The sequence below is a fragment of the Aptenodytes patagonicus genome, chromosome 1 (assembly GCF_965638725.1).
Source record: "Aptenodytes patagonicus chromosome 1, bAptPat1.pri.cur, whole genome shotgun sequence".
Taxonomy (NCBI): Eukaryota; Metazoa; Chordata; class Aves; order Sphenisciformes; family Spheniscidae; genus Aptenodytes; species Aptenodytes patagonicus.
The window spans coordinates 57,680,384-57,794,693 of NC_134949.1; the positions used below are offsets into that span (position 1 = coordinate 57,680,384).

The following is a 114,310-nucleotide window of genomic DNA, read 5'->3' on the forward strand; positions in this document are numbered from 1 at the left end:
CATACTTTTCCTGCTTTTATCTCTGTTTACAATCTCTTCTCATGAACTGTCTTTCTTGCTTAAGAAGAATACCAAACAAAATACTTCTCTGGGTTCCTCTTTATTCCTTCCCATTTTGGTTTCACAGTGGGCTCTCTCAGGATGTGTTCTGGAGGGTTAGTTCTTTACAAAATATTGACAAGTGTCAGGTAAACTCAGTGCACCACACTGTCATCTTAAGGCTCCTGTCCTACGTTGCTAACACATGCCTCTTGCATGGGCAATAGAATCTGAGGTTTTCACAGCACAGGTCTAAGTGAAGCACCACAATATTAGCAAGGATTGTGTTACAATTAAAGCCCGTTGGAAGAAGGAGCAGGCAGGTTGGCAGGATATATGGGTGGAGGAGAGGAGAGTCTCTCTCTCTCCCCCTTTTTCTTTATTAAGTGACCTGATCTATGGGAGATACCATTTCATGGGCAGACTACAGCAGAAAATGGCATGGGGCTTGGAAAATGCCTCCATCCTGTGGCTACACCACCTTCTACCCAGCAAAACTCCCCCCTCTGCCCACACCTCTGCTTGTATCCAGAGACTCCATTGACTTGGGAAGGGCCATGGTTCTTCTCTGTGCTGTTGTTTTGCTGGGAGGGAAACAACTTCTACTGTGGGAGGGTACAAAAATGCAGTCTGATGCCTGTGCCTCCCAGCTGCTGGCATGTACAGTAAATGCAGGTAGCACTGCCTCTACTCTGGGGAGCAGGCAAGGACAAGAGCAGAGGCAAGCGAGACTGGGTCTTGCAGACCAAAGCTTGGCCAGCTGCACAAGGCAGTGCAGAACATGGCACTAGTATAGTTATCACAGACGCCATGATACCTTTGCCTCCTAGTAATTTTGGTGTCATTAGGTGCTGCTCATAATGGGAAATCGTGATTTTACTGTGGTTCTGGTATGTTGTCCATAATTAGTGTGCAGTCCTTTAATGCTAGTTACCTTACGTATTAATTCCTTAAACATCAATTAAAAAAAACCACGTGAAAATTTACCTCTTCCTCAAACGAATGATGAGTTAACATGGGGGTACTTACAATGTACTACTTAGGCTTGCTTAATTAGTTAATCTCTGTAAAGGGGTTTCAAATGTGTGAAGAGCTATCAAACTGCTAAGTGCATTATCTTCAATTAATTTTGTACAACTACATCTTCGCTACCAAGAGGGTCTTTAGAGTGCTGAGGAAAGGAAAAGGAGACATTGCTTCTAATTTTAAAAGTAACTAATAAAAAAAAAGAATTAATTGAAAGATGATTTGACATGGTGGGAATAAGGGTGAACATACCATTTCTTCTGTTTCAGCCAGACCTGAATATGAAAGATTCATCATTCATATCCCTCCTCTGCCTTTGCTGGTCTCTAGTTTCTTTGCTTCCCCTGGTCTTAATCCTCTGTCTCACTGAATATTAACCCTCTCTCTTCCAAATCTGATATTACCTTAGCAAAAAAAAAAAAAGGTAAAAAAAAGCAAATCACAACAAAACACTCTTCAAACTGTGGAGTCACTGAGGTTACACCCTCCCACCAACCCAATAATAAGGTGTCTTGTTCCAAAAGAAGCCTCATGGACTTCGCTTCAAAAGGAGATGCTAAAGGTCCAGAACAGAGCTCCTGCAAGAGAACAGCGCCAAGTCCAGCCCAGGAAGTGATATGGCATCCCTCCATTTCCTGAACCACCCTGGTAGCCAAAGGAGATAAGCTCTTAACATGTCTTTCAAAGTTTTCTATTCTATTTAGAGCCTATATGCCTTGTTAATTATTCTCATTTTACTTCACCCATTAATAATCTGCTTTTGGTGGAGTTCTCAAAAATTTGACAGTGGGTTCTTTCTGCCAATACTCTGTCTAGCTGGCAGCTTTATTTAGGCCAGCTACATTGAATTGGACTTTACCAAGAACCTATTTCCTGGATTATTTTTCTCCCACTGGGACAAAAGATAAGAACATGTTTCTTGCTGGGTCTGATTTGTTTTTAGTTTTTCACTTGCCTTTTCTGTCTTTCCCAAGAATGATAAATCATCACTTCCTTGCTGACCGCTGAGGTCCCACATGTTGTGAAAAATTCAGGCAAGTTGATACTGAACAAGCTGCCTGAGCAGTGGTTATGCAGCAGTGTCTCCTTCACAGGGTTTGGATCATTTTTAACGTGCATTTGCAGTATATTTGTATCACATCTGGGCATTCACTCAGCAATGATTTGAAAACCTATTCATTTACCTTATTTCATCCAAAAGAAACTGGAACAGAGAACAGACTATTTAATGGCCAGAACTTTATTCTCTGCATACTGTAAATTAACAGCTTAACCTGCTGGATGAGGCATTCCACTAGCAAGTTAGAGTTGTGTACACAGTGATCCTGAACACCCCATGTTCTCAGGGAAAGAACTTCTGCCACCAAACCAGAAAAACCTCTTCTCTCCAACCCCTCCCCAATTCAGTTTTACATAAGGAACCAATGAGGGATATTCATTGTTATCCGATCCAATGGATATTAATTTAGCTGAAGGGCCTGACCTGCTCATCTCAGGATGTCTAACAGAAGTGTAGGTACCTCAGAGAGCAGCTTGAAAATGGGACAAGTTGTTGTTATGGAGTGCAGAAAGAAGAGCAGGACTATCAGAAGAAGCAAAGAAAGTAGCTTCTCACCCTCCCATAACTTCACCACTGGTTTGTTTGCACAAAAGCTTACAGGATCCTTTCCCTTCATCTGGTATATCCATACAGTCCATACCCACAGAAAGTACTAGAGGGGTAAGCCAGAAACTATTTAGAAAATTCAAGGTTGCCTTGCACCTCAACCTAAGGCCCTCTCACTTTCCTTCCCTACCTGAAGGATTAATGTGGTTACCAATGATAATTTAATTCACCTGGGAGTTCCTTTTGCCTCTGAAAGAGAGGTGAAATGGAGCTTGAAGAAACTATGAGTGCTACCAGATCGAAAAGGAAGGGTTAGGGCTACCTGAATACTGAAGCTTGACTTGTCTGAGGTGCATTTCCACAGAACAAACCTAATTGCAGGAAGTTATCAATACTTAGCCAAAGAAGTGACAGGGCAGGGAGGATCCAGCAATGAACAGTCCAGGATTTTTGCTCCCTCCCCTTCATGCATGTGAAAAATAGGGGAAAAAATTCCTATCCTCTTCAAAGGGTTCACTTTCATACCAACATTTCAAAAGATCAATCGCCAATAAATTAAGACAAAACCAAAAGCACCATATGTCCTGGGTGCAAGGGAAGATGCACTCCCTCTCTGTCCCTGTCATGTCAGAAGAGCAGCTCCAACATGGCCCTCTGGGGCATACTGTGCCCTCACAGGGGCACCGGTGTGACGTAGTTGGCAGGGAAGAGACCCAGTTCCCCACGCAGACGTCCTTTCCACCATGATGGGTTGGAGCTGTCCAGGACCTCTAAGATGTCTCCACTGCGGAAGCCCAGCTCGTCATGCTCCACAGCATCAAAGTCGTACAAGGCACGGACCCATAGCGTTCTCTGGAAAGGAGATAGAGACAAGCAGGGAACAATGAGCCAGAACTCTTAAAGATCATCCTCATGTCACCCATCTTATACCCCAATACATATGTTCACGAAGAGAGGACAAGCAAAGCTGAAATTGAGACCATCTTGCAATTAAACCAGGAAGTGGTCAAGATGCCAGGAAGGAGGGACCAATTTACTGGGACACCCAAGGAATGGTGCTTGGGTTCTCAGCAGCCTCAGTATATTCATGGGTATTTACACCATAAGGTGAAAAGTCAGACTGAGAGCAGGTCCTTAGGAAATAGTGTTCACATGGCTCTGTCTCCTCTGCCCTGTAAGATCAGCAGTGGTAGCCATATTTGAAGCCAGTAATGGGAGCACAGAGAAGGGCTCCTGCCTGAGTCCTGCTGGGCTGTACACCATAAGTGAATGGCTCTAGGGAGGTGAGCTGATGCTGGTACAGATATAGAAATGTGTCCTTGGCCAGCAGAGGACTATGAAGGATACATCAAGAGAGCCAGCACACAGGCAAGGCTAGTGGACATTGAATGATACTTGCTCTTTCAGGCACTTCTGGGGCGTAGGGGAGGGTCTTGAACCTTCTTTGGACTCTCCCCAAGGTCAGTCCCCTGAGATCAAAAGGATTTAGGAACTGTTTGGGTGTATCAGTTTATTTTGGGTTTGCACTTTAATGAGCACTACGGTCAGATTTTTTTCTTATGAGAACTTCATCGTAAGAGACTTTGCAGTCAATCTCCCATTTTGACCAGAAATCGGATTTTAAAGGACATAGCATGGGCTTCTTTTCTGGGAAATTGTTGGCACCCACACCACAGGGCATGCACAATTTGGGAGGTATATTTTGTGGGCACAGATGGAGAGATCTGTTTGAAAATGGACTAACTTTTGCTAAATCTTCCATTCAGGGCCCTACTTAGACGTGGCTCCTAGTTATTTGGCTGGACATATAGACCTTCCTATAATTGGATTTGTGGCTTCTAGATCACTGATGGGGTGTGGCAGGCAAGGGCATGTTGTTATTCATTGCCACAGCCTCTGAGGGATAAAAGCCGTTGTATTTTGAGCTCGATTATAATAAAGATTTGGGGCTTTTGTCAAAAGAAGACATGTCGCTGTTTCCCAGTTTGTTCCAATCTGTCCTCTGTTTATCCAATCTGTCCTCTGTCTCTCACAGTTGAGAAAGGTTTGCAATCCTTCTCTTCTCTCCTTGGATCCAGATTCTCTGGTTGTTTTGGGCTAAGCTGTACATTTCCTCAAGGAAGAGGAGTGTGCCTTAGGTCACGCTCCTAGGAGCTGATGGAGAAATAGTTTGGAGTTGGCAGTGGAATCATGGGCTGAGGCAGAGAAAGACACCGTGCTCTATGCAGGCATTCACACAGTGGAAATTTGCAGAGCAGGTGGTTACTTAAGGTCAGCTGCCAGGTATGGATCCAGGTAGGGGAGCAGTCTGAGATGTCTGCAGAGACGTATCTGGATCATGCCCACATCCACTGTGCTAAGAGGCTCTGACAGATAAGGGTGACAGGTAGGTGAGTCCCACTTTGATGGCATAGTAGGTCCGAGAGGATGTGCCAGGTACAGACAAGTAGAATTGAGTGATGACAGGTCTTCTCAGGACTGAAGCAAAAAGTAGTGGAAGAGACAGTGAGACTACAAGTGCATTGCAAGACAGAAGGAGCACTGTATCATGGGACAATATCATGAGGCATCTCTCCATAGGACTTAAAGAGTACTGTACATCTAGCTACTGTGCTTAGGAAGGCCTGGCTGTGGTGGCAAAGATACTTGATAGCCCCTTGCATCAGTGGACATGAAGCCCTTCTAGGAAAGATCATTAGGTTTTCAGAAATGTCTTCTGCTGGACTGGACCCATGCTTGATCCAAACCCATGGGTGAGCTTGGGCTCATTCACAATGTCCCAGATGCCTATTTTGTTGAGCTCATGCTAAGTTCCCTCTTTTACTAAGTCTGCATGTTAACTAAGACTGGCCTTGAGAACAGCCCTAGAACTACGCTCATATAACATCGTAGTCCTACCCTCAGAGTGCTCCAGAAGCAGATTCAAGTGGCTGGGATAGAGTCTTGAGACTCAGAAACATCTTCTAAGATATGTCCCGGCAGGCTTAATACACTATTCCTCATGCAACCTCTGTGCAGGTGACACTGCCCAGACTGCTTGGCCATTCCTAAGGGACTGTTGAGTTGGGCAGATGGGGCTTTCCAGGTGCATCACCTACCGGTTGCTGCTGCAGTGGGTCTGTGTGTCTCTGTTGCATAGCTGCTGCACTTCCTTGGCCATAGTCCCTTAGTCCATGCAGCCCATCTTTCCTGTCCAGACTCCCACAATATCTATCCTAGAAAGAAAACAGCAAGAGAAAAGTCATGTATATGCTGAGATGTATAAATAGGGGCTTTAAGAGTCATTGGTGGCCAGGGAGTCAGGGTCCAACCCTCAAGTAAATCATCTTAGATGTCTGCTTCCAATACCGTCCCTGTGCTGCAGTCCTGTAAGCAATGCCCCTCATGGAAGAGGTCACCTTAGACTGTTCTATTTTGGATTTTTCTTCTTAGAAGTAGAAAGTTGACTGTCCTCAGCTGTATTCCTCAGCTGTGTTCCACAGCTGCTGGGAAAAGTGGTCAGAGAGGGGCTTTTTTGGCCTCTGGGACTTTTGGAGAAAACCTAAGGCTGTTGTAACTCACAGGTGAAAAGCCATGCTTGCCAAGGGGGCTTTTGCCAATCTGGACTTATTATGCCCCAGTCCTGCCCACTCCTTGCTCTTCCTCTGTCCCATATGCTGGTGGAATGACAGCGATGCTGATGCAGCTGACTGTATATCTGAGGACTCACTATACTTTTTCTTGGGCTGCTCCATGCTGTAAAGGGCAGGGAGCAAGCCTGAGAATCCAGTAGCCCAATTAATCAAAGAGGAGAGAGACAAAATCATGTTCAAAGAAAAGAAGCCATATGACCACACATCTGAAGTCATATCAACACAAATGAGCCCAGACAGATGGAGAGAGGAACTAGGCAACATCTAGGGAGCAAGTTCTCTTTTGTCTGCACAGCTGAGAGCTGCTGAGTGTCTTCATCCCTCCAGGCCCTTAGTGCATACACTAAGCTTTTTTTATGATAACGGTGTGACAGAATCTGCTATCATGTTAGCTCAGGTTGCAGTAGTGCTTCAGTGACACAGGGTCTGATCAGCTGTGTCAACAGAGGGGAGGAAGAACAACAGCTTGTGCTTGCTGTTGCTTGTAAACAGCTTTTGTCCTCTCCCTCTTGCTGCTTCCTTTCTTGCACCTACTCTTCCAAAAGCTCCTTTGGTCTCACTTGCGCCTTTGTCAGCCTAAAAGGTTGCTAGGCTGCCTGAGACTGGACCATAATTTGCATCTCACCTGTCCCTGCCAGAAAGTGAGTGAACTCAATCTGGCTTTGCAGCTGCAAGACTTACTACATGGATGCTTCACTCCTATGAGTGTTTCTGCTCTGTATCAAATGTGACATGCATAGACTGTGCTCCAAAGAGTGCAGGCCCTCAGCTTTGTCAGAGGCTGTATTATTCCATCAGCAGTCCCCTGACAGGAAACACTGCTTGTTTGATGAGAGAATAGCCATTTCACGATTGTCCCAGGCCTTGCTGTATGGGAGCTCTCATGCCTTAAGGGACATGGCTTTGGATTTCTTCCCTTCAGCAGGACAAGTCATCTCCTTGGATGATGCTGCACTGTCTCTAGCTAGAGACATGAGCCAACCCCAGGAAAACTATTTCCCCCCAAATTAATCAGGAAGAACTCTGAAGATAGCACCAGGTACTGCTGTTGTCCTCTCCATTCCTATGCAAGCAAAGGAGTAAAGAAACCTCACACATCAGGGGTGCAATATGATGAAAGAGTGCAGAGAGGGCACAGATTAGAGAGAAGGAGGAATGTTCTGAAGGAAACCAAACTCTCCTAGGGTTACCATAGTCATTTCTCATCTCCGTGTTGTGTTTTGTGGTGCTGAATGTCAGTAGCATAACTCAGAAAAAAGAAATAGGCAGCAAGGTTTCATTTGTCCTATAGACCAGAGAGGAGTTCCTGAAACCATATATATATATGTGTGTGTGTGTGCAAGTTTTGGGAGTGTTTTCCCGCACTCTCACGTGATACTTTATGTCCTTTCCTAAGCAAAGCAAGAACATGACACCATTCCTTGTTTTCCAGTTTTTGGGATGGAGCCCCAAAAACTCCCTAGGAGTACTCCCAGGTTCCCAGTGAAAGGGCCACTGTACGCTGACTTCTATTTTTTTGCTGGTTTGTCAATCAGTCGTGGATCACAGGACTAAATAAAAGCCCACATATTTATTACACATCAAAAGAGCTCCCCAGGCCAACACCATCATCGCTGCTACTCCCATATAAAGACCTAACTGACTCTGCCTCTTAAAGCAGGTTCAGGGTGGCAGATTTTTGACAAAGTGACTGTTCACTTATTACCAAGCAATTAAGGCCAATTTTTCATGTGCCTGGGCTTGATGTCCCAGCCACTCATTCCTGGTAGTACCTGTTGCTGATGCAGTATGGGGATAGGATGCTCTACGTATCTCTTGGCTATAAAAGAATGATCTTCTCCAGCTGCTCCACCCAGGTGGAATCCTTCCCGGCCCATCCGTTCCAGGCTCCCACCACCACGCCTCTCCTGATGGAAGACAGATCACAAAAGTGAGGTCAGGTTTTGCTTCCCACCACATCCTTGACTGAAGCTCAGCAATCGTTGCACACTGATCACTACCACTACCCTTTACCTTGGAGGCTCTTCCAGAGGTAAGCTCCTGCCCTTCTGAACAGAAGGACAAATCAGGAATCCTGTATTTTAGATCTTTGTCACAGCCATTCCCCGTCTGAAAAGTGGGTAGTAATGGGAGGTGCTGGGTTGAAAATGTGGCCACTGATGTGAAGACCAGCACAGGAGCCAAGCTCTTTTTGAAAATACTGCCCTTAGACTTCATTTGTCTCTGCATTGAAATCTGTATATTACTATCATTTTATCATATGGCTGTAGCATCTAGAAATTTGAATTGTGAACAGAAACCCCCCTGTCATGAGTGCTAAACATACCCTGCTGAGCCCATCACCATAACAAATGTACACAGTGTTTGCGAAGCAAACTTGACCTCTGTTCTTTCACTTGCCTGTCTGCATCTTGGAGCAAATGCTGTTCTCTTTCCCTTCCTGCTCACTGTCAGCCCAAACAGGTTATTTTACTGATACATGCATACAGTCTTCCTTTCTCCTTCCCCAGACAATTCTTCATTGTGATCTCCCTCATAGGTCCCATAGCCTCTATTTTATACCTTACTAATGCATTTTTAAAGCTCTGCATAAGTGGTCTAGAGGGAGACAACAACCAAGCCCCATCTTCAGACTGAAAAATGTATCGTCTCTCTTTTGGAGCCAGCAAGAATGACCCACATACAGCCTATAAAACTTTACTGCTGCAGTGAGCAAGTCACGTACTTTCTGCCTTGCCTCTACCTGTACATCCTGGAAATATAATACCAGAATCCGTTTCCCAGTAAAGCAGGACTTTGGTTACTGCAGTGACCAGGCATGTTCACTCCTAGTACGTGTGCGCAATGCATAGCAGTCTCTACTATGTAATTTGCTTGTTCCCCGGCACAAAACCAGGCATTCATTGGACTGGGATTTCCCTGCCTTCTCAAACATCTATTACATCTTCCCAGAATGCAAAGCTTGTTCCCATATCTGCTATGTTCTTCTCAGCAGTGCTTTTCAGTTCCTACCAGCCACTGCTCCAGGTTCTGCCCTCGGTTCCTCCACACTCCTTACTGTGTTCACTCGGTAACAGAAGATGGATGATTCTTCTGAGCAGACAAACTTTCAACTGTAATGACAGCTGCACTCTGGGTACATTCAAGGACACTTGGAAACCAGACTCAAATTCTTCTCAGACACAACCTACCAGTCAGCTGTGTACCTGCCCTTATGAAATCTAGGCATTTCAGTAAGGTAAGTCCTGCTTCCCTTGGAAGTCTAAGGCATCTTAGAATTTCAGCTCTGGGGCCTTAGCACAGCTTTAGCAAAGAACCTCTATGCAGATTTGCAGCACTGCCTATTGCTATCCAAAACAGAATCAGAAAATTCTGCTCAATTATATAACTGTACATACCACTGAATCCACTAAAAATCTATGTTGCAGGGCCCAACAATGTAGTGATGTGACTGGGTTTCCAAGGACAGACTCTCCCCCTCCGACCCTGAGACATTCTCATGGGCTGAATTCCTCGCACAGTAAGGTTTCTTACTGAGAAACTCCTAAGGATGGTTTGTGTTTACCTTCTCTTCTCGGCTGTTGTCCCGCAGGAAGATCTGCTTCTGCCTGGAGATGGAAGTTGTCTTGTAGTAGTCCACCAGCTTGTTTAGCGAGTGGAATTTCTCTGTCCACAAGTAATAGTTACCCTTTGAATCCCTCATCACTTTGAAGTGTTGCACGTCATCTTCATGCCTGGATCCAATTGGAAAAGTAAGAGATCATCAACCAGATTGCACTTTTATCTTTTTTTGAAAAAGTCTTTTCCAGAAGGGTACCAAAGCTTCTTGCATGGCCAAATCTAGACTTCTGGAAAGTAAAGCAATGGCAGTCCTTGTGTGTACTGGACCTAGATGTGGCTCTGGATTTCAAAAGATTCATCAACTTACAAACATGGAGTGCCACAGGGCTGCCCAGTCACAAAGCACTATCAGAACAAAGCATAGGCTTCTCCTTTGAAATAAAGGCCAGAGGAGCTTTCAGGGCCACAAATCGCTAATAGCTTTATTCCATGCTTTGTACAGGAGACAAAGGTGCGGTTGTAGTCTACCCACTAGCCTCTGCAGGTTCCTGTTAACATCTAGTCTGCATTGACTGTAAGAGATGTATTACAGCTTTTCACACCATGGGCATCACCACTATGTGTAGACATAGTCAACTCCCCTCCTCTTACCTCTTGTCTGATTTGGACAATTTGTCTTTGCACCAGATGTGATCTGGTTTTGGCACCTACCTCCTTGCTCTGTGCAACTCCAGGGACTCAAAACACTCGTCTCGGAGGCTACATCTGCACAAATAAACTAAATGGGGACCAGACAGGGACTGAGTGCTATCCTGGAGTGCTACAGTCACACAAGCTGTTAAAGTGTTAGCATGGTTTTGGTCTAAACCAAAAAGCCCTCCCCTAGATAGTGCTGGGCCATGGTTAGGGGGACAGAGTGGACCAGGAATTGTTCGCAGTGAGCTGCTTGAATACAGCTGTTCTGTGGGCTGAAGAGGGTTTAGCCATATGGATCTGAGCTCTGCCATATTGCTTGACCTCAGGGCCAGAGAAGAAGCCTGACTGTACTTAGTTCATTGGTGTTTATCAGTGTAGATGTAACCAGAATGCTTTCCTGCATTCCTCTCAGATACTTTTTGATCACCCTGAATCAGAAAGTCCACACTGCTTGGAAAAGACATTGCTAACCACTACTCTAATTTAAAACTGGTTATCAATTCTTTGACTGAAAATTGAGAAATCAACCATCATCTAAGAGCTCTGCTTTAAAGCAAACGCTCTGGGAAGGGCTGGGCTACAGTAAGTTGCTGAAATGCAGCTGGGCTGCAAGCAACTAAAAGCCATTCCTGTCCAGTGGCTGTTTAGTGACCTGTGGGAAATAAGTTAACAATGTAATAGTCATCTCTTAATGGGTGGTAGTGGAATTCTTGGATTCAGTAACCAGAGCTGTCAGGGAATTAAAACAAATGGAGGGCACATGTTTTGCACTGTGGGAGATATCCCATGTACCACTTTGCTTTGCTGCAGCTCTTTCAGAGAAGCAGGTCACCAGGGGATGCAGCTTTGGAATGGGGCATTCACTGTGTCACTTGAAAAGAGGCAGAAACATTTGGGAATCAGATGCCTAATTTGTTCTCATTCACAACACAGCAGCACTGCCAGTGACTGGCAGCATGCAAACTTCCCAAGAGGCTACATCACATTAGGAATCCTGTCAAGAGGAGGCTAGGGACACCATTAAACAGGAAAAGAAGCAGGAAAATGCTGTGAGAAGCAGATACCTGACCGAGATGGAGAAGTCACCCTGAGAGTTCTGACTGGCTCGGACGATGAAGGAGCCAACTCCTTTGCTCATAAGGATGTTCTCTGCTTCGTGGCGGGATATCCTCTCGTCAAACCAGCTGTCAAGTCGGAAAAATCATGGAGATGTGAATAAGGAATGTGAATTAAGGTGAGGAACAAAAAAGTTGAGGGTAGGGAGAATATGAATAAGCAGGGTGGAGGAAAGACAAAACAAAAGGATCAGAGGAGCCCACATGACTACTCCCAGTGGCCATGTACATGCTAAGGTACAGGGTTTTGATGGGTGCAGATCATTTTCTTTGAGCAGTAAAAGCACGTAGATGCAAAGAGAACGATGTAAGCTTTGGCCTGCTAAGAAGCAACACTCAGCTGAAACTGTAATTACAGGCACAGTACAGTAAGGTGTTAGTCAACGAAATTTTAAATTACAAAGGTGTATGTATATATACATACACACATAATTCTCAGACATATACATAAAATTGCTTTTGGTAAACTGATTGAAAATTACTAGACTGTGATGGATATATTGCAAGGGACACACATAAATTTTTAGCAGAAGCAAGCCATGAAAGTTTTAGTACTAATAAATTGGTTCCTGCAAGAGTTATAATACCACAACATTGCAGAAACACAGAATACATAAGCACACTTATGTAAATTTAGCCAGGCATAACAAACAATAGTATAAGGCACTAGACAAATAATGAGAAAGTCACCATAAACACTAAAATAATACAGTGTCAATAGGAATTTTTCAGTAGAGAAAAAAATCATCATGTACACTTATATATGTCCACTCCACAGCTAATAAGATCTACAGTCTACGGTCTTCTGCTTTTATGTAGTGCTCAATTGCCTGTATTGCATTAAAATTAAGGACTGATAGTTTCATAAGCTCTGTCGTTTCCACTTTTGAGTTTCGTTATAATTCTGCTTACTATCATCACAGTTTACCTATGTATCATTAGCAAAGGGAAATCAGACATTAATCAGCATTGATAACCAGTTTCAATGATTACTTGACAAAACAAAGATGGAAAAAAACAGCCCATCAAAAACAGGAGACATCTTTCTTCCCTACAACTGGTTCTAGCATCTGGCCTGAACTGCTTCAAAGTGCAGACCTGCTACTCTTAGAAAAGCATCAGTGGAAATATTTCTTCACAGCTCTTGCTCAGAGAAAGCATCATGAGAAAAATGTGTGTGAAAAAAAGAAGCTGCTAGTGTCCCTGCGTGATGCCACAGCCCTGTGAAAGAGCGAACAAGAACAACTGACTGGGAGATCTCATCCCCCAGAGGCCCAAAAGTACAAGTCCATATTTGCACAACAGACTAATAATGTCCTTCAGCTCAGCCAAGCAGGCTGGCTGATGTCCAAACAGGCCGGTAAGTGCCACCTCCAAAGGGGACAGTGGCACTTATCTGTACCCTCAAAATCCCTGTACACTCCCAGTTTGACGGCTCAGGGCACCAGTGTGTTACAACTGGAAGTACTGGGCTTGGTGCACGCTCTGCCTCTTCGTTCCTGAAATTCTGCAGCACTTTTTCAAAAGAGGACAGTTAGAGGGGCTTCAGGGAGCATTTCTGTCAACTGAAAGGAAAAGGTTGTAAAAATGCCGTGCATTGTCATATTTATGGCACAGGGCCAGACAGTGCATTTAACATGCATTTAAACACCTATCAGTCCTTTCTGAAAGTGCAGTGCCATCTACTCTGTGGGAAGAGAGAAATGAAGGTATGCCTGTCCTCTGACAGATCTATGTTTGGGTGTACAGTCCCGAAACGTGGAGAAGGGTGTGTGTGTGTCTGCATGTGTGTGGGAGCAGGGCGGCATGTCTGGTCTATCATCTCTGTCAATCCATGAGTAGCACCAGCTGTCACATTTCATGTAGCATTGCACTGACCTCTAGTGTACCGAGAGAAACTCACACACACTTTGGGGGGGGGGGGAGGGAATGCAGATGGCAGGGTGGGGAAAAGGGAATTAATGTAGTTAAGAGTCGGGGGGGAGGGAATTACATTTTTATAATTCATTTTCAGAGAGATCTCTTGCTCTTCCTTTTGTGCTCAGCCTCTGTCTCTGTTGCCAAGACTTCACATCATGACTATTCTCCTTCTGTCCGAGGAGATCTAAATGCAGTTCCTGCCACATCCCAGCGACACCCCTCTGAGCAACAGTAACAAAGGAGTCACTTGGGAGTGATAGCATTGAGAAGCATTCAGGTGCGAAAGAACAGAGGATGCTTCAGGGTAGAAATAAGGTGTGCTGGCAGAACTGCGTATAGCATTATGGCAATCCTTGCCAGCCTTAAATTGTAGTATGTTATAACCAGTGCTTCCTCTGTCATGTCTTCCTTTGTGCATGCACACACACATGCTCTTGACAGCAGTCTGTGGAAATGTGCAATGGTGGTGCACACAGTTTCCATGACACTTACGGAGGAACGTGAAAATCAATGAAATTCTTAGGAACGTAGCCCTCTTGACTTCTGAGCTCAGCCTTGTACCACTCTTCCTGGGAGCTCAAAACCTGCAACGGAGAGATGGATGGAATAAACTTGTCTCCTGAGAAAGGCAAAAGTAATGAAGATCCTGGCAGAAACCTAGAATTTCTTGTAAGAATAGAAGAGAACTCCACATATGCTCTACTGCCCACCCACCATGCAGCAAGGCTAGTGGCTGATGACCACTTCAGAGCAAACAAAGCAATAAAGAAGGCCGAGTAGAATTAGAGGGATTGCTTGCTAACTTTATCCCTTCATCTGAATGACTGTCCAGGTGGCTGGGGATGCCATCTGCATCTCTGATGTCTGTGAAATGGAGAAATTCAGCTCTGAAGGACTTAATAGGGGTTTAAGGAGTTCTCTGTGCTGTTTTTAATAGTTCATACTGGAGCATCTCAGGTTCACAAGGAAGGAAAAAAACCTGTGAAAACTCGTCTGACATGTATGGATATGGAGGGATATACGGCTATACCTCTGTGTATGTGCGTTATGACTGCACGGAAGTTACCGTGTGCTCTCACATGTCATTTTGCAAGAGATTATTTAGTGGGTTAAGTCTTCAGCTGCCCTGAGCTTTGCCAAGGTAGATAAAAGAAGGAGGCAAAAAGTATTTTAAAGCCACTGTTACACTTAAGAGATCGTAGGATAGCAGGAAGCCAGCCCACAGTGCACACTGGAGCAGCTTCAAGTGTGCTCACATTAATGTTGACTGTAATGGTCCTTAGGGACTGCACTGCTGACCAGTGCCCAAATTCACTGCTTTCTGTCTGATGGCCTCTGATATAGCCCTAAGATAGAGGAGAAAGGACAGGGATACAACCATATTGTGATTTTACGGCAAATGTTGTGGTCTTTGGTGTTTTGTTTGACATTCCAAATCCTGGGACAGAATTCTGCTTTATGAAATAGAACATGTTTCTGTTCTCTCTGGTTTTGGAGAGGAGCCTGAAAGCATGAGCCATGACAGTTTTAAAAGGAGAAAGCAAGTGGAAAAGACTTAATTTAAAATCTATTGTTAACAATACTAATATTTGTTTTGTAAGCCAATCTCATATTTTTGGGAGCCTAACACACATTCTAACTGCTTGGTGTTGGCAACAGGAAGTTACTGTCTCTGGGCCCAATTCTCCATTGCCTTTCCTGCCACATAAGCCTTTTTTATGCATTTGGATACAGAAAAGTTGGTGAATAGAAATCTGTAAAGTTCTCTGCTTGTATAATCACTGCTTCCTCTATCCCTGGGTGCCGGATTAAGGCTCTTTTTTGCTGCTGTGGCCACCCAAACGGGATGATAGCTACTCCCTGCTCATGCTCAGGCCCTGCTCTGTTGGCAGCAAGGTTTCCAGAACGACCCACCTGATGGTTCTTGGTGCAGGGCTGGCAGGTTTCTCTCAGTGCGTCATCCTTTCAGAGAAGGATGTGGGGGGGGTGGTGGTGAGAGGGTGGATTTCCTCCTGTCACTGCTGGTTGAGGGCCTCATGTTTCCTGTTTTCTAATCTCTACATCAATACGGTTCATCTTATCTACTTTGTAAATCAGAAAAGACAGCCAGCAGGTTGTGCAGGCAGCAGGAGGGGGCTCATGACAGGGTATGAATGTATGTGTTCATATGCCAGAAGAGAGATGTTACTCATGCTAACTTACTGTTATTATGGCTTGGGCAGCTAAGGTGTTATTTTGTTTACCTCAAGGACGTTAAAGCAAGAGGCAGTCTCACTTTTCTGGTAGTGAAGTCTCTGGGACAACTAATAATACCGATGTGTGGTGTTATTTGACACTTTTCATCAGTAGCTTCCAACGTACTTTGAAAGGAAACTCTAGCTTATAATGATTTTATAGGAAGGGAAACTGAGGAACAGAAGGAAAAGTGATCTGGCCAACACCATCACCCCAGCCAGGGACTTGATGAAACCACAGTCTTTTGAGGAAGAAGATACCAGGTAAAGATCACGGGACAGTAGGGATGTGGGGACTACTTTTGACCTAAGGAAGAATTAGGAATGAGAGTGTTCATCTACGCTGAAGAAAGGCAGCGATTTCTCCAGAACCTTCTCATTACTCTCTGGAAAAACCTGGTATTTGATCTTAATGAGTTCTGGATGCCATCAGCTTTGTCTAAGCTTCAAGAATTAAAAGGACAATAAAATAAAAAATGGTGGTGATGGAAGAGGCAAGGCTGAGACCCAATATCTGGTTATTAACTGGAATAGCTGGGACTGTACAGGGAGGTAGCGAAGGCTCCCTGGCCAAACAAGGGTTTAGATCCTATTGTACATCATCCCTTTGGACAAGTGGAGGAGTTAAGGCCTTAAGAGAGGAGTTATACTCAGGCATTTTCAACTGAAACAGAACAGCTACACTGGGGGCTGAGAAGTGGATAAATAATTAGGGTGGAGCAGCATGTGACTTCATCTGTGGGACTTTGGTAGGTTTAACAAGAACTGTTCTACCATAACACATGCAAATCAACTTTAAAGAGACTCTCACATGCTCTGTATTGTATATGATCAACTCTACTTCTACCATTCCCTACTACCATACTACATTCTAAATTCCTGCAAGGGTGTATATAATATTTTTAGCCCAGGACCTCTTGAACTCTTCCATTATGTGTGTAACAGACTGTCTCATGGACTTTTCCTCTTCTATTTGCAATGGCCTAAAACCCCTGTGGCAACTAACAGTAATTACTTACAGTGAAAAGTTAGATATAAGTTCTATAATGCATGATAACTGCCTTTTAAACAGTTTAAAAGCTGAAAATAAGGAATACAGCAATCTCTCTGGACCACACTCATCCTGCCTGCCTTTAGACATAGTTGTCCTGAATGTAGTCACCCTAGACTACCTATATAGTCAATGAAAACAGACAGGACTCAAAATCTGTCTACCGAAGAACTGGATCTCTGCCCCAGCAAAGGTACTTATCCTTCCCTGCTGACTACTGGAGGACTGTAGGGCAACTAAATCCATAGTTTATGGACCTAAAATCAAGTGAAGTGAACACAGACTCAAGTGACCTGGGAATGGTTGGTTGACCTATAGCAAGCCCTATGGGAGATGAGTATCCTGCATTTGTATCCCAGTTTATAGACATCTGTCTTGGTCTGTTTCGTCAAGGCAAATGGGAGCATAGAAAGATCTAGCAGCACTCTCAGAAATGCTATTTAGTCAAGCCTGGGGCTGCACTTACCTTCAGCATATCCCCAGCCTGGAAGCTCAACTCATCCTCTCCAGAAGCACTAAAATCAAACTTGGCGATGGCTTCCATACTGTGTCTTGGTGGCAGAGCAAAGCTGGAAGAAGTATATACTTGTCAACATCTGTGATCTTCTGGGACTGCTGAGTCTAGCCTCTAGAAAGCTTATAGGCAATGCTGTGATTTGTACATGGATGAGCATGCACCAACCATTGGTAGACATTAGTTACTAGACATGGAAAGGCATTAGCAGGTAGAAGAGATGGCATGGCCTAGAGGCTATAATTAGCTCAAGTCAGTAGTTCAAACAACCCATTGTGTATGCTTATTCCAACATATCTCTTTCTCTGCAGCAATCTCATGGAGAAGTTTGCATACATCACCCAAATAAGCTGGTAGCAGGGAAAATACCTGTATAGACCAACCACTACTCTGTCACAGTTCCCAATAAAGCAAGTGACTATCATGCAACAGAAGAATGCATTTGCCCTCTGCAGTGACTTACTCTTTATCTCAAGAGTGAGACAAATTGCGGACAAAACGAACAGCCTGCAAGAAATGTAATTTTTTCTTGGACAGGGGCCACAATACTGAAGGTTGAAAGAGTTTTTTCTCTGTGATGGCTTAGCATGGGTGACCACAACTTTCAGCTAGGAAAAACTGTTTGCAGACAGGCTGTATTCCCTATTTTGGAGCAGGCAGAGAGCAAAACTGTAGCACTGACAAATTTAAGGCATGCACTTACGCTACGTCAGTGTTGGTAACCCAGGAGCCTGAAATGTACCAGACAGCCTACAAACCAAAGCCCGCTTTTCATCAGCGGAGCAGATGTGGCAGGGGAAGTAGCAACATGAGCTTTGCCTCTTCACCACTTCCTGCTCATGTAACTCAGATGTACCCCAGCAGGACCACTTCTATAATCAAGAGAGTTACTCCTTTCCCATGGCTGGCTCATGGATCCTGCAGCCCAACGGTGAGGCTGCCAGTGACAAGACAAGAAATAGCTAGGCAGTGCCACATTAAGCAAGTGCACTGCTGGTAGATGCTCTTGCAGCCCAGCTTGTGAAGACCATCAGACAGCTCCAATATAGAAGTAATTTTTATGGTTACTAATCTAGGTTCATCTGGGAACAATGATCCTGAAGCCAAAGGTTCCATTACCTAAATTCACCTCTCACAAAAACACCCAGACTTTATGGCTTGAGAAGAAGTGCCAACTTGCCTGATCCGAAACATTCTTAACCAGAAAGCCCTAGAAAGAAACCGTATGAACAACCCTAGTTAGGGGGCTATTTCTTGTCTCCTGTTAGAACTGAGACAAGATCCCCAAAATATAAAGTGCTGATACTGAGGAAGCTCCAAAATTATGCCACTTTAAAATCAACAGGCTACTGTAACCCTCCTTCTCTGCAATACCTGCTGTAAGCTTCCTCCTTTGACACACAACCCAGGGATTTAACTACCTGTGTACCAAGAATCCAGGGCCCAGCTCTGATACAGTGCAACTTGACTCAAACTGCTGAGAATGAGCTGGGAGAAAGTCTGCCGGGCAAAAATTATAGACAGAAGTAGGGCTGTTGAGATGGCACCAGCAGTAGCCCAGGGATTCAAGAGAAAAAACGCCAACATGGAAAGATAGAAAATCTCAGAGGAAAAACAAAACCACAGGAGGTTTAGTTGGGATAGTCAGTCTAGCTGAGGACCAGCCACAAATAATTGGGGTCACGGAGTTGAATTGTCAGTGCCATCAGTCCTGACCCAGCTGGTGGCAGATGGCAACGATGGAGGCTGACTCTTCCCTACCGATTGATGTCTGCCTCACCAGAAAAGACTCTTCAGATGCCTTTACACAGGTGAGGAGTATACTAATGCTTAGCCTAATATTTCATTAAATCCTAGCTAGCTTCTGTGTGTGTTAACTATATAAAGCAGTTATTTATTGGCTAAGTTGTGTATTTTCTGCTTGCAAAGTCTCTTTGCACTTGACTAAAGATGCCCAGATAAGGTGATCCACAAGAGGGGCCGTAACATCACTGGAGATTAGTTCTGAGATTTGTTACATGTCATTTCTAACTATAAAAACATCTTCACATGCTTCCTATTGGATTCTGTTAGCATCCTCTTTTTTGCTGCTTATAGGTGAATTTGTATTCATGTGACTGATGTGAGCTATGCGGCATCAAGGCAAATTTTCCAGCAGTCCACAGACAGCTCTGCTCGTTCAGCATGAACCCGTCCTACAGCAATTGGGGTTGTTTCAGTGTTGGTGCCTCCCATGTAGGTTGGAGCACATAACTCAGTTGTGATCTGCTATATACCTGCTATTCCAGCCCACTGCCTTAGGGTTTTGTCAATATCCATCAATACTGAACTATAACACCCTATGTTTTACCAGTATGCTTTATTCTCAGTCTTCAGCTTTCCAGCTATTCCAAACATTTTCACCCCCTTTTCTCTCTGTCGACTTACTGATGCTCTTTAATTCTTACTTTGGATACCCTTTTCAGATTTGCAAATATAGCTTAGGTTTGCCCTCTGATTGCCCCACTCTTATTCCAGGCATTGGTGTAACTCTGCAGATGCAACTCAGGCCTGATCTGAGAACTGTCCTCTATTCTTGCACTGGCATTTTTGGAGCTTCAGTCTATAACCTCCCACAGCCAGTGTGAGCCCCTTGCGTGCTAACAGAGCACACAGGTATTAAATCAGAGGGGAATTAGCCATTGAGGGAACTAGTAAAACAATGATACTCTTTCATGGAAGAGAACTGAAGAAAAAGACTAAAGGAGAATTACTTTAATAAGGGATGTTTTTCAGTGTTTTATCTTGCAGCGGTGGGCTGCTGCAGAGAGATCAGAGCCAACAGTGCAGATGAATCCTGGAACTCCTAAGTGCAGAGCATTAATCCCAGCTTGAGAAAAAAACACTTAGAAACAATAAACTGTTTAAATACAAATCCTGTCTTTGATTTTTGCCCCTTAGTCACAGAAGAGACAGTGGGGGTTCTCTCTGCAGGGGCAAGAGAGGAGAGAGCCTTTCATTTTTCAATATCCCAAACGTTAAAGATGCTATTGGAGATGTGACCCCCTCAAAAGGAGAAGGGTTTGTGAAACAGTTAAAATCTCCTCTCTCACCTCCTTTTCAATTTCAGCAATCCCAACCTCGGGGAGAGATCAGGAGACAGATACCTTTTCAAACAATCTAACACATGGATTAAATGTGCTTTTCATTGCCAGCAGCTGAATTTAGAAGTGACTCAAATACCATACACAGTGTTGGCTGTGTTGATAAATCAGCAATGCAGCAATGCTGTGGCCTTAAGCTCTTCCCCCACCAACTACTAAAGCAACACTAGCCAATAATCCTGTCTTTGAACTCCAGCCTACCACTTTTCATCACCTGAACTTCAAACCAGTTCTGTTTTTCTGATCCTGTTCCTCCCTCCATCTGTAACTCGAGAATCCTCACTCCGCATGGGTCAGTGCTGGGCCTTCATGAAAACTCCCCTGCCAGGGGCCCATTCTTTCCCTCTCTGCATGTGTGTGACTTCGAGCACCACCCCACGACACAGAGAGACAGGAATTTTTTCGTTATTGTCATAACTTACATTTCTCAAGCACCTTTCATCCCAAAGGACAGCACTGCAGTTTGCAGACAGAGAGCCAGATTCCGCTTTTAACTGCCTGATGCAACTCCTTTAACCTTTCAAGTAACCAACGACAATTTTAGACTGTGCATAATGTTCTGCGTGAAAATCACCTTTGTACAGAGTTTAGCATGAAGTCTATGCAATGTTCAAAGGAGGATTTTTCAGTTCTGAGTGTGAGTTGACCAGTACCCTCCATTTTGTGCTGGCTCTCTGCATGGAGGTGAATTTTCTCTGTGGTTCCCCATTGTAACGAAGCGGATCCAAGGGGCATAAGGCTACTGCAATTCTGTGGGACCTGTGCATCAGAAGATTCATAAAAGGAGAAGTGAAAAGCAGTGTGGCTTTGAGAGCACTAGGTAGGTATTTTAGTTTGGCAGAATGCCATTCCCTGAGCAAGAACATGAGCATCTTTCTGTTGATGAAAAGAGCCAAGGCCTAAATCATGTCAGCAAGCAACACAGTCTGGCAGCAGCATCCCAAAGAGTTTAACACCGTTACCCTACACCAAGTTGGGTCAAAATTCAGTAATAACAATGCCAGGGAAGGTCACCACCTATGAAGAGTTTACCACTCAGGGACTGCACAGGTTCAGTCCTACTCAATCTCACATATTAACATCACAGAAGGAGGGCATAGTTGCAACAATGTGCCCGCTTAAAGGAGCCATATGAACAAGAGTTTTTATTTTTATGCCTGCAGCACAGACATCTCCAGCCTGCAGCTCCATCCAGTGAGGTTTTTCACTGAGATATACAGCACAAGCTACTGTGTCTTTGTTTGGCTCTGCAAGAACAACCTATTGGACTGACGAGCAACCAGGGACAGAATTCAACCCTGAAACTCCAGATGACATTTCAACAGAAACAATGGAGAAAGGACCTGTTATCTAGAAGAGCTGTGATAGATAAAAGCTTTGTTTTCACCAGCTAAGCCACATACAAGTGGCACAGGAATATTTTGTTCCAAAAACACAAACCTCTTGCTACAGAGTTAACGGTGCAGCTCCACTGACTGTCAGTGATAAGAGGGTAGAATTTATAAGGGAGAACAAGTCACTAAAACACTCAGCACTGTCACATTTAAGTCTTGGCTATCCTGCCATCCAGAGCAATGCATAGCACTTGGGCTGAGCCACTGTGCACAGGCAAAATAAGCCTCCTAGGAACCGGATTCACAGAACAAACAGCAGCTGGTAAGAAATGCCTCAGACTAGGGTGGTGCTTAATCTCCCTGGGGAACCTGGGTCTTCTGTGCTACTTCCAGTCATGACAGAGTAGAGCTGTGCAGCACCATGGGAAGCCTGTGCAACAGCAGTCCCAAAGAGAGTAGCACAATACCGCACAATATTGTGAGAGTATAAAATCATGAATCTTTGCTGTGCTGGAAGGGTTGGTGTGGAGGACTAGTGGGGGAAAGCACCTCCTTCTGTTTGCCCACCTCCTCCCTCAGTTTCCAGCGGGTCAGATTTGGCTGAGGCATAGGGATTTGTCCTGCAAAAGCACTGCCCTGTTGTGGAAGCTGATGAACAAGATGGCACTGGGATCCCATGCTCTTCCCTGACTGCGCAGTACTTTACCTCTCCTTCCAAAACCCTCCTTTCCTCCTTAGTACCTTTCCCACACACCTCCCCCCACTCAAGTCTCACAGACACGCTCACCCCATACCTTGTAGCAGCTCTCCTCTCCTCTGGCACTTTGCTAGAAAGCAGGAGGCGCATTACCATCTAAGGGAAGGAAGAGAAGGAGAGCTCAGCCTGTATCAGGCTCCTCCCTGCAGCGACAGTGTGCCACATCAGTAACGGGTCCACGTGTATGGACGAGGACAGTCAGGAGTGGGCATGGGGGACAGAGTCAGAGGCACAGAATAGTGTCTGTCACAGGACAGAGTGGGGTACAGACAATTATCAGTCTCTAATGTTGGAAATATTTGGTACGTTGCATATTTAAAATGGTGGTGTCAGTTCAAAAGGACCTGCCCTTTGCTGCTGCCTCAGCCCAGGCTGGTTTAACAGCTGAATAGAGGAGGGTACTGTCCCTCAAAAAGTGCAAGTTCTACCCAAATAAGGAAAACAGAAAAGAGCACAGATCTGGTAAGTTAAATGAGAAACCATAATAAGTCCGTTGAAAAGCATATCTTGAGGAACAAGTAGCTGAAGACATAAAAACATGTAATAAAATTATTTTCAAAGACAACAGAAGCAGGAAGCCTGCCAGAGAGTCTGTAGGGCTGACAGATGATTGAGATGTAAAAAGAGTGCTCAAAGAAGATAAGGATGAAGCACAAAAGCTAAATAAATTCTCTGCATCCATGCATCTTCCGTAGGGACGTAAGGAGGTCCCCACACTGGGGTTTTCTTTGCAGAGAAGAGCCAGGGGAACTGCCTCAAGCTGAAGAATTGGAAGAAAAGGTTTTAGGACAAATCAGTAAATGAACAAGAGTAAATCCAAGGATTCGATATTTTAGAAATCTTGACTGAAATCTAAACTGAACATGAAATAGTAAAGGCTGAGCAATTAAACTGTGGCATACAATGTAAGACCTAACCCCGCCTCGGTACTAGGAGAAAAAGCAGCAAACGCAATGTCAATGTTTGAAAAGTGTTTTGAGAGGATGCAAGGGGCAGGAGGTCTAACTTCCGTATGCCTGAAATTGGTAGAAACAATAATGAAGAAAAGAATTACTGGCCATAAGAGAAAAATGACATAGCAATTGCCCCTCACATAGCTTTTGTAGAAGGAAGTCATACCACATAAATCTGATTGAGTTCTTTGAAGGAGCTGATGACCATGTGGATATGGGTAATCACTTTATAGAAAACTTGCATTTCTAAAGCCTTTTTGATGAAGCCTTTCACCGAAGACTCTTAAAAAACCTCCTAAGCTCTCAAAGAGTAAGAGGGAAGTTCCTATAGAGGATTAACAACTGATTAAAAGTTAGGAAACAACTTGAATGAGCTGTTCAACATATTCATAAATGATCTGGAAAACATGAAGTGACAAAGCTTACTGATGAGAAAAAAAACCACCAGGGTAATATAAATTAAATCTTGCAGATGGTTTTCAAAATACTGTTGAAATGCAAGGTGAATCTCAGTGCTGGTGACTGCAAAGTAATGGACATGGGAATAAACAAGCGTAACTATATGAACACAGCAATGAACTTAAAATTAGCAATTAGCACTCAGGAAAGATACCTTTGAGTTGCTGTGGATAGTTCTATCAAAGTGTTAGCTCAGTGGAAGTCAAAAAGGTAGGTTAGGAAATGTCAGGAAAACGACAGAGAACAAAACAGAAAGCAACATCATGTCACTGTACCCCTGGGGCACCTGTTTGAATATTTGTAACTTGAATACGGCAGCTAGTTCTCATCCCTCCATCTCAAAAATGGAGACAGTAGCATTAGAAATAGTAGAGAGAAAGGAATTAAGGATGACCAAAGGAATGGAAAGTTTCTGAACGAGGAAGGACCAAATTAAAGAGACTAGGATCCTTCACCCTAGGAAAAAAAGTCGACAGAGGGATAAATGCAAAAGCAATGTAGAAAATAATGAGAATCATGGAAAAGGCAAACAGGAAATTTTTATCCATCATTTCTCATAACATAAACACTAGGAGCTCATTCTCAAGAGTGTTGGGATCTGGGAGGCCCTAGTGAAAGAAGCTTCACCGTGTACTTGTCCTGTTCTTACCCTCCTTCCCCCAACTGCTGTTGCTAGGCACAGCATCATGGGCTACGTGGAACTGTAACCTGACCTGATTCATCCTTTCTTATGAGCCGTGGTACTTAACAAAAAACACCACAACGTGCTAGTCTAAGACAGTTGGTCCAGCAGCAGGCAGTGGCAGTCCCCACACACACCACCCTTTGGGGAGGCAATAATCTCCCTGGAATACCTGTTAGTTAAAAGAGAGGCAGGTTGTAACTTATGAAGCACTCAAACCAGTGAGGGGTAGAAACAGTAAGAATTCCCTCTGAAGAGGATAATCCCAAATATATTTTGCTGAAAAAATATACAGGCGCAGAAAGCAGGGGGCCATAACATGAGTACGGCAGCTAGCTCTTGTCATGTTATGAAAAGTTTTACATGTGGCTATTACTGTACACATCAGGATTATAAACTTCTGCAGAGGCAGGTGGGACAGCAATCCTCACAGTCTTCTGGGTTTTAAGCTATGTTCACTCTCATGCTCTGTGAATGGCCTGACAGATTACATTACGTTACACAGTAGAACGACCTATTTTCTCCATTTCTACCATAATGTGATCTAATGGGCCCCCCAGCAAGAACGCTGCTGTGAGCTGTCACTCATTCTTGCTGCCTGACAATGTCACAAAACACTGTCTGGATTGCTGTTAGGTATCCAGAACTACTCCATGACAATATTAAATCAATTTAGTGTCAAGCCATAAAAGACGTGGCTGTCTATACCATAAACAAAACACTCAATAGTGGCAAGACCCCAACAATAGAAAGGATAGAAAATAGGAAATAGGAAATAACTCTCTCTTCTTTCTTCTCCATTCCTCCATGACAGGAATTCTCCATTCCCTGTCACAGTTATGGTAGCATGTTAACCTCTTCACCATGTGGAATACATGCATCACAGCTATGTTGAAAGATATGAAGAAACATCCAGATACTTCAGCCATAATTAATGGAAACAAACCTTATGGGAAGAGTGTTAGACTCCATGCTTCCACATTTTAGCCAATCTCTATTAGACAACTGGATAAAGCCCAACCCAGGCAGACAGGTTCTTCCACAACTAACTGCTGCAGACTTCTTATGTCATCATCTACTACTGGCACAAACCAGATGGGATAGCTGGACCATGGCTATGATACAGTCTCGGAAGACCTGGATTTAAAAAGCTTGATGCAGATAAACTTACACCTGCTTTTACACTTAGGTGAATGACCCAAAGAGATGTGTCTGCAAACATGTCTGAAAACTGCCTAAGAATACATTGTCTCACAAAAATTTTAGTAATTTCTTGCTGGGCTGGAATTTTCAAGAGAAAATATTTTTCTGAGGCATTTTATTCACTTTAGTTTCTATCTAGGAAGCATGGGAGCAGCCAGAATGAAAAGAAAACAAAGGGAAAAGAAAAAAAGGGAAGAAAAGAAAAGGGAAAAAAGGTTATTTTTAATAAAACATATAAATCAAATATTTTGCCTAGACTGACTTGTTTGGGTTGATAATATATGAAAGATTAAGTGGCTAGGTTTTGTTTGTCCTCAATGTAAACTACTTCCCCATGTTCTTAATTAGTTTGCCTCCAGAAAATAACATTGCCAACAAGGGAAACAGAAGTCAAAGTGTGGAAACAAGGGGTATTTCAATTGCTATATTTTGTTGTAAGTAATAACTCAGCATCTGTGGATTCAGGAGCATCAGGGCTGTAAATCCGCATAAAGCTGAATGTTATAAATGGAAGCTGTCTGGTCTTTCCTGATCTCCCATCTATTCCTGTCCCCACATTCAGATGTGCTTCACACACAGCAATTCATCCTCTCTCACCGCTTTGCTTTCTGCAAACAGCTGCTCAGGCTGTCCATAGTGACAGGTCATTAGTGGGCAGTTATTTTTTTCAGGACTGAGTGCACAGGAGTGGCAGTGCTATAAAAGCTTCTCTGCAGAGCTCCATGAAGTGATCTAGGCAGAGCTCTGTCCCAATTTGCTGTGCTTCCTGTTAGCAAAGGTGGTCTTGAAAGCTCTCACCTGCAGCGGTCCTGTTTGATCATGTCCTAGGGTTTTCAAACAGCTCAGTCAACAGTATCAGCTGCATAACTATTGCTATTCTAGTGCTGGTCTTGTCACCATCACCCTCATAAACCACATTCAGTTTAGCTGGTATGACTACAGCCTACTGTGCTTGCACATGTGGTACAACTATTTCAATTAAAGGTGTGAAGCCATTTCTCTTACAGGAATAAGCTTTAACTGTAAGAGTACTGTTCTAATTCTACAGTTGCGCATGCACTAGGAGAGTGTACAACTTTAACTGCCTGGTACCATCAATATAGCACCATTTATTGCAAGGAGATGGGGCTTTAATCCCAAACAACAGTGTTAATTTGCTATTATTTGATTCATGCAACCCTTCCCATCATTCTGCTAATTCATCTCCAAAGATACCCCCTACCATTCCCGCTGATGAGCATCTCTGCACTTCTGAGAGATTTTTCTTTGGGAATATATTGCTATGATCCTCTAGTTTCCTATTCTAAAGAAGTACTGGCAAACTTGATGATATTAAATATTTTCTTCAAATCCCTCCAAACCTGCCAACTTTCTTTTCTATGTTCTCTACCCCATAACTCCTGATTACTGAATTATTAGTGTCTCACTAGCAGCTTTTTGTATCTAATCAGTTAGGTTCTCTACCTTCTGCATTTGTAGGGTGATTACACTGAGCCATGCTCGTGATATCCCAGATTATCATCTTGACAGCAATTACAAGATCACAAGAACTGAACTGTCACAGAACGGACTGGAATAGCAGGAGAGGAAAGGAGTAGATTACAACGGAGAAAGGGAAGTTTTGACTTCTTTTCTTTTACTACCAAATGATTCTCCTGGATTTCCGTAGATTTCCTTTAACTGCTGCATTGCTGCGCAAGAGTCCAGGCAGAAGAAACTGCCTTATAGCTTCTGTGTTGCCAGCTGCTCTGAGGACACATAGCCAAAGCATGCCTGCTGTGTTGTGTAGTGTTCTGCGTCAGAAGTCTTCAGCTTGGGCCCATAAACTACTTTTTAAGGATTGGCAGATGAGACCAAAGAAGATCCATCTCACTGTCAAGGAAGCCTCTGTTCACCACACAGCAATTTGTGCCTTCACTGGGAAATCTGAATGAATCTGCAAGCCCAAAGAAGGTTGGAGACCACAGGAAAAGATGAACAGAGTATGTGCTTCATAACAGCACTTTTTCCAAGCCTGTCCTACATTTATCTCACGTAAGAGCTAAAAAGTGCCAGTTATTCAGGGCAAGAAACCATGGATCTCGCAGCCTGACCTCTGCTCTGGAGCCTTCCCCCAGCAGGACTAGTTTCTGATCACCCTCAGCAATGAGACAGATCTAAGAAACCTTTCTCCTCCTTACTGGTCGCTTGGGAGCCAACACCACCTCTTTCAGAGACTCTTAAGAGTTAATCAGTTGATCTCCACTGTCATCTATGAACTACACCAAGTTACACCAGCAGCAAATTTGGCACATCTGACCTTATAATACATTGGGCTAATTCTTCTTTACAGTGTTCAAATAAAAAAACCCAGCCAGGTGAAGACAGAGAGAGAAGCGCTGCTACTGATAGAAAAAGGATCCTTTTTCTAGTCTTTACAATTTGTTTATCATCCCTTCTGAACACTAACAAGTAGCAAAATTAGTCCTAGAGGCTGTTGCAATGGTACCCTGTGCGTCCCTAGAAGATAAACATGACAAAAATACAGGAGTCGGACATTTAGGCCATTATGACGATAGCTAATTTTTTCATCACATTATTAGAACTTGAACTACAGATAAGCTAAGCAGGGGCTGCATGCCTATCAAGCCAAAATCAACATGGGCTGCATGAGCTACTGATTTTCTTCTTTGATGCATGCAAGCTGTAGAGGGAGAAAGGAAGCGAGAAAAATAAAAAGATACTCTTCTTCAGTGATTTGAATCCAGTGCTGGAGCGTTCTACAAAACATTCCTTTGCAGGATTTAAATTCTCCCTTTGATGAGCACCTAGTGACTCAGTGGGATTTGCTAAGCTTCCATTTGAAGCTAGAGAAAAGTAATCTCGCTCTTTATTTCTTCCCCCTCCCTGTGCTACACCCCTCTAATCATGATAAATATATCTAAACATGCCTGATTAAGCCAGACAGACAATGCACCCCTAATCTGAACTGATCAGGGCTCTGGAGCTGCCAAAGTGAACCTGCTGTCTCTCTATCAGACAGAGCAATAAGGGGTCGGTAATGCAGCTCCATTAACTGCCTCCCACAGAATGAATTTTCCCTGACTGCTCCTGAAGAGCAGACACTTGAGGAATGCCGCCTGATGGGAAGTTGCTTCGAACGGTCTCTTTTGGCACAATTGTCGAGCAGCTCCTTCTCAAGCCCTCCAGACAAACAACTAAAGTATGAAAAATGTAGCCACTTCCTTCTATGCTACTTTTCAAAAAATCTCCTCATACCTTATCTAGCTAACTGCCTCTCAATTTTTCTCATCTTTTCTTGGTAAGCTTCAGCACTGGCTGATAGGTGTTGTACTGCAAGTGTGTGGTTATCAGAATAACAATCCTGTTCCCACTGCGCATGTGCCTATGTATGCAAGGGATCTGCTTTTGTGTATAGGTGGAACTTGCACTTTGTGGATTCACAGAATTTAGGGCTACGACAGACCCTATATCAATATACCATATCAATGTATCAACATACCATGTGCGTTTAGCATATTTGCACTAATATTGGAGGTTCATTGGGGGATAAATGGATATAGATCAGAACAAGTGCAAGAATGTACACCTCTGAATTTGTTCTGGAATCTATGCATGTGTATGTATATCTGCTTTCATGTAGGTGTAGCCCTCTATGATCTTTATCCTCTAAGATCTACTCTTAGTAAAAGACTGCAGTTGAGAGGGATCAAGGGGGCATCAGACCATGTTTGGGCTCTGTGAAATCCTGGGACTACTTATCCTAAAACTGGTCTTTGGTATAATTACAAGTACCTTCAAAGACTCTCTGAACCACACCAGCTGTGAACAGCTCCAGGAAACCATTCTGCCAGCAGCAAGTTGGATGGAGAGTTATACTTCTCAAATTGATCATATAAGAGACTGGGATGAGGAGTGATGTTATATTTCAGATGTTTCCTATTGGGAAGGACTTTCCAAAAGTCACTTCCAAAGCACAGGAGTCAAAAGAGAATCAAGAATCTGGTACTATGAGACTTGATTAAAAACAACCAACCAGCCAACCAACCACAGACAATAAACCCCATCTACAATTAGATCCAGATACTCCAAGGTGCTTTCCTTGTATTTGGGTATCTAAATATGCCAAAGAATACTCAAGATTCATTATCTCCAGCTTTGACTGTCAGAGAGATTTCCAAAAGACATACAGTATCCAACATGCTGTTCTGTAAATCTGAGCTCTTGTACTGTAACTAAGAGCTGAGCAATTCTGGTGTTCATGCAGGTCTGCATATGAATACACACTGGATGTGCATATGAATGGTAAATTCCCTTTGTCTATGCGCTATCATGCATTTCGCAATGTGAAATGGAAATCTAGAAAAAAAAAATCTGTAAATATTTGTGCTAAAGTAGAAGTAAGTTCACCTTATGTCTTTGATTCATTTCCACAGCAGTTAAGAAACTCCTCTTATATAAAAGATGAAGGATGTAACAGAAGGCTATCATTTCTTTATTTCTGGGCATAGCAAAACCTAGAGAATTCATTACATTAAGGCATTAATCCAATCTGGTAAAAATAGTTTTTAATCTTATATTGGACTCTACTGTATAGCAATACATTTGAGTGGGATATGTGAACAAAATGGTATGAAAATCTGCTAGTGTATATTGCTGGGTACATAATATTGTGTTTCAAATCAGCTACTGCATGTTTCTTTGATCAGGCCAGCTGATAAAATTTTGTGTAAAATGGGAAGAAGAGCAAGATCAGTGACGAAACTGCTATTTTCCTTGGTATTTTTTGTGTAATCCTGGCAGCACAGTAATTGTGCAAGATCTGGAACTCTAGTACTAAAATTACATTGTGTGCCAACAGATATGATTTTGCTCAAAAGTAGAACTACGGTTAGCTCAGCAAGAAAAGGTAATGTTTCTTTGTCCTTTTAACCATAAATCTATTATTGTACAAAATTGCATCTGACTGCACAAGTTTTGTTTTTTATGGAAAATTTTGCTGCACCTCTTTTCCCTGATATATTTTTCCTCTCCTCTTGTGCTTTTATGAAAGAATGAAATATAAAAGTCTAGTTCAACTTACATTTAGCTGTGATAATCTAAACATAGGAAATCTGATAATTAGGTTCCCAGAGCCCTCTTACCTTGGACATGTTATACATAATTTCAGCTCACAGCCATCTTTGTTCTGAGAAGATCTGATACACTTTATATACAAAGCTTCACATTTAAGTAAGGACAGAGAAATTGAAATGCTACTAGTGGTATCTGCCATGTGGTATAATGAGCACTGCTGTGGTACCTTCACTGCATAATGTCACCACTTGCATATTTACCTTCTGAGCCTGTGTGTTGTATTAACTATGTTTTTTCTGCTTAATGGATCTTCACGGCTCAACTTCCATTTAAACACAGAACCCCTTTTACAAGGCCTAAGTGCTACAAAACAGCCTTTCTATAAATTAAAGTCAGCCCATGTGCATCTGCATTTGGGAATGCTTCTGAAAGGGTTTTAAAAGCAATCAATTACAATAATTCATACATTTAAAGATGCAACTCCAACAGTCAATCCAACTTCTCTTCTCATTATAAGGTAAATGTGAATGCCAGCTTGTTACTATTCCTGGGGTTTGTCTCTGCACAGCAATCGTACCATTTTAAGTAGAAGTGTGGAACATATTTCATGTTTGTCTATGCATTTTTTAGTTCACTTGGATTATGATACCTTTGAAATTAAAGTGCAGCAGCAGTTCCTGAATGATTTAACATGTAGACATTTTTACTCTGAAGTAGGAACAACTCGTTCTTGTTTATCTTAATCCAAAATTGAGTTATATCAAATTGGAATAGGTTCTCATCACCTGGAATAGCAATACCCAGGTCATACCCTGATGCAGGAATATCGGTTACTGAACTAACGTGCAGACTAAGACTTAATTAAACACACGAAGTTCCTTATAGGTAGATCAGGCCTGACATCCTACGTTTCCCATTCCTACAGCGTGGGCACCTTCGTGGCAATGAGGCTAACTGGAACCTCACTGCGTAACCCCTGTACACCCTGCGAAAATAATCACCATCCCACTCCTTCAGTAAGCAAGTGATCGATTGCTGCTCTGCAGCAGGGAACCGCACAGCCTTCAGACTATTCAATAGATTGCATGTGGCAAAAAGGGAACGCTGCGCAAAGGGTGTGAATGAGTCATTCGACATTTCAGGTTGACTGAAGTCATTCTGCTACATTTATTTCTAATCTTGATGTGCTATCCACATTTGCATGTTAAGCAGGATGGGAAGAAAGAGATTTAAATTATTTGCTACGATACACACGTGGAAAACAGCAGACTCTGCATGTGTGTGAGAATGTGGGATTACATGCATGACTGGGTGAATGCAGCATCATGTGAAGTGCCTTTTCTACCCTCATACAGGAGTAGGCATTCTGCATGCAAGCCTGAACACATCTGAGCAAGAGTATGTTGGACGTGTATCTCTAGGGATCTGATTATAAATGAAAGATGTTCATTTGTAGTATGCCTGAATGGAGGAACAGAGGTCCCATGAGCATACTTCAGGTGACGTGTGTGTTGTGTTTTCTTTGGCAAATACAAATCCGAGCAACTGTGAATGAGCTGGTCTGTGTACACTTGGAGGGTAGGCATGTGTGTTGTGTGCATGTGGGTGACAAGGAGCACCCATGAGCATGAGCAGGTGTCAGCTGAAGCTGCAATTTATACATCAGTCAAGCATCAGCAGCAGTGAACCACCTACTTAAAGATTTCCATGGAAAGAATACATGGCAACCTCTCAAAGTATGATCTGGCCTAACACTATGCTCCTTCACTCCTGGTCATACTTCCAGTTTAAAGCGCAAGTTTGCAGAGAGTCTGACTTCTTATAGCTCACCCTGAAGTCTGTCTGTTCCATGCATATTTAGCAACTTTAAGCATTAAGCCATTTTAAAGTGCATGCTCACCTCTGAGGCTTAGGAGCCTCAGTTCAAGCACTTGGATTTGAAATTCTGGGCAAAGACACTGACTTAGCTCTCATTTAAGAAAAAAATAGCGATCAGTATGGAGGCAAAGATCCTGGTGAAATGCCTCACAGGAAATATTTTCCGAGGATGAAGAGGTGAACATAAGATACTTCATGAGATACTCAAGGCTATGTCACAAGAACTCAGTGCTTTAAACTGAAGACGGAGAATCTTGCTGTGAATATGTAATCAGTGGGCCACACACGAACTAATTCTTGAGGAGATGAAATATCAGTTGGGTGGGGCAAGCAGAGCTCTGGTATCTCACCTCAAGCTAAAAACAGTCAGGTTTGGTTTTGCACAGAGCTAAGCATGTATTTGCATCCAGAGCAACAGACTCGCAGCATGTCGCATACATAAAGGGCACTGCCAAAATCTGTGTTATTTTTTTTATTTTTTTGCAATGTCCAAACTATTGTGTCCTTTAAATTATTAAGATTTGCTTACTGCATAAAGCACTGCAGATCCTCCCCCCCGCCTCTATTCTGCAAGTTATTGATACCACACTCAATTAACCTTGGTGAGTGAATATAGGATGGACATTGCCTCTCTCAGTTTCAGTCATTTTTGCTCAGTGCCACAGTTTGCATACAAACCACTGAATGGCGGTACTTAAATATCCAAGTAAAATTGCTTTAATGGAAACAAAAGTGCACATTCACGACGTTTGTATTCCTATTAAGTCTCATATGCTTCATTATCTGAAAGCCTAAACACTGGGCCTAGTCTACGCAGATTCTGTCCTATTAAATAAAGAAGTGAGTGCAATTCTGGTTCAAAAAGTTTAGAGAAAATGTATTCTTACATTTGTTTGGGTGGCAACTGCAGGTATATTATTGCAATTCCAACTTACCCACTGTGCTTGCACTGGCTTTGTACAGAAGATAAAAAGGAATGAGATGGAAATCCAATTTTTATTAGTGAGTCCACTCCAAGGCACACTTATTGAGACCACGTAAAGGTCTAGCAGCCATTGGAACTGGTGGTGAAATGAGGGGAGACTCCACACAAAAGGACTCTGTATAACCCATGAGGGTCTTGAGCAGCAGTGGGAACTCCGGATGTGCTAAGGATACCATAGCATAGGTAATCAGGGCAGAGGCACAACATGATCTACAACAACTACAAACCAGTTCACAGATCCCCCGAGAATTGGCTTTGGTCCCACCAGCTCACTTAACCATGAGAGCACAATCGCTTTACCTTGACTTTGTTCTCAGGCTGAAAAATGGGTGTGTACATATTCAAAGAAGCCAGCTGTTGCATTCAACATTACATTATGGTTTATGAGGGGAGGACAACATGCTATTTCTTCCACAACACTATAAAACATCATGCACAGTTGTTCCTACAGTTATGCTCCAGAATACACTGTGCTGACGGCAGTGTTGTCATTTAAGAATCACCTCATGAAAAAGAGTTGAAAGCAAAAGAAATATAAAAAAATCAGGGAATTCATATCATATTGACAGTCTGTTGGATTGGTTATTGTGTTTCTACGTTACATCTCTTTTCCTTACCCTTTCACTGTCTTTCCTATTCATAAGGCAAACTACTTGAAGCAAATAGTATTCTTCCATATGGTGCAACTTAACAAAAACCAATGGGTCAGAGCTGTTTATAGAATCATACAATAATTAGATTAAAAGGGATCTATGGAGATCATCCAGTTCAAGCCCCTGCTCACAGCAGGGTTAACTTTGAAATTATACAAGATGAGAATGTAACCTGATTTTTCTACAGTGACTACTCTAATGGAACACCAGTCTCATTCAGGCCATGATATAAATTATATGCATGTCTAGATCAAAGACATATGGAAAATCATTTAGGTAGAAGATTTGCATTAAATGATTTGAGGTTTCCTTTCAATATGCATTCATAAGGTGATACTGACTTCGGTGCTAGACTCCAATTGTACAGCTGCATATTATCAAAACACGCACTAAAATGATGCTAGCATTACAATCATTATTTCCTGACTTCTATGTGCTTAACGTCCTCATTATGTAACTTTAAAAAAAAATGGTTATTCGTAGATAGAATTCAGAAAACAAGGCAAAAGAGGAAAGAAGGAGAAAATTCCAGAATGGAAAAAAAAAAAAAATTACTTGGCTAGGCACTGTGGAAAATGCTGTATGTCCTGTATCTCATACAGCCTTCAAGAAGGTGCTCCTCTTCTACACACCTTAGAAAGCCTGCAGAAGAAAGGTTTGAGAGCTGCAAACTGTAGGAACTGTGCAGTGCTCACCCTTCAAGAGGCATCATGAATGTGGTAAGGGGTCTACAGTGAGAAACCTGCCAATGGCAAGAATTACTTGTCACAAGACTTAAACAAGGCCTGTGCGCTGCTACAAGGAGACGTAACCCCTCAAAATAGGGATTAGTGTGATTACTTCTATGATGAATGGGGTGAATTTTATCCAAATTGAATACATCTAAAAACATTATCAACACTGCAATTCTGCTTTCATATGAAAAAACCAAAACACTGTGATCCTCACTGCACTTCCATTTTCTATTCCATTCTCTATCAGTTTCTTCTACTCATATCAACTTTATTTGCTATCACATTTAAGGAACTGCAATGTTCAGATTCATTACTATTGTGTATCTTGCTATATTTGATTACAGTAGGCTGTCTCTTTTGTCTTGAAGATGAGCCTTGCTTTTTAGTTTAGCTTTACAAAAATAGTTATATATAATAAAGTGGTCATCTTTGTAAAAGAAGCTAATCCCCAAATATCCCCAAAGCATTCACTGAATTTTGGGATACTGTTTTCTTGGTTGCTCTGTCTGAAAGTGGTTCGACCTTGCTCATCTCTGCAGCTGGTCAAGGGAAGAGGTAGATGCTCAGCCCTTCCAAAGCTCAAGTCAATTAGGCATCTGAGATTGCATAGCAGAAGTTGATGCATTCAAAACCACCCCCTTAAAAATGTCATGCCAGGATTGTTTAGGCTAAACAGGAGAACAACATTTCAAAAGAACATCCTGCTCAAAAGCTAGAAAACATTTCAAACAAAAAAGTAAAACTAAACATACCAAACAGAAACTGTTCAAAACAGCAGTAATTCATTAAGAAAATAACCACTGTTCACCCCAAGAGATTCCCAATGTATTTCACAAATCATTAATTAAATTCAGACTCACTTTGTATTTCTGGTATCCCGATGGGCTTCATCAGAGGGGGATGCAAGCAGTGCTGGGCAGGGGCCACACACTGCTGTAGTTTCTCCCTGGTGTGTTTTAAAGGATTACAGCTGCTCCTTTGGCTTCTCTTGCTAAAACTACCCAGCACTTTAATTAAGAAGGCCTATTATCAGCTCTTTTTTTGCCGCAGCCTCACTGAGAATAACACTTCTCTGGACACCTCTGGTATGGGTTAGCTGAGCTGGTAAGCCTGAATGTTAAATTATGATGACTGTGTCCTTTGACCCCAGCTTTACCCTGGAGGGTGCCTCCAGTTTGGCTGCTGCTTTCCCTGACTCTGTACCTATCCCTTCACCTAACAATGAAATCCATCCTCCAGTGCTTTTCAACAGTGCACAGCAGGTTAGGAGCAGAAGCAACAACTGCCCAATTAAAATCAAAATGTCAGATGTGCAGAAGGCAAACTGAAATCTGCCTGGGCTATCAGGGCAAATGCCTTTAGACTTATGCAATTCGCTGAAGGATAATTGATGACCACAGGCAATCAACCTACAGTTGCAGGTCTCATGTGCAAGAAATGTGCTAGGGCATATCATTCACTATTGACTCAGAGGAAAGGGCTTGATTCTCTCTGAGTCACTAACACCATCTCCTGAAGTGCTGAGGGTTTCCTTAGAAATCTCCCCTAAATTACCAGATGAAATCACAAAGTGCTTAGAAGACTCAAAGCAGTGGCTACAAGTGTGCTACCATTCCCAGTGTCTCTGTAAGTTATGGTATACGAAGAACGGTAAAAGTTCTATAGCTGGCTGTGGAGAGGAAAGGAATCCTTCAGTTGAGAGCAGTACTCCTGATGATTTATTACAGCGAGACAGTAATAATACAGGTAAAAGCAGGTGTGGGGAGCTTTGAGGCACTACCAAAGAGATAGAAATCAAGCCAGAAAAAGGAACTCTTATTCTGGAGTACCAATGGCTACCCGAAGAACTGTCCTGAAACAACGCCGTGGTACAACAACACTGGGAGAGCTCCTCATTCAAACAAGCCCTTCATCTTTCCTCCCTTCTACTTCCCACTCTTCATTTGCGTTTCTCTTTAGAATGCGAGCTTGCTGAGGCCTGGGGTTTCGTCTGTTATGACTTTGCCAGCACCTCAAGAACTGATGTGTTTAGTTGTTTTGTTTTTTTAATCAAGACAGCTACTGCATAGTAAATTTCCAATGGAATTATTACCTTGATGTAGCTGTTTGAGGTACCTTCCAGGCAGGTGTATTGTATTGACCACAGCTAGCCACATTGCCATAAAATCACCTGTGCTTTCTCTTCCCTGAGATTCCACACTGAGGAATATACCTGGAGTAAACCACCTGAATATTAAAGCACTGCTTGTTTTTGGCAATGAAGATGTAACCTCTGTCAGTGCAGAGCATCCAGTGTGAACAGGGTCTGAAAGTCAGTTGAAGTCTTTCTGTAAAAGAACTAATTAATAATAAAGCTCAGGATGCTTAAAGAGCTGACTCTCAGAAGCCCTGGAGATTTAAGAAAATATTTCTAAACCCATTCTGCAGTTGCAGTTATTAATGAATGATTAATTTCTACAGACATCATCCTGTGGTTGCTTCAACCCCGTTTCTCACAGTGACCTCAACAGTCAAGGGGAGCGAATCAGAAGAGTGTTGAAAGACAGTTAAAAAAATAAAACTACATTAATTACTATATATTATGGTGGTACTTGTCATGTCTGTGTACTTGCAGCTGAACTGAGTTTTTGCATTTAAAATAAGGATTCAGTGGTTTTGCTATGTATGAGAAGCACAGCATGCATTAAGAATTACAGCACTAACTGTAAGGTCACATAATGAATTTCCTGAGTATTTACAAGTAAACCTATTAATTTATTAAGTAAAATTATTCTTAAATATGGGCTCTTTTAGAAATTCAACACTTTGGGTTTGATCTTCTGTTTGTTTCTATAGCCTTGATAATGGATTGATTAATCCAGATTTTTATTCTACTTAAAGATCACAAAAACCTTCCATTGACAACATATGAAGATTTTTCCAAGATTTTTTTTACCTCTATGATACTTCTTATAAAAACTTTTCCCTTCAAAAAAACCCCAGTGTTTAATTTATTCCTTCAGATGGAGCTTTCAAGAGCTGCCCGCAGCTAGAATGGCCCTTTCAAAATGTTCATCGCTTCACACCGGGATTCTCGGTAGACAGCAGAGCCTCCACCATCTTTCAACAGGGACACTTGGCTTCACTTCTGTTGGAAACAGAGGGAAGCAGCTGCTGCTCTGAATGATGAAACTCTAACTGTGAGCAGTAGTATCAGCCCCACTGAGAACTGCCTTGTTGTGATGTCGTGGGAAAGGAAAAATATTTTCTTGAACATCACTTAAAGCTAATCTGACAACGCAAACATTCAGAGGCTTTGATTATTGAATGGGCTCATTACAGCAAAAGGAGAAGATAGCATTAAGCCATTTAGGCATGTAGTACAGGTGTAATTACTTGGGATACAGGAGATAGCAATGTACGCTATATCAAATTAGTAGGCAAACGATGCAAGTGCCGTACATGGCCTCTCCTGAAGGTAATGACATGATTATGACAACGCCTATATAATTTTCAGCAATGTAATTTTGCATGTCTATTCATCCCCTTCTACTAAGAATGTCAAAGTTCTTGATGACTTCAGTGAATTAAGATTCACCCTCTGTTCAAGATGAGAAAGTATTTTCAGACTAGATTCAGTTCTCTTTGACAGTAGAGTAAATCGGGAGAATTTTTGTTTGCTTTGATGGATTTTATCTCAGAGATCTGTTTCACTATTAGGATCACCAAGAAAGGAGAATCCAAGCACATAATGGTTCAACGATGGCATTATTTCTGTCTGTCAGTGTAATGATAATACAGCTTGAAACTTGATAATAGAACTTGAAACTGTAAACTAATCATCCTGTTAGAGTTAGAAGGTGTTTGTTCCATCCCCGTGTAGAGCTCTGCGCACTTGGTTGATAGAGGGTTCGGTCACCTTTCTCAGAATCATTATGTTTTGACCACTATTTGGGTAGCATACTGGATGTGACAGATGAATAGTCTGATCTGGTACAGCAAATGCCATGCACAGTCAGACAGAATGCCTCCAGTATCTTATCTCTATACACTATACACTTCTGCATGAAAAACAATTACCAGGGCAGATTCATGTACAGAAACAATTTTAGAAGTTTGTCCACATCCTAAGATGATTCCTGTTTAGATTGCAGGGTTATGGAGTGTTTCTCCTGTGCCAGAACTCAGCTGTAGCTTGGAGTAGCTACGACCTGGAAACATGATGTTATTTATGTAGCTAGTTTTTTAAAAAATAAAAAAGGAAGCCAGAGCTCTGAGGGTTAAAGTTTGTACTCTAAGGGTTACTGGTGGATTTGTCATGATGAGATAATAAAAAAAAAAAATTGGGGAACTAGAAAGGAAAGTCTAGAGAACGTAAGGCATACAGTGCCTCAGGGAAAAAAATGGCATGTAATTAGTACTGTACACTGCTCTGAAAAGATAAAGCCATATGTAAAAAAGGTTGTAGAGTCAGGGAGAGGGAGGAAGGATGGATCTTGGAGCTCCAAGAGAGGGAAAAAAGAGTTTCATCATGTATTGGCGCATACTGTTCATTTAGGCATTCGAGTAATTTTCTTTCATCTCATAATATTTCACAGTACTGACCTGTAATCTTAGGGCCAGGATAATGTGTCCATTCTTAGCAAGCTTATTTCTCAAAGGGTAGTGTTCCCTGCTTAGATGTTATTTAAATGGTACTTTAGCACTGCTCTCTAATCAGCAGAACAATTAAAAAAATTTAAGGCTACAGGAAGAACTCAGACCCTTCCAAGACAACTTTTTTTCATTCCCATCTATTTGAAATCCTTCTAGAAACAGTATTTACAGCAACTACGCTTCAGAGATAGTGTTCTGGGCTAAAGTCAAAAGAAAAGAAAGATGCCCTTCCTCTCACCCAGATTACCCAGCTGGGTAAGTCCGACATCCATGGGACAGTAGTGACCAAACATCAGAAGCATTTGATTAAAGCATCAACCCACTAGAATGGCTATATCATGGGAAACAGTTTGTACTTTGAAACATTAAAACTATAGTACGTACACTTGTTAGCCTGGCTAATATCACTACCAATTCTACTCATGTTTGTGTTAAGTCTCTCTCCCCCCCCCCCCGCTCTCTCTTTTAAAAAAGTGCTTATTTGAAGTCGTGTTTAAAATTAAACTGTTACTCTAAAATGCAGAAACAAGGCAGCCTTGTCTAGTGATGAAGCAAGAATATAAAGAATCCAGTTTCCAAGCCCAGCTCAGCTGAAGATTTGCTGTGCATCCCTGGGCAAGTCACTTCACCTCTCTGTACTGTAGGACGCATCTAAAAAGTACAGTGTAGCCATACATGGAGATATTGTAAATGGAATGGGGTACCGAAAGCCATAAAGCTGCCTTCTCAGGAGGCCAGTTCATTTTTGCAGATTGTCAAGTTAGTTAAGCTAGTACAGCTTTGGTGCTGCTGTCATCTCAATGTCATTACATTCATGTACGTGGGCCTGATTATAGTTATAAAGTGGGAGCATTCATACTCACCTGTCTTAAGGGCAAATAGGCAAAATGCCCATCAATAGGCAAAAATGTGTGTAGACATTAAGATGAAAGGCTTATACAGGAAAGGCAAAGTTACTGCCATATAACCCCTGATGGTAATATAATTCCTTTGCTGCTGCCCAAACGTACAAAGAATGGTGGAAAACTAAGCTGAAAAGACTAAGAAGTGTCCTTCAAAGGAGCTACAAAATAAAGATTTTTGAAAGATATCAAGGGATTTATGGATACCATTTGCTCTGACTGGAATATGGCTTGCAGTCAGCCCTGAGCTTCAGATCAAGTGTGTGACAATCGTTATATTGTGTATAGCAATTTGAGGAACTGAAAGAAGACAGAATAGCTGCGTTCCTCTTAAACCAAAACCAGACTCTGGAGAGAAGGGAGAAAGGTAGAGGAAGACGGGGCCTTATTATATTGTAAAAACTAAAGAAACTAAAATGAGCCCCAAAGACACAGGCATATCAAGTGTTGATAGCAATACTCCATTACATGGCATTTTCTCAGCCACAGTGGGTAGGCCCTTCTGACTAATATCAGAGACTGAACTTGCCAGTGAGTGTATTTTAGGGTATATATCTTACAGCTCCACTAAGAGGAGAATTTAAAGTGAAAATACTGTTAAGGGAAGAAACATAGTGAAGGGAATGAAGATAATTTTCATTATGTCAGGCAGTAAAAATAAACCAAAAGAGACTGCCTACAGCAGTAGTTCCAGACCTGTGGCTTAATAGCAACCTCTTGCCTGCCAAACTTTCAGATACTGCTTGTGGCTAGAGAGCTGCTGTTAAGCTGCAAATTGACAAGGAGGGCAAAGTATAACATGGTACAGAGGGGATTACATCCTCACTGCTGTTGCCCTTGAATCAGCAAAAACGGAGGGCACTGGTGTATGGTTGCAAGAATAGAAGGTAACTGTGGGGAAAAAAAAAGAAATTCTGTGTGATTAGGTAAAGGAAGACAAAGTTTGAAGAGAAAAGTGTTGTCTTTTATAGAGTAATGGCTATAACTTACAAAAACCAGACAAGCTTGCAGACACGCTGTACCTTCTGCAAAGTAATGTAAGAAGGTATAAGAGATCAGGACAGACAGCTAACTTGAGCAGCAGAGCCCTGGTTCTCTGGGAGTTGTACAAAATTGTATCTTGTGAAAGACCAATTTTTGTTTTGCCCAGGCAAAACAACAAGACTGCCCTCAGTCTTAACAATTTTAGGACACGTGTGTGGAAGGGAGTGGTAGAGATGAAAACAACTTCAAAATCCAGACAACAAAACTAAGCTAAGTTTAGACGTGTACATTTCACATTGCCTATCCATCCATCTCCAGGTTATTCTGCTTTTTTGATAAAAATGGGAATGACACGCCGCGCTATTTTGTGTTTAATCTCTTATCTGTGGGATTGTCAAGTTTGGATGCAAGAAAGAAACAGAAGTAAATGTCACTAGATAGGAAAGTAAGGGGAATTGCTTCACTGGGACACCAACAGCATTTTTTCATTGAGCCACTACTAAGGGAACATGTTTTCTCCATATCTTTTCCACAACTCATTTCACCATCACATCATAGCCAGGGTTTATGTCCTATTCAGAAACCTGGGAGCAGAGGCTAAAGCATGGGCCTCTCTCTCCTTCCACTTACAAGTGGATGACTGGCATGGCTAGCTCCATCAGCTACAGTCTTCCATGCCAAAACATAACTGGTGGGCAACTCTTTCTCATCCCAAAACCCAGCTCCTCCTGCCATGCCCATTTACTAAAAACTCAGTCATTATAAAACCCTTCTTCTCCAGACAAATATAAATGTGACAGCCTCTCCTGCTGCTGCTGCTGAAGAGAGTTTAGATTATTATTTTTTCTAAGAACATTTTGTGCTGATAGGGTGCTACTAAATCATGTCTTGGAGACTGATGCCCTTTTGCTCACAGGTTAACTACAAGACAAGTCAAGTATTATGACCTTTCTCTATGCACACACACATGAAACACACACAGACCTTGCCATACAGCTCTATAGCACTCCATTCTAAAGAAATGTCTCGTAACAATACTGCATATTACGCTTACAATGCATCAAAAAGCTTTACAAGAACGGTAAAAAGCAATTGAGGAGAAATTACATTCATGCCTGGCCCCTTGAGACCCCACCACATTCCACAGGAGACACCAAAAGAAGGGTCAACGATGCCATATCTGCAGTTGCCAGAAGCATTTTTCTTTCTAGGCATCTTGCCCCAGTTGGTATGATCACACTGGGTGTCTCAGAGACACAATAGTCTGATCTCTGTCAGAGCAACCTTAAAGTTTCTGGGAAATCTGGATATCTCTTTGCTTTGTGTTTCTGACTGAAAAAAAAAAAAATCCCCATTTATTATTTTCGTTGCTCTGTTCCAATAAATATCCTCCTTCTGAACACAGTCCTGATCCCCCATTGACAAGGAGAAAAACTTGATGCACCTGCGGTGGAAATGAAAACACACTAAATCTTGAACCTTGCAGCTAAGACCTTACTTGTTTAACTCTGCAGAAAATGTGATGCTACTTTAGCCAACGCACCTACCCTTAAAACTTCATAGTGAAAGAAGCAAGCAGCTGAGCAGATCTGTACCTTTGAGGCAGGTGGTTGCACTCTGCTGTTTCAGGATCTGTGTTGAGACAAAGCAGTGGGGAATGGCACGAGTCTCGTAACTCGCCTCCTGTCTTCAGCGCAAGTGCTTAGCAAGGGCTGAAGTCTGTGGAGTCATGCGGGACACACAAGTCTTCGCCATGGCATCTTTGCCTCTCCCTCATGAAGCACAGCCAATCAAGCCGGCACAGTGCAAACCGCAAACCACGCAGGAACTCACAGGTACGGTAACTTACTGAGCTGGGTGTGGGACTCAGCTTAGTGTGGTTTTATTCTCTTACTGTGAGGGTTACAGCTGCTCTAGAGCAGTTTCTCTGAATGCTACAGCTGTTTGCTGCTCCAGCTGCATGTCATGCACTGGGGCACCCCATAACTTGCTCAATGCTCAGTCATTTAATATATCTGTCTGGAAAGCACTGGCCCCTTTGGACACAAGTAGTGATCCCCAGGAGCAAGCCATCAAAGGTCACCTAAAATGTGCCCTTTTCTCTAATATGGAGTGACAATGCTGGTCATAAGCTATCAGCATTCAAACTTGTGGAGCACCTCTCCTGCCACACGTCCCGTTAGACATGACAGAGTCCATGGGTGCGTACACACAGTGCACCCACACGTGAAGATGTGCTTGTATCTCTGTAAGCAAACACAGGCAAATACAAAGACCATCTTGTGCCTGTGTAGGCACAGGCCAAGAGGGAGTCGATATAAGAAAGAGTCCAGGATTTCATCAGATTCTGTGATTAGTGTGAACCGGGGGGCTGTCTTCAAGCTGTGAGAAAAGAGGTATGAAAATCTGATTCTTCTAAGAACACAGAAAAGGCACATTTGCCTATTTAGTTGTTGCATCAGTTTAGTCACTAGCAGGGGTGCCTCGCGGGAGGCCAATGGCCTGAACAGAGCGACTGTGATCTACCCAAAGCAGTGATGATTTGCCTGGCCAACACCTGTGCTACGGCTCCTTCAGGTGGCAAAATATTTATGGACCACATAAATGCCATAAAAATAAAACTATAATTAAGGCTTTCTCCTGAGGTGAGTAAAGGCTGAAAAGACACTGCTGGGTTACAGCACTAAGCCATGCCCACCCCCCCCCATCAGTTCCTCTTCCCACCACCCCTACAGAAAATGGCAGGGGTTTCCTGTCCCTCACAGCAGGGGCTGGAAGCCAGGGAGGGGTGGGGCTTAGGGAGTGATTGACAGCCCCCTGAATGCAAGGACCCTATGGGGGAAGGGAGGGCTGGTTGAAAGCATTCTGATTGGATTAGGAGAGAAAGCGGGTGGGTGTTTGCAGGAGATTGGCAGCAGTTTGAATCTCCTGCAGAAAGGGTTAACCAACAGTCACTGCTGTTCAGGCTTCCTGAGGTAAGGAGGAGCAGGGACAGGGGATAATGAGAGGGCTGGTCCTGGCGGTGTGAGTCCACCCGTGTGTCCTCATCTGCGTCAACCCCATTGGTAATTAACTCCACATGTTATTTACACTGGGGCAAGAGTTACCCCTGCCCTACACTCATCCTGTCCCTGCTGGGGCTTGGCCTCCCAAAAGGCTGTTTTCCTCCCACCTTTTCTTCCCTGCCTCAGAGCTCCAGTCACTCATCATGCCTGAGGGCTGCCAGGGGCCAGCAGGGCCCTGTAGGAGAAGGGACATAGGTGACTGGAAAACTGCTCCCGGAGAGCAGAAAGCCCCCTTAGGAAACGCAGCCCTTGCCCTGGCCTGTGGGCTGCCTGGTACTGTGCCTGCAGCCGTTGGCACCAGGCATTTCAGAGAAAAGTAAAAAGGAATTGACATCAAGTGAAATTTCTCCCTGCAGCCATCACTCTAAGACCACTTAAAATCATAGCCTAAAAACATAATCTAAATTCTGTCTTGTAGACTGTAAGCCAGGAAAGGACCATTTGCTGTAGCTGAAATAGATTAATAAAGTATCAAGTTCTTGAGTCAGTGAGATCTACACTCCCTGATTTCTTGAAGCCACTTTTCTTGACTTTGTACCTGTTTGAGGATCTGGATGAGATTCCATTTCCTTGAGTATGGTTCAGAGCCTGGCCAAATGGTCCGTGCTCCAAATGGAGCCTGCTGCTCAAAAGCAGCAGAAAAAAATGTTTTGACTCCTAATTATTGTTGACTTTGAAGAAGGCAGATTGCTCAAATTCCATCTGTGTCCCTCAAAAGAGCACAGGTGTTACAAACAGAAATGGGCAAAATTTTATTGGTAATATTTAAATATCTAATATTGAAAAAAAGTATTCTTAATAATATATTTTGTCCAAAAAGTTACAGAGAAGGATTAAGCTGTTTTGTGAATTTCTATTAAATTACTCTTTTGCCATTTTAAATGGTTTAAGTGCTTCCAATATGAACTGTTCTGATTTTTCAGCTTAAAACAGCTCTTTATCTCAAAATTTACTTTGATTTGAATAAAAAAGTAAAAACACCTTAAGCAATAAAAAATATTTTTGGGCAAAATACAACTTTCCATTTGGCCTAAGATAAAATACTCTCAACTATTCAGCCAAAAATATTTTTTGTTTTGCATTAGAGATGTCAGTCTCACAAGCAAACTAAAAATCAGTTACATATGCAGCATTGTAGCACTAATCACACAGAGTTGGCTCAAGAACAGAGGCACAGAATGCAAGAATCAAATGTTGGTGTCTTGTCTACTAACACTAAGACCTAAACAGTGTTCAGCTGCATTTATATGACATGATTTGTCTGACATTAACTGACAAACAAAAGCAAAAGACAGGGAATTAATGCATGACTATATTCAGGCCTTTATAGTCTCAATGGCTCAATTTGAATATTATTTAAATGTGAACATCTACCAAACTCCATATTTCGGGGGTGGTGGTGGGGTTGTTTTTGTTTTTGTTTTTTGGTCAGAGGAGGATCTTTTAGGCTAATAACTTGTTTTAGTCATGATTCAATTATTTTGACCTATTTTTATCCCTAGCGCATCCGACCCTTTTAGTGTCTTAGAGTACTGGATAAATAACTACACCTGAGCATTAAGAGTATATGATTTTTCGATATAGAAGTCCTGTGTGTTATTGCCCCCAAAATACTTGTATTGTAATGCCATGTCACTGTAGTACATTATTTTTACACCTCTGAAATGTTCCTGAGCTCCTGAAATGAGGGGAAAGTATATGCTGGCATTGTTCATGTTGTTCTTTTTGTATGCGTACAGAACTTCAGTCACTCTTGAACTTTTCACCATTTACTAAAAACAAAGAAACAGAAGAAAGCACGGCATACCCATCAAAATCCTAGACCTACAAAAATCAAACCAAGTGGGGACCCAGCTAAGGAAAACATGGGTACTAAGTTTTCTGTTAAAGCAAGTTATGATTGCAGGAGGATTGTCTAATCAACCTGTAAAACAAAGCAAATCAATGTATGCTGCCATATAACCAATGTCACAGTGCAACTCTGACAGAGAGAGAGAGAGAAACATACAAAGGCAAAAGAGGAATCTCATGATTGAAGTTTTTAATAGCGTCATTGAAACACATGATAAAATCAGCTTCTCTCAGCAGGAGAGAGACAGATAAAATGGACTCCATTTGAAGTGCAAACAACAAAGAGACACAGGGAGTTGTAAAACATACAGCACCCTCCTCATAAAGATCCCACTTTCTCTCAGTTCCAAGTGTTTGCAACTGTCTCTCCCTGTGAAATCTTAATTAAACCAATATATTTCCCATCTAAGTCACCTACAGATGTGTGTAGTTTGATAAAAAGGTTAATTAGCTCTATTCATTAAAAAATTAAAAAGGTACCATTTTGATCTTTTGCTTGAAATTTATGCCTATCCTTGCATTAAAAATATCCCTCAATCTGGACTGTGGTAGCTAGCAGACGGGAGAAGCATGCTCATAAGTGGGGCTGTGGGAAGGGGGCTCAGATGGAAAACAAACATTTATTATGATTTTTAATATTTTTACCTTTTGTTCTCATAAAGTGTATTACAGATTGTCTCCCTTCTTGAGTCTGGGTGTTTGTCAGGGCTTGAAATTAAATTGATACATGATGAAGGTGGACCCTTCTCTGGTGACTCAACTGGGAATTGCACAGAAATCCACCCAGCCTGATGCTAACTAATAAAAGGAAGGGAGGGGAACAGGAACATCTCATAAAGCTGTAAAATGACAATTCACAAGCATCATTTAAATCATTTGGAGGCTGCATTCCCTTTTTATGCTATTACTGCATTGACTAAAATGCACCTCCTATTGAGTATACAAGCTGTGAAAGCTGGCAGATCCGAGCTGATCAGTCTAGAAACTGTTGTTACAGTTTAGCAGAGCAATTCACAGACAAATGGAAGCTCTTGTTTTAATTCCTTCACCTCTCTGCTCTTGTTTAGAGCCCTTCAACAATTCTGTAGGCAGAAGGGTTGCAACAGATTGACGCAAGACATTTCCTTCCCTTCTCCTTAGTTGCAGATATTGTCCTTTTGCTGTAATGTAACTTGCACTGGACCTGATATTTGCATTTGGATCTTGTTAGAGGTGTGATCAAAATGCTAGCTACAGTAGCACCGTAAGTCAACTGAAGCTGTGGTTTAATAGTTGAAGGTGTTAGGCTACGTTTAAACAAGCTTACTGGAAAATAAAATTATTCATTTCTTCTTTTACTTGCTAGTGCTCTCCGTGTTCTTGGTAGACTTTTCATTGTGAAACACCTGAGTATGGTGTTTTCAACCTATAAATGTCAAAGCACTTAATTATTATGGCATACATTATTGAGTAGAACCAAACTACTTTCCTTCTAGTTTGATGTCAAACTGTAGTCTTGCCAAAAAAGGCTAGGCATAGTCTCTGTATTTTCTCCTTGGGTCTGTCATGGTTGCTGTATTTTTGGTTAAGGACAGTTGAATGGGACCAAAAGGTTATTGCAGAAAGCAGTCTCTTCGATCTTCCTGTTCATTAATTTTGCTACCATGAAATCCCAATGTTGGCTGTCTTATGCAGATGAGAAATGGAGAATGAAATTATTTCTGTCTCTGCCTCTTTCTCCAGAATTTTAAGTGAATGATATCATGTTTGAGCTGTTACATTTGCAGAACTGCGTTGAGTTTTCTGATTTGGAGAATAGAATAAGCACCACGAGAAATGTGTGGCATCACTTACTGACTCTAGATGCAAAATAACTTTTTACCTATGGCACTCAGGAAGCACATGAAGAACTTTATGAAAAATTATTCTGAGGCCAAAGTAAAAGTCAGAGAAGCAACCTCTAATGATTCTTGGGGCTCCCCAAGTTCACTGATGTGAGACATCAGTGAACTGACATACAGTGCAGTTTCTCTTTCTGAGATTATGGACATGGTATCATAGAATCATAGAATCATGTATGCCACAGGATGAACAACTGCGGAAAGAACTGGAGGCATGTGTGTAAGTGCCTCACATGGTTGGATTATTTTATAAATAATGGATCAGAGAAAGTCAGACACCATTGTCGACAGGGCTTCTTCAACACTGAGGCATTGTAGAATTTTCATTATATGGATAACACTGGAAGGAATCAAGGATGACTTGAGAAGGCCTGTCAATTAAAATTAGGAAGTTTGGGGGGGATTATTTAAACTCATTGCTCAAGGAAAGATAGCAAGTAATTACAGCTGTACAAAGATATCAGAAAAAGAGTAAGGAAAACCAACTTTTCCGTGTTATTTTCAGAAAAAAATACTTAAAAATACCAACACCTTTACAAGTAAGAACTTAGGAAAAATTACATCACTGCTGACTTTAGACTTACATATCAGTGGAAATATTTTTGAATATAAAGGCAGAGGAGCTGAAATGCTGAAAACTGAAAATAAATTAGCATCCATTTTGCATTTCTGAAAATTAGTGGCTTGCACATAAGCAAGACAAACTAATATTTTTTGGCTCTAAAATACATATTAAAATAGATTGGCGTTTATATTGCTCTCTCATAGCTGTATTTTCCTAGATTAATGAAGGGAATTGCAATGGAGAAGATGGTTAGACAGAATCTGTGTATACAAATTCCTGGTTATATGAGTACTAATATGAGAATAGGGTAATTAACGTGGCTGCTTGGTGCGATGACAGCCCAGACAACGTAACTAACCCCAGGTGTATGTCAGTTAGGAAGCAAGTGCTGAAGCAGCTTCAGCCAGCAGGTTTGCTCATTCTGCAGTTCTGACAGATGCCACTGGTAGAAACAAGTTGTTTTTGAAGCAAATGTGATTTTGCCAAGAAATCATACTAGAGATTCCATAATGCACCTAAGAACACTACAGTAGTGTACAGGGTCAGGCAAAAGGCCCATCTGGCTCAGTGTCCTCTAGCTGAGAGTGCCAGTAAGATCTATTTACAGAAAATGGGCAGGAAGAAAAGAAACAAAGTGAGCCTTCTCTTGACATTCCTTCCAGGAATTGTTCCCTGCAACAATCTACAGACTTGTTGAGCCAGAGATTGTATTTGAACAATTATATTTAAGAGCCACTTGCTTTCTGTAAATTTGTCTATTTATGTTTTTGCCCTTCACTACACTCTGTGTCAATAAATGCCACAATTTACTTAATGCACAGTATGGAAGAATACTTCCTTCTTTTTGTTTAAAACTACTACCTGGTAATTTCAATAACGTAGGTTTGTTCCTCCTGAAGAAGTTAGGTTATGTTAACTTAATGGACTTCAAGTCAGTAGTCCAATGAAGTTTACATTTAAAGACAAGACTCAATGTTTATCAGTCAAACATCTTTACCATTGACATTTAAGTAACTTTTTCTATTTCATAATTAATCAAATTGGTTGAGAAACTTTGTAGTTTAGGAAAACTGTAACAGCATATAAAAGCTGTTATCTTTATTTTCAATATCATCTCTAGACACTGTTTTTAGCTCTGAACCTGCAAGCAGTTCTTGATAATTACTGTCTAACATCTTTATAGTGAAAAGAAATGGAAATGCCAATCAATTCATAGCAGAAAAGTATCCACACTACAAGGACAATTATCCAGTTCATGTAAATTATTCCACCTGCTGGCAATCCCTATAGGGAATCTAAACGTAAGAGGGGCCATGGAAGGTGAACTTCCTATTGTTCATCCTATTGTAGAGTGTTTCTTCTTGCACATTACTGACACACTGATGGAAGAACAAGAGTTATGTTCTACTCTTGCCCATATGATAACTGGTATCTACTAGATAGAGGAATCGTGTATTTTAGATATTGTCGTCTGGCATATTATATGAGAATCCAAATTTTGAAAACTACTTTTTCTAAGGAAAAGAAAGAATGAAGCACAAGCAGAGCACCAGAGTTTTCATTAAAAAAGAAATCAAGGTAGCTGTTGCCTGTATTTTCTATATGATAGACTTTTTAAGATTTGAATGAAATATCCTGGAACAATTATCAGAAAGTCAAAGCCAGAGAAACAATCTTCTTTTCCTTCCCCCTTCTTCACTGAAAATACAGCACTCTCCATTAGAATTAGGGTTATTTACATAGGACACAGAATTGCTCATCAAGTCAATTTGCATTCTGGGGAACAAATAGATGGATTACAGTATTATGTATAAACCTTATTTCTGCTGTAGTGATCCATGAAATTGCAGTTAATTTTGCTGAAATGGACGATTATATTTTTAAGTAGAAGTGAAAGAAAATGAGAAAGAGGAGGTAAACTGCTAGGAACTGAACTTCAAATGAAAGATTAAATTATTAGTCGGAACGTAGCACTGCTGGGAACAGCATGAGCTGCTAGATGAAGCCACCGACCTGTTGGCTTTCAGACACAACCAAGTATCCGCCTTGCCATAGTAAATTAGATGAATTATTGGTAGTGATGGGCCTGTCACATTGCACATTCATGTCCCCAAGTGATGTATGTGAAAGTCAATTCCCGCTGATACAAGCTCCATGCAGCTCCTACTGGCTTTGAGGTGCCAACAGCATGCATCTGTTCTGTGCAAGGAAATAATTGCATTGTGACGCTTCTATAGTACAGCTGTGCATAATGATTTTTCTTGATTTCATACTGATAGATGAGATAAATTCAAGACTGTTTAATGATTGTACAAAAATCTGGGGGCTATGAGATTAGACTAAGGAAAACTCTAACTGTACCATAAGAATTTGCATTTCAATGCCCTTCTTTCCTCTCTCAGCAAAAGATGGCATGTGCTTCCACCTTGCCACTACTTAACTTGAAAGTATTATGTGGTTTAATGTGGTTTCAGAACAAGTCAGAAAAACCAACTAACATTTGGTCACTCAGTTCTAAGAGGTGTGTCACTGTCTTAACTAGCTATCGCCCTTCACCTGAGTTTTGATAACTGACAATACATGCAGTTTGACTCCATCCCATTTGTAAGTTAAAATATCTCAACTTCAAAAGCCCTCTGAAAACCAATTTGAAAGCCCTGTACTCATCAATGACCAGAAGTAACCACCTGAACTACCAGCTGCAACTCCAATTAACTTGTCCAGCAGGTCAGTCTATTTAGGACACCCCAGATCAGAATTCATCAGTGTGACACTACAGGGAGGCTAAAGGCGTTATTAAATTCAGTGCTTGAAAAAATTATCAACAATAGAAACAAGGAATGAGAGAGAAAAAGTAATACACAGAGAAGGAGATCTTAGTACTGAATTTTTCAGGTTTATAATTCTAAGACATGGGGAAGCCATAGGTCTTTCAGTGTCTGCAACCTGTCTCTTGAGGCATTCTGTAGCGTATGTTAAAGTCTCTGCTCAGCATGCCAAAATCAGGAAAAATTTGCCTTATCTTCCCTTTCCTATGGCTCCTGACAGCATCAGAAGTAATATGACAAACAGGCATCAAGATAACTAAAACATAACTAGATGTTGTATCTCATATTTTATGCTGTACCCAAAGAGTGCTACTATCAAAGGCTGTTCACCAACATCGTATTTCTCTCAGCTCCTACCAGAATTGCCTGGTTCAGACAAACTTCAGTCTAAACAGCTCAAGCTTAAGTTTTAAGAATATATGTGCTAAAACTTTAGTTGATTAAAAATGAAAATGCTTTCCATGCTAAAAAAGTGCTGTTAAAAATAAATGTTAAAAATCCATACAATGCAAAAAGTAAAAACTATAGGTCAATGGTTTTAGAAAAAGGGGAAAATGGAAGCATTTAGGAATAAAGTAATGGGTCTGTTATAGTACTCTTTTGTGTAGTCACAAATAGAGTTCTATTGTGGGTGTTTAAATCTAGCAAACATTTCTCTGTCTCAGTCTGTTTGTCTATTGTCTTAGTCACTATTTGGTACAACTTGGTTTGACCAAAAGATTTCATTCAAAACTGGAATAGCAGGGCCTATTGATGGTTAGTCTTAAAATAGCTTGACAGAAAGTGCATTGGGATCCCACAACCAGGAAAACAACGAATTGCTTTGGGTCAAGACTGAGGTGCCTGTGCAGAACTAGGAAGAGAGCATCAGTAGGGGAATAACAAGTAATCAGTTTAATGAACTCGTGTTCAAACTGTGCAATAACATTGGGACTGAAAAGTACAGAGACCAATACTAGAAGAACAGGCATGCTGTAGAAACTGTAGATTAAATGCTCTGAAAGGGTGAGTAGAGATCAATACAGTGGTTAGAGTAGATTTGTAACACAGCTTGCTTTATGCTTCATCCCAGCTACAGATGTCTTGCATAATTTAGAGACTACTGGTATTCACACAAACTATATAGGATATATAGGTAAAAGGAGAAACTAATTCTTTGGGTTTTAGGCAGGATTCAAAAAAGTCCTCCACTTTCCAGGTGGACCACTACTTTGAGAATAAAATGTCAGATGATATTCACTGTGAAATAACATGGGAATAAGATGACTGTACGCTAGTGTTAACTAAATCAGTATGGCTCTGTGCCACAAAACAAAGAGAAATTGCCCACTGGTAGCATATTTTCAGTTATTTTTGTACAGCTTTTACATATATCAGAGATTACAGAGGTCTAAAAAACAGCAAGGCTATTTATTCATGAGTAAATAATTCTACATAACATTTAAACTATAAAACAAAAGGAGGGGAAACTTGTGAATAATTAATGTTGCCAGGAGTTAATTTTATTCAGATAATCTTCTAAAATGCTGTAAATTTCATTTGAGCTGAAGTTGCAGTAGGAAACTTCACTAAAGAAGCCAGTGTTTAATATCAGAAAAAATCTACTCAGAATTTTTGACTTGTTTTTCTAAGACTTAAATGCCAGATATTGAATACAAAGTTACAGGACATGACTATTCAAGTTGACATACTGTCCAAACCAACCAAAGTCACTGTGTACAGCATTTAGTCTGTTGCTGCACCTTTCACCCTGACCCATCAGTCCTAAATATTTTTGCATTTTAGATGCAATCAGTGTAACATAAAAGATATAATGCTATCTAGTTTCACCAAGAGAAAAACAGAAGTACTGCAATTTTTGGACAGGGTGACAACAAATCTTGTGTGATGTGACAAACTCATTTCAAACAGACAGAAGATTACATCTGTTTTTATCGGTGGGGATGTATGGTCTACTTGCTGCAGCTACTGTGGAGAGAAAGTATATGAAGTCCTTGCTAGGCCTTTCTCTGCAGTAACATCCAAGATTTATCTGTGTAGCAAATCCAGGTGCAGGACAGCAGGAGGCAACTCCATGTTTATGTCAGCTATAACGTATGGTCAACAGTTGGCAGGCATGCTGTGTTTAGGCATTGTGAGGTCTTCAAACACAGCTTAATGTTTCCATACCATATGTACTGTAATATCTAATCACCATGGGAGTAGAGTCTAATGTTTCAGCACAATTTATTTGTTGGCTGATAAAAAATCAAATAACGCTTGAAATGCTATACGTTACTAGTCTTTTTTTTTTGTTTTAACCAAGACAGAGAAAACCGCTATAATCTGCAGCTTTTCTGCTTTCTACCTCCCAAGCTTGCTTTCTCCTTCTCACCAGACAGGAGCTGTAGCCTTCTCCCTCTTCCAGAAAACTTAAACATTTTCAGACAAATAGTTTCAGCTGATCTATTTCTCCAATATTTGGAACACCATGTAGCTCCTAACAGAAGAAACTTCAGAAATGAATTTTCTATGGGAGATTAAGTCTTCCTGATATAAAAGAAATTCCTAACAGCTTATGTTCTTTTTTTTTTTTTTTGCATTTCAATAGTTCCATATCGCAATGTTAGCTTCAGACAGACTTGCATGGGAATCACCAGAATCTTTGATATGATTAGATTTTTTTTCCACACTAAATTCTCTTTACAGTTAACTGGGGAAAAATAATAATCATACCAAAACTAAGAAACTGAAGAATCAAGGTGCCTCCTGTGTGTGCTCCACAATGCCTTAAAGAATATGTATCTCTCACTCATAGCCCCATAACTTTTTCTTTTCAAAGTAATTGATGCTGAAAGATACACCTGTGTAAGCTCTTCACAACACAGCAAAGGGAGGGTTTTTTTTTCATTTTGATTCCTACAACTATGTGCAATAATCCAAATATATTCAAATTTCCAAAGGCAATCATTCCATTCCTTCCTCTCAGCTCCAGCTATGCACTTGTGCAGGAAGTTGTACTCATGTAACCCCAGTGGAGAACCTAATAACTTTTAGAAGGATGAATTGTTTTTTTCCAGTGTAGCTCCCTTAATCTCATGGTTGAAGCTCTAGGGAAAAGTAGGCAGGAATCTATGTTGGGGAAGAGGAGAGAAGGGAAGTCGCGAGATTGTCCACTTCAACAACTGCCAATCATTGGATGCATTTAGCTGTATTCAATCCAAAAATCACACCCTTTTACACAACTCTGGCAATGACAAGACACTTTAAAGCGTATATAAATTGTACTGCATTTGCATCCACTCTAAGAACATTTTACATTGCCAGGACTATGTGAAAAACTATAGTGCAAATAAAAAGTAGACCAAATACATGCAGTGTTGAATTCAGCTACCTGTAGCTTCCTTTGATCAACTGTCTCTATGGGAAATGTGCTGGATAAGGGCAATTTTATTCTATTTACTGAGAAGTCCTAGAAGGCAGTGACTTTAAACCTTTTTGATCAGTGGAGCCCTAAAGATTGTACAGTGAAGTTGCAGTCTTCTGCACAGAAAAAGTAAGCATAATGACGGTAGTCTTACTTTTCCGAGCTCTCAGATCCCTTAGAAGCGTATGATGCAATTGGTAGACGTACCTTGAAAATTTGGATGAAAGCCTGAGAACCCTTTGTTACAAATAAGTTAATATAGCTAATAAAAGTTGCATCAGCTTTTTTTCCAGTATTCTACAGCAGTTACAATATGGATGTGCAAGTCCTAGCATAAAAATCTCACTTAACCAGGATGAATGTGGTTACAAAGAAATTCTCACTGGCAGTAACATAAATAATGAAATATGCTCAGATAGTAGTGCATGACAACTGCTCACTTAGGAGCTAGGCAAAAAATGTGGTCAGCTCACCCAGCAATCCCAATGATTAAAAGTTTTAACAGAGAGAACGCTTTTAGTTGTACAATCTTAGCAATGTATGGTTAAAAGCTGAAGGAAAACACAAAGTGTGAAAACTTTATTTAAATAACATGATTTTTGTTGTTCTTCTTTTTTAAATATTAGAAATTCCAGCTTAAACTCCCCTTGGAGCAATAAAGAGGACATTTTTTCCTTTTGTATGTCAGCTATATCTGTATTTTATCAATCTAAATGGCTTTAACTTCCTGTAACATAGGTGTTATCATCTTTACTGGCATACAAGTCTTCTAACTTTTCATAAAATGACCACATGTGGACAAAGCTCAAAACACAGTCTCAGATTTTATTACAAGTAAAGGGTCCTGGCTTTTTTAGACTGACCCACCATCAGAGATGCCCAGCAAGGGTTAGCTGGAAATACACGTGTAGCGTTCTATATGCCTTTAACCAAATCCCAAGAATAAAGGTAGATTTACTCCGCCATAACCGCAATGATATAGCCCTCTCCATCTGTGCTGGGGGGTCTCTCATCAGCTTCTCTCCTTTGGCCATGAATTATACCAACCGCCCTCCCTTATTGCCTTCTTACCCCAATAGAAAATTGATGGTTTTATGGTTGAGTCACTGCACTGGATACAGGCCTACATTATTATTTCTGTCACAGATTTCCTGTGTAGCCTTGGACAAATAATCTCTTTATTCCTGTGATGGTAAAATGAGGCTAACACATCTCAAACGATATTCTGAAGATCAGTTGATTAGCCTTTGTGAGATACTCTGATATTAGCGAACAGATGCTTCTAAAAAGCCAGTAAATATACAGCGATCTTTGATTTCTGGTCTTCCACAGCTTTTTTAAAAAAAAGCTTTCCACTTAATAAATCCCAGCTGGATGACTGTTCTTTTTTACTCAGCGGCTCTCACATTAGTTTTCTAAGGTGGAGCCAATTTTCTTCCCTTCTCCTTTTTGGAGCTCTTTACCCTTTGCTGATTTCATACAACGTATCCTTTCCAAACATATTTATTTGCTGCTTTTTATCCTCACATTCCCATGTGCCTTATAAATGCATGCATATAAAAAACTTCAAACAAAGAAATAAGACTGCTGCAGGGATACCACATAGCAGACAGATAAGCAAGCTATTAAATAGTTAGCTATATGGTCCCTTCATGATCATATTGGAACACCCACCATGGGAGATACGGGAGAAATACCATATATTCTATAGAAACTGCAGGGAGGAGATTTTAATTGTGTATAATGTAATATGATCAGGACGCTAAAATTAACCTCCTGTTCTTGTAAGTGTCATTTGGGATAATTAACCACTCCAAGTAGTAAGGATTTTGGGTTTTATGTCTCATCCATAGTTGGTTGCAAGGTCAGCATCTTCTATGGATGTTGGTGTAATAGAAACTCTGAGAAGTATTCTGCATATTAAATTGTCATGACCTGTTTCAACAAAGTTCTTGGAGCTTGGAGACTCCTAGCTGAGAAGTAACAAGGCATGGTCCTAATAATCTAAGTGAAATATGGAGGTAAGAATCCAAAGTGGGTGCTCATACAACCTATGTCAATTTAGGGAATGCTCTACACTGCTATACACCTCTCTGCTGAACTGGATTCTGCAATGAAGAAGCCTATGAGGGCTTGCTACCTTCTCTAGGAAAGATATGTCCTATGAATCAGGACACTGTCTATACAGAAAAAAATATTAAAAGCTTTCATACAGCATAATTTGAAGTAGCTGACAAAAGAACACACATACACTAAATAACAGCAACATCTTTTCATTTTTCTTCTGTATTTTTTCACATTTGTCTTAGGAATAAAGATTTCGCTCAGGAAATTACATTCTTAAAAATTAGTTTTTCAACTGCTCCCTACTCCCCTGTTTTGCTCCCTGTGTTATGGGGCACGTGTCTGACATAATGCCGCAATAATGTTCCTTTCAAACTAGTAACTAGAAGTGGGGGAGGGGATGCTGATCCTGGTTTGAAGGGTGTTCACTCATCTGTGTAATTTTCACATAAATGAGCAAAACAACCCAGCTTCTTATATTCATGTTTCCCCTGTTAAAAAAGGAAGCATGTTTCAGACACTGGGGATATAAACACAGAAGGCAGCAGGTAAGAACAGGAGGGCTACGCTGAACTGTGAATCTGTCTGGCTTTGTCAATTATCATAAAGAGTTATAAAATCTGTTAGTATTCAACTCCAGCCATTGGCAGTTGGCATTGCAGTTAATGGACTGAATGATGCCTCAGAGGCATTTTTCTACCCGATTAACTCCAGGAAATTTAACACCTGTGTAAAAAGTATCACCCTCCCCCCCCAATAAGTAAAAAAAAAAAATTCTCAGCAGAGAATTTTTCTAAGGCAGCATCCACGTCACATCAAAACCAGCTTTCTCCAGCACCCAGGCAAGCAGCAGTGGCCCAAGAAAGACAAGTTCTTTGAAAATGTGAAATCACCAGAGGCCTATTTCATAGGTAACAGTGATGTATTTAGGGGGGAAGAGTTGATGGATATCTAACAGATTTATTTTTAATCATCATTCTATTACCCCACCTTCAAAGTAACTAACAAATAGCAAACAGATGGTGTTAGCAGTCAAATACACCAAATGAGGATGTTGTCTCAGGGGCAGAGCTGTGGGACCCAAACAGCTGAAATGAAGGTAGTGATTTTATCTGTCATCTTTTCCCTCTGGTATAAATGCAGTGAGAACTTGGACTTAACCATGCCTTGCCGAGTGTCTACCGTATACATACAAGGGGCCGTGGTAGTTTCTTGCCTGGCTTCCACTGACAGGAATCAAAAATCTATTGCAACAAATGTACAAACTGCCATTTAAAAATTACATTAGAGATAAAACTCCACAGTTTGAGCATTAAAGCTTTCTCTGGGTCCTCTGTTGCTCTGTTGGATCTGCAAAGAACGATGTGCAGCTCAGAATACTTCAGAATAGTTTTTACTGGGACATTGTGGTATCTTGGGGTAGAGTTAATTTTATTTCATATTGTAAAACTGCACTCTGAGATCCCAGAGAGACACACATTTTGAATTGTGCCATGTACTCACTCACGTTTAATACTGTCTTACATCATGGGTAATCCTGTTTAAATCTATCAGGTGCTACCTAATATGAATAAAAATATCACAATTTGACTCAGCAACATAGACGGGATTAGGCTAGTTGACTAAATTAGTCTGGCACCTGGCTACCAGTCAGCAGAAATGAAGCCCCTTAGAATGTGAAATGCTGTGGAATTTGCAGGACTACATTTATTAATAGTGAATAAATGCATAATAATATGTATATATAAAATTGTGTGGGTATTCCAGGGCAAAACTCTTTACCCCCTTAATGCTGCATTGGATGCCTGGCTGCTAGTTTCTGCACAAAAAGACTATTTTTAAACTAGTTAATTAGTATCTGGTTATCAATGTCTTGCATCTGTCAAGTGTAAGAAATATTTCACCTAGGTAGTTAAAATGTTTGATTTGGAAGCTGTTTTATTCGTAAATATACCATCCATATTACTCAAGGTACGTGCATAATGACAGAGTGCTGAAAGATTTCAAAGCATTGAAGAACCAATAGTCTTCAAGGTAAGGCAAACATGCCTGCACTCTTCCCTTAATATCAGAAATAGGGAAGGGCACTGGTATGACCTGTATTGAAACTGGCAAACTGGAAAAAAAAAAAAAACCCAACTATGAAATTACCAAGCAGCTACTGATTCCTTAGAGTTTACAGTAGAGAATACATACCATGGCTGGATCTAAATTCAGCCACTGGGTAAATGAGATTTTCAGCATTTGAACTGCAGAGCAGCAGGAGAAAAAAAGGAAGAAAAAAAGGAAGAAAAAAAAGGAAGAAAATTCAAACCTGAAAGATTTTATCTGTCCTCAGAGAAGCACTTTTCAAACAAATTGTAAGCAGTTATAACTCTACACTGTATGACTCTGAGGACATACTCTCCAGCCAAGGCAACTAATTTCTTTGTGCGCTCAGGGGGGGAGGAATATGCCCCCAAATATTTTATGACATTAAGAAATGGATGGCAGCCTCATCTCTGTCTTATTCCGACCTGCCTGTGATGATTATTTCAGTGCGCTCTGTGAAGACCTGCTGTAACTGGTTTGCCACCTTGTTGAATACAAATAATTTCTTATAAATTATGCCCCCTGCTTTTCAAAGAGGTTTGGAAATTATATATTTTTTTGTTTTAAAAACACTATTACATTATGGCAATATTCCACCATAGTCTTGCCAAGTTTCTTATTAGTATCAGCAGCATCCACCACAATCCAACTCTTCCCTCTGCTCAGCAAGCTGCCTTCTCAGTGGATGATGAAACTTGGCATGGATAGAGAGTAAATCTTAGTGATGCCCACACGTGCTGTGCAAGGGCTTGTACGTGATCTATAGCGCTGAAGGAAGACATGCAATCTGATTACAAAAGGGGATTTTGTAAAGGGTTCATCTCTATGGTTGCTCAGTCAGAACAGGCAAATCTTGCACAACTCTTTTTTTAAATGGTTTGAGATAAAATCTGCTTCAGTCCATTCTGATTTCCATGCATAGCCCACAGGAATTTAGGAAAGCAGGGCTTTCCTTTTCCTACTTTTTCATGCTTTGTAATACTAATATTTAGCGTTTAGAAAGCACTTTACTGTTTCAATTCACTGTCTAAAGATCACTGTAAGATACTAACTCCTCTAAAAAGGTAACAGTTACTCAGGCATAGTACTGCACAATGATATCTGATATTTTGCACTTCTGTTCTAAAAATAGGGAACTGCTGTGATTTCTCACAATATGATAGTAGCAGGGAAACACTGACTTTTTAACAGTAATGACCTTAGGTGGTACTCTTCCTGACATTAGGGGCCTAATTCTTACTGATGGGAGCACTGCTGTAAGGCAATGTAAAGAGGTTTTTAGGTGTTTGAACACTACCAGGTAGTTTCAATCCCAATTTTGCATCCTGTGCCATTTTCCCCAGTTGCCTAACCTGCTTGCATGTTATAACGCTCCTGAGCTCCAGCTGGAACCAAATCCAGAAGTTCTCCTTGTAAGGAAGTCTGAGCACACTTCAGATGTGATTGTGGACCATGCCTAGAGCAGCCTGTTCTAACGCATCCTGACAGTCCTTCCTGGTATGGCTCAGAGCATGTGTGAAATACCGTCCACACCAAACTATAAAACCACAATGCTGGCAAACTAAATATCAGCCTTAGCATTATATGGTCATCTATCACAGAATCACAAAATGATTGAGATTGGAAGGGACCTCTGGAGACCATCTGGTCCAAACCTATGCTCCAGCACGGCCACCTGGAGCTGATTGCCCAGGATCACGTCTAGACGGCTTTTGAATATCTCCACGGATGGAGACTCCACAACCTCTCTGGGCAACCTGTGCCAGTGCTCGGTCACCCTCACAGTAAAAAAGTATTTTCTGATGTTCAGAGAAACCACCTGTGTTTCAGTTTGTGTGCATTGCCTCTGGTCCTGTCAGTTAAAGGGGACGGAATAGCCTGCAGTGAGCCAAGTAGATGGAAGCTAATCCATGTATTTCATTCCTGTTTCCAACGAAGTGTGTAGCACAGGACTATCCCTCACAAAATCTTTGATTCATTTCAGGGAAAGAAAGATGCAAGTCTTGCAGCTCATGGTGAAATGTCCTCAGCACTGTCAGCCACTCCTGGATGCAGGGTTTGGCATTGAACATGTCTTTAATTCCACAGGTGTAAAGTATTACCTTCAGTCAACTTGACAAGCATTTTTCTTCCAAAATTTAACTTTCAAACCCACAAATCTCAGCAGCAAGTATTGCACAAATCTTTAAAATTGGGCAGTAGCTAGGACCTGCTGCTTTTAACTCTCTTTTAACCTTTGTTGAGCTGCTGTTCTTTAAATGGCTGCTATAGCTAATTTATTGCCCTTCCCAGCATTATCACTTCTTCTTCTTCTTCTTCTTCTTCTTCTAATAATAATAATAATAATAATAATAATAATAAATTATTTAATTACTGCTTCTTGCTTGAATGGTGGAAGATAATAGCCATGTCATGGTGATGCAGCACTAACTCTGGGAACCAGCCCTGGTGATGTCATGGCTGTGTCACAGAGGACAGAATGTTGGCAGTGGCCATGGAACAGAGGAGGCACTGACATAGCAGCCCAGGATGGGTATAAAAAGGGCTGTGCCAGGCCAGTCTGGTAAGTGAGGAGGCAGAGGTGAGCAAGGGTTGAGAGGGGAGGGCAGAGGCAGAAGAGCAGGGACAGCAGGGATGACCTGTGGTGGTGGCGGCATGGAGGGGCAGGGGAGGAATTAACTTTTCTTGCTTTTCCAGACACCATAAAGGCATGTGACCAAACCATGGCACACTGCTGTCCTCTCCCTCCTTGGCCACTAAGTCCCAGAGCTGTCAATGTGCTACAGGACAGATAAGATAGCCCCTACCTATACTCCGTCATGATCTCACGGGGTCCTGGAAGATCCCCACAGCCCTGGGCAAAGGGAGCTCCACACTTGTTCTCCCCGGTTGGCCGAGGACTGGGTCCCACATGAGCTCCTGGCAACATCCCGAGCACTGTAGTGGCCATGTCATAGCAGGCAGAGCACTAGTGGTGGCCCAAATCACTGTGGGGTTGGTGACATGGTGGGACCAGGGCAGGTGTCTCCCGGCTGTCAGGGAGAGGTGGGATGGACAGCCTTGGTGTGAGGCTGGGAGAGCCTGGGCAGAGAGGCAGGGGCTGCCCGTGGCAATGGCAGGTGGCTAGGTGTGGCAGGCACACAATGAGATCATGGCATGCTCCTGTCATCTCCTGCCTCTGCCCCCAGGCTGGAGGGTGTCATGACTTCCTACAAGGACATCTACCTAAGGACTATGGAAACACATATAGCCCCTGTCTCTACCCCATCATTGTCCCGCAAACAGCTGGATGGTGCCTGCAGCCATTGAGAAAGTGAGCTCCACACCGCCCACCTTCTCTGTCTTAAACTTACCTCAAATTAAATTTTCTGATTCATGTACCCACTGGCCGTTTTTTGCTGTCTTTTTTGGGAAACCTTTTGGGGCTTTTCCTTTTGCATAAATATTCTGTAAGCCTCAATTTCTTAGGAAGCTGGGCTAAAAAAATTCAGAGCATATTAAGTGCCATATCTAAGATTAGAGTCTGCAAGCATGGATATGTAAACCAGTTTGCTGCCTTTTTTGAGCAATGTAGCAAATGTGTACGATAAAGGAAAGAGCAGGTCCTTCAGCAGTGTAACTGAACCCAACTGGCTCCTTGCAAGCTTGTGAATCCCTTTCACATCTAGACTTCAAACCGCTGGTGGGCTCTCTAGGATGAACAAATCTTGATGAACAAATCTTAGGTTTAACATCAGAAGAGACAGACCCCGAGCACAACAGAAAAGCTGAAGGACTCTGATTTATAGGCACCAACTGTTACACCCTATAATAATTTATTTCATTGATAGGGCTGAGATCAGTTTCTCTTTACCAAAAAAGTGGAAGGAAAACCTTCAAGTGAAACAGCAGAAAATGCTCTCATTACGAGCCTACAACACCTAGACTGAAAAATTTTTTGCTACCATTCTGGTAGGACTGCTACTGTCACAAGAGCAGCTGAACCACTCTACTCTAGCAAAATAAGCTTTCTTACAAGTTGTGCAAGTGTGATGTACTGTGAAGTTGCATGTGAGGACCTGTGCTTTTAGGGCTAAGGAACATACTGCATGGCAGCCAGGTGACCTATGTTTACAGCTGAAGACATAAAGCTGACCCACAGCTAACCTACAACACAGAAGGAGTGCTAGTTAAATGGACCGTGTCTTTTAAAATTATAAACTGAGCAGGAATAGCAGCATGGGGACAGGTTTGTTCTACTGCCATATGTAAGAAGCAAACCAGTTCAATATAGCACGATGAGCCACTGCTGGCAGGGAAACACAACTCAGAGTAACTCCTACCTCCTCAATATGCTGTGCTGTGGGGAGGAAAGCACACTCTTGGTATGTGGAGGCAAACCCAGGCTTGGGAGTGCTCCCAGCAGTAAGTGAGATGGCGGCGCGGGCTGAGCTGGACAAACCAGGTGAGTGCTGGGGCCCCGATGCAGGCAGTAAGGCTGTGGCAAAGCCAGTGCTGCTGTGCTTTCACTGCCACCAAGCCCGTGGCATCAAAGCTCACACAAGCAGCGACAGCCAGCCGCAAATGCAGCTTGCCACGTGAGCATGGATAACCTTCAAAAAAAGCAAGGGGATAAACTGCATTTGTAGGGTTGCTAGGCCATGAAGAGAGGAGAGGAGGAGACAGAAGCAAAACCTTCCCCAGGCACAGTGGTGATAATTGCATCAGCATAAGGAGAGAATCTTGCACACATGGGACCAGATTTTTAACCCCCGCCAAACGAAGTAGTTCTGTTGAGATCAGCACAGTGCTGCTTCACACTGTATGAGGATCTCCCTGTTGGCATAAATCAGCCTTTAGAAAAACAGGCTCCTGTTTAGTTTGCTGAGTCCTGCCCCAAATACACTGACTTTTTTTAGCAGAGCCTTCCCTCTCCCTCTGTGGAGCTGCATGGTGATATGACCACTAAAGAGCACATGAGCAATTACTGCTACAGTGGAAAAGGAAAGATGTAAAAGAAAAATCAAAAGTTACTACAAAACAAAAATGCATATTCTAAACCTGCCTATTAAAGACAAACCATAACTGTAAGTTAAACCACGTTGCCTACAGTTGAATTACATCACACCAACGTTTCATCCCTGGCAAGCATAAGTGACAGTTCTATACTTTGGAGTTTTATAAGACAAAAGCAGAGCAAGGAAAATAGCTCTGCTGTGCTCAATAAGTGTATGCAAATAACCACAGCAGGAAACTATCATTAATAAAGTCCAGCTAGAAAGACATCTCCAAGATTACTCAGTGTTACTTCTTTTTCCATTTTATTTTTATTTTTTAGAAATCTAACCATCTTTTTTCAAAACTTCACACAGACAAGACTTTTCCTGGGACCAGCGGCTCCTATCTTGCTCAAGACCAACATGTCTGGTCTGGTGAGATCAAATGGTGTCAGGGAAGATAAAGTCCAAATCTCCATGAGATAAATCATTCACTACACTTCAATATAGGAACAGGTGTCTGAGTTTACTGTCAAAATGACACCATTCGGAGAATTTAAGAATAATTGTACAATATCAGGCCAAAGGTTCCACTAGTTCTGTATCCTCTGTTCAGCAATAGGACAAGATAAGTACTATCTTGGGAAGGACTACAAGAAGCAGGATAAATTCTGGGTGATCTTTTCCTGAAACAACCTTCTAGCTTCAAGTCATGTAATAGCTTGAAGGAACTGACATAAAGGGTGTTATGTAGAGCATCATGTTCAGTAGCTACAAATGTATTTATCCTCTGAATTTGTTCAGTCTGCTTTTGAACCCCTTTCTGCTCTTGGCCTCCTCAAAACCCTGTGGTGCTGAGTTTCACAATTATATGCTGTGGGGAAAGGTGTTGCTTTCAGTTTGTATTAAAGCTAATATATTATAGCTTATAAATTCACTGTGTGCCCTTTAGTTCTTGTGTTGCAAGAAATAACAAGTAGTCATTTCCTATTCACTTTTTTCTGCTCCACACGTCTTTTATAGATCTGCATAATATCTCCTGCTTTTTTCCCAAGTTAATGAAACCATTTAGTACTTCCTCCTGTATAAACCACTTTATACCTTAAATCACACTTACTCTCCTTCTCTGTAATCTTTCTAGTTCTTTGCAATAGTCAAGGTTGAAGATTTTTTAAATTCCCTTTGCCTTTTTCACCACTGTGCAACATTGAGCTGATGTTTTCTTGGATCTACGCAAGACAGTTCTAGGATGTCTTTTGCAAGGACTAATAACTAATTTAGAACCTGTCACAGAATGGCAAAGAACACAGAGAAGATAAAGATACTTAGGGTCTGAAAGGAGGAGGATTGTGACAATTCTAGCAGATTCAGTGAAAAGCAGCAACGTGGTAGTTTTGCAGTAAACTGGATTGATTTCTTGTGAGTCGCCTTCCTACATTGTCTTAGTTGCTATGGAGTAACATGGAGATTTCCTGCATTGTGGCACAATGGTAGGGGGATAGGTGAGCACTGGATCTGAATCATGTGGATCAGTCAAACATGGATCCAACTAAGTGATTTTGAATATGTGTTTAAGACTACAGGACCTAGAAGTAGAGATGGAAACCACATCATCATCAGTTTTAAAGAAGGGGACTTGGGACTCTGGGGGCAAATGACCTGTTTTGATAGTAGGTATACAGTTTTGTACTGTAACACGGGCCACTGGAGACTGATGTTCCAGACTATTCATGATTGGACTAAGTGATGAACAAGGGAAGAGGTGGAAGATTAGAGAAGGAAAAGAAATCACGGTGGAAAAGGTTTCAAGAGAAGAGATTATTACAACAGGAAATAACACAGAGGAGGTTTTGGACAAATTGTTTATATGATGTTGTATCTTTAAATATAGGCACCAGGTAGGGTGCCTAGCTAGCTGTTCTTACTTCTGTAACCAGATTTAAATTTTTCTTGATGCTTAATGCATGGAAAGAAGTCTGAAGCATATTTTACTGGAAAAGCAATACACAAGCAATGCAGAGCATGAGTGAGCAAAATCATAAGGTTGCCTAAACTACCAACACCAAGCCATGAAATACACATTTTTAAATACCTTGGAGATGTTCATCGATTTAGCATATAATCCCCCAGCTTCACCCCACACAATGCAGGTCTCAGAAGACAAGTTGGGAGAGAAAAAAGAAAAAGCATATGCAGAACATCTTTCAGCTTATACCTTAAGTTTTGAAGCCATACATTTCATCCACACAGTGCTGGACCTCCAACATCACTCATGCAGACGCTGTCTTTTGAAGCAGATCAGCCCTTTTCCTTACTCTTTTGAAAATGCCTTTACTTTCTTGCTGGAACCTTCAAAAGGAAATGGCTTGGGAATCTCTCTGTTGGTCAGGGCCAGCCCTCAAATTTTTCTCATGTGAATCTAGCACTCTCATTCACTTTTGTGTTTTGTGTAAATTCTAATATATCTCCTTAGTAACTCTGAACAGCTGAAGATGGCCTCCACGCTGTACTGGAATACTAGACCAGAAGAGAAGGTTCTTTTGCCACATATGCTGAAATAGCATTTTACAGGCTCACAGTTATTTTAGTGGTAGCAGCCATCTCAGAACAGACATGCGTGTGCCACCTAGATTTAGAGGGAAAACAGGTATGTGCAGAAACATGAGCTTAGACTTTGTCTTCTCAAGCCTGAAGAGGATGAGATAAGCCGTAGTGGACAAATAGGAAGGCTTCAGGCAGGAGAACAGAAATAATGCAGGGAAAGTTTTGGAACAAGAGAGAAATGCAAACACTGACCAGGCAGCTCCAAAAAGAGACTTTCAATAGACAAATACAAGTTTAAGCAAAACAAACTACAGTATTGAAATTGAACATTTCAATTGCTGCCAAATGCATCAGTCTAAATGAAGGCAATGCTACTTAATGGACGACAGTGTACTCCACAGCTCTTGACAGCCATTTCACTCCTTGACAAGATCTTGGAGAGGAGAACCGAAATTGCAGGAAGATGTCCTTCTGAATATGGGAGATAGCATTGCTATTGATCTTCATTGTTTGCTTTTGTAGCTGGCTTTGCAGCTTTACTTCTGCATACTTAAAAAGCTCTAAGAATCCTTTTGCTGGCTTCTAAGAATTCATCAGGTCAGAGGGAAGAGTCAGAAGTTTTGGATTTAAGGTCTAGAGAGTTAAGCAACTACAAACATGCAGCAAAAGAAAAATTTAGACATTGGGCAAAATATAAATTAAAAACGTCTACTGTCCATCACTTTGTTCCTACATCAGTTCTTTTGATTGGTTTAACTACAGCTGCTCTGCACTAAGACAGACCTTATATACAATGCTATTTAGATCCCAAACATTATTAATTTACCTTCTTTAGCCTTTCATAAAAGTTGCAGTCTCCTTCGCCTTTTTTTCTTCCAGCAGATCCTGATATGATCAGGCATGGCTATTGGAATAGTATGTCTATCAAGTGGAGCCTGATTCTTATTTAGAAACAAAGCAAAATAGCAAGCCATTGTCTCAATTTGGAATTGAACCTAAACAAATAGTTTTAGAGACTCAAGAATGGTCTGTTGGTTTTTCCAGTCATTTTTCATTTCAGAGTTCTCTATTTTCTTTTCAGTGTGAAACAAAACACAGAATTGCTGAAAGAATTCCCCCCCACCCCCCCAGTGATTCTGGTCTAGCTTTTCAAATCTAAGAGGAGGGGGGAAAACAAACATCGGCCAAACTTTTGGATGCTTACATGAATTAAACTACCAAGACTTTAAAGTTGTGCCAGCTCTGAGCAGCCTAAAAGGATTTGGACTTCTGTGATATGCTCTTTCTTTGTTGTGAGAAAAAGGAGCAAACATGAGTGTGGGCTATTCTTTTTTTCTTTGTCTGCTTTTCTCGTTGTTATAATTGTCTTGAAGAAAGATAAATAAAGACAAGAGGAGTATGAATTTCAGGGTGCTTCCTGAAGAGCTTTGTGTTCAATCTTTCATCCTGTGCATCATCAAGCAACTGTTTTCAACTTCAATGTGTCTGTTAACCCACCCACATTGCAATCCTATAAGATCATACACATTTATGTCACTCACAGTTACTGCTTCCAGTCATATGTCAATCACAGTTACTCCCTGTCTACCCTGGGTGGCTGTCAATCTGTTATCAGGGCAGAATCACTTTAACCTGCTCTAAGAATTTATGCCTTTCGTCATGACTGTAGTACAGAAATATCCTCTGCTAATAAGAGGTGTTAGCAGTATAGAATCACAGAATCATAGAATGGTTTGGGTTGGAAGGAACCTTGTCCTGACATACTTGGATGTTATTCAGCATTGTTTCACTTTATTTCTTCTCATCATCCTCCTTTAAGCAAGTTACTTTTATTCTAGTATAGAAAAAAGCCTTAGTTCCCTGTTCAACAGCTTTCAGCAGCGCACTGATAAAACCAATAGGTTGCTATTTAAACAACTGGTGTCCTGCTGTAGTTTTTAAGGCTTTTCTGTAAAGGGAGATAAACATCTCAAATATGACATGCTTGGATACTAGTTTTGTGTGTTATCAGCCAGTATGCAAGCAGAGAAGCCCGTTATCAATTTCTGATTTCTGCTTAAAAAAATCAAACCAACTTCAAGGGGAAGTCAACTAGAATTTCACCTTATGAAAGCAGACATGAATTGACTGACTTCACTGGGGCAATACCCACCCATTTCACATGAAGACCCGGCCTACCATTTGGACAGAGTTAAGAGATGTAAGACCTCTCTCCACGTGACCTCAGATATATTTCACTGACCCATGCCAAAGTTTCCATACCTAGGAAGGCATATCAGGTATGAATTTCCTAGTAAGGGCTATGTCCAATCAGGCTATGTGCCCTTCCTTAGGTACTTGGGATGCTCTGGGTGTGGTTGCACAGTGCCTTCTCTCATTCCAGATGTGCCTAGCCCTTTTGTAGCCTATTACACAATAGTGCCATGCAGCTCCTTTAATTTAATCCTTAAGTGCGTTAACACAAAGGATATGATAAAATACAAAGTATTAGAAGCACTATCAACAGAAGTAAAACTGTCAACTGGATAAAAGACAGCCCTTCTTAAAACAATTCTTTTCAATAACAGCTAGATTTTATTTTATTAGATTCTTTTTTTTTTTTTGAGCAAAGTTTGGTCTAAGCATGAAAGTTGCCCTTTAGTAGATCAGGTCTACTAAATAGGACCTCTACTTTGTTTTAAAGGTGATCAGAGAAGCCTGTGAGTGCTCACTGAAGGGTTCTGTGTTCTTGTTGTAACAACACAAAGGAGGAGCAGCTCTAGTTGCAGTAGAAGCACTGGTGATATTATTACCTGCAGCAGGGGAAATATTCTACTCTCCCCTAGCCCCTGTTGCAGAGGAGAGAAAAAAAACATTCAATTATTTTTGTTGTTAAATATCTGCTTCTAAGCATCTGAATTTCTCATGGTTACACATGCAATCATCTACCGTCTTAAACATTTAAAAAATATTGGCACTTGGGCTAACAGGTTCATTACACACCAATACCGGTCAAATAGGTTGCAATTTGTAACCACCTGGCCCTTCCTCCTCCTCCAACTTAAAATGAATGAAAAAAATCATCCTCATAACGATCAGAGTGGCTTATATATGAACATTCACTCTTCCATTTATCATTTCTGTATTTCTTTTTCATCATAACTTGATAGTGTTCAGTGAAGATGAGCAGATCCCCTCCACTACTACTTTATCATCATGCTGTTTTGCCAGAAGCTCTGCAGACGAATGGCCACCAGTGGTTAAGAATGATGTCGGTGATGCCTGGAGCAAAAGTACGATGTTTAAAATGTGCACAGCTTGAACAGGGCTTATATCCTGGTTAACACAGGATCTTCAACTTCCTGAAGTTTATCAAAATAAGTCTGTTTTGAAAGTTATTGCTTAATGAAGTATTAGTACAGAAAGTAAAACAGGTCCTACCCCATATATTATGATATCTATTTAAAAGTAAAGTCCAGTCCACCAGGAAGAAATAGTATAAACAGGGATTTCAGAAGACGTTTGGTTTGATTCAGACAACTAGTCACAAGTGCAGATGCACCTTGCATCTGCAGATGTTAACTCCTTGTTCTTGAAATTTCTACCCCATGGTGTTAAAGTCCCACGTCAGCCCTGTTGCATACAGATTATTAGCCTCTTTGCTTGTTCATAGGCATGCTTTATCTTTACATTTTCCAGCTTCTCATGTTCAGAAGCATATCATTACATTATGTATTACAAAATAGAGAACAATACAGTGGAGTACCAAACTCGGCCTCTAGAGACACTCAGTACAGCAAGGGGGGCATTTGCAAAAGATACTGAAGAGTGGTTTGGGAAGGATGTGTAGCAGGGGAACTTTTTTGGAAGCAGACAGGCATAGGGAGAGAGGAAGAAAGGGCAGAAGAACAGAAACGAGGATCAGAGCCAACTGACATGAAAGGGGATTTCAGGCCAGAAAGCCTGAAAGGAAAATTCTTAGGTTTATTGAGAAAAAGTTATTGTTAATATTTTTCAGATCCATTTTGCATAGTGCTAGTGTAATGGAAGCAGTCCCTGAAACTGAGTTTTCTGTATATGGATTTCTAACAGCTGACATGAGCTTAAAATATCTTTTTATGTAGGAGCAGTTCAACTTCCCCCCAATATGTTCTGTGTTTCTCCCTTCTATTTCACTGGGACTAAAATCAGCTTTTTTGAGGACAGTCCACCTCTTCCTCCTGCTGCCTCGTCTCCTGCACCTCCAATGAGAGTCCTCTATAACGTCACCATTGATGTCACTAGCTAAGGGCTAAGACAGTAAATATAAGGCATGGGGTGAAAGAAGAATCAGTAGTGGGAACAAGTGAACTATCAAGAAACCAAGAGACTATTTTCATGGCAATGCTTGTCTCCTTAGAGATGAAAAATGAGGAGGAGTCAGATGAAGGAAATCTCAGTGATTAAAAAGTGAATTGGGTTTAGATTTTTTATGTATTCAGTGAGATTTCAGTAACTCTTTACATTCATAATAAAGACATGAAACTGAAGACATGAAACTGAAGACAGTCTAGCTGTAAAATTGTATTTACGTATGCATATAGGAAATGTATACAGAAGAAAAAATCCTGTTGAATTTTATTCCTTGCCTTTGACTATAAAAACATAGAAGAATGTGCTACTGTTAATTATGCATATAAAGCAGGCCACAAATGTCTTTCTAAAAAGTCTGTGAAAAAAATGGGGATTGTGGTGGTAACACAACGACAAGAAGGTTCATTTTTAATCCTGTTAATGTAATAGGTCACCACAAAAGCTGCTGCAGTAAAAACCAATTAAAGAGCCAAAAGAATGGAAAAGCTTAACTATACATAGGACTGCAGTCCCCTTGCATTTATCCTGAACAGAGAAATAATCATTATATCATACCAGAAAGCCTCAGATAAATTTGAGAGACTTGTACTCCTATGAATATAGGGCCTGTCCCACAAGCCTTGGAGTAAACATTTTCACATGGCCTTAGCAAACACCGGTCTTAAAATGCAGTGAATTTAATGCAGGAAATTGCCACTCTGTTTTCTATTTTGTTGCTTATCTCAGTTATTATCAATTTGACTTTATCACACGCACATTCTTGCTCTCACCACATGTGTGAAAAGCATAGAATAAAATCTAGCCAGAGGAAGGAATTCAACATAAAAAATCTAACAAAATAATAAAAAAGCAAAGCAGTAACAGAGCATCTGCATTAATTATACTTCTCCTCATACGTCTCACACATCCCAAATTCTATATGTTGTCATCACTTGGTATTAACTGAACAACATATCATCAGTCTCATATATTACCAGTTATATTATCAGCATCTAGAAAGCAAAAAAATCTGTATCTAACTGCTAGATACATATTCACTTGGCAATAATCTCGATTAAATCAAGACATTATCTTCTCTAAACTGTTTGTTACTGTCTTTATGGTGGCGATTATGACCTGTATATTTGAACCTCGTAAAACAAAAGATATGAATACTTTTCATGTCCTTCAGTGTGAAGCCAGCTCATTAGCTTAAGTAGATGATGGTGTTTTGAGGCAACTTAGCTGACTTATGAATATCCACATTTGAATGTGAAAAGGTATTTTTGCATTCCTGGCAATAGGGAGATTTTTTTTTTTATGTAAAAGGCTGCATTTTAGCAGGTTATAAATTAGGCTATTGGTCTTGACTTTCTATCCTGATCTTCAGTAAACCTTTTTTCTATACATTTTGTTCATGATTACCCTTACATTAGGAGAGCAAGGACTGTAGAAAAAGGGCCAGTGATGAGGAAATGCATTTTTTAAAAATAGTTACTTGTACTGTGGTAGCACCTAGAGATTCCTATGAGGTCCTCATTTTGCTATGAGCCATGATTTAAAAAACAGTGTTTGATGAGCTTAATTTTGTTTTGTGAGAAGGCAACAGGCAAATCATAAGTGGGAGAAGGGAGCAAGTGACACAATTTTGATTAGCTTAATAAGCAGCAGAATTGTCTGTGGCTGCCTGAACTGTACTTGCCTGAATTGCAGCTTACCGGCAAGTACTTAATTCAATTTCTAGGAACGAGATCACTACAAACAAGGCTACTTCTTTTTCAGTCTGATTTTTCCTGCTGACAAAATGGTGGAAAACTAGCAGTGCTCTCAGTTAAAGTCATCCTAGCTTTGCAAAATCAGCCCCCAATGCTAGTCTTACTCGTGCAGTCTAGTAAATGCCACGTGTATTTCCTACTTAAAAACTCAATTTCAGAGCTGCTCAGAACCTCAGCTATATCCCTTAAGAACAGAGAAAAGGTATAGTTCAATTTTTAATAAGCAGCAGCAACCTGAAATTGGTGCAAGCTGCTTAGCTCTAGATAAAGCTATGGCAGTTAAACCACAGTTAAAACCCCAAAGAGAGAATGACTGAGAATCAGGAGCTCATCCAAAAAACCTGCAGCATTTAATTGACTCTCGTGGTACACTGTAAGCGAGGTATGACTACAGTCATATGAAACTTAAGAAATCTTCATTTTGTTTTCTTGGTCTTCCTTTTCTTTGAAAACAAAGCTAATTTTGTTGTTCGCATTTCCCATGCTGGAGGCTTGGCTACCTGCAGTGCATTGCAGTAAAATTTGAGGCTAGCCTCTTTAATGAAACAGAAGACAGGTTATAACTGAGACCGTCATATTTCCCTGCGGTAACTTTTGAAATGGATCTAGCAGCTTACTCTTGCCTTTCTCTGGCACCAGCTGCAGCCAAAAAGCGCTCCAGAGTGCAGGTTCCCCTGCCTTAATACTAGAAGAGCCGTAGCAGAGCACTTGAGTTTTACTTCCTTTTAAAGTGCTCTGCCCCACAAAAAAAAAGACTGTAGGAGTCAGCCCACAGGCATGGTACAGAGATGGCATTTTTTGATTGTTTATGTCTAAAGAGGAGACTTCTCTGCCTCTAATTTTTTTTTTCAGCATCTTCAGTGATTGCTCTGTAAAAATAGCCCCGAGTTTTCCAGTAGACATCTCTTTGAAGGGAGGAATAGACTTAAAGCATGGGCCTTGGAATAGAGCTGGAGTAAGAAGTCATTCTCTCAGCTGCATTTATAGGTCCAATTTTTTCACGTACCAGTACACTAAAGAAGCAATTCTGTGTTTGAGTATTGGATTTCTATCCACTGCAAGCGAGAGCAAGTCAGACCTGCAGCCTTTCCTGTAATATTCTGCTGAGACTTAGCACGGATGAATTATGGTAGTCAGACCACTGGCCTGGTCTTCCAAGCTTTCTCCAAGAGTAGACAAGTTTGATGCTTAAGTGCTGTTCTCTTCAAGGTAGGCAGCGACAGTAAGACTTTTTTCATCTCTGAGGTGTTTAGAGCAACTTGACTTTTCTCTGGCTTAAACCAGATTTGGCTACTGAAACTTGTAGTCTAAATTAACCTGCTATCCTACCATTCTCTTTGACCTGGTTATGCTCTGGTTTTCTGTTCCTTTAAAAGTTGTCAGGGATTTGTTAGAAGTTTTGGCTTTATCAGGACAATCTGTGAGATCTGAGTATGCAATTTTTTCTTAATTCATTTTCCCAGCTCGTGAGACATGAAGCATGCTGAAGTCTCTTAAGATGTTGAGTATCAAGTTCATTGTCCCTTGTCTAAGACGTACCAAAGCTGCTCATGGCTTTAGGAGCAAGAAAAAAAATTTGAGACACTCAGGCCCTAACTAGCAGGCTGCACTGCAGTAGTGCAGCAGTAAGAGAACTGCATAAAGCAAAATTATATTGCTTTTAGCTTCCCTATGTTCCCTCGCTGGCATCCAGCCCTTTTCTAAGCTATGTCAGAACAATTTCTACGGGTTAGTTTTCCTTGATGTCAGAGTAGCAGCTGAGCAATTAATTCTTTTTTACTTCATTTTGGAAATGAAAAGAGGTGAGTAACAAACCCTTCAACTACATTACAGGCAGTTTGTCCAAGCAAAGTAGTCAGATCTATTTCTGTTTAGATAAAATAGAATATATTTCTTCTGAGGTACAGCAATGAAAATGGAAAAAAAGTGATTTTTAAACATTAACTGCCTGACAGTGTAAGTGCAATGAGCTGTTCTGCAACTTGCACTATGAAGCATTTAGAATAATTTCCAGGTACCTTTGAGAGGCAGAACTGAGAAAGACTTGTCTAAACAGCCAAACGCTTCCGTCCTCAGTGTCGGAGCCAAAGATGCATTTTCAGATCGCATCCACAGCACTGTGCTTCTCTGAGAAAGACTCTCCTCAGATAACCCTTTTGGTAACCCGTTTGTCTTTTTTAAAAAAAAAAATAAAAGTCTAAAATGACTGTTGGGAAATACTTCACAGCACAAAGACTGAGCCAAGCCTTCGTTTAGCGTTAACAGATCTGTTAAATGTACAGATCTGGTCTGTAGAAAGCATTCATTTGGCCTGCTGACTTCCTGTGAGTGTTTGGGTGTCTGCATCAGAGTGCGATGCAGGGAGTCCTGAACTGCTGCCAGGGCAGGACGAGTTCACCGAGCCCAATACTGCGCCACGCAGATGAGCTAGTTAGGATCCAGAAGCGGCACCGTCCCATCCACGGAAAGCTGTCTCAGGGCTAAAGAGCGCAGCTTTTTCAGTGCAATCTCCTATGCACAGCTTTGCCTCTTCTGGATATGAGCTGGTTCACGCAGCATGGGGTGTGAGGAAGCAATTAGAGCAGTAAATAAACCCCAAATGTAAGTACCAGTGAGATTTGTCTCTATAATCTCTGTCCTTGCTTTAATGAATTTTTGCTACACAAATGGCAGGCCATTGGAACAGGCCTGGGTCCTAAAATATATCTGGTGCTATAGATCATGCCAAGCCACCACTAGGTAAGGATCTCACAGTCACAGAGGCTTTAGACCATAGAACATGCATAAAATCTGTTCTCCCCTCTTTCCCCCCCCCCAGTGGGCTGGCATTAGAGTTGTGTGAACAATTTTCCCCAGTTGTTTCAGCACGCAGAACAAAAGTACTTTCCTTTGTCTGATCCAAACCAAGTTTTTTCAATTAAAAAAAAAAATTAAAAAATTGTTCAATCCAAACCAAAATATTTTTTCCTTGTTTCAGGCATCTTTAACCAAAAATAAAGCGAAGGAAGTGAACAACTATGAACCTTACCAAACACGTGTAAAGCAGCAGCTTGCCAAAAAATGTGAGATGCAGTAGTTCTTAATCTATCGTCAAAAAGTGCCTATTTTTTTAAAAGAACACTTTAAATATCCGCTTAGAGAAGATTGCGCTGTAACTCTTTTATCACTATAAACGCTGCTCACTTTGAATAAAATGCTTAAGTGTACACGACTACAGCACAGGTATCCCACTTCCCAGATGAGTGTCTAGCAATTCGTCCCCAGTCTTTGGCTCAATGAATATTTCAATTGTCCCATGCAAAGCAGAAAAGCTACATCAAGAAATTTCTGAAATGTGTTTGTGTGCCAATCTCATAGAGCCTCTCCATTGCATCCAGGATTTCCTTGTGGGTCTGGTAGGTAGGAAAAGTAGGTTTAGGTCTTCTCGGGTCAGAAAGGGATTTTTCATTTCTTGGATGATCCTGGGTAAAAATGGAAGAAACTAATTCCTTCAAATTCCCTCCCCAGCAAATTCAATCTTAATTCTCAAGTTGTTTTGAAAAGACTAGATAAATTACTGAACAAGAAGTCACCAAACCTTTATCTCTGTACTAACTAGACAACAAGAAATGTCACCAAAGAGGAAGAGTATCCAGGAACTAACATTTGTAGTGTATACTGTTGGTAAGATTAATTTCATTACCTTTGGGAAAACCAGTAACTTATGCCAGCAGACATCCAGCTTTGTGTTCAAATAATATGAGGATCGTAAAGAGTAACTTTTATTCCTGGTCATGGATAGGTAGGTTGTGACAGGCTTCTCTTGACCATCACAATACCAGCCACACTTTGTGGTTGCTTTCAGCTAGTGCTCATCTCTCAGACAAAAATATATGACCTTTTCTTACTCCTGCAGATTAGGGTCAATGACTTCTTCTTTATTTGAACACATGGATGTTCAGTTTTTTTTAGCGCCTGCAATGTGCACACCACTGATCTCCAATGTTAACCACGCTGTTACAAAGACTGTGCTTCTGTTTGGCTCAAAGAGGTGCGAACAAACTTACTACCGCAGAACTGGAGCCTCTTTATTATGGTTTCTGACCTTCTGCCCATTAGACAGCTTTGCATGATCAGGTTGCTGACTCGGGCGGGTAATTTGGGCAGAAAGCTACTTAGGTCAGTAATCCAGGGAGCCTTGCCTTCCCTCCTTGTTTATGAGTAAAGACAAATTGACAATGACTTTGACCTTTTAGTTAACGCAAAGTGTATTGCTAAAGAACTTAAGCTATATTACAGCACAGAGAGTTTACATTTTTGTTTGTTGAGACCAGGGCAGGCGAATCTGGACGCTTCAGAAGTTGCCAGGAGTCTCTGCTGAAGCCCCACTAGTGTTTGTACCTGCAATAACTACAACGGCTGTTTGAGCGTGGTGCCTGCCTTCAGGGCCCATGTGGGGACCAGTGCTAAAGCAGTAGGTGATGGCAATATAGCAGTTAGAGGGAAGGAGGCAACACTGGTGAGGTCCTTGCCCAGAGGAGGGAGGGCCCTGTGTGGGTGAGATGGCAGAGTGCTATTTACAAGCACTTTCACACTCCCGGCTTGTGATAAACAAATGAACCTGTGTTTCTCACAAGCAGGGAGCATGTGAACGTACTTGAAAATATCATCTGAAGCTTCACGTGCAGCGGGAGGCTGACAGCAACTGCCCCAAAGCCTGCCGCAAGCACTCAGTAAGGCTGTCACAGTGCCCGTTCTGTTCGCACTCCTGTTTGCTGCACAGCTCACAGAGCAGCGGGTCTACCCAGCTCCTCCTGAAGCCTCTGGCTTAGGAGAAGACCTTTTCTAATGAGAGGGGCAAAAGATGCTTCTTCAGTGGGAGCTCTTGCATCCCTTTGAAGCAACTTCATATTCTCCCTCAGTTATTTACTGCTTGTTCCCGGAAGAGGATATTGCTTGCAGGACCAATGCCTGAATATCTTCAGATCATTAGATATTTTTTCCTGATACTACAAAGTACGCCTCTCTCCTGCTTTGTTTTATACCCCACATTCTGTTAAAAAGGTATGCTCACCGCTATAAACACAATTTTTTTTTGCTTTCACTGCCTATGGTTCTTTTCAAATGCCTCATTTTGCTGGCTTGTGTGCCTGTCTTTAACTGAAAACAAATACACTTCAATCTGATAGCCCACTAATCTTCCACTGCAGCACTGTCCACTGAGTCCCAGAGAGATAACAGTACTCACAGTTTTTGTTTATGCTGAGTACACTTTGCCAAAATTAAACTCCTGCCAAACCATGGAATTTGTAAAAACCATGGTTTTTCTTCTAAATGCAAGGGATTGTCTTGGCTTATTTTGCTTTTCACAACACAAATAGCTTTGTATGTGGAGGCTTTTTTTGTGTGGACTCTGCCTTTTACATTCTCTCTGATATCTTTTCTTACAGCATTTTGAGTTTTCTAGAAAAGGAGTGCTCAACCTTTTCTTAGCAACGAGACATTAACTTTATGACTACCTATTGCATACATAAAGAGTATAACAGAGAAGTTTCTGCTCCAGTGCTCCATAGATGTATGTTTAAGCCTGTCTAGGTCTGTCTCTCAAACCACATAAAATCAACATCTCAAGTATATTGTCCATAAGATGTTTTATGGACTGCCAAACTTCTGTTTGGCAAATCCTTCTCTTTCTAACCATTAGTTTTGGTTCTCTAATGGTTATCTTTTTCTTGGCCTTGAAACTTTGTTACTGCCTGATTTTTCATGAAGGACATCAGGAGACAGCAATAAGTAGGTGAAAACATGGTTTGCCTCTTCAACCCATTTGCAACCTATCCTAGGATCTCCCAGACTTTCCATCTTTGTACAAATGTAATACCTTTCAAATTTCTGTTACATGGTTTCATAACTGAGTTTTACTGTTTGAGTTAACAGAAAACTATTTAATACATCTAGTGCTTCAAACCCAGCTATTGTCAGAAAATAAAGGTCTGTTCTGATTGCCTTCCTTTTTCTGGCATCCCATTCCTTGCAGCAACAAAGTTCTGTTTAAATCCTTTCCAACTGTCTTCCATAATTCCGGGGGGGGGGGGGGGGGGATCATCTCAGATGAGGCTTTTAACTGTACCATTTTTCCATTTGGGATATTTTAAAATTTCATTTAACTCCTAGTACTATTGTTGCTCAGCAATCATTTAAAGTCTAATACAGGTCTGCTTTGTTGAGTCTCTGATTAGAATTGCATATCCCGAGCTGCTGCACAAGAAAAGCGACCTAATTGTTTCAGGTGGCTGGGCCAGAGCTGAACTCACTACAAAGTCAGGCTTAGAGGGCATCAGAAAGAATGGCAGAATACCCTGCCGTTCCCCCGGCTACTATCCGAATTTTGAATCCCCCAAGTCAAATACACCAAGCCCTAGTAATTCCAGCTTTGTGCACTGATTAAAACACACCTTTCATTCTTTTTGAGAAGATTTGCAGGAAAACAAAGTGAGCGGTAGTTAAACTCCTCCGAGCCCCCCTGCCTCGGGAGCCTAAAACTAGATGCCTAAGGGTTTATACAAAACCAGGAATAAATGGACTTTCTCAGAGCAGTCTGCAGCCAGCTGCTCACCCTGGTGCAGCGGTCATCTCTGCAGTGCAGGTCTCGGGCTGTGTCCCAGTGGTGAGGCTGGTGCCACCTGTAGTGTCCCGCACAGTCTGGTCCTTCAGATGTCGAGATCAGAACACACCCTGGCTCCCTCCCTGCCTGGGCATATAAAAGGACCGCGCACACTAGTTCTTGTCTGAACACGCAGCTGGGGCAGGGGTCTGGGCTCACAAAGCAGGGTTACAAACTACACCGTGGAGCCCACCTGCCCCAGCTTTGACAAAAACGCTGAATTCAAGCACCTCCAGCACTCTTAAAAGCCATGCAGTCTCTTGAAAATCCACAGAAGAATTTAGCGCCCCAACTTTAAAGCATTTAATCTTTAAAAGCCTTGATATTTTCACAGCAGGCCTGCTCCCCTGCTTGTAGAAGGTGACAGTCCCCAGCTCCTTTTGGAGACAAAGTTCAGGGGGTTTCTGCACAGAAGCTGTAGCCAGCCCTTCACACACAATCTGTTTTACATTCAGGAGGTTTATAGAGCTTCTTGGAATGCAGAAGCTTGGCTGATATCATATTTGCCTGCTTAACTGTCTCTGCTGTTCTCTGATATCAAAGGGGATGATTGTTTGGGGGGAGGGAAGAGGAGGAAGATGGAGGGGGAGAGAGGAAGGAGATGAGTTAAGTGAAAGTGAATGATAAAACCAGCATCTCCTGGTATCAGATCTTCTGTGGGAGAATTTTGGGTGGGTAGGCCAGCGTGTACATTACAGTGATAAAGTACTAGCATGAGAACTAGAGTCCAGTGAAGAATGAGAGCCACCCAAATTACAGGAGAGGAAAAGGATCTTCACCTATGACATTTCTCAGATGGAGCTCTGCTTTACAGAGGTTGTACTCATCAGCTTCACACCAGGTTCCAGTGTGAGAAAGCCAGAAGGCATCAGCTAGCATATATGTATTGTTACCTAACTGGAAGACCTTTGGATGTGTTTTCAGCTGAAGCTGTAGCATCAGTTACATCAGGGTCCTGAGTGAAAATGCCTACCCAAATTTAAGATGCTTAAAGCTTTTTCAAAATATATAGATTTGTACAGACATTTCATGTCTTTCCATTACTGGAGGAATGTTATTGCCTCATCTTTGTGTAAGTGGTGGGAGAAAGAGGAAAAGAGAGAAGAATTAAAAACCTGTCTCAAATGAGGTGTCTGGTAGAACATATGCAGTCATTGTCAAAGGACACAACGTATCTATCTTTAAATCAGTTCATTAAGCAATTCAAATTCCCCGCTATATCAACTGTTTAGTACTACAAGCAATTACTACACTGGCCTTTCTATTATCTCTGAGCTCTATTTCTTTCAGCAATGTAATTATTGCAGGCAAAATTTTTTCACTTGCACATGATCAAATCAAGAGATAAATGCAAACATTTTTTTAAAATCCCTTGTCATGCTTGCTGACTCTGCTGTGTAATCTTTAATGGGATGTGGCATATCAGGCTACTGGAGAAACTGCTTATAGAGGCGATCTCTGAAAAAAATCTAGCTTTCTCAAAGAAAGCTCTGGTTAGCAGTGCATGAAGAACAACACTATATGCCTACAATGAGAAGCTAAAGTAAATCAGCAGTCAAGAAGGAAATGGTAGTACAGATCTGTCTAAACAGCAGGTGCAGGGACTCACGTGACATCAGCTTGTGCAGCCCAGAATTACATTACAGCTATTAGAAGAAACTGCGCTCTGGGTCACCTGGAGGAATCTCTCACCTGACAAATAAAGCTATCTCCCCATAAAGACCTCTTTCTCACACTACCAAAGTGCCCCTAAGTTGAATGTAGCTATAAGTCACGTGCACATCTGCATTTTGCACTTCGGTAGCCAGAGTACCCCATGAACACAACCAAACTGTACCACAGAAGATGCAGTTTTGCTACTGCAGTTGTGCATACACTGAAACGGCATGCCCCAGGCTCAGAGCTGCCAATGGAAGGTCTGAGAAACTCCTTGCACTGGGGTCTTCTGCACATCAGTCATGACGAGCAACCTGTATATGTTAGGATAGCTGTGTTGTCAGAAATCTGCTGTGAAAAAGTGACCGAGAGAAACTACTAAGGGAGGGGAGCCACGTTAACAGACTTTTCCTACCATTTAAAGAAAAGAAGGGAAAAATATTACCATATGCTATATGGCTCTTGGATTTCTGCAGATGGTACCTTCTGTTGCACAGTTGAGAGAAAAATGGATTTTACTCAATTTTTACATAGGCCCTACAAAATTTGCATACATCCCTGTATGCCAAGTAGGTATGTTTACTCCTTTTTTTAATTTACCACACTTTCTCTGCATACCGACCAGCTGCACATTGCGTTTTATACTCTACCACGGTGAGACAGCACGATGCTGTGGGGCAGCCTCTGGATGTACGTATGGCTCTTTAGTCTTTTTATGCAAGCTACTTCCAGTAACTCTTACATGGGGAGAGTTTTCCATGCAGGCTGGGAATCTCTCCCTACCTTTCCTTCTCCACATGGCTCTGAGTTTGCTGATGATCACATTTAAGACCATTTGGTGCCAGCAGCTAACTTTTAGGGCTGCTCAGTGAATATGCTGTATCAATGTGGGATGAGTGGGTGGAATGTTTTCTACTGTTTTACTTTTTATGGGAAAATAGAACTAATCTGGTGGTTTTAACAGTTGTGCTGTCACTGGTATGGCCACAGTGATAAAGAATAAATTGTTCAGTCTTGACAAGATCTTCATCAGCAACAGCAAGATTGCTCATTAGATTTCACAGCATACGCACTTCAACTACATTCTGTGCATCTGTGGTACTGTCAACTGTTTAGGATATTTTATATTTATATACACACACACACACATTTTCTTTGACTTCAAGCTTTGATGCTTGTGGCTTAGTTTATAAACAAACAGGATCTTGAATCTTGACATTTTACTTCATTGCTAATGCATAATACTCAATACTCTGGGTGGGACCTAGTGCGTTGATGAGATTCGCTCCATTAAGAACCACAATATCATCATCAGAATGACTTCTTTGCAAGAGTATGCGTAAAATCAATTTTACTGGTCGATTTTAGTTCATTATTTTCAAACTAAGATGGGCATTTGTTTTCATGCTAAATGTTTCTGTAAATCACCTGTATTATGATATATTAAAGCAATTTTAATTTGATAGTCAGCATTAAGAGCAGCTAGAAAACCAACAAACAGTTTCCATGTCACTCCACAGTGACAGTAATAAGTAAGAAAAAATATTTTGCATTTTTTAGTAATAACAGATCCATTAAGCCTATGAGAAAGTTTCTGTATTAATTCCTGGTGTTCTGCCTCCAGACTTCTCTCAAGCCACATATGCAATGGCAGCCAACATTCAGGGCTAACTGGATGGACAAAGAAACGTGCCATTTTTCAGTGAGGGCCTTGGAATTACCTTCTCAAAGGACAGAACAAACATGAGGCATGATATCTTCCTCTTACATCATAAGTCAGAACTTAACATTGAAATATTTTCTCAAAAAAGTTTCAAGGCTATTGTCTAAAGGAACAGTAGAAAATACTTTCTTCAGGAAATAATATAAAGCATATTCTGTGATCCTGTGGGTGCATACGAGTCTTATCATGAATGTTTTCAGGGGAAAAAAAACAGCTCTCATTGGCTTTCACCTCTTCCTGGGATTCAGTTGACCTACTGTCATCAAGTCAGTTACCAACAAGCAGTATAAATGCCACTGAACTTTACAACAAAGTTATTTTTCCTAAAGTTTCTGGACAGGTTCATTGATCTTTTTTTTTTTTTTCTTTTTTTTTTTTTCCTGATATAAAAAAGAATTGAATCAGCTGTCATGCCTGTTGTCTGACCAAGACTAACTCACTTTTTTGTTTCACAAGATCATAGGATGATAAATCATGAAGAGATGTGAGGCCTGTGTTTAGAAGCTGCAGATTAATTTGCAATAATTTGATCACTGGAGCTCACTTCCTAGAGCATTGATGATAAAATCCCAAAGAACTGACGTCATGCAAGTGCTTATTCTTATTTTTCTCATACTGAGGGCTTTGCTGATTTAGACCTCCTTTGGAGATACACGAGGAAATCCTTTTCCAGCAAATCGGGCACTATATTAGAACACCATAATGGCAATATTGGTTCAACAGCTAATGAAAAACAAGGCAATGCAATTCATAAAGGGCTTTTATCATCTGGATACTAGATTGTCGGCCCTGTGGAAAGCATCTATTCTATTGCTGAATTGGGTTAAAGTTTCATTTTTTGCCAGATGCCATTGCAAGTAAACTTTTTTGTAGTTTTGGTGGTCAGGAACTTTTAGCATCAAACCATCTGCTGATCCTATCAAAAAGATTGTCTGACAACATCTTAATCCATCATAAATGGGTAAAGAGTTTTCCTTATCTTGACAGTGGCATACTTATACTGGATTATAAAATCAACTTCAACAGAAATACAGTATTAAAAAAAACAGCAATCAAAATGTAAATCCAACATGTTTTTCAGAAGTGTTCTACCACTCCTGTTTTATAGTTGTGTTTGATTTATTTATTACCGTTCTTACTGAGCTACTGAGAGTTAGATAAAATTGCTGAGAGATTCCTATCTTCTAAACTGTATTTACAATTTTCTCATGACAAAGAGACCCTCATTGTCCTCCTAGACATAAGCTTTGCACGGTGCTGTCCTGTCTCAAATGTAATGAAGCCATCAGGGTCTTCCTGACTGTAACTAAGTTAGAAGAAGAGAAGTCTCCATTCTCTGTAAACACAGTCCGTTTAGCAGTAGAATAAGACATTCTAATCAATGAGAATTTAGTTATCTTAAATACAGCTGGTTTATCATATTTCTTAAATTCAGTAATAAAAGAAGATCTCAGGGAGTGCTAAGTCATTCTCAACTTCATCAGAATTCACTGAAAAGAGCCTTTTTGCTCTAGTGCTTTGTTTCAGAATGAACCAAGAGTGTTGGTGTGATAAACTGCTCCTATTGCCTTCATGTCACCAGCACTTAATTTTGCCAAATTGATTTATCTTGAGAAACTGTAACAATTACCTGAACACAATGTTTCCCATATTGTTATGGATGGCCAAGGCAGGTTGGAAAGTGATGTGTTCCACTGCTGCACTATTTTTAATTTTTTTTTTCTTTAGTTTACTCTTTCATCAATATTACTACTTGTAGGTAACTTTTTGGAAACAGGGCTCTTCTTTAGACTGTACAGCAGTCTGAATACATTTCAAGCCTTTCTAACTTTGCTGAATTGTACTGTAACTGACAAGACTTACATGATTTCCTCTCTTTATTAGGCAAGGAGATGGCCTTCATGTAATTTATCTAGCCAAGCCAGAAGATTCAGTGTCCTAAATTACTGAATATGTGGAGGTTTATTGCAATACCCTGTTCTGATGTCAGACAACAATACTCATTTACCTGCTTATTTTTAACAAAATTGTACAAAATACTCTATTGATAGCACTGGCATTAGAACAAGTCAGTAATATACGGGGGGATAAATATTTTTTTTCCACCTCATTTAATGTGTTTGACTTTTCCCCCATGGGGTCAGTGTGTCTGGCTGGCAGTCTGTCTTGCAGTTTTATTCCAGTCACACATTTCACACCACATAAACATCTAAGTGATCTTAACATGCATCAGCAGAGAATCCCAAGGAGGAGACGTGGGTCACTCACAATGGCACCTGATATTCAGAAATGAGTGCTTAACAGATGCCGTGTGTGTAGGGGGGAGTGACATCATTATAATATAATACAATACCATATGTTTTAGCAGCAGGTCAAGCTTTATCCTCTGATCATCCCGTTCATGATTCAACAACATATTTTTTGATTACAGAGTGATCATATTAGCGAGGAAATGAGACTTCTCCAAGTTTAAGATCCTAGAATGCAGAGCCCATTCTGAATGCAGAGAATAAGCATACAATTAAGGTTATAGCCATGTAAACTCTATATTCCTGATCAGTTAAAGTAGCTTAGCAGTTAATGTTTACAGACAAGCAACCCCCTCTCCCCATTTAAGTACATCAGAAGGACTGTCCTACAAGTACCAATACCAAATCTCATTTTCCTTGGCTGATCCAGCACCAGACTAACAAGATTGAAACTTTCCTCCTGATTGTTGATGTTCTATTAATAGAAAAAAACCTTAGATTTAACAACTTATGCGTATGTGCAATTTGCTATAGTGATTGCAATTCGATACTCATCACAGTTTCCCTTAAATTATTCTAAAGAACTACTTGACAGCAGTCAATTCTTCCCCAGTTGTGGCACAGCAGAGCTGGAACAGTCACTTTCTGTAGGAATCTCAAGCCTTCCTTCTCTATATATACAAAGGTATTCAACAAGATCTTCATCTAAGATTCTTAAAGAAACTAACCTGCCATGGGATAAAGGTCTTCAAATGATCATGTAACAAGTAAAAGATAGGAAAAAAGGGGTTTTGTAGTAGAAGGAGGTCACCAATAAAGTCCCTTAGGAATCTGTGCTGGGAAATTCAGAAATTATCTAGAAAAAGAACATGCCATGTGATGACAAACTTTGCTGAGAAGCCTAAATTAATCAGATTATTAAAGACAAAGATCAACCACAAAGAGTTGCCAAAATACTGAAGTGTTATAAAAAGACAGAGGGGGTACAGTATAGGTAAAGCACCACCCACAGGGAATAACAGAAACTTTACATACGCTGTGATTAGTTTTGAGATGACAACCACTACTTTGAACCAAGGTCTTAGTATTGTGAGAACTATGAAAGTCTCAGTTCATTGCTCATCAGTGGCCAAAAAGCAAGTGGAATGGCATGACCAATTAGGAAAGGAATAGAGACCAAAGTGGATCATCATTATGCAACTGTATACATTCATGGTGTGCCCAGATTTTGAATATAGCACCGTGTTCTGGTTCCCCCCACCCCAAACCTATCCCCAGAATCATATAACAGAACTGTGAAAGCTAGAGATGGGCATCAGACCTCCTAAAAATCACAGGTAAAATAGGAAGAGTGAGGACAGGGAATGACTTGAATACAAAAGCAAAGAAACAAAAGTGCCATTAAAAATAAACAAAATGGTAGCTAAGTAAGGCATAGCTGAACTGTGGAACTTCTTGCCGAAGGATGTTATGAACACCAGAAGTTTACCTAGATGCAAAAAGTGACTGAACACCTTAATGAGAAAGAATCTATTCAGTATCATCACATCTAAAGCATCACCTCTAGCTGAGGAAGTCCCTGAGCAGTAATCAGGCTGGCTGGTCTATCTGGTTTGTCAATTCAGATGTTTTTGTGGCACATACCCCCTTGTAGAATACATTGAAATGCATTATCATATTTATGCTGAGCCATTTACACTCCGACCAACATGATATAACATCCTCCCCCCCATCTGCGATACATTCCTTTTCTGTGACATTATTTTCATTTGCTGTCTTGCAGGTGTTCCTTCCTGTCTTTCAGAGACAAACCAAACTACCTCACAAACAGGGGGCTTAAACAGGAAAGGAGATAATATTGCCTCAACCCTGCTTCCTGTGTCACCCTGAAACCTCTTTCCAAGAAACGGTTAGGTGCAAGCACTCTGAAAGCCACGAAAACCATCTTGCCTGATCCTTGATTGCCAGTCCCAAAAGATGTTACAAGTAGCCATCAAAACTCAAAGTCAGATCTTCTTCCACCCAGTAGCAAAGCTTCTGTGAAAACCATCTACCTTAATTCTACATTCAATGCCTTTCACTCTTTGGGAAACACTATAGTGAGCAATGCAATTCTGAAGCCAACACCTTCCTCTTGGGATAGTGTGCAGGCAGCTGGCAAGTCTCTCTGTCCTTCTCCAAGGCCAGGTGAGTTTACACAGTCCATGCTACACGTATTCAGATTTCTTCATTCTCTCCACTCCCAGTCTGCTTCCTAGTGCTTGCTGAATGTGAATTCCCTGATAGCTCAGCTAAGCACATCAGCCCTTCATAGTTTAGTGTGTATTATGAGCATCACCCTTTGTGCTGCAGGCAATTCTTACCATCACCCCAGGTAAGTACAATATTGAATATGCCAAGCTGCTTCAACTTGGCAGAGTTCAGGTTGTCCAGGGTTTAAGTAATCATTATAACTTAACTCACCATTAGTCAACAGTAGGTGTTATTAATAAAGGCTAATACCTAATAATGAAAACGAGTAACAATCATCTTTAAGAGAGCATTTCAAAATCAGGCAACACATTTGTGCGTATTCACTTAAATGGTTCTATAGCTCTGGGCAGAGGCTCTGGCTCACCAATCACCAAACCAAAACTCTTCAGTTACACATACAACATGAGCAGCTTCATCAGGGACACAGCAAGCTTTTCCTTGACTCAATCCCCTCTGTCAGTCCCTTGACCTTGAGGAAATTGAAACCTTACAGTTATTTCTAGACATGAAACAATCACTAAGTTAAAAACTATCATTTTTAACATTTTCTAGGCAGGTCCATAGTCAGAGAGATGCCCTTAGATCCACATGAAAACAAAATGTGTTTGTTTTGTTAGCTGAGCTGAAGAAGCGACTCTTGCTTTTGCCTTGCCACACCATAACATCATTCACTACTGGGGAATGGCAGTGGCATTCAGAGCACCCACGCTGCTGGAGGAGATGTCACTGCCAGATAAATTTTTGCGTCCTGCACATAGCTGTTCTGTAGCGTGTAGAAAATAATTTCAGAGCATCCTAGGGTGAGTGACCACTCTGAAGATGCTGGAAGATGCAGTTTATTCCAATAGAGAGAAATTACTGACAACAAGAAAATACTAAGCATTTCCAGAATAAAAGAGAAGCTGCTATCACAGAAGTACAGAGCTGAGAAGCTTTTGTCTCAAATAGACTATTTAAAAAAAAATGCATCCTGTGTAGTTACTGGCGCTTGGAAGTATGCAGTCAGAAAGCCAATATTGCTTATTGCAAAAAGCGGATATGCAACAGTTCAAATCCACATATCTCTAAAATATTTTTGAAATTAATAAAATTATTTATATTTAGTTAAAATATTAGTGTTATCCTCATAAGCATAATATAATTTAAAAAAACTTAACATAATGTAACAAAATGATTGCATCTTATCTGCATTCTCATGTGAGTTGGACTGGTGCCTAGTTATGCTCCAGTATCTCACATCAGCACGTTACCATGTGACAAGTAAATGGCAGATCATTGCCCACAAGGACTCTTTGTCATGTCTCCTAGTGAAAAGAAGCCATAAAACTTTTCTAAAAGAGACATCATTGTATTCCTCCACAGATGGGGAATTATGCCAGTTCCAGACACACTCCTGCATCCCAAAGAAGGAATATACTGAACAGTAATAAATGGCTGCAGGGTTATTTCAAACCAGCATAATTAATTAGCTCAGAGGCTGAACACGTCCCCAGCTGGCCCTAGGAAGCAGAGGAAGGATATAAAGGTGGCATTCCCACTTGTGTAGTCAGTCCTCAGTGTAATCTTGTCATTGGGTTGCAAGGCGGTGCTCACAGGAATGGTGTAGAAGATAAAACTCGCAGGTGGAGAGGGAGAGAAAAGCATACGTGAGTCTTGAAACCGGCAGCTGCTCTGCCTGTAAATCTGCACCTAGATGTGTTACTATTTAGTATGCCGTGGGCTGGGTAAGTGCTTTCTGGTACATAGATCAGGCCAACATCAAGCTTGGGACTGTGCCAAGGACAGTGTGGCACTCTGTGTGACATATAAGACTGTGTTGCACTTAGACTTTCTGAGGATGTTTTTTTCTGTAGGTGAATGGCTGTTCTGGGAAACAGAAACCAAATCCTCATTAAATCTGTAGGCACCTTTGCTGACAGCATCTCCCATTTAACTCTCATCCCTCTTTCCCTACTCTGATACCCCCAGGCTTCCCTTCTTAAGAGATGGATGTTTCATTGCTCTCCAATGACAGTCCCTCATTCCCACAGCTGTCAGCAGTCAGTGGAGCAGCTCCACCTTTCTCAAATTGCATACTCCACCCTGCAGGTTACAAAAATCGGTCTGAAGGAGCCTGTGAAGTGGAGAACTAGTTCAAGCTTCATCCTTCCAGAGGAGGTGTTATAGCTGGCTGCTATTTACTGCAGACTGTCATTTTCCCCCTTCCCTTTCCTTCAGCTGGGGCCTGAAAGGTGCAGTAGTGGCAACTGCTGTTACCAGTTTTTGCGGTATGAAGTGATTGCTTCTGAACAAAAGGCAGACTCCATAAATTTATTCTTCATGTCAAAACCTCAGCTTTAGTTTAGACAAGTTTCTAGTCCATAATTTAATTTAAACACATTTTCCCCTTGGATAGTGGAAAACAGCTTACAAACAGTGATCAACAGCTACAGAAGCAGCACATGGAGTGAATTAAAGAAATATCTCTTCATATTTGTAAAGCTTCAATTGAAACTTCAATTCTATTTTTAAATATTCTTGTGAAGCAATGTTTCCCAGTATTTTCTCTTGGAGAACTAAATATGATTTTCCTACTCTCCCTTTTGACTTCTCATTTGGTGGGCTGGGTCTTGCCACAGCTTCCCTCCGTATTCTTTGAGAAAGTTGAATGATGAAATGTGTGAAATTTTTTCCATCTCAATCTGTAGAATTGAGTGATCCCACGACAGTGGGATAAATGAGCAGCACTTGTGGGGGAAAGCCTATGGCTTTTGAAAGACCTTCTTAGTCTAAAATAAATACAGTGGTGGTCAGTCCCATACTGGCCAGAGTTTGGTACCCACCCCAGCGTATAGCTGGATATGATTCCTTGCTCATTTTAAATTAAGCTTTTGCACTTACTTTTGCTGTGGTATGCAAAGACCTCTCAGAAAACCATCAAGCAGCCTCATTACTTCCTTATTTTTGTTCCCACACCTCCTGCCCCCACCATTGTCTATTTAAACCGGTCAAACTTTTAAAATTCACTCATTTAAGTAGGAATCAGGTCAACAAGTACTTGCATCAGATACATGTTAACATACCCATTAGCAAATACCTGATGCAAATAACTGCATTCTCATTTCAGAATGGCTATTTCTAGCAGAGTTTTTAGTGGTTAAGACATGCAGAGTTTTAGATGAAGAGTCATTTACCTTTACCTTTGTGCCATTTTCCACCACCTCTATTTGTTGATTCTTAAATCAAGCCTGTACTGAAAGGGTTTAGCACGCTTTTCCAACTGCCTGGTCTTCCGCAAAATACAGCTGCATTTAAACTGGGGCCTTGAGGAGTGATTTTAATGTGGCTAATTTATTCTATCCTCACTACTAATGAGTACTTACAAATTAAACTTTAATTTTATGAAAATCTGGTATAATGTTGATTTCTATTTCTCCCTTCTGTGTATTTTAGATTCAACCATCCCCATGGCATCAACTTCTTTTTACATCTTTGTCTCATCTCCCGATTCAGTTGTTCCAGCAGACAAATCATCCTTTCCTTACTCCTGCCACAAGGTCTTCATGTTTGCCTTCACCTCAGGGGTTCTCCTCTTCCATTTCATTCAAAGAGCTCAACGGCAAGGTCATAACCTCCAGTTCTTCTTGCTCTGTGCTGCAAGAGGAAAATTAAGACTCCATCATCCTCCCATCTCCTTCCAGATAATTCAGGAGATACTACTGAAAAAGCAGTTTTGATAGCAGAACTTTCAACATTTCCAGTGGGAGCTGGAGGAAATTTCCTCTGCAGAACAGTACTTGTGTGCCCTGCGCAGCCTTCTGCTGGAGGCCCATTCTTTATGGATACTACACTGAACACCATGGTCTTGGAGATGAAAAATGCAGTTCTGAGGCTCCAAGGCAGTACAGGTATTATGGTCCAGGAGCTACAAATAATTAAAAGGCAGGTGGCAATCATGGTTAATGCCATTCAGCATCTGATCAGATTCTGGACAATGTCCTCCAAGCATTAAGGATGCCTCCAGTCACTTCTACACCAGCTTCCTTTCCAACTTTGTGCCATTATTCTCTTGCAATACATCACACAGGCCATCAGATTTCATTTGTAGTGTTTCAATTACAATCAGAAACACAGAGCTGTTCAGTTCTCTTCTTGAAAATAAACTTCTCACATCTTGTCCTTTGCGCTTTGTCACTACCAAAACTATTAGCATGTCCCCATTGTTCAGGAGTTTAATCCTCAAGAACTTGCTGTGTGTACAAGACAAATATTTGTGCAGTCATATCTGCCTAGGTGTTACTTAGCTATCTGCACATTCATCTATATTTGCATCTGTGGGTTGTCCCTGCATTTCCCAATAATGTGATCTTCTCATAAACAGAAAAATAAAGATGTCTTATCAGCTAAGCATCAGGATAGTGGGGAAATACATAAAGGGGTAAGTATGAAGGGTGCCCATGGGTGGCTATAGGAAATAGCAGGCAAGAGGTGGAAGATTTAGGATCAAAAGCTAAAAGGGACCCAATTGAAATATCTGTGCAAATGTTTATTGCATCAAGAGGGAAACCACTACCCTAAACTTCAAAATACTCTATGCAATACAAAACCTGATTTATAACAACTCTAAACAAGTCTCTACTTTTCTAAGTGATGGACTTAAAACATTATTTTACAATTTGTTTTTCATACCACAGACTAAATAGAGTCTGAAGCGCTGTGTTTTACAATCCACAGCCTCACCGTTCTTCTACAGCAATCAGAAATTTTCCTCCTGGCAGGTTGCCAGTATATGTTCTGCATATCTTTATAAAATAGCTGGCAGCTTCTTCCCTGGCTACAAAACCAAAACAGAATAGATGAATTTTCCATTATCCTCAGAGTGAACCTGTTGCAAGGGCAAAGGACTGATGCAGGAGTGGTTGCTGACCACTCCTAGGAATTGTGCAGTACCCAGTGAACTGTGCAACTGACCCAAACAGGTTTTGCTACCCTATCTATCACAGCAATGATAAACTAAACTAACTCAATGATAACTAAAATAGATGGTTTAACTTAACCCTTGCCAGCGCAGTCCAGATACATGCATGTATTTTTAATAATCCTGTGAACTACAGAAACAACTCTGCTTTAAGGTTCTTGAGATATTCTCACTCTTAGAATATCTCCTGAGCAGTCACTTATGACACGGTCTCTGTAGAGTCTTAGACAGAACTTAAGACATCTCCTCAGGCTGGTCCTTAAACACATACAAGCAACCTGACCTTCAGTAAAGCAGAATGCATCCACCGGCACAACGGTGTGCCAAACCACCTAAACCCTTCTTCTTTCCATGACAGGGAGTTTGCAGCAGAGAAAGGAATTGAATCCTTCCAGCAAAGGGTGTCACCAATATGATTCACTCAGGTTGGGCGGAGCTGAATGGTTGATTCAGACACCTCTCAAAATACCCATGCACTGAAGAAAACAGAGGTTGTAATTCATACGTGACATCCTTCCTTTTAAGCTAATATTTAGCTGATCAACAAGATGTAGAGGAAACAAGGGCTTCGGTACACTGTCTAGCAGAGGCGGCACAGGACAGAAATTCTGAATGCTTGATTTTTTTTTTTTGTGGTAACCTTGTCTGTGGCAAATCTTCACAAGTAAAAAGCCCTCCCTGCATTTTAACCACAACTCCAGTATATTTCACTTAACGTAAAAGTCCTCCTTGCAATTCTACTGAAAGTATATTTCATTCCCTGTTGTGAACTGTCATATAATATTGCTGAGAGACAACTGAATTTAACCTCAGAAATAGCAAATTTTCAGCTATGGCTTAAGTACAATTTGTATAGCTATTTAAGCACTTTAGTATCTATTAGGAGAAGGGGTATCGATGTGTAACAAAGAATATTACAGAAACAGAGGACCTTTATAGAGAAGACCCTGCCTCCCGATCCCTCAAAAATTTGTACCAATTTCAACACCAAAGTGTCCTTTCGGATAAACAACTTCTGTATTACATAAAGGTGCCAGCTACACTTAATACAAAACATAACTTGTCACAGTGTTTTATATTATCAGTAGACCAATTATACATTATTCCATACCGAATGAATGACCTTCCTCGCTAAAGGGTGTTCAATATGCCAGGGCAGCCAGGGCTTTTGCTGTGCGCCTTCCAAAACAGCCTGGGAGGCAGAGCCATGGTGCTTCACCTGTGCATGTGGTGCCGTGGTGTCTGCGGACATTTACCCGCAGCAGCTCTGGGAGGGAGCCGTGCCTCCAGGCACTTCTGCCTGGACGGCTCGGCCTCTGTGGCTGGCGGTGTCTGCCCACACAGCGCTGTCTGCTCCCTTGAAAGGCAAAACGGAGCCTTGAGCAGAAGGGGAGAGAGAGAAGAACAAGGGGTTAATGGATTTACGTGCCAATATGAAGAGAATTGGCTGATGGCGTTGAGGGCGCTGAAGAACACACATGATGATAGCAGAAGTTCATCGATTGGAGAAGCTGAGAACTGGAAATAGGAGTGGATATGCCAATAATAGACTCAATGTGGCTGATTTCAAGTGCCGGTTTAAACACCGTCTGATAAAGGACTAATGGGAGAATAAGTGACTGGTGAGGTTTGTTTGGAAGGCAGCACGCAGAGAGAGGATGGATGGGCCCCGATCGTCATGCTTCAGTGAGACAACTGCTGTTAATCAGAAGCTGTCTGGCACTGATGAATATATTAAAACTCACTATGGGCACATTGCCTTCTTCCTTCCCTCCCTCCTTCCACCCAGAGGAGCAGCTAGAAGATTTCTGCTGTGGCTGCTGCTAGTGAGTTGTCTAAAGCTTTTTGCATTTATAAGGTATGACCCCAATGGAAGGTTTGTCTGCCGAGAATTTGGCCTCGCCTCCCCCTAACCATAAAGGTGCCTGAAATAAATCCAAGTAACCCCCATCAAAAGGGCAGGACACGGGGATCTGATCATGTATAAAAGATGAAGATGAAGAGCAAACAAGCACAAAGAAAATTACCCTGATGCTAGCCCGCTCTCTTAATTCTCTGTTAAAGTAATGAGCCAGTCATGGTTGTGCAAAAAAACCACAGACAGCCTGTTCTTCTGCAGCACACACAGTTTTCCCTTTCTCATCTTAAACTGCTGGCAAATATTTTTGTTCAACGTTAATCTTTCTCCATGACCCAATTTCCACCTCCTCCATAATTTAGGATATTTTAGCAGATGCCTGTAATTTTTATGAATTAAAGTAAATGTCAGAAAGAAAGCTGCTCCTCCCATCACTCTCAAAGAGCTGGAAATAAAGCCCCATGTCTAAGGTTATAAAGCTCAATGCTCCATTTTGGAAAATTGCTAGAACAAGTTCACTTAGAAGCTCCACATTAAAAAATGTTTCCAGAAGAGTTTCTGAATTCCCTCAAACCAAGTCAAAGAGCAACACAAGCTATATCCCAATATCATTTTTACAAATGTTTTTCCCATAGCAGCTTCAGTCTGCACACTCATTTTAGCACCAGTCCCTTAATGTTTTATACTTTTTCAGATAGATTTGTAACTGTAGAAGTCTTGAAACAGAATTTTTAAAGTCAAGCTGGTTGCAAGCTGAACTAACTGCACTGCATTGATCCCAAACCTCAAGACTGGGTAAGGAAAGAAAACTATTTCATGGTTGGAGGTACAAAGCTACAGAAACAGGTGCAACTTCATATCCATTCTTAGGAGTCTGATGGGGTAGAGATGAACTCTCATCAGCCCCACTTTTTTCTTTTAATAATTTCTCCTCCAGGCCAGTTACCGCTCCACAAAATGCAAGGAAAATGGCTTTCCCCAACTGGACAAGAACCTTGTACTCCTTAACTACTTGCCCCCTTAAAGGCAGCAGTTTTCTCACTATGAATACTTTCTGAGAGGGCATCAGCCCTTTTCTGATGCCTGCAAATGATTCCCACAGCCTGACTTCAGGTCCTTTTTGATATGAGGGAGGAGAAAAGACCTAGCAACAGGGAAAAGAGGAAAAGCTAAAAGACAGAAATGTTTCCCCAGACAGTGTGATGGGACAGAAGGGCACAGACGCAAGCAAGGATTCCAGCTCTGCAGCTTATTTGGGGGATTTCCTTCCCTTCTGCCCCCTAGCATAGTAAACCTTATATGCAACCCTTGATTTGAAGCTCCCAGAGGAACTGACCACTTTGGGATCCCTCAAGACACTATAGCGGGATAAATTATTACAGCAATGAGATATTATCTTTCTTCTACATATCTGTAGCTCCGTATGCTTTCAAAGAACAGAGATCACATTTTTAAATAAAATATGTATTTTGAAATTCTCATTTAATAGTGTTGGACTACAACTTGTGAAACAACCCAGTGAGTCTGCAATACTGAATGAACATTTCTATTCTCAAGATTAATTATGTTAATGGTCTTAGCAAAGCTAATCTCCTCTAACTCAGACAAATTAGTGTTTCCATGTGGCTCATTAATCCCTGCCTCTTCATCTGAAGAGGCCATGCTTCATAGGACCAATGTATACAAAAGAATAGCATGCCAGGAATATCTCAGACTGGAAGTGCTGACAACAGTAGAAGCGTTGCCTGATTTTATCTAGACATCTGAGGTAACATTTTGTGCTCTGTCCACCTTTCCTTTATCCCCCCCCTGCTTTAAAGAAGCCCAGGGTGTACCACCAAACACCATGATCTGCTGCAATCCCATTGAGACTACAATTTGAAATTTAAGGAACAGCCATGTGTTGCACATTTTGTCAGAGAAAGCTTCTGCCACCTGGACAAAGGAGGAAGGAACCAAAGCATCTGCAAATCTAATAACCTTGCCACTGACATTCATTCATTAATAATAGTTAAGAATAATCTTCCTGACAGACCTTCACATATCGTTTCAGTAAAAGGGGACAACTGAAGAAATTTCTTCCCAATCCTTTCAGTCTTTCTTCAGAGGTTGGGCTGTCCTGTCCCTGCCAGCTCACCCAGGTACAACTCCCTGAGAAAGGAGCAGCTCAGCACTGAGCTCAGGTTCACCTCCAAACAACCACTGCCTATGTTTTACCTGTTTACACTGAGGATGTGCCTTGGTTATAATCCTCAGCTGTCAGTACCATTGCAAGCAATAGGCATGGACCAGTCAAGGTGCTGCTTTGGATGGTGCAAAATTTACAGCATAATTAAGTTACACTTGTGATAATTTTCAGTACTTGTATATGACCACACACAAAATCTATGACAAAGCAAGGAATTGATTTGTTCATTATATTAGGCTTCAGGATCTAGCCTGGGTATCATCTCCCTTTCCTCATAATCCCTCCTGATTTAAAATGACTTTACTGCTCTCTAAAGGTATTTGATCCCTGAAGCCTGAAATCCTCAGTGTGGGTGCCACTGCTCACAAATCAATTGCTGCTGTGACATATGATATTGATTCCTGCAGTGCAGTGCCTAGGAGAAGCAGATGCAAAAATGCCAATTTCAATTACTAAACAAACCAGAAGATTTATTTGCAATTAGATGACAAGAAGAAGATTACCACTAGGTACATTCGGGGGGGGGGGGGAGGGAGGGGGAGAAAAAAGAAATCAAATGTCCTCACTTTGCAAAAGATACAGAAATCTATATAGATACTAGATATATCCAGCTACATTGTTTCTTTTTCTACTTTGTTGAAATAATTGATATATATACATATAAATATATATAAATATATATACACACACAGAGTTGTGCCACAACAACATACCCCTCTGAATGCAATTCTGACTAATGAGAGAGAAGTGTGACAGGGTGATTTTCCAGTGCATTCCCTTGAACTCCCCTGTGCTACACAAATTTTGATGAATTTTAACCGGATCCTTTTAATGCCCTCTGTCATCATTGTGTCCGGGCACCTCATTGGCATCATTGAATTTAGCCTGACAAAACACTCCCATGTGGGAAGTATATCTCGTAGTAAACACAGGGAGATGAGTGGAGCTGAAAGAATAGGTCCAAGAACCACAGGGGGGGTTGTCCCTTGGCAAAGACAAGAACTATGTCTAGATCTTCAAGCCCCTGACATCACCCTCTCTTGAAGGGCAACCCACACGTGGAGAATCACATCATCTCCTGGCACAGAAATGAAAAGCAATTTCTCTTTTTTCCCCTGTTTTGGCCACTGCTTACGCTGATATTTTTTCAACCCTAGCTCTGCCAGCAACAATGACCTTCCCTTCGGAGCCCTGTTTCCTGACGCCCGGGCTCAAAGGACCGTGTTACGCCATGCGTCACACTCACTGCTGCAATGAGAGTTCAGTGATCAGCTGACCTGTGGTGACAATGCCACCCTAGAGAGGGTGACAGCAACAGCACAGAGAAGGAGAGCAAAGCCTCCCTGCATCTGGTCCAGCCAACGCTATTTTCATTAACATCTTCAGATGTGGCACAGGGCTGTTCACTTTCTATTCCTCCAGGTCTGCCTGAACTGCAGCAGGAGACGTGACTACAGCCCACGCAGGCTAGCTTCGGTGGAGGTAACAGTCACAGGCGGGCAGGCTGTGCAGACATTGGTGTGTGTGGCCAACTAATGGTATGACATCTGCAGAGATGGCTGCGCCTCTGCGTTCTCATTGCAGATATTTCCTATCTGTGGTTTAATCTACCCAGGATATGTCTGTACGGGCTGCAGCTTGGCTTCCTCATACTGTGTAGAGAAATCTCAGTTATGTTACAGCAAGCAAATTGACACGGTACGAGGTGGTGATGCTAGAGACACCAGTGACTTACTGACATCAGTGCACCAGCCACTTCCACCAGCAGCAATGTGTGGGCAAGAAGCATTAAAAACTGGCCAGCGTGGACACTGCCAGTGGGAATGTCCTCTTGGTTCTTGACCTGGAGACATCTGCAGCCCCTGTCTTCGGCTCATTTGTCATACCAAAAGCTTTTTCTAGGATCTCCTATTTCTTGAGGGGAGGGGGAGAGTGTTTCTGCATGTAAACTGCAGCACTGGGATGTGGATGGGTGAAACAGTGAGATCCACGGAAGTTGCAGGGCATTATCCAGGGAAGAAGACCCACTTAATTTCATGTTTTCTCTTCTGCTGGAAGGGGAGGTAAGGAAAGCAAGAGAAAAGCAGGCTAGATACACTTCAGCTCTTGATAAGAGAAAGACTACTCCAGGTAGCTTTCACACAGCTTCTGGTTCAGCTCAGAGCAGGACAGAGGGGCTGCAGGGAATGCAAAGCTGTGAAGGGCAACATCTGAGGCACAAGAGATATAGAATACAATCTGCACACCCTCATACTTTCCCTTCCACTACACACCCCTAACCCTCTCTCTCCAGTTTAGCCTATGTATTTCTGGCTAGAAGCAGATGCATAAGAGGAAAAGGAGATCGATTTCCTGCAGTATGGCTTCCTTTTTTAAAATAACATTGCTTTTTTTGACTAGCAACATCAGCAAGGTACACCTGTCAATGACACTTAGGAAAAGACAATATTTTCATGCCATTGCAGATCCTTGTGCTGGCCCTTGAACTGCAACATGAGTTGAAGTTATTTCTGAGACTGTTAAAGCACATGGAACATTTTCCTGAATCTATTTTACTGGAAAATTATGTGCAGGACATTACTTCAGAGATCTAGAGAGGCCTGCATTTAGATTTCCATTTTTCCTTTTAAGACATCACTGATATTAATTAAGACTGAATCTTATGTGCAGAAGGGATGTGATTTGCAATTGGTATAGGCCAGATGCTGTTCCCAGTGGCACCGTCAAAAATATTCCCACTACAGCCTTGGTGCAAAGTACAGAGCAAACCCTTGACAGTTTTAGAGTCAATACCCCAGGTCCAGCTCTACAAGGGGTAACTAATCTTGCTTTTAGATGGGTAAAATTCCCACTTATCTGTAGCTTGAAGCGACTTCAGTAAATAAAGCTAAATTGCATTTGCTTACCTATGTGTTTTGTTGGCGTTTATTTTGTTGGGGTTCATTTTACTGTATAAGAGTGTCAGTTGCCAGGTCAGCTGGTGACATCGCAAAGACGCGCAGAGGAGGTTAAGAAGGGGTGCACTCTTGCTACAGGGGGCCCTGATCCATGGTTCATAGAGAGTGACAGACAAGCCCTCATGGACTTCAGATGGCTTTGACTCAGACCTTCTGCATTAGGTATGCCACAGGCCCAAGGTGGTTCCATCAGGCCCTGGGTCAGTTTTCAGCAATGTAGCATCCCTAGTGGGACCCCATGTCATCCTTCATACTCTTCCTCTGCATCCCTTTACTTCAAAACTGAAGCTTGTAACTAGCTTTAATCTGCAGAAAGGGCAAGCTGAGTTTGCCTTTCTGGAATTACTAATACCTCAGATTACAAAGAACACTTAAAAACACCCTCATTGACTTCAGATCAGAATATCCAAGTCAAGCAGGCTAACAGATAAGAGAGTAGGGTCCTTGATTTTGCAGGAATCGGCAAGAGAAGACCCAGCTTTTGCCCGAGTGAGCAGTTGTAACCTCCGTGAGGTGATAGGTGAATTGTACAAAGTTCACCAAAAATGCACCAAAAGTTAAAAAAAATTGCACAGCAAGAGCTTCTTAAGTGAGCACTTCATCTTGCCAGGACTGTTTTGGCATGCTGCAATCAACAAGAGCACAAACTGGGTCAGAAGGCTATTTCTTGAATGTAAAAATCAAACAGCTTGGCTAAGGGAGTTTACAAACTCCTCTGGCTTCTTGGGCAGAGCCCATCAGTCCCCCAGGGGAGAAGGGCTCAGCCAGAGCTCACCAAATTCACAGGCAGTGCTAGGAGAGCTCATAACCAATTTGGACCCGAGTGGTTCAGCTAGTGGAATTTAGCATTAACTATCTGCAAGAGTGCAGTCCGAAAAACTGCCAGCTCTCTCAACCCAAGTGGCTGGGCTTATGCAGTTTGGGAACCTCAGTCCCTCTTCCACAGCCCAGCACCACCCGCCTATGGTGTACCTTATGGATAGGATCTTGAAGTGGGCTTTGTGTTGCCCAGCCTTTGCTCTGTGGAAATCCAAGCAGGCATGGATCAGAAAAGTTAGGTAAGTGCTGAATGCTCTGGAAAATTCTACCTTTACAGCCTGCAGCCAGTGAGTATTGCAAAAATTCAAAGAGGCCTTGCCAAATGCTTAAAAAACATTTCCTAATTTGATCTGAAGTCACACTGTATGTCAGCATATCATCAAAGATTCTTACAGAAACAGAGTTTCTAGTCCGAGTCACTTTTGAGCTAGAGCCTGAGAAAGAAGCATTTGCAAAAAGCAAACAGCAGAGTTGATATTGGAGTTTCATTCCAACAAAACAGCTTTAAATTGCCAGAAATATGGTTTATTGGCCACATATCACACAAACAAACAATCAAGAGAATAGACTTTGTTACTGAGGGGCTTTAGAAGGCTTCAAAATTGGATGCAAAGCTAGTTAAAATCATTACCACATAGACATTGCCAATTCTCCATGCTGTATGCACATGTACACAAGTTGTGTAGTCACAGGGGCTAACTTGCTGAGGGAAAGTATAAGAAAATATTCCACTTTTGCAGAAATGTTTACTTCAGAGGCACAATGTGTTCTCCCGACAAGGAGGGTTATACTATACATGATTAGGAGTCTTTCATTATACCAAAATTCGGATATTGCAACTCTTATAAAAATTGGTCTCTGACAAAACCCGAGTTATTTAATAGCACTTGGCATATTAGTAGCACACACAGTATTAGCAAGAGTGTGACAGTCATTGCTAAATAATCCGTGTAGCTTTATCAATGAGCAAACATTGCAGACGCATGACAGCAAAATCTTTATACAACATGCTTCACATATGTGAGCGTGAATACTATTTTCAAATCCTCTTTCAGCCACGTCATCTCCTTGTAAGATGGACCTGCCTAATATTGGTGCAAAACCCTTTTGCTAAGGGAAAAGGTTCCTTTTCTGATAAGCTTTACTTTTAACAGGGTGAGCAATCCTCATTCATAACACGGTCTGCACTCGTCCCCATCTATACAAGTTTAACCGTTAGACAGAAATTAAACAGTACGTTTTAAGGAGCTCCCACTTTCAAGGTCATATGGCTTCAAGCAAAGTCCATTAGGGAGCCATTTGCAAGGCTGAGTGAATCAGGATTCTTGCCTAAAGACCTGCACATTATCTGTTTGACATACATGCATTGGTAGGTTCAAGACATACATGATATAGAGCCAAAGTAGTCCACTCTGCTTTCTAATGTCACTAGGAAACGCTCCATTTAGCAAGACCTGAATCTATTTCCTTTAGCCTAAGGACAGCCTGAAGCCTGTGCCTACCCTAGAAGATCAGGATTTATTTTCTGGGATCACATAGCAAATATCCTCAGTTCACAGAGTCTTCCCAGTGATGACCAGACTTGCTGTAGACCGTAGCACTTCATATTGACAAAACTGATGTCTGCATTGGGAGTCTTGAAGAAGCACTAAGAAGCAAATCTACCCACCTGACCTACAGCTAGCCACAAATTAAAAAAAGGTGAAGTGTGGGGATGGGAATCTCACTAACGGACATTCCTGAGTTTGATTTTAATGAGCAAACACTGTACCACCTGGCATGACAAGGCACTTAAGCAGAAAACAACGGAGAAAGGAATGTGCAGCTGGAAGGAGAAAAACAAGATAAAGACCATGAAGGCATTTCGCATGATCAGGAAGAACGGGCCAATCTGCTAGAGCATAGATGTGCGTGAACACAAGGCTATAACCTATCTGCAAGCTGCAGGTAGCGCGTGTACACTTCTGCTTGCTATAAAAGATGCTAACAAAGAGCAATAAAGGTCTTTGGTTGCCGTGTCTGCCGGAGCCCGTGCCGCTTTTCACCCCCACAGTGAAGGGATGTGAAGAAGGATACCATTCAGTGAAAGATGCAGCTTTTCAACAAAAAGGCCCATTTTCTTAATAATAACACTTTTTGGTGAGTATCATGGGTTGGGGTTCAGACTGAATGAAGACGATGCATTTGGATGTTTTTTTGTTGTTGGGTATTGTTTGTTTGTTTTAAACTTAAGACATTACAGGAAAGACTCAGAGCATTCTGCTGTGGGTTAAGAGATGCCCTAGTCTGACCTTTGCAACCTGCCAATTGATTAAGCTGCATCAAAAAATGAGTCATAATAGTTTCAAACTCAAGCTCTCGGTGGCTGTTCTGTAGCACCAGTCATGTGACAGTGAGCTGTCCTTGGATCATCACAGGAGATATATTGGCCCAACATTGGCTTGGACAGTGGTACCTTAGGGTGCACCAGAGGTTTATACCTGATCTACCTGGGCAAGTCAGCCAATGCCCTTACACAGAAGATCAATAGCCCTTGGAAATATTACTTTGCACATTGGAAGACACACTGATACTATTGTGTGCAGTCAGCTGAGCTCACTTAGGGCTGAAATAAGGCGGGAGAAACCACACCATGATGGCTGGGTGTGTGTCTGAGCCCACCCCTACCAAGCCAGACTGGGAGTCCCAGCACTGTGCTCCCTGGTGCTGCCAGCGTGGGGAAGCCTTTCCAGCTCAGATCCCCAAACCATAAGAAAAGACAGTTCCTGCTCAAGTACAGAGTGAAACATTTCTCTATTTTTGGGAGGTATTACACACAGGGAGAATAATCTGCCCACCAGGTGACAGAGCCCAGGTGACACTGCCTGTGCAGTGTCACAGGAGCGAGGGCAATGGTACGTTCTCCTCCACGTCCACCTGCCGAGCAGCACTGTGGCCCTTGCATTCAGGATCTCCGCTCCCAGAGGGGTGTTGAGTGCTAGCCTGCAGACAAGAGTCCTCTAAGTGAAATGAAAAATTCAGCTTCTCCTTTGCCTTGCTCTGCTGGTCTCCTTGCCCCCTCCCTCAGTAATGCGGCAGGACACTTTGAAGGCCAGGTGCTTCTTGACAGCCAGTGACATGATTTACATTTCCATGGCACATTTCACACTAATGGATGCCAAAGGACATTTCAAACCATCTTTTGTAGATAAAATCTTATACCTGAGTTATGATAAAGCACTGCAGCACATAAGTATCACACAGTGGCCTTATGACAAGCAGCAAAGATGAGTATCAAAGGTAGCTACAAGGGGAATTTTGGTGGGGTGAACGCAGTTCCTCACATTGGTTCTGGCCAGAACATCAGAACCAGTATCATCCCCGTTCTTACAAAGGATGGCACGGAGGTCTTAGTAGCTACAGGTTTTTATATCTCAGAAGATAGCGTGTCCTGGAGCCAAAATCATACAGAGAAACTGGAATTAGTAATAAATCAAAAAGAAATGATTTCCACTTACTGGGTCAGTCCTCACCACAACCTATCATAATCTATGTGTCCCTTCAGCACTCTCTCATCAGGCTCATAATGACTTATGATGAGATCCCTACCCAGCTCAAGGCAACATGCCTGGATGCAGAGGGCTAATCCTCTGCCGATGTACACTGACAAGACGTCGCTGAAGTTGATGAAGCGGTATCAATTTACAACAGCTGAGGATATGTCACATAAGGTAATCAGACTTTAAAAGAAATGTGATGGCAAGAGTCCTAAACATTTTCAAAACACTGCTGTCAGAACAAATCTCAGAGTACAAAACCCTTCTTTGAGAAGTCGTCAGAGACCCAGATGGGTTGCTGGTTTATTTTATCCTGCCTGGAACACTGTGCACCCATCTCTCCTCTTTTCCAGTTATTATTACTCCTGTACCCTAAAACCCTACTGACGGGAGTCTCTGGTGTCACGTCAGCCGCAAAGCTTGGCTTAAAATTGGCCAAATATTTTGCTGAGCTTTCTTTCCTCCCCTGTCTTAGTTGCTAAAACTTTAGCTTAAAACATTTATTTTTCATTATGTCTGTGAAATTGGGAGTTTCAAAAGAGACAGAAAAACAATCTGTAAAAGGCAATTAATAAAATATGCCAGCGCTCCCAAAACTGTTCAGAACACTTCATTCAACAAGGTGTTGAGACAGAACAGCAGCAAAGTTGCTAAATAGCATGCAACAAAGCAAAACCCAGGGAAAGGCAAAATAATAACCTACATTTCTTAGCGTCTCTTATCCAAAGTGCTTTGCAGACATATATGCATATTATATAGGGATCATTCATCTAACTCTGAAATATAGCTGGCTTCATATCAGAACTACGTTATATAACAGCACATAATAAAATTATATAGCAGAGTCAGAGAGAGGAAAATGAAGAGTAACTGTTCTAGCTGAATTACAGAACATATGCCAAGTCAGCAGAATACTACTTTCTCTAGGTGAAATTTAGTGGAACATTGAGGATTGCGTTCAAACTCATATGGAAGATGTTATGGCATCACTAACAACTAAGAGGGTTTACCTCTAAATGAAAATATAGTACCTCCAGCAGCAAAATGCCTCTACCACAGTGTTAGAGGGACCAGGTGTTACCCAATGAGTCATCAACATTCATTTCTGAATCACCTGCATTTCCTCAAAGGTCTCCCAGCTGAGTATCAATCAGTGAAGCCCAGTGAAGATTAATATTTCTCAAGAGCCGGTATGAACATAGCCCAGGCACAAAACTGCTTCTAACACTTCTATTAGGCCAGGAGCACTCAGTATGGTTTCTGAGAGAGGTCAGTCAGGCCACAGGATGCACTCACTTACTCTAAAGACTGTGGTTAACAGCACGATGGAAATGAAGTCCCTCATATGCCGGTGTGATTGCACGGAGCAGGGAGGCACTGTATTTCTGGCTGTGGACCACACTAGCTAGTTAAGGTGCATGATCCCCTTAGCTACTGGAGCTTGGAGATTTGCACAGAGGTTGCTGGTAGGCCACCATGCCCATCCAGGAACTACAATTTTAATTGTTACTATTCATACAGAAATTCACTGCTGCATTCTACATCACAAGATGCATGTTACAGGCAGGAGCCTTGCTGTTAGGTGGATCTTCATTTTCCTCCTTGCCTGTGAGTGCCCAGCTCTCACTTGTTTGCATCATAACAAATTTCACATATTCAAGTGACGAGCATTTTATTCAGAAATTTCTGGTGGTGGATGCCTGGGCGAGTCAGCTCTGCTCAAAAGCCTTAATTCTGGTTGGTTGCTGTTTCAAGCCTCAGAGTGCATGAAGTTGTAATTGGTTCATGCTTGGAAGCTTTCCTTTGCAAATAAAGGCTAGAAGCATTAGTGTAATACCATCTTTGATACTGCAGAGCCTAAACCTTTTCCACAGACCAAGTGTAATATCCCTGCAACAGGGATTTCCTTTATTTATCTTACAATACACAGCACTTGTCAATGGTCCATCACAGCACTGGAACCAGAACTTCTTTCGTAGGTAACCCCATGCCTCTTTACAATTCCAGCAGGCTTGGAAGGTGGCAGAAACATAGGACAGTAGAAATGCGAAGTGTAATTCACCCTTCCTCCCAATGAGGGGATGGCCAGACAAACCAGTTTGTGTGTCCTTTTCCCAGAGAAAGTTGCACAAATCTCTTCAGTGGTGAGAAGTGAATGGGATACCTGGGCTGGTGTTTCATCCAAAACTCAGGATCACCACACTCATAGCTGATGAGTAACTGCTGCTGGCTCAGAGCGAGGTGCATCCCCTGCTGAAGCAATATCACTTTCTGCCACCTTTGTCTCTGTCCTTGCCTCCTCCAACCTCATGGCAAAATTACAAGAAGGCTGCAGGCATACTTGGCCTCTTTTCTTTACACAGTCTGTTTCTCTTCCTCATTCACACACACATATCAATAAAGTGACTGTTTTCTGTGGTTAAAATTATATCCCCAGATATTTTAGACCTGTAGTCAAAGTAGATTTGACTAGTCTGAATTCACCTTTGAAGAATAAATAGGAACATGGAAAGGTGTTGGAGTCAAAGCTATCGCAGTCAAAGACTGGAAATCTCCAACTATGTCTTGAGAGACTTGATCTGGAGATAAGAGAGCCCTTCCAATTTAAGGAAGAAAAAGGAGAGTATTGAGCAACTATTGTGTGACTCTTTCACCCCCGAGTCCTCCTACAATTTCTCATCTCCATGTGGCTTTTTTGTTCCTAGAAGCCATCTCTTTCCAAGCTATTTACTGTGGCATACCAGCCTGAACACAGAAAATACCTCCCCAAACCAGGGAGCTTAGTGGGACAGACTCAAGTGAGTCAGTCAGCACCAGCTGATAAGGAACAATTCAATACAGTCTATTCTGCAGTCTCTGGCCCTGGGACACTAATCCAGAGGCTAATAAAGCAGTAATCCCTTGCTGATCTGCAGGCTCCGTTTCCCCGCTCAGCCCCACGTCATTACTCTGGGTTATATCTGCTCTCACCACCCTCAATCTCCCTTCCCTCCCTGCTCCCCCACCTTGCGCCGTGCTCACCGGTGCGAGATTGTTATAGCCACCTTTCAGAGCCATTCATATTTAGTTATTTCAGCCTTGCCTCCCAAATTATTGTTATCTCAAAGCACAGGCTATTTCACTTGCTTTTTGAGCTGGTGGGGTCAAGCTTGTCTCAGAAATGCCCCTGGTGCCCCAGCATGGGAGCTGCTTCTGGTTCCTGGGGAGCTGCTGAGAGCTGGTATGGGGAGCACCATCACCTCTGAAAAGGGTTCCCCCCCCCGGGCACCCCAACCTGCCCCAGGAGGGGAGATGTACAAACGAGCTGACAGGAGGTCCTGGTTACAGTGTGACAGCCCCTGTTTACGCTGCCAGCTGCTCATTCATCTGGAACGGGAAGCCGTAAGTCATGCCATGGGTCAGACAACCCTCCGGTTCACTTAATCTTCCTGTAAACATTGCTGGCAGCCACAAGTAAGGAGGGAGCAAGGGAAGGAGACGTGCAGCTCCCTGGCAAAGAGTAGGGCTGCCATCCCAGGCCAAGCCCTTTACAGTTTAGGTCTCCCTGTGGCCACTACCAGATGCTACAGAGAAGGTAAATGATGCAGAAGCATTGATCTTCTGTGTTAGTCTTATCATGCTCCTAATAAATAGAAATTGGCTGGGGAACTGAAGCATAGGGTTTAGCATACTGTCAGTAAATATTACTATTTATTCTGAAACCTCTGGATTTTCTCAGTCACCTCTCACATGTCCAGCCCAAATGAATCTTGCATAGATCCTGCTTTTGGTGCTGCTTTGGGGCAGGGAGTTAGTTTTACAGCGTGCTTTCACTCAGGAATGATCTGGAGCTTAGTTCCAAGCTTGCCATCTCTTAATTTAATCAGATGTCCTTTGAATAAGGTGCTCTATTTTAGGCATCCCAAAGAGGCTGATGTAGGGAGATCTGAAGTGTTGTTTCCTTTCCACCATTGAAAAAACACACCTATGGCCCACTGCTAGAGTTCACTCTGAGACACAAGAGCCAAAGAGAAAAGAAAAAAGGAGCCTTAAGAGGATATAGGAAAAGAGATATCGCATGCTCCCAACACCCATCAACTTGTAAGCACAAATTATTTGCTTTCAGTAGGTCGAACACTTTTACTAGGAATGAGTATAAGGGTTGCAGGGTACATTACTGTGCAGGCTGTCAAACAGTTATGAGTTCTCTCCCTTGATTTAGAAGAAAGGCTCCTCATCTTCCATGTGGATTTAACTTTACTCCAATTTTTAAAAACAAAGCAGCATTTAAAGAGATCTGTGTGCTTCAAATCACAAACAGATTCATGAAACACAATAGAGCCACGGTGGTCGCCCTGGTTGGTAAAGTGCTATTTAAAGAGGACTGACTACAGTCCTCATTTTCCATCTGTCCCTCCTGCATCCCTTTCATCTTCCCCACTCTCCAGGTGCCAAGGAAAATGGATGCACTATAAAAATCACCAGGTTGGGGTGTTTCAGCTGCTTCTTTCCTGCTGGCTAAGAAGGAATAGAAATGCAAAAGCAAGTACACAAGTCATAAGCAACAGGACTGCCTTAAAGATGTGCGAGACATCTCTAATGCCACATCCACAGTAGCTATGTATAAAAATGACCGTAACAATAAAACCTCGTGTCTAAAAGGCCTCCATCCCTCAGTGAGGCTTTTCAGAGCTATCCATTAGAGGTCACTAGCACTCAGTCACAGCAGGAGCCCAGCCCCTGCAGATTAAATCCCAGGCACCAGACCTCCAGCCAAAAAGCTTTATCCCCAACCAAAGAGGAGAACTGAACAGAAAACACACACCCTTCTTCAACTGTGAGAAGAAAACCTTAGTGGGAAAAATGGAGCTTAGGAAAATAGGTGCATATGCCTTTGCCACAGGTTTGAAGGAGGGAGCCTGGAGACCCCACCAGCTGCAGGGGCGAGCAAACATTCCATTGTAGTGATCAGAGCAGCCTCATCCAGCATTCTCAGCAGCAAGCTCAGGGAAGTCATGACTTCTTAGACAAAGGCAAAGATTTAGGCAGGCAAGATATGCCCTAGATATTAAAACTGCCAGGCCATTCAGGGTTTGATTTCAGCTGCCAAAAGACAAACTGCAGAAGAGAAGCAGACTGCCAGCCAGGGCATGGGAACCGGACACTGCCTCTGCTCCCCTCAGAGAGCCACGTCCCTGTTGCGCCCACCGACCCGCCCTCCATCCCTCCCTTGGAGGAGGGAGCACTCCCACTGCAGCCTGAGTGTGACACCAGCAGAGAATAACCGTGCTGTGACACTGTGAAACAATGCAGCAGTGTCTGCCCATCCTTGCTGAGTACCCACTGCAGCTCGCAACCAAAGCCTGTCCCCCCGCCATCCCACGAGGGTAAGGACACAACACATCCCTGCTGGCCCAGAGCTGAGTCTAGGAGGAAACTTAGTGACCTGGGTCAACCTGGGAGCACAGGCGTCTGATATAAAGGGACATCACAACATCTCATGGCTACTGAGGACAAATATATATTGTCTGGTTATAATACAATATAATGTAATATAAATATATATATAAATATATATATTTATATATATATAAATATATATATAAATAATATATATATATATATAAATATAATACAAAACAAAAATTCCAAAAGGTGCTGCCTATTTACTGTGCTCTGTGGCTGATAACCTGCCTATAAACACTGCAATTACATTGGATCCCAAAGCTGGCGGGCAATTCATCATCCAGCTGCATCCCTCCCACACACCACCATTTCCTTCTGTCCTGCAATGAGGGGAATTTGCCACCTCTTTCATTTCCCTGCCAAGCGCACACAGGACCCTCATGGCTCCATCTACAAAGCTCCTGGCTACCTGTTGGCCCTCAAGATGACATGCTTGTATTTGATGGCACTTTTGTGGACAGGGCACAAGAGCTGCGATGGAGCCGCGCTGCTGCATCAATGTCTGAAGACGTAAAAGTCAGGCTGCAACCTCTTCTGACCCCATTGCCCACTCCGCCCTCTGAGAGACCAAACCTGTGATGGCAATCCCTCCACATGGCCACCTTGCATCTACTGCTCCTACCCTGGTAGTAGCTTCTGTCCTTAAGCACCTGACTAGCTCATTTGAGATTGTGGTCACAGGTATAGCATATGTTTGCTGCATCCCTGTCTATATGCTCTTTATGAACCCCCAGCAGCATGAAGATGCAGCGCACGGAGGCAGCAGGGGTCTATAGAGAGGGGAAGGATATTTGAATGCTGACTGAGCTGTCTTCCTGATGAAGGACAATGACAAGCCAGGATTCATCGTCCGCAGCTGCTCCCTTTTAACTGCTTATGATGAATATTTACAGAAGGGGAGGGGGGGAATCATGAAATTATCTGTTATTTTTTTGCAGCAGGTTTTCTTCCAGAGAAGAGGCCAGTCTGACAGCCACCCAGGCTGCCTTCAGCCCTCTGTTTATACCCAGCTGGCAAAGGCACTGTGAGTTTGTACATACACACACACACACGTGTCACCCACCTCAGTACTGACCTGCTAAAGGAGCAGATCAGAGAAGTCAAAGGCTGATGAAGACACTGCTCAATGGTGTATTGATTTTTCTGAGCTGGCACTGGCAGATCCAAACTGAAGTCCAAAGCTGTTAGACAGACTACCCCCAAATCTCAGCCTGGTGTTTATGACTCTGTATGCTGCTGACCTGGGCTGGACCCATAGCATAACTAAGCCTGAGAAGCTTAATGCCTCCCCTCTAAGGATTGCTACCATCTGACACTTCACTACTACCGGGCAACCTGCTGCATTAACCAGGCTCCTCAGGGGTCATGCAACAAATCTGCCTTTACTTTGCATTCACCTTCACCCTAGGCATTGGCTGCAAGAGGGACCACAGCTTGGCAAGCCTCAGCTCATAGATGAGATCATGGAATCATAGAATCGTTTAGGTTGGAAAAGACCTTTAAGATCATCAAGTCCAACCGTTAACTGAGCACTGCCAAGTCCACCACTAAACCATGTCCCTAAGCACCACATCTACACGTCTTTTAAATACCTCCAGGGATGGTGACTCAACCACTTCCCTGGGCAGCCTGTTCCAATGCTTGACAACCCTTTCAGCGAAGACATTTTTCCTAATATCCAATCTAAACCTCCCCTGGCGCAAATTGAGGCCATTTCCTCTTGCCTTATTGCTTGTTCCTTGGGAGAAGAGACCAACACCCACCTCGCTACAACCTCCTTTCAGGTTGTGGTAGAGACCGACAAGGTCTCCCCTGAGCCTCCTTTTCTCCAGGCTAAACAACCCCAGTTCCCTCAGCCGCTCCTCATAAGACTTGTGCTCTAGACCCTTCACCAGCTTCGTTGCCCTTCTCTGGACACGCTCCAGCACCTCAAAGTCTTTCTTGTAGTGAGGGGCCCAAAACTGAACACAGTATTCGAGGTGCGGCCTCACCAGTGCTGAGTACAGGGGCACAATCACATCCCTACTCCTGCTGGCCACACTATTTCTGATACAGGCCAGGATGCCATTGGCCTTCTTGGCCACCTGGGCACACTGCCAGCTCATACTCAGCTGGCTGTCGACCAACACCCCCAGGTCCTTTTCCGCCAGGCAGCTTTCCAGCCACTCTTCCCCAAGCCTGTAGCGTTGCATGGGGTCGTTGTGACCCAAGTGCAGGACCCGGCACTTGGCCTTGTTGAACCTCATACAGTTGGCCTCGGCCCATCGATCCAGCCTGTCCAGGTCCCTCTGCAGAGCCTTCCTACCCTCGAGCAGATCAACACTCCCACCCAGCTTGGTGTCGTCTGCAAACTTACTGAGGGTGCACTCGATCCCCTCGTCCAGATCATTGATTAAGATATTAAAACAGAACTGGCCCCAAAACTGAGCCCTGGGGAACATCACTTGTGATGGCCACCAACTGGATTTAACTCCATTCACCACAACTCTTTGGGCCCGGCCATCCAGCTAGTTTTTTACCCAGCAAAGAGGACACCCGTCCAAGCCATGAGCAGTCAGTTTCTCCAGGAGAATGCTGGGGGAAACAGTGTCAAAGGCTTTACTAAAGTCTAAGCAGACAACATCCACAGTCTTTCCCTCATCCACTAAGCGGGTCACCTTGTCATAGAAGGAGATCAGGTTAATCAAGCAGGATCTGCCTTTCATGAACCCATGCTGACTGGGCCTGATGACCTGGTTGTCCTGTACGAGCCGCGTGATGACACTCAAGATGATCTGCTCCATAACCCTCCCCAGCACCGAGGTCAGACTGACAGGCCTGTAGTTCCCTGGATCCTCCTTCCGGCCCTTCTTGTAGATGGGTGTCACACTTGCTAACCTCCAGTCAACTGGGACCTCCCCGGTTAGCCAGGACTGCTGATAAATGATGGAGAGTGGCTTGGTGAGCACTTCCACCAGCTCCCCCAGTAACCTTGGCTGGATCCCATCCGGCCCCATAGACTTGTGTGTGTCTAAGTGGTGTAGCAGGTTGCTAACCATTTCCCCTTGGATTATGGGGGCTTCATTCTGCTCCCTGTCTTCCAGCTCAGGGGGCTGGGTACCCAGAGGACAATTGGTCTTGCTATTAAAGACTGAGGCAAAGAAGGCATTAAGTACCTCAGCCTTTTCCTTATCCTTTGTCGCTATGTTTCCCCCCGCATCCAGTAAAGGATAGAGCTTCTCCTTGGCCCTCCTTTTGTTGCTAATGTATTTATAGAAACATTTTTTATTGTCTTTTACAGCAGTAGCCAGATTAAGTTCTAGTTGGGCTTTGGCCCTTCTAATTTTCTCCCTGCATAACCTCACAACATCCTTGTAGTCCTCCTGAGTTGCCTGTCCCTTCTTCCAAAGGTCATAAACTCTCCTTTCTTTCCTGAGTTCCAGCCAAAGCTCTCTGTTCAGCCAGGCTGGTCTTTTTCTCCGCTGGCTCATCTTTCAGCACATGGGGACAGCCTGCTCCTGCGCCTTTAAGATTTCCTTCTTGAAGAAGGTCCAGCCTTCCTGGACTCCTTTGCCCTTCAGGACTGCCTCCCAAGGGACTCTGTCAACCAGGCTCCTAAACAGACCAAAGTCTGCCCTCCGGCAGTTCTGCTGACCCTACTCCTTACTTCTCCAAGAATCGAAAACTCTGTCATTTAGTGATCACTGTGCCCAAGACAGCCTCCAACTATCACATCACCCACAAGTCATTCTCTGTTCGCAAACAACAGGTCCAGTGGGGTGCCTTCCCTAGTTGGCTCACTCACCAGCTGTGTCAGGAAGTTGTCTTCCACACACTCCAGGAACCTCCTGGACTGTTTCCTCTCTGCTGTATTGTATTTCCAGCAGACATCTGGTAAGTTGAAGTCCCCCACGAGAACAAGGGCTAGTGATTGTGAGACTTCTCCCAGCTGCTTATAGAATATTTCATCTGCCTCTTCATCCTGGTTGGGTGGTCTATAACGGACTCCCACCATGATATCTGCCTTGTTGGCCTTCCCCCCGATTCTTACCCATAAACACTCAACCCTATCGTCACCATCATTAAGCTCTAGACAGTCAAAACACTCCCTAACATACAGGGCTACCCCACCGCCTCTCCTTCCTTGCCTGTCCCTTCTGAAAAGTTTATAGCCATCCATTGCTGCACTCCAGTTGTGCGAGTCATCCCACCATGTTTCTGTGATGGCAACCGTATCATAGTTTTCCTGCTGCACAATGGCTTCCAGCTCCTCCTGTTTGTTGCCCATGCTGTGTGCATTGGTGTAGATGCACTTCAGTTGGGCTGTTTATCCTGCCACCTTCTTGGGAGGAGAAGCCCTAATTCTTACGTCACCATTCTCAGGCACTTCCGTGGTTTCTAACACATCACCCTTGCATCTTTGCTGTCACACGGATCTCCATCCCCTACCTCCACTGAGACGGCAGACCAAAGGACCTCACTAGCACACCATCCCTCAAACATGTGGTGGTGTGCCGCCCCCAGGCTTATCTCTCACAACCCTGGTTTTATCCCCTTCCCCCTTCAAACCTAGTTTAAAGGTCTTTCAATGAGCCCTGCTAAGTCCTGTGCAAAGATCCTTTTCTTCCTTTGCAACAGGTGTACCCAGTCTCTTGCCAGCAGGCCTGGTGTCACGTAAACTGACCCAGGATCAAAAACCCCAGAATTCTGCCAGTGACACCAGGCTCGGAGCCAGGTATTGATCTGCTGGCTCTTCCTGCTTCTTCCCTCATCATTCCCTGCAACTGGAAGGATAGAGGAGAACACTACTTGTGCTCCTGATCCCTTAACCACCAAGGCCCTGAAGTCTCTCTTGATTGCCCTCGGACTTCTTGCAATTTCATCGTGGCCTACCTGAAAAATCAATAACGGATAGTAAT

The 114,310-nt window shown here is 41.9% G+C and overlaps 1 protein-coding gene across 2 annotated transcripts; it reads right to left on the minus strand.

The window, feature by feature from the left end:
* Positions 1-2,296: 2,296 nt before the first annotated feature.
* On the minus strand, positions 2,297-43,414 carry GRAP2 (GRB2 related adaptor protein 2). Of its 2 annotated transcripts, none has more exons than XM_076328706.1 (8): positions 43,368-43,414; positions 17,347-17,449; positions 14,088-14,179; positions 11,625-11,744; positions 9,869-10,037; positions 8,076-8,210; positions 5,770-5,886; positions 2,297-3,523 (listed from the first exon to the last, which is right to left on the minus strand). In XM_076328706.1, exons 2-8 carry the CDS (start codon positions 17,422-17,424, stop codon positions 3,344-3,346), a joined length of 891 nt encoding a protein of 296 aa, XP_076184821.1. In that variant the 5' UTR covers positions 17,425-17,449; positions 43,368-43,414; the 3' UTR covers positions 2,297-3,343. The 2 variants fall into 2 exon arrangements, with proteins under 2 accessions (XP_076184821.1, XP_076184822.1); XM_076328707.1 differs by lacking the exon at positions 43,368-43,414 and adding an exon at positions 22,666-22,681.
* Between the last annotated feature and the right edge of the window lie 70,896 nt (positions 43,415-114,310).

Coding starts and splice junctions, on each gene's coding strand:
- GRAP2 (XM_076328706.1), bottom strand. CDS start 17,424: ATGGAAGCCATCGCCAAGTTTGATTTTAGTGCTTCTGGAGAGGATGAG. Junction 11,745..14,087: donor ATTGATTTTCACGTTCCTCC/GTAAGTGTCATG, acceptor CCGACTTGACAG/CTGGTTTGACGAGAGGATAT. Junction 3,524..5,769: donor ACCCACTGCAGCAGCAACCG/GTAGGTGATGCA, acceptor TCTCCTTTCCAG/AGAACGCTATGGGTCCGTGC.